At 39.3% G+C, this 144,179-nt stretch overlaps 1 protein-coding gene across 1 annotated transcript; it reads right to left on the bottom strand.

Annotated features, from left to right (window-relative positions):
* Positions 1 to 3,605: 3,605 nt before the first annotated feature.
* SPTLC3 (serine palmitoyltransferase long chain base subunit 3) lies at positions 3,606 to 81,902 on the bottom strand (the record flags this gene model as incomplete). Its single annotated transcript, XM_080342929.1, has 12 exons — positions 3,606 to 3,719; positions 6,061 to 6,190; positions 7,171 to 7,306; positions 19,713 to 19,839; positions 21,940 to 22,159; positions 29,354 to 29,459; positions 39,477 to 39,570; positions 41,732 to 41,856; positions 51,617 to 51,765; positions 52,685 to 52,839; positions 54,126 to 54,317; positions 81,789 to 81,902. The coding sequence occupies 12 exons, from the start codon at positions 81,900 to 81,902 to the stop codon at positions 3,606 to 3,608; spliced, it is 1,662 nt and encodes a 553-aa protein (XP_080199055.1).
* Positions 81,903 to 144,179: the final 62,277 nt, after the last annotated feature.

Consider the following 144,179-nt stretch of genomic DNA (forward strand, 5'->3'; position numbering starts at 1 on the left):
TGTCTCAGCAGGACAGAGAAATATGTGATGACACCTTCAACCAAGTACATTTTTTGGGGGGGAGGGGGAGAAGAAAATTGAATTCCTACCTTAAGTAAATCCACTCCCATATCTTGGTCCCCTGTGAAAAGCAATGGCTGTGAAATAGTCCAGAGACATCAGCATTCAAACCTCTCTGAAATAAATGCAGGCAGCCCACCTCACACCGACAGGTTGCTCTCATAGTTGTGCTAGTTTTAAACCAACAGTATTGACTTCAAGATTTAACCTGATCTACAATTGCATGAGTGACAGATTAAGCTTATTCTTGGTTCAGCAGCTTGGGCAGTTCAGATTCAGTTCAGCTTAGAAACTTCGCACTATTAGTAGGGAACTTTTATTTGAAAAGGAGAGACTGAAGTCTGCAGGAGCTGATGAGGATGCCAGGAAAAGCAAGAAGAGTGAGGCAATGCCTAAAAAGCCAACTGTTACACTTCAGGTTCTCTGCAGCTGACAGTGAGTTTCCCCCTAGACCCAGAGGACAGAAAATAGCAGAGCAGAGAGAACAATATAAAGAGGCAGGAGAAGTGGATGAGCAAACCACTCTGACAAGGTCGGTAAGCTCAGGAAATGAAGGCTTTCTAAGAGATGAGGTGGGATAAAGGTACAGAAAAGGGCAAACGATTTGGATACTTCATCAAACAGGCAGCTCTTGTGTCTTCCCATAGCATGAAGGTCAATCAGGATTTTATGTAAGACAACGAGATGCTGGAATTGCAGCTTGCCAACAAAAAGTCAGTGTATTCGTACTTACATTTCCATCGGATTAAAATACGACAACTTGAGCAATTTTTATTTATTGAAGGCAGTTCTTCTTCAAAACCTTCTAAAACAGTTACAGAGAACTTTATCTCCCAAGAACATGCATGCCTGAAGATAGACTGTATTCTAGGAAATATGTAGCACTTATGCTTGATGTGCTAATTCCGTACTAAGTTACTCCGTCAGTTTTTTTCTTAAGATGGGTAAGAGAGCCTCTCCAAGTGCTGATCAGCTCTAAATCTATTAAAATTGATGTAAATCTGGAAAAACTACACTGAAATGATGATGGTGGCAGAGCCAGTGCCAGACTGTAACTAAGACTCATGGGGAAAATCTAAAAGTCTGAAGTTGCATCAGTGGAGCAGGGATTTCTCCCCAACTGTTCCCCAAGCCCAGGGACAGTCAGTCTGTACTTTCTGTAATGTGTAAGGGATGGAAGAAATCAGAAGAAAGCGTATAATAAATCAACTGACAGTGTCTGAAAAATAGCTGTCCTGTCTCCTTAATATGAGAGAGAGCAATGTTCTGGAGGCAGGAGGAATTTGGCTTTAGACAGAAAACATTCCCCTATAGGGGGACAAAAAGTGATCGTTCTGTAACTTAATCAATCTCAGGCCTCTCTTTGAGGGAAATAGCGTGTTGCCTGCAACAGCACGTATAATAATGTTTGCTGAAATATAAACTATGGCCGTATACCCTAAGATGGAAGGTCAGAAGTCAGCTGAGGATCTGGCCACAGATGTTCGGCAATAGAGATCAAAACGCAATATATCAAATTTAGTACTTTTCCTTGAGGAACAGGTTGCAGGAATTTCTCAGCCCATCTCCTTCACAGTAAGTGTGTTCACCCTGCATGTAACAAAGCTGTAGATCACAAATTGCCAGGTTATGCAAAGACAAACTTCACTTTTCCTAATTTCTCCTTGTCCTGTGCTTGAGTATTTTAATATTTATGCAGTGAGTATCCACAAACAGAGCTCCCCTGAGCCTCTGCAATGTTTAAGTCCTTCTACCAAAGTGAAGAATCATGTGACACCTTTTAGTCCTCCCACAGCCCTTGATATGTTTCCTAAAGCCGACATTTGATATTATGAAATGTGTTGTAATCAATTATTAAAGTTATAGCACCACTGGATTTTTATTAACTTGAACAACAACAACGACAACAAAAATCCACCAAAAAATGGGCCCTCATAACCTATCAGCCTTGTTATATCCTGAAAGCTGCTTTAACAAGCAGGGAGTAATATAGTGTAATTGGTACTCCACAATTTAATTGTTCTGTTCTTAAATCTAATATTGCAGCTGTGGGTTAAGTTTACACCACAGCTTTCAAGAGAACATGAAAGTGTGGTACATCTGTGCAACAGAAAGCTAAACATCTCTCATCTGATGTGTTTACAATGACATTTGATAGCGTGGAATGGTTTGGAGTTCATTCTTAAAGCTGCAGAACCGCTTTTTAACACTGCAAAAAAGAGAAAAAGCCTCCAATCTCCTTCAAGAAACTCAGCCCAAACAAGCCAGACGATAATGCTGCTGCAGGCATTGCAGGAAAACTGCTGGATGTAACAATTCCTTCAAGGGTCTGTGAGCATTTGTCACCTAGGCAGTGGAAAAGGGGACAAGGACATCTTCCCCCTCAGATGACATAATCAATTATTTGAAAAACAAACCAGTCAAAAAGTCTGCAACTAGACAAGTAAAACAACCTCTGGCATGCATAAAACAGACAACAATATGTCAAGAAATGTTGTTAAGTGGGTGACTTCAGCAGATTTAGAAATGGTGCGGTTTTCAATTTAACAGGTGGCAGAACTGCTTATGGTATCTTGAACTTCACATTCTGTATAACTAACAGCTTCAGCATTATGTACTTGTTAGTGAATTTATTAAGCCCATAAGTAGTTCAAGAAACTTAGGCATGGGCCCATAAATGTCATCTGCAGTTTGTGAACTGCAAGTATCTGACTGTTTTGATCAAGGTTTTTACGGGGAAGTTAAATGGTTATTAAAATTATTTACTACTGCTACACAAAAAGGGAGCAAGCCTGCTGAAGAACTTACATTGTGGTAAGATGTGATAGGCTGGAGGTCAAACGTGTTAGCAGAAAAGCATTTCTGTTTACGTCTAAGTCCAAATTTTGTACATTATGAAGCTTATAGTATATTGAAGTGGCCAAGAAAGGGTTGGTGGAGGGAAAGAGGCATTTTCCCTTTACTGTAATCTGCTATCAGAAATACATGATCTGATCAGGCTACTTTTCTTGTTCTCAGCATTAGCTGCCTTCCAACATTTTCTATCCTTGGAGAAATGCATGATAAAACAACTTTAAAAGGTTACTTTCTGCTCATACCTCTGTAGCAGTCCACAATGTCTTGATTTATGCTCTTTAACAGATAAAAGCGATCTCACTGATGAAGCTCAGCTGTATTACCATACTACATTGGAATATATTAAGTTTTTTAACTTTATTATTTCAGTCACAATTAAGACTATCTGAAGCCTCTTCATAGAAAGGGGACATAACAAAAGCTGTACCTTAGCAAGTCGATCAATGGATGCATTCATTCTGCATCAAAAATACCGTAAGAAGGACAGATCTCCTGGGGAGGCAAATCTGTATCAATATTTCAGTCTCTTGAATACAGAAATTAGATACAATAAAATGCAACACTTGAGCTTCCCTTCCTTTCAATTAACTCAGAAACAAAAATTGTCCTTAGAAGGGAAGAAATGCATTCATGTTTTTGGGTTTTCCCCCTTTCATAGCATCATAATGTTCTCTTCATGGGTGGAAAACTTAATCTTCAAGTTCAAGACTAGTTTCTTCATACAGTTCAGGATGAGATGACTTGGAATACCGGGAATATTTCAGATGTAGAAAATCACCCAATTCATCCAGAGCATTCAAAACCTGCAAGACCATTACACTGTGTCAATTCTCTTGGAAAATAAATGAAGGTCTAGTAACCCCTACTTTACAGCAGAACAAGAAGATGATAAAAGCATCAATTAAAGAAAGTTTAAAAGGCAAATGGCACATTTTTGCTTTCATTCTCCTGTAGTGAACATCAATGCAGTTGCAGATGTACAACAACATCTACAAGAACAGAATTCACTCCTTCAGTAGGTTATATTTTATTAGTAAACACTTTAATTGAGCACAGATGAAAAAAATTACTTTTTTTCTAAAAGCACAGGGAGATAATAACCCAGATAAAAGTTATCTTGGCTGGTGCAAAAGGGATGTGTAAGGCACTACTTCAATATTTCCCTACAGATCACAAGGACTGGAGTTGCCACTGCATTTTCTTTGATGAGACTCAGCCCACAGTGCTGATCAGAGTCAGAATAGTTTAAGATATTTTTAGTGCATTCCTTTATCTTCCTGTATTACTATCACAGACATAATTAATAATACATGAATACAGTAATGCTGTGTCCCCAGGTCTCAGTAGATTGGAAGAGCAGCCAGGGAACTCTGTGCCATAGAGAAGCAGCTCAGTGTTTTGCAGCATCTAATCCACATTCAAGAGCGGCCAACTTTTTGGCATCAAAGTAGAAAACAGCAATTCTGATTTTGAGCCTGTTGCTGTTAAGCCACTAAAATGAGCTCATGAACAAAAAGGAGTAATTCAGTAATACTTTATGCATAGACATTGCTTCAAGGTCACTAAGGAAGTTATTCTTGGGAGCTTGCCCTTTCATGGACAGTTACTCTTTTTAGTTCCAGGCTGAGATTCAAAACTAATTTTGCCAAAGGGAAAAGTTTTTGTTGTGTTTGTTACCTGTTGTAACCCTGTGTTTAGGCACATTCACAAAGTGTTTGTCCTAAAAATTTTCCATCTGCAAGCAATTCAACTCAGGACATTTCCATTCCCCCATACTGTAAGGACATGTAAAGAATGCCACAAGTACCAGGGCAATGATCCCACTTTCAAAGGCAATGACACATCAAGAATGATGGCTGGAGAGCCTTTTGGACCTTCACCGGTTCCAGGAAGCAGCAAAGTGCAGGTAGCAGGAAGTTAACATGCAATGATGGCCCAAAAATGTAATGGCATTGATATTTGGGGGTGGGTGAGAGAAAGAAAATCAAAGCAGCAACCTCAAGAGATTAATCTTTGGATCGACATCGTCATTTATTACTAGGTAAATAAACTAAAATCTGCTCCAACAGCAAAAGCTGACAACGTCCAGCACAAGTACGCAGCTATGCCCTGTTCTATGCAATATCATCTTTAGAGTGTTATACCTTGTTAAAAACTACTGCACCTTTAAGAGCAGCAGGAATTTCACACTGCACACATGCAAGACAGATTTTCCAATGTTGTTTGCAAGGGGTGTACACTGACATGGGAGCAGGATCTGGCCTCAAGCCCCACAGGAATCTCAGGAGACAAATGGAGAACCAGGGGCTCCCTGCAGGTGCCTGGCTGCACGAAGGAGTGGTATCTTACACTCAAATGCCTTCCACAATCATGGGTTTTTTGCTTTGACCATCATACTTGTGCAAAAAGAGGAAAAAGAAAGCCTAAAGTTTACTGTTAAGCCCCTGTGTTTCATGCCTCTAATTTGGCTTATTCTGAAAATGAGACAACATTTGTCAAGCCGGGCCAAAAACACCTTCGGCAAGAAAGGGAGATGGAAAATTTCAAGGAGTTTATTTTAAACACATTTTTGACTGCGTTGGATATAGAGGATTAAGATGGAAGTCTCAACATACTCTGAACAGTATTTCTGATATCAGAGAAAGATAAAAAACTGAGACAGGCCAGACAGCACCAATGAAACTTCATTAGGTTCAAACAGTTCCCAATACAATTTGCTATTTCCACCTGTATCCCCAAGGCCATCCCATATGCTCTACAATTCAAGAAACAGGTGGAAATATCGAATGAAAATAAGGGCATTAAAAACTTGATTTTCAATTATTTCCACCTCATTTCAGGTTTTCTACTCTGACAGTTTTGACCTAGCATCTAACTTTTGTCTTGCTGTAGTCTTCATATTAGTTATTAGTTATGACAGATTTGGTTATTATTAGAAATAGAAGAACATAATAAGTTAACTGTCCCATAATTTATTTTTTAAAATAAAATATGTAAGGCTAAAATGCCTTTAAAGATCAAGTGACACGGCCAGAAAAAAAAAAGGAAAAATGAATTATTGAGATTCAAAGTACCAGACACACAGCTTCTCCCAACCTCCTTTGCATCTGCAGTTAATTTCAGCAGGACATCTGCTGTGCTTACCGTGTCTAACATCTCCCGTGTATGCGCAGCTGACACACAAAACCGAGCTCTGGATTCTGTGATAGGAGTAGCTGGAAACCCAACCACAACTACCCCAATATTTTTTTCTAACATGCGTCTTGCAAAAGCCCTAAGGAGAGAAGAAGAAGGAAAACAAAACTAAATTATCTCCAATAAACTGACCACAGAGAGAAAACATTCAAGTACAATAAAACAATGGGTAAAATCCTGTCTTCAATTGAAGCGGATAGTAATATTCCCATTGAATTCAATAAGAGCCAGAATTTTACCAGTAGGACTGAGATTATTTGCTGCTTCACAGCTCATGAAGCCAAGTGGGTGTCAAATACTAGAAGTGTGATGGCAGAGAAAGCATTGTAGAGTAGACATGAATCACTTATGTCAATGAAAGGTTTTGAGTGCAAATCAAAACATGTGGGCATTCACAATCCCTAAGCATGGAAGAAGTTGGGCTGTGGAAGGTATGAGGGCTGCACATCAGCAGGAATACAACAACGTGTGTGATGGTTTCTTTGCTCTCACAATTACTCTGCCAGTATAGGAACCTTTTGTGTGGTATGTTCTACACCTAGAGCACATAACCACCCTGCGCTACTTGCAAATACTGCTTAGTGCTCAACCATTACCTTATGCTACTACTGACTTCTGGTCTGTGTGTCCAAGTCAGTGCACAACTGATGCTTAATAGGTAGTGAATGGTAAAACATGGAAAGACTGTTCAAAGATCAGATGGGGAAAAAGAATACCCATCCAAAACAATTCACACATCAAAGGCAGTATGTCTCTTTTAATGATTACAAATAATAAAAAAAAAAATCCAAATTCAAAACGCTATCAAAAGTGTTATTCCAGAGTCAATTAAAAAAGGATAAAAGAAATATTTAAAAATTTACATACCAGAACAGCTCTACATTAAGTCTAGGACCATATTTTAAAAAGAACATAACTAAATTATGAATTCACCTAATAGTGTATGTTTCTTTTGTGAAGCATCTACCACACATAACTACATTTTTCATAATGTGTACCAAATAACCTACGAACTTGAATAGTGTTTGTTTTGCCAACAGTTTTTTTTTCAGTACTTACCCTATCTTACCAGGCATATAAAGGAGTAAGGGGACAACAGGAGAATCATCATTGCCATAAATGATGAAGCCCATTTCATGCAGTCTTCGTCTGAAGTATCTTGTGTTTCTCCCCAGCTGGCGCACTCTTTGGAGCCCTGAAATGAGTCGGTCAGGAGATCGGTCAGTCCAAAGGTAAGAAACAGTTCAAAAAAAGTTTGGCTGAAATGTATATGTTGCTACTTGGTTCAACAGAAAAACATGGAATGAGCTAAATGCAACTACACTGATTATTATGGTGCTGTAGGACAGATGATAAATATTCATGTACTGGTGAGGTACCTTCCCACTGGCAGAAACAGAAAGTCTCCTGTGAAGAGATAGGTAAACAATTCCCTTTACTGTACTGCACTGAATAAAGCCTACTGAATGACATACACCTATATAGACATAGTTATATGTCTCTATAGACAGAGGACATGTAAATACAGTACGTTGTTTGAGACATACTTCAGTATGAAGGAAAACAACCAACATCTACAGACATTGATGCAGATGTCAGTATATGCATTTCTTTTCTACCTAACATTATTCCACAGCAGCCCTCTTATATCTCAGCTAGTTCTATGCATAAACTTTTTTTTTTAAAATTCTGTGACTGTGATAAAGCTTGAAGTAGAAAATATTGCATTTTGGGTCAGCTCAAATTGATGCTTTTGTTGCAATTTTTTAGACAGAAAACTTTGTTATCACACGAGGTCTGATCTTCTATAGTTTCTTACCAACACTCAGCATAATTCCAGCTACTCTTAATATGTACCTACATATGTAATCCCTTGCTGAGTTCTGCTCAGTTTCTCTGTCCTCTTGCTATTATTACCTCAATATCATCATTTAACAACAGACTTGGGACATTCAAGACTTTCAGACACAAGTTTCATCCTCTGTATTGTCCGTGGCCTCATTCAGTCATGAATTCACCGATGTGTCCCCCACCAAAACTGACAGGAGAGTTCAAAACAATTATTTTTAATGAAGGAAAAAGACAAAAAGAGAAGAAAGAAAAAAAAAAGGCAGAGGAAAAAATGCGCTTGAAAAGTCAGCTCAGCCTTTTCTTTTGAAGTGTCACTAAGGAGGTGATTTTTTGACAAGTGCAGTTGCTTGCTTACCCACGGCATACACGAGGGAAGAGCCACACTCATCATTTGGGTAGGTAGGAGATACGGTATGTCCTTTCCCTGCTCTACCTGTGTTATATTTCATCAGTGGGCTGATGTATGTGTTGCTCTTCCAGTGCTGTAAGGTGCTGACAGCAATGGTGCCACCTACCCCATACCCACATCTGCTCTTTCTCACCACCTCCCCAGTACCAGTCCCAGGCTCGTACAGCCACATCATGAATCAAGCCAGGTCCATCGTCTGCCTGACCTTACCAGAAGGAAAACTGCCAAGCCAACATCAAACAGCGCGATTCTCTAAATCTCAATGCTGTGCAGCTGCTCGTGCCTGCCCAGCAGAGGTGGTGGGAACACATGGTAAGAGTGGGATTTAGCAGGACACACCCCAGCTTCACTTTTATCTTTCATTTTCCTCATGTTCATCAGCCCATACTTTCAACATCACATTATGTCATCAGACACGAACGTTGAAGCCCCCAGTACAACTAATTTCCTCTTTTTCCCTTTGCTTTTAAGGTGCCTCTGCACAGATGTATTACGTTTCCACTCTCCATTTACTTCTCCATTTTGCTTTACTTTCTGTTCACTTCATTCTTGGATAACTGCTTTCTGCTGTCACCTTCTCTGACTGGATGCCTGTTTCTCAATTCCCCATCTTCCTCCTTGTAACCACAGTGGCCAGGTAGACGCTCATAGCTGCTACATATCACCTTGGGCAGATTTGTCCTCAGATCACATTCCACCCCGTCACCTGCCATGGCTTTTCTTCCTATTCCCTCTTGGCTAATGTGGCGACCACCCCACCTACATAAACCTCTTTTCCATTCATCATTTCTGAGTGCGCGTCAGTTTGAACAAGATCTACTGCTTCATCTGGTCTGTATCTTCCCAAGTCAAGGTTCTGTCAGTGTCCTGGCTGGGAAATTTATAGGGAAACTGGGACTTGCTTTACAGTGATCAGTGTTTTGCTGAACAAATTAAAAGATCTCATAAAACCAGTGTATTTGTAACTTTATGCACAAAACTGCCCACACAGACAACCTGTTAGTTGCTGCTTCAGTCATTCAGTTTAAAGTGTTCAGTGGAAGAGATCTGCTGGGTTAGAAAAGGCCACAAATAGTTTAACCATCTCTCTAATGCTGCTAAAACAAAAACAGCTGTGCCAGAGCAAGGAAAACAAATGAAACACAAAAGCATCCTAGTACAAAGCTTTCCAGTCACTAATAAAAACAATAGTCTGTGGTATTTCCAAAAATATTTTTGGTGTAGTAGATCTCAAAGAGCCAGGAGGAAATATTGGAAGAGGAGGAGGAGAAATGGGGGCAGGGGAGATGGCAAGGAAAGGGAGTTAGAGAAGAACCGCAGAATAATGTGTCTGAAGTCTAAAGAGAGAGAGTTTTCCCTTGTTAGAATTTGTAAAGATGTTATTAGCGCCTCCTGAATGCCCAAATTACAAGGAGGAGGGTGGGAGAGTAACCTGAACTAGGGGTTCAAAACCACTGCTGCTTCTTGCTAGCTTAGCAGCCCCTGAGCTAGTTTCCAAACTTTCAGTCTGCAGCATTTGAAACTACTAGATTTTCAATTAAGGAAAGTTTTCCTAAATGCAGATGTTCTTGGCGAGTGCAGCTTAAGACTTGCTGCCTTGTCCTTTCTATTCAGCTGTTTACCACAGAGCTGGAAACAAAGTCTCAGCCACGCAAGACTCCAGGCTGGTCGGTATTTATCGAACCATATGCGCATTGATCAGTTTGTCTCTTTCTTATTATGAGTACCAGGAATTTAGATTCCAAAGCAAGAGGGGAAAACCAGCAAGTTAGGGCTGAAAGAGGAGTTTAGGGTAACTCCTTCACAAATCAAACGTCTCCTCCAGGCTTCCCTCGCTAAATCTATATTCTCAGCCAGTTTGTGATCGGATGGATCCCCTTTCGAGACTCCCTATGAAACTCATTTCCAGCCAGCGCTGATGCAAAAGAGCCACTCGAATGTTTTAGCAACATCCTCGGATAGTAATTTCATTTGCAGGGATGCACTGAAGAGCCAAATAAAAGATCAGAGCACTGACATATATCTGGAGGGAAAAAAAGGCACATTAGGAGACGATTGCTACACACACTGTATTTGTGGGTGGGTGGCTGGGAGGAACCTTATTTCTTTACCAAATGTCAACACTTTTGTTTCTCATGTTAAATTTTGTGGTCAAAGACCACATACAGACATCAGATACAGAGCCATCTTATATGCTGTCCTGTTAAGAGCAATAAAAATCTTAAAGTTTGTAACTGTATTTCAATGTTCTTTTTAGTTTCTTTATGGGACGCTCCGATGTCAGATAAGAAAGCAAATCTGAGCAAAATGTTTATTTTGGTCTCATTGGCCCAGTTTTCCCCCCACACTGCAGATTAAATCAGTGTAAGACTGATGAATTCAGTTTAGAATCAGATCTTAGTCCAAATTCCACTGCTTTACGTTCATCCAAGACACTGCATTTAAAAACTATTTTCTTTGACTCTTGAGGCTGGGATCTTATATCCTCTATTATTTATTGAGTGAAAAATCTGAAGAGTTGGACCCTTGAGCTAAAATGATATAGCTGCATCTATTTGAATGTAAGAATTTGACTGTACAGCACTAATTAGAGGATCAGGTCCTTAGACAGTTAATGTGTTTATCCAAAAATTCTTCATTTGCAAAATCCTTGAGGATTTACAGTACACGCAAATAGCTTATAGCACAGCATGCAGGATATCCAGATAATTATATTCCATAAACCATGTGAACCACAACACAGCATATGTTTGAAGAAAACAGCCTGGACAGGGAAAACTGACCCTTAGCTAATTAAAACTAAACCCACTAAAGCCCCAGAGTTTTCAACTAAGGTTGAGCATGATCTTATTAAGAGCTCTACATCTTTTTACCAGCTGAATTAAGAAGGGACAGAAAGAGAGAAAAGTGAGTGACAAAGGATACTTGAATTTCACAAGTTATCTTCACACTGCTTGAAACATAAAGTGATACACAGCCAGTTTACTGGGATTTTGTTGAAATACAGGATTAATGACCTGGATAGCACAACAAAACCAGATTTACTGCATCTGCAATCCACCTACTGCTGGCAAATTTAGAGTTTACATTTGTTGCACCACTTTTAAAATATTTGGTTTCCTGCAAATCTCTAAGCTGTTGGCAATTCTGGGAAAAATGCTGATTATATTTTTATTTTACATGCATTATTGTGTATTGCCAGTTTCAGGTTATAATTTTCTGCAGGCTTTTAGAAGGCTTTATAGTGCAAAATTAATATGGTTAGGTTAAGGAAAAATATAAAGAGAAAGCAAGAGCGAAAGAAACTATAAGATAGTGGCTTGCGTGTAATTTCTTTGAGGCAGAAAGCTTTTTAATAGAGAGCTACTTGGAGTAACAGCCTTGGTAGATGCTTTGTCACAGGCCAGACCTGCTTTTGGTGAGGAGCTGCTCTGGGGTTTGGAAGCGGGAAGGCACCTGACAACACCTCTGAGGACCTGATCTCAGGTAGATGTTACCCAGCTCCACACACTTCAATAGAGCTTTGCTATTTATGTCAGCTGAGGACCTTACCCTGGCAGTAAAATAGGTAGTAAAGCCATCAGCTCTCTGAAACACAAGCTTGTTTTCCTCTCCTAGAGATGTCTGCTTTTCACTCCTGCAGGATTTTAATGAGCAGAGAAGCCGGCTGCCTTCAACTCCTGCACTAACATTCCCCCTTTGAACTCTTCCTGTAGGCTTCAACCCTTGGAAATTCTGACTCAGTAGAGTGAAAACAGGAATAAGCAACCTGTAGCCTTTCATATCAAGATCTCAGGTGTATTTGAACTGAAGGAGAGCTATTTTTCCTGAATCCGCTCCAGGAAAGATAATCCCACGCCGTACTTTTTTTGGTATGCGCTGGACTCTTCAAGACACAAATCCACCTGCTTTAATCTTCTCCAGCTGTTGTTTCATAGGGCCTTTCAAGATAATTAGTTACACAATCAAACTTTTCCATGCCGGTGTCAGTGCATTTCTTCAATCTGTATTCCTTGGATGGAGAACTCCACTCCCTGCCCTCCTCTACTAACAACTAGATAGTAAAAAGGAAACTTTCATAGGCTGAAAAAAAGAATTGGAAAACAATAGCTCTTCCCCACTAAACTGTTGCAGATGGATAGATTTTCTTTTTTTCCTCTGGTTCCATTATAAGAGTAACACACATGTACCTCCATGTGCATTAAATCACAAATAGAATGCTATAAAACTGGGGTGCCTAAAGGAAATATGTTCTCAGATAAAAAATATTTATTAAAAAACCCAACTTTGTTATGAACTGGGGAGAAGCGAAGATGTTTTCTTTTACAATCTAATGCCAGCTAGAAGCCTAGTAATTTCAACTTAATTCAGCTGCTAAATAAGTCCTTAAGGACTTATTTAGTCAGTTCAATTTTAACTGTGAACTGCTGCAAAACACTTTCCAGAGCAGATTAAGGGAAGAAAAAGTGGCAATTTCAGCTGAAGCAGAAAGGGGAGAAGTTGTACAAAATTTCAACTTATTTCTCAAATAAGCCAAGTACGCTTACCCAGCACCTTATCTGTATTCAGATAGGTAACGTAAGAGTTCAGTGTCCCCCACAAAAGCAGGGACAGAGCAGCTGGCCTTGGCTGAGCCTTTTTTCCTCCCAGCACAGGTGATTAATCACAAAGCCCGTCAGTTCCCCAGCTGAAAGCCAGCCAGTGCGCAACACGCCCCATCTGTATCACATTAGGTGTTCCTGAAATGCCAGTGATCAAAACGCCGTTAGAAAAGGCACTTCTCTCCTTTGTGCTCCTCAGGCTGGTAACAGGACTGGATTCCTTGAGCAGCGGCATCTGGAACGGAGGAGGGATCCTCATGGTCTACCCCAGCAGCAAAGACACCCTTAAAAGGTGACTGTCACAGAGCTGCATGTTGCTGTCCCTGGGGAAAGTGGAGTTTTCTCTGCTGGGGGACAGGCTACGAGTCACATCCAAGCCTGATCGCATCCCTCCTCTGCATGCAGTTAATAATTATGTGTGAATCCATGGGACACCAATCTACGGGTAGGGCCTGCTAGAGGACTACAGCACTGGTGTAACTATGAATATGGAAAAAGTGACTTAATACGAGGGAGAATTTGGTCAATCCCCCGAGCTCTTGTAAATCACTGCAAACACTCTTATTCCAAAGCCCCTGCTTGTTCAGATCAACTGACCCTCCACAGATACATTTGGCTCCCTTTTGGAGGTGAACCCCATGGCAGGTGACTCCACTGGAACAGTGTCTCACTCATTTTGAGTAAAGATGGCAGAATTTAGCTCTATTTCGTCGTCCACTGCAGGGAAAACATCTGTGATGTTCAGCTCAGACAAATAATAATTGTGACAGCACATTATCATCATTAGGATCTTCACCATCATAGCAGCTGGGAGCCCTAGTCATGTAGTCAATTCTGCGCACACGGGGAATAATTTACTTGAGCGCTTTAAATGTAAGCACATACTTATTGGGAATATTAACTTACTTAAAATTAAGCCAGAGTTCAAGCATTCTGCTTGATGAGGACCCGAGAGAAGCAATCACCTCAAAATGAAGCAAAATGAAAATTTGAGAGGGAACAGGAAAAAGGCATGCTTTAGTGTGACTGATTCTGTAAGCTGTTTTGAGCAGGTTCAAGGGGTCCGGCACTGAGCAGCTCCCAGCACTAAAACTTACAGCCATAGTTTCATGATCAGTTCAGTCTGGCACAGATTTATTTTGCTGCAAAAGGGATTGTTCCATTCAGCTCCAGCTGCTCAAGTCCTGGCGCTGGGATTCATGGAGCCATATGGTAGATTGGCTCCAGGAACCAGTTTGGCTGTAGGCTAAACCATTTGTGGGAGGGTCAGTTCTTTTTCAACTAGATCAGTTCTCTGATTCAGTTCATTGCATGGCTGCATGACCCTAATGCTGGCACGAGGAAAAGGGGCACAAAGAAGGGGACAGGCAGAGGGTGAAAGGCAAAAAGGATGACACCAGTGCTGGTTTATGCCAGGTCTTAGAGGTGCAAAACTCTAAGGTTTTTGAATTTACAAAGGAACCCGACACGCAAAGCAAAATGTCTTCAAAAGATTGCTGAGCACAGATAGCAGAGGAAAATATTGGAAACTGAACATTTTAAGAAGCTAGTCCTCCAGTTATACAAAAAATCTAAGGCAGATGGAAATGTTTTAAAAAGGAACCTTTTTTAAAAAACAGATCTTTTTAATGCTAAGCCAAAACAGAAAGCAGAGTTCTGCAGCTTCTCGCAAATCCAAATGAGCTCAAATACAAGAACTCAAAGTTATCTTTTAACATAACAAGGACAGCAGATTCATGAGGATAGGGTTTTAGATTTTTCAATGTCCCATAAAAAGATATGAAAAATGCCTATTGCTGTTGGTGAATTGTAGTTTGTCATGCATTAAACAGAAAAATGATGCCTTTGCAAATGCTGCAATTTGCTTTTTACACCTCTATAATTTATTATTAGTCATCAAGAAAATTGCTTCAGATTTTCTAGCAGTCTTAACTCAGTCTGCTTAGTGGTTCTGTTTTTTACCTATCAAATTTAAGTGTAAAAATGTGCTTTTGGTATTCTCAGGCAGAAAGGGGGGAAAAAAAAGGTCTGAGGTCACAGCTGGAGGGGCTGTGTTGCATGCAAGTAAGTGTACTTGAAAAATCTGCACAGGGTCCAAACACTCTGAGTCAACTACAGTCTCATCATGGGGATAAAACCACTAAGGCAGCTGCTGAGTTTCCTGAGGTATCTCCAGTGCTGTAATGAGAAGCCACGAGGAGAACATACAAAGAATATCTATAGTATCAATTATAAAGAGTAAATGCCATGGGAACTTCTGCTTCCTGTATCTCCTAATAAATGAGGAGAGACACATTTGAGATGAAAAGGCCACAAAGGCTTAAGAGGGATAAAATGATTTTTTTTTAGACTGTATTAACTGAACTGTGGAACTTGCTGCCTTATGTCATTATTAAAGGAAATACAGCTGCCAGAAGTTCATATGCTTTTGAACAGCTCTATTATAGGAACTATGATAGTATCAATGACATTGTGGTACCAAGAATAAATGTGTCTTGTTCTACAAGCTGTAAATCTTCAAAGAGTCCTTTAAAACATGGCACTGAAAAACACCAGGACTTGTACTCTACTAAAAATATGATTTTACATGAAAATAGAAATACATTTTCAATTTTTGTTGTCGTGCTCTGACTCTTCTGATACAAGTCACTCAAGAAACGAAGGACTTGGTCATAGTGACCCCAACCTACCCCTCTATCCCAGGCAGGTACATTATCAATTTTGAGGGAACGACTATCTTCTCCTAAATCAGTATTTCTTGTGCTTCATTTCCTCAAGTCACAGCAGAAAACATGGCAAAAGAAGGAAACTGTAATAGCTGGCTGTGGGCTCTGGAATATCCTGCCAGTCATGCTATCAGACAGTAATGTCTCACAATGATCACAAATACTGATATGGGACACACCCATACATTTCTAGATGGTTTCTGTGGGAGATACCATGTCTACTCTATGTCTTTGTACTTATGTCAGTGCAAGCCTTTTAAAATGAGAACATTCACATCCAAACTGGAGTCTCCTGCTGCAAAGGAAGGTGAGCACACATCTTGTAAGTGCACTTACAAGTTTGTTGGCCAGAGAAGAACAAGGAACACCTGAGGTACAAGCACTTGTTTGGAGGGTCTTGTGTTTGCTGTAGTATTTTTTGTAGCCCTTTTTGTTCACGGCCTCTCCAGCCCATCTTCTCAGCATCTCGTTTTGGTCCTAGCCTCTATCCTTATCACCCAACGTGTTACCTGATATCCCTGTTGTGTCTCCTTTGCTCATCAGAGTGTCTTTTCTCTCTAATCTTTCTGGCTCAGTTCCCAAAGTGCCTGATGGGGCAGGATGGACACAGGTGCCCAGGCTCTTGGTGGGGGATGCTCTGTTCAGGCCCCCCACACTAAGCTGGAAGATGTTCCTTCATTCAGTGGATCTTGAGATACATCGCTGTTCATTTCAAGTAAAGATTTTTGTAGAGACTTGTAACAACATGAGACTTAGATGGTAGTTCATGGATATGGCAAAAACTATAAGCTTGGCTAGATTATGAAAACCCCATATGTATATCTAGCTTTCTTCTGAGGAAGGGCTGAATCTTTTTTGTTGATATGAAAATATTGAAACCTGAGACAGACACCTGTTGTGGATGATTTCCAGCTAAATAGTTTAGGTTTCATAGTATTATTTTTAAACTGTTAACCTGTAGCTTCCTTCTAATTAAACTGTACCCACTGTGTTCATACACATTTATTCATATCCTGCAGTCAGCCATCCCATGTACTGATCCTGTCTTGGAAATGCACACCTTGGTTCCTTTTCCAAACAACCATATTGTTACTAATTGAAAATAAAGGAAGAAAATATGGGAGATTGACCATTTGAATACGTACCAGGATAAACACAAGCAGTATTCACTGCATTTCTGGCCTCGGGTATTATTCACTATATAATTCCACCTATGCTACTCTTTTCTGGATTAGCTGCTTAACAAATTAGTAGAAAATAACTAGCAAGAAATTGCAGGGAATATAAAAGCACAATATCTGGGAAAGTATAGAAGATGACTGTATGAAGTGCTAAAAAACATAGAACAAAGAGTTTTCAGAGCAGCAATTTAAATGACCAAATCAGTCTTCCTTACCTTAGTTTTCAATTAATCTATTGAGGAGTGAGTTATGAAGTTCAGACGTAAGAAAAAGCTGGGTTAACACATTCATCATCCCATTATTTCATACTATTTTCAAGAAGCACCCACTAGTTAACATGGAACTTTTTAGCAAACACTAATTTAATTATTTTCCAAAACATTCCAGTGTTTTTCACAAGGCTCCCTCCTCTACAGAAATGTCCTCTGGAGGACAAGCCATCAGTGGAGATCTCCTTATAAAGGATTCCCCAAACCACCCTATGGGAAGAGAATGCCATTTGAAATAAACTGCAAAATAAACTCCTTTTATTGATTTAGCAGACTTCCAGAGAACAAAGGGTCCATATACCCTGTGGCAACTCTGGTTCACTTGCAACTTCTCTGCCAGGTGTCCCTGCGACACGGCTATGCTCTCACAAGGACGGCTCACATGCAGGATTCACCATTCGCTATGACAGCAGACCCGAAGAACTCAGCCAAGGCCGCTGTTGTCCTTGGAAACAATAATATCTAAGAAGAGACAGTGCTTTCTTCCTTCTGTTCCTCCCCACTTTCTAAGCCACCACCTTCCTCTCTCTGATGCCAAAGCAGCATTGTAGTGTGGTCCAGCATCACATTTTTTCCTGTGTTTTGGGTCGCGTTTTTTTTTGTAGTCACAAGACAGCCTAATGAAGGGAGGCCCACATGAAAGAAAAACCAATAGACTAAAATAATGAGTCTGGCTCAGAAGGACAAGAAACATTTTTACACATCATAGCCAGTTTGCTAGCCTTTGTGCAATACCCTAAGCTGTGATATATGATTTATTAATCTGTTTTTCTATTCATTTGCATTTTGTATTACAAGACAAATTCTTAAAACCTGACAGAACACTCATTTATTTCACAAAGGATTTGCAGAAGCCTTAATAAGCACTTATTTTGTGGAGAAATAAAGACACTGTGTCATTAAAGAACACTGCTTCTGAAAGAGAAAATGCTGCAAAGTCTTAGCCCTAAGACAGACACGTACATCTTAAAAAAATTCCGTCTTGAACCAAGTTCTGCTACTAGCCTGCACTGAACTGCATGCGGAATCACGCTAGCTGAAGATCATTTTTAAGAGGCTTTGAAGGTTTGGAAATGCTCTGTGTGTTGAATGTTTTACACCCGGCATCTCAGAGAGATGTGAATTTGGGAAGGCTCGGTGTAAGGCCGCCCTCTGATGGCATTGCCGATTATTAGCGCAGGGAGCTGCTCCGCAGTCCTCAAGATAGGAGAAACCTGTCAGATCTGGTCTCATAGATTGAACAGGATGTAGGGATTAGCATCCACAACCTCGACCTTTCAAATTTCAAGTTGGAAAGAGTTGTTACACTCCGACTTCTCTGCCAAAATGACAAAAGCATCATTTCCTCATCGGCTACACATCGCACTGGAGTTTTGCTGTACTTTGTTATTGCACTCAGCAGAATTTGGCACTGGGACTGGATTCTCTATCCTTCCTTTTGTACACTGGGGTCTTGCAAATTCTGGCCTCATTGAAGGGCTGCAATAAACATCTTAACAGCCTTGTGTCTATCTCAGTTTGAAACTGCCCTCTAGGGCACTGCAACCGCATAGTGCAGAACAGTATCTTAACCTGCTCTCATATACTCTTTTTCCTTTCCATTGCCCTTACACTAGTCATATCTACCAGAGAGGACTAATTACTACCAGAGAGAACTAATTACTCTGTTAGTCCTATGCAAGGTAAGATAAAATAGCACAGCACAGTGCTGCTGTACCAGTATAAAAGAAACTGCAGTTCAGAGCAGAATCTCTATCTTCAACCACGTATTACACAATAACATGATTCTTGCACATTCCTGACAAAAACTATACAAATTCAAAAACCACCAGATTTTCCCTGAGTTGGGATTAAGTCCTAGAACATTGAGTACACATCAATATCACACAGTTGTTTTGTTGCCTGCTGCATAGAAAGCACATTACACAGAGGACTGGACAGTAGCTGTGTCTGCAACTTCAGGTGAGGAATACAAATATCTTAGTTTTTCATAAAGACACCAAGTAATCAGTTCTTCTGGGACAAAATATACAAAATATACTTCCAAACTAGCTTCAGGACACCATAATTAATGCCTGGTTGAAGTAAGAATTATTATAATCACATAGTCTTTCTATTATTTAACATACAATACCGGGTTTGAAATTCTGCACCATGCTAGATTTGCGTGTCATTTTGAAGGTTTGCACCTACAAAGAAGCTAAACTGACAGCATTGAGCCCATAAATGAAGGCACGTCCTTATGAACCCCTCCTACAAAGTCAGACTCAAAGGACAATTCATGTACTTCTATTTGTTGCTGCAAAGCAGAGTGGGCTGGCAACTACAGAGCCAGAATTCCAGAGTATTTCCATCCCTGCTGCATGTGGATGAGTGTGGAAAAAGAAACAGAGTTGAGAGTACTGAGAAGTATGATGAGTTGGATATTAATTTTACAGTCAGAATTATTTCCTTTGCATTGCATTACTAAGCTATTTTACTGCTGAATGCCATTTTTTTTGCACCTGTACACAGTAAATGCTCTGGCAGTAACTGAATAAGTGAAGTTAAAGAAGGTGGCTTACCTTGTGTGGTTCCGTCTAGTCCCATGAGACATTTCATTGCCCTGATTATTTGCTCTGCTACAGCTGGACACATAGATGTGGCGTACACAGCACTGTGAGAATGAGTTCGTAAAAAGTCCACAAGGTCCTTGCACAAGCAAAACAAAGCATTGAATGAGCTTTGAGCTGGCCAAACAGCAGATCTCCCTCTTAACTACTGCAGGAGTGAGAACATGCAGAAGGATGAGGATGTTTCACTAGTTATTGGTTTGCTTTCTTGGCTGCTACTGTTAAAGCATGGCCTAAAGAAACATCAGGCAGGTGCCCCATATAAGTGGGGCAACTATAGCTATAACAAAAGTCTGGAATAATGTTTACTTCTGTGCTAAAAGTTATTATAAAGGAGCCAAAATAATTTAAAGACCAATGAACAGCTGCACATAAGTCCTGCTCAGCTCTGGGAACAAAGCAAAGTCTACATGACAACAGCGTAGCTCCTCTGCCACAAGAACTAACCTGAGAAAAGCTACCTAACTGGAATCTATCTTTAGCTATTTGCATATAAATGTCTTTCAATTGAAAGTTTCCAGCACTGTGGCAGAGACTGTCATGTCAGAGTCAGTATAGCTACTTTAGTATTTCCTTGTATAGAAAGCACTGATGTACTGTAAGCATGTCTAAAGCACAAGTAACTCTCCTGAATCCAGGACACTGTAAGAATTCAGAACTTAATCGATTAAGACCATCCTTGTTATGACAGCTTATATCTCCTAGTGCAAAATATCAGAGTAACAGTCACCACACTAAAAGCTGAACCCACGTTAGTGAGAAAGTGGTAAGGCCTGCTTGAAAACTGCCTTTGATTAAAAAAAAATCACCAGAAAAACCAAACCAAAACAAAGAAAGAAAGTAACCCAAACTATTGCAAAAAATCTGTATGAGTCTATGCAGTAATAAAGACTGACCTAAGCTTATACAGGTTATGCATTGCTATATTGCAACTGTAACCCTAAAGGGTTGATCAAATAGCTGAGAAGGCTTCTGTGCTCTAGGTGATGCAGTTACCAGTGCCACAGTGAGTGTTTTGCTGCAGAAATAAACGTGCCCAGAGTGCTCTGGGTGAGCAGCTGCCACCAAGGTGCAGAAGCCTGGGGCAAAGCTTAGTGAGACACACAGGCCTGTAAAGAGCAACCCACTTTCATTTAAGAAAACTTACAAGGCTTAGATGATTAATTACTTTAGACTGCTTTACACAGATCTAGGCTTCCTATGATTTCTAGCCACATTTGCAACATTGTCTTTGGTAAGAGTTAAACCTTCATATACAAGTTCAGGAAGCAAAGGAAACAAAGGAAATTAATTCTTGATGTATTGTGATAGCCTGTTTTTAAAACTCCAGGGGCAAAACCGAAAAAGACAGTAAGAAATATACACTTTTTACTTTCTTATAGCCCTTTTATTCTACTTAAGTGCTACTCTTATTAACGTTATCCTAACAACCGCATGGGATGTCTTAACAGGTTTCCTACCCATTCAGCAAACTGCTTTAGAAATACATTCAGCAGGGTAAGAAAAGGGTAAATAATCAGCAACTACTTGATATCTTTGTCAAGCAACAACACCAATAACATTTCACAATGGTGTTGATTATGCTTTCTCTTCCACTACGCCCCCAGTTAAAGCAAGTTCAGGTCTACTTTTTGTTGACATCCGTTGTTGGCAAGAGGTTGTTTTGTTAAAAGTATGCAGAGCAACTGAGGACACGGATTTCACTATTGCAAAAGGCCCTCAGTAACCCTCTTTCTCCATCCTCCTAAAAAATGTGACTATGACAATCCACAACTGTTTAGGAATTTTATTATCAGTGGATGAAACTGTGGCTTTAATCTCTCGGTATTGCTCCACACACTGTTTACAAATGTGAAACAAAAGTAACAAGCAATCTGCATGCAAATTGATGCAGTGAAGTATATTTAGCCAACCACAACATGTCTAAATATTTCCAAGACAAACAACAATCATCAGGGTGGCACAGAAATACCCAGTCCAAGCAAATTACATAATATGAACATGAAACAGGAATAAGGACATACGATTGATTGATGAGCATTTGGGATCCAGACAAAAATGGTACTAACTTTAGAATAGTGCTCCTGCAAAGTAGTCTATGTGAAAAGATAGTCAAATACATCATAAGAAGGTAAATCCCCCCTCCCTTGAGGTTAAAATGTTTATGTTTTCCTTTTACCTTTTTGCCAGCTAAGTATCCTCCAGCTGCGCCAAAGCTCTTTGTGAATGTTCCCATTAATACATCAACATCGTCAGGACTCATACCGAAGTATTCCACAACTCCTCGGCCCGTTGCGCCCACCGCACCGATGCTGTGAGCTTCGTCCAAGTAGAGGTAGGCTTTGTATTTCTTCTTCAAGGAGACTATCTCTGGCAGGCGTACGATGGACCCTTCCATGCTGCGGATGGAGAGAATCATGGATGAACAACAAACCCTGCTTTCTGTTTCTAAGATACTGTCAGAAAATAAAGGCATTGATTGCCTTGCTCTGTGAAAGATCTTTTGGAACTTCAATTTGTATTTACAATTCAAAGAAAAATTGCAAGCCTTTCCCATTTGTGGGTGAGTATAAAACAGTCGAATAATTTTAGAATTCAAACAATCAAAACTAGTCAAAAAGCCTATGAGCATCTGCACATTTTCAACATGCCAGAAAAGAGAAGGAAAGGTAGACAGCAAGGGGGAGATACCCCAAGCACTACATTACAATTCGCTGCAAAACAAATGTTATAATGAATTAAGGAACCACTATAATTCAGTCTGGTCCTTGCTTACTTCATTCTCAGCTACAGCTGCAATATTTGGGGCTAGCAGCTCTAGTGCAAATGACCCCGGTGCAAAGCATGGGTCATTTGCGCTATTACTATTATTACATAGGAGATGGACCGCTTGAAAGGAACAGATGGTGCCATAACCCAAATCATAACCCAGTCTTCACAGTGGACAGAATCAGGGATTAGGAAAAGGGAACACAAATCCTCTCTTGCCAATAGTTTATTCCAGTATGCACTTTTGAGGAAATGCAGCCTGCTACCCAGTGTTCAAAGGAAAAAAATTCCATTCTGTTCATTTTTACTTTCTTGCAGCCGCATAGGAAAAAGAAACATTCTGATCTTGCACTAATGGTGTATCGAGATTTGTAGAAATAAGAAGAAATTATAATTCTTATGCATTGTTCATAATCACGCCAGTAAGTTAGAAGGCACAGAGGAGCTATACAGCAAAATGAAAGCCTGAAAGGGAGGGAGACAAATCAGAAGGGAAGTATCAATAGTATTGCTGTGAAGATTATTACATCTTGAAAGCCTTTGTGAGATGACTACAGCTATGCTTGGATATGCTCTGATGCACTCAGGGTTCATTTCATAAGGAGTTAAACATATTGTTTTACACTAGCTCTAGTAAGCAGGTCTTCAAATGCTAAATACTTCCTACCGAACACAAAATGAGTGTGCTGTGCGCCAGGAAAACTAGTGCTCCATGGCTAAGGTGTATTGAATCGCAAATACTACAAGAATTTCAGGTAAGCAGAAACATCTAGTTTGTTCACAAATAGCATGTACAACACAGCAGTGCAATCAACACAACTTCTGGGCAATTTTTAGATCCTGGACCAGTGGCTTCCATGGATTGTTTTATTGCCCCTCTTGCTGCACTATGCAGCTGGATGGCTGGTACCACAAAAGGGGCAGGATGTGCTTTTAGCACCTGGGAAATTTCTGAATGCTTTTAGTGCTTCTTTCATCCTCTGTTCTCCTGAGTAAGCCTGGAAACAGCTTGGTCTCCAGTGTTGAAGGAGACCTGCCCACTGGCACGACTCCATTAGTTTGAGAGAATAGCACGGGTGACCAGCTACAGACAAGGGTTGCCTGTGCTGTTCACACTGGGAGGTTCAGAGAGCCTGGCTGTGTGTGCCAGGAGCCATGTTTTTGGCTGTCGGGTGACTGCTGGCAAATTTTGCCCTTCTGTCTCGCCCACCCATTGAAGAGGCAGCTGTGGGGCTGTCTATCAGCACCATGGTCTCCCACAGCAAAGAAGGATGGGGTGGTACTACAAGCTCCTGAGGGCTGGGCTTGCTCACTTTGCAACTGGGGGAAAAGCAACTTGAACCACCACAGGTGTTTTCCTAAGAAATACAAGGGCAGAGCCCGCAGTCCTCACATAGCCCAGAGTCAAAGCATTAATCAACTGAAAATGATACCGAGTCGCTGGGCGTGCTTGGGCATGCAGCATCGCACGTGCTGGGGATGGCAGCTTTCGGCTGCTTCTGGTGGGCTGCAGGTTGGCTGTATGGTCAGAGAGCAACAAGTGAACAGGCATCCCAACTTCCACCTCCCAGCAGTTCTTGGCCAGCGAAGGACAGAAACAGTTTACCCACATTTACATGGACATCGTTAAGCTTAGTGTCTTATGGAGATTCAGAGGGGAGAAACAGTATTTATCTTCAAAAAGACAAGAGTAAAAATGGTAAATTAAAAATACAGAGCTTGGTTTGCTGCGTATTGTGGAATGGAAGCAAAGTTTCTGCTGAATCCCAGAATACAGAGAGCTGGTATGTGGCTGGTGCAAGATTTAACCATTTAGAGGATTTATTGAAAACTTTTCTTACTCATAGGTATAGGAAGATTTCTCTTTGAACTCTAAGCTGTTTAGCAAAACAGGGCATTTATGTTCAGTATCAGTGTTGATTTTCTGCTCTTGAAACATGCTGACTGACATAGATGTTACAATAGTTGACAGAGATCCTAACATGGCCTTGAAGTGTCCATGGAGCAGATAAAGCACTGCTGGTTTCAGGTAGATTTTCTGTGCTGCCATTCAAACAGGCCCCAGCTTTCCTGATGGCAGAGATGAGAATGTTTTGCTGCCTACTCTGTTCTTGGTCTCTCTTTTGACTCTGGGAGATAGTTTGTGATACAAACACCACTCTGTTTAGAATTCTTCCAAGATAAATCTCACTTCACATAACCCCTTGGGTAGCCGAAATGGAAAGTTTACTGAGTCCTTCAGTAAATATTAATGTCGACAGAGTTTAAACTAGAGAGACAGGAGTGAACTGTAATCATTCTGTCTCAGTCTGGTTGTGTCGCTTTTACAAAAATATTGATCTGCTTCCAGATCTGCTCAAGCACACAAGGCACATCAAAAAAGCTGGATGCATATGAACATAATATGGCTCTATCCAGAGAAGATGTTCTCATTGTGTGGTATTACATCCTGTCTTGTAGCAAAAACTATATTAGCTTGGTGGCAGGGATGTAAAGCTTCTCGACTGCAACTGACCCTCATCTCCTGTGTTAGACGGGTAGGCACAAAAGCTTGCTTCGAAACACACTCAGTTTGAATGCTCCTCCAGATGTGAGGAGATAATACAAAATTTTGGGATCACGGAATTTTGAACTTTGAGTCAATTCCTATGTTACCACTGAGATTCTTCCTGATGCAGCTGGTGAACTGTGGAGCCAAGTGCCTGGAGAAACAGGAGGTGTGCACGTGTGCTGGTTGCTTCACTTGGAACAAAGGCTTGCTCTTGACAGCATATTGACAGTTTTTGTCCAGTTTATTTTGAAATTTCTCAGGAAAAGAGTCTTCTACACCCTAATATTGTACCATAGTTTCTTTTTTCTTACCCCATCAGGAGAATTAATTTATTAATGTTCAACCTGTTATCTTCTTCATAATTGCATCACTAAACATCTCCAAACATGCCTTATATTACCACTATCCTTTCAACATCTGAAAACTTTCTGTCCCCCTTTCAAGCTACTTCATAATTGGAAAAACCCCTTCTTTCCTGATGTGTTACTCCCAAGATGTATGCATTCCATTTTAGTGTTTATTTTAGGTATTGTCTTCTTACATAAACCTTGCATATTCATACAACAATCTCTGTTTTATAGTTTAGAGCTATAGTTTCAAGGAAACCTTCCAACTCTGCCCTCCAGTACAACCCCATAGACTGAAATGATAGAAAAGTTAACGTTTAATACTGGTCCCTGGCCAAACACATTACATGTTACCCCACTCTTTTCTGGAAGTTGGGTCACTTAATCCCAGGAAATAAAAAATAACCCTGATAAATTTCATATGGTATGGGCATTGAACCCCAAGGAACTTACAGTGCACGTGAAAAGGCACTAGACAATACCTAACCAATCAGGTAATTATTTTCTGAGCTGGAAGGGAAAAATATCCAAGTTAAATTCAAAACAGGGAAAAAAGAAATTAAAAAAAATGAAAAATCTGTTTGGATCAGTTTCTGGTGCTCCTGCCCTGGGCCTTGGCCTGTCTGACTCCAGGTAAATATGTGCGCAAGAGAGCAGAAGCTCACCACAAACCATGTAAGAACACAGTAACTGATTAATCCCGAGCTGGAAATGGTAGAAGCCAAGGAAAACATTAGTTGGCATTTAAATAACAGAAATATGATTTAGCAAGTCAGTGTAACATGTGCCCTGGACACTGCCAAAACTTTTTCATGCTTTTTGTACTGAAGATTGATGGCTAGATGGTCTCTCTCAGTTTGGAATGCAAATGGAATATATTTGCTCCTAGGCTAGTCCAAGTTAAGAACCAGTTTTTACTAGTAGTTACACTTACTTCTGATTTTTTTTTTCTTTCTTTTTAAGATAATAGAGACATTAAAAAGCAAACAAACATATACTTATTGCTATTTATTTGATGTGTAGCTGGAGTGCTTCCCAAGTTGAGTGGCCAATTCTGCCTTCAGTTGTAACCAAGCAAAATCTGTGGCTTAAGGTTTCAAACTCAAGTCTGATTTCCAGAAATGCTCATGTTGGCTAACAATGATCCTTTTCAAATTTTGCCAGCTGTTAAGTCTGGGCTCATGCACAGTGTAAACACTTCAACATATTCCTAATTGAAACAGGAGGCAATTTTTTTCCATACCATCAAATTTACCATTCTAAGACTATGGTGTCCTATATAACAATATATTTTTTTTTAAAGAAGGAAAGCTTAGTGTTTCTTTTGTGTCTCTGGAAAAAACATTTCTGTAAAAATTTGCCAAGCCAAACTTGCAAGCCAAGATATTTTAACTTGGGGAACAGCTCTGATCAAGTTATTTAAATTCTGTGTTAGTTGTCCCTGAAGCGTAACTTAAGTCCTTCAATGAAAACAAAAAAACCCAACAGTATTAACTATTGTAAGAAGAATAAATTAACAATATTCTACCTTCTCTTAAACCTTCTAGATTTGGTATCTGGCAAATCTTCAAGAAAACTAACATTAGCTAATATGAGGTTGGAAAATTTTAGTCTTTCAAAAATCATGGGCCAAGAAAGGAAAAACATGAGTATTTCTATTACGTCTTTCTCCAGTTTTTCTTTTGCACATGAAATGTTATTAGCTGCTTGCTGGATTAGACTACATGGCCTGTGAGCCTGTTCCCAGCAGCACTGTAAGGACAGATGAGCTGCGTGTGACTCGGGCTGGCAGTGATGGCAGGGACACAACCCCGTGGGCTGCGGTGGCATTCTCCCGCAAGTCTGAGCAGACTTGCTTCGCAACAAAACCACAATCTTCAATTTCTGATCTGCATAGACTACGAAAACAACTAACCAACCAACCTAGCTACTACTAGGGCTAGTTTCCCATGAGAGACTGGTACAGAGCTGAACTCTGTGCTTCTTTTACTTTGTGCCTTTCACAAGCACAGACACTCAGGGCATGAGAGGTCTTAGCACTATTCAGCCCTTATGAGGCTGAAAGGAGTTTATGGTACCTTTTTAGTGAGGTTCTCTAACATGCTGTTATTTTGCATTCCAACAGCAAGTTCTTTGAACTTTTGAGAATGAAATTTCCTTTGGACTACAAAATTAGAGGAAAAGAAAACTCTCTATCTAATATATAGGTGGAAATATAATTATTATAGTTGCAAATATCTGACAGTGCTCAAACCAATCTATGCTTCTGCGTCACCAGTCTACCTTCTTGCTCCCTAGTGGTCAGTACAGGGGGTAAAGGATTTAAAAGTGAACAAAGCTCAGCAGCTGGAGTGTTTTCTGCAGGCCATAAGACTGATGGGAATATTTGTCAGTAAAATGTTGGTGGTCCACTTAATTTCTACATGATCAAAGTCCTTAAATCTGAGCTTTCCTTTAGCAGTGCCAAGCTATGTTTATTTGCAGTTTTGCTCTGTTTATTCTGCTTGAAAGGAGATATTCAGCCTGCTTTGGATCAGCTGATCTGCTGCTGACCTGCTTCAGCTCTGAGTGACAGGTGTTTAGATAAGGACTGATTTGTTCTCTTTGCAGATGCAAAATGTTAGGTCAAAAGAAAGCCCTGACAACTATGAAGTTGTGATGACAGGAGATTGTAAAAGATTCTGTATGAAAAAAGCTAATCAGCTCAACTGTGCTAGCACTTCTCAATAAAATGGCATAAATGATTGCCCATCCAGAGTGGCTGTATTTCAGCAACACATGATATGATCGTACATAAAAAGTTCAATGTTGCTTTCATAAATCCTGTCACATCCTGTGAACAAATAGTTCTGGTTCCCTTCTCTGTGGTGTAGGTGTTGCTACTCCCCAAACTATCTTTCTCCTACTCTCCCATCTCTCATCATTGCCACAGTAGCCTTGCCTAGATCCCTGCAAACCCTCTTATTGTCCAGATCCCTGGTTCTTCAGACCTTCCCTCCTCTTCCTGATGTCCACCTCTCCCTGCTCCAGCCCCTTGCCCACCAGCAGCTCCCCCTCTGCGCCATCCACCAGCCTCACAGCTGCCTCCTCAGGAACCTTCCCCTGGCTTGAGCGGCTGCCAGGATGAAGCCCAGGATGGTGAGCCTGGCTGGCGTCTCTGCTCTGCTGCTCGGCTTTAGCGATGGTTTGTCTTTCTGGTTGGGTGTAGGATGCAGCACACCAGTGAACCAGACTTATCTGACTAGGATGCTCTATAATTACGTGCTATTATTGATGTTGATATTACCTGATGAATTCTCAAAGGCACTCCTCTCTTTCAAATTCCTCCAGGGACTGGGGCTACATGAAATGCCACTATATAATTCTTTGAAAGCCAGTCTTTTAATTGCTTTTCCTGTTAAAATGTGAGTCCATTAGATCCAGCACCAATTACTAGAAAGGTGTGTACATCACTTGTCCTAGGTTTAGCCTGAGTTTTAAAGATTCCAACATCTGGGTAAGAACTGGGCACACAGAACTTGGTTAGTTCTGCATTGTTGTCTTTTGATCTGCGCATGCACAACAAACAACTCAAGAAAACTCAGCTTACTCAGCAAAACAACTCAGCTACCATAGCCCCATGAATTTTATCACATCTGTCACAACATACACCAGCTGTCTTGCTCTCACACCACCTCTCCCAATCCAGTGTGATTTACTAAATCAACATTCAGAACAATGCAGAGGATCTAACCGGAACAAGTTACACCAGGGCTCAGACTGATGTAATGGAAATTAACATATTTATAAGATCAGAGAATGCTATCTTAACCTCCACTCCCATCAAGATTTCTCTCGGATAGCTAAAGTCAATGTTCACTTCACTCAGTATATCATTCTGTCCTCAGAAATGATAGAGTGCTCACGCTTCTAAAACACAAACATACCTGTAAATGCCCTCCACGAGGATGATAATTTTTCTCCATGCTCTGCGGCTTCGAGGCTGCCCATATATTATTGCGTCCCTCAGCAAATTCTCGAGGCTCTGCATATCTATATTTAAAGATAAGAAAAAGGAGGAAGGAAACCATTAACCAAGGTTTTTCTAAAGAACATTTGATTTTCTACTAGGTGCTATTTTTTCCCCATACAGAAAAAGACAACATTAAAAAAATATGTCCAGAAGATAAACTTCCTTTACTAGTAAGCAAAACCCAGTGATTGATTTAATTTCCTTGAATGCAGGGGGGTCTGGAGCACAAGTGTGATGAGAAGCAGCTGAGGGACCTGGGGCTGTTCAGCCTGGAGAAAAGGAGGCTGAGGGGAGACTTTATCACTGTCTGCAACTGCCTGAAAGGAGGTTGTAGTGTGCAGGGTGTTGGCCACTTCTCCCGAGTAGCATATGATAGGATGAGAGGAAATGGCCTCAAGTTGTGCCAGGGAAGGTTCAGATTGGATATTCGGAAAAAATTCTTCATGGAAAAGGTTATCGAGCATTGGAACAGGCTGCCCAGGGAAGTGGCAGAGTCACCATCCCTGGAGGGGTTTAAAAGACATGTAGATGAGGTTCTTAGGGACATGGTTTGGTGCCAGAGTTATGTTATGGTTGAACTCTATGATCTTGAGGGTCTTTTCCAACCAAAATGATTCTATGAAAAGGGAACTGCCAGCAGTTTCTCAGTATGGGCTGCTGATGCTTATGTCTCAAGGCTTCTGAATAGTGAGTTTTTGGTTGCCTTCCAGTATCACCATGGGCTCATGAATAACACGATTGCTTCAGCAAGTTTTGGATTAGGCTGTGTGAAGCACGTCAGGATGGCAGCAAGAGAAATCTGGTCCTTCGCAAAAAAGAAAATGAGCGAAACTTTTCTGATGGGAGAGGGAGAGACAAGTGGATACAAGCACATGGTGTGGATACGCTAATTTGGTCCCAAAATGCTTGACACTGGCAGGACTTTGATATAAGGAGGCCTGGAATAATGTTAGAACCTCAGCTGCTTTCTCAAGGGCTGAGTGTTGGTAATCTAATTCTTGAAGGAAAACTACTAAAGGTTTGAAAGACATGGAAGAAGCAGGAAAAAACATCTAAGGAATAATTGTCGGACCAAATGTGACTCCCAATGCAGAGTTTAACTCTCACCAGCATTCTGGTGTCTCCACATCAATGAACGCCCTTGAAAATGAATTATTTTGGTACTTTTCAGGAATTTGGATTGACGCTTCAACATGGTTTCAAAGAACGTCTTACAGAGCCTCGTAATACCCCAAGGAATATTACAGATCACGTAAAATTGTGGCTTGAGAAAAATCTCCGGCATTTTTTTCATTATATAACCCCACTGTTTCAGCAACACATCTTAATGCAGTTATTTTAACTTTCTAAAATAGTACAAGGCTAATCTGTAAAATTCAGTTGTCCCAAGTGAAGTACATACACCTAGATATATTAAGAATGACCTACAGTTTGGCTTCTACCTGACCGGAACCAGGTTATTTGTGCAGTAACCGTCTATCATGAATAACCTACAACCTGAGAGATAGTCAGGTTACGACCTAAACCCTTCATCCTAACACCTCATCTCTTACTAGTACCATTTACTGATCTCAATGAAAGATAAATTTCTCAGAAATAACGGTGCCACTCTGCACCTTACTATGTAACCTCTTGACCTAGCAAGACCTTGCTATAATTTACAAAGCACAACACGTGCACAATATGTAGCCCCTTATTTCAATGGTGCAACCATCTGCAGAGCTCAGTGAGCTGCAAGATGGAAATGCTATTATGAAATGCAGACGGCACAGTTTCCACTAGATGGCAATCAAGGAAATAAAAGTTCCTTGGTGCTTTAAAAGGGGAATTTATAACCCAGCTGAACATTTGCACAACATGCATGTTTTATAGCAAAGAGCTGCTCACCTTCTCTTTGTTTTGAGAAGATAATATTCAGAAATCCTTTTGAGTTCTGAGCATTAAAGGATTCCCCAGTCACTCAGTTACTCAAAGTAAAATTTGGGCACCTCCTTTTCTTCATTGAATTATTTCTCTAAGAATGTCATCATCATCATCTAAATACTTCTCGACCTTTAAAACCCTCCTCTGAATCAGACAGAGTCTTTCAATTCAGTATTCTGTCTATATGTCAGTCCAGATTTGTTCTAGACTTCAGGAAAGTCAGTTTGCCCAACCCTCTGAGCTAAAAGCATGGCTTGAGCATTCAGTTGTTTTAATATACATCTGCATGACAAGAAAGACAAGAGGACAGAGAGAAGTTAAATGTATATAACTGTATGTATACATGTATGTGAATAGCTCCTCTGTCTGAATAAGCATGGAACATGAGACTGCAGATTGGGAAGAACATCTCCAAAGGACATGTCTGTTTGCAGGATCAGCGCTATCTACTTTGGTTTTGACGTCTCATTTTGGAAAACACGTATGTGTGACTCTTTCTTAGGCCTGTAGCAGTCAATACGTAATTTCTTTAGGTGCAAAAGAATTTTACTGACCTTTTCGTGCTGTGCTTGTAGTGTCTCATTTGGAAAGGGGAAATTGGGAGGAAAAGAAAATCTGTTACCTTTAATCTTCACTCCCAAAGGCTGCTTCTGTTATTCAAAGTGAAGATGCAGCGCTCCCTATGTGCTTATGCTTAGCCTTTCCAGAAAGTAGGATATACTAAATGCCAGGAAAAACAACAGCACAACCCCAGGTGGCTTTTGGATATCAACATTATTTTCTCATTAAATACAGTTAGACTGTGAAACACTGGGACATTGAGATGAGTTGCACAAGTCCATCTTGAATAACCAGTTATGGGGAAAATAACTGTCCTTCGTTTGACCATCACTGGCCCAGGCTTTTCAGCGGTAATGGCTAACAACTGCTCACCAGCCCAGGAGGTGGTGTTCAGAATTTCACTTAATAATTAGTCAAAGTACAACCAAATCTATCTTTGTCTCAGTTTCCACCTTATCCCTACGGCATATTGTCTAGATATGGAGGATAAAGTTTCTTAAGCAGGGACAGTGAATCTCCTAGGTTTTTTAGAATTAAATACAGACTTGCATAATTCTTGCTTGGGATCCTTCAGAGCTATTTCAACAAAAACACCAACACCACAAATTGCCAGTGGGTCGAAGTGAGCCTGGAGCTGGGCGGGCAGCCGTGTGTCACGCTGCCTCCAGTGCAGGTGGGACTGCAGGCTCCTGGAGAGGCCCCTGCCCAATTCCAGGCCCACTCAGTGCCTCCTCAGAGGGAGACACGGCGTCTCCACCCTCGTCCTTACATTGCAACGCTGGGGATGTCATCACCATTCCTCTGCGTGGGCTGGAAATCTCTGCTGTGATGTCAGCTGAATTCTTTTTAATTAAATAAACAGGCTACTACTGCCCTTATCACATCCTTCTTTCCTTTGCCTTGTGCTTGCCACTCTCATTTTCAGTTTCTCCCATTGATTCCTCCTCTCTCGCTCTCACCCTGCTGGTATAACAACTTTCCTCTTCACTGTCCTTCCGTGGGTGACTCAAGTAGCCAGCTCCAATGCTGTCCCTCCTTGCAGACCCCTAAAGCAACAAAGGGAAACCGCTGCGAGTATTTTGTTGGTCTAAACAGCAACCATAGGACTGCAGAAGGTGGTTTTCATTCTAGAGAAAAGTAGTCTTTGGAAAATCCCTGACTGCTGGCACAGCTCTGACCAGCAAAAGCACCTTTAGAGTCATTTCCCTGAAATCACAGCTTTGCGTTATCTTCATTTAGAATGGGGTGGTGGGAGCGGTGATTGCTGCCCCCTCAGTAACAGGCTGAGACTCCCCTCCCTGCCCCTCAACAAATATCTGTCTCTGTGAAAGTAAAGAGCATTCGCTGAGGAGAAACTCCTACTCACATATGGCAAGTCAGACATGGCTTTCTGAAATCAGAGCGGGCAAATGCAGACACAGCATGCTAGGAGCAGGATATTCCAGTCTCCTCTCTGTGGCAGCGTCTCTATGTGTCACAGGGAGATACATGCCAAACTGGACTGGGCTGCAGTCCACCTATCTGCTGCAATAATCTCGTCTCTGATAGGGGCCAGAAGATTCAAGGAAGACAAAACCTTAGTGGGTAATGTGCTTTTCATCCTGGTCTGTAACAGCTATGGACACTGCCCTCCATTCTTAAGTTCAGGGGCCACTTATACCTTTGGAAAACAACAAAAAAAGGAACCATCTTGTACTAAGCCACTGCAAATCCTCTTTTTTGCAACCAAAGAAATTTCTCACTAATTTTTATCTCCCCATTAATCACTTTCATCCCTGCCCTCCTGCTAAGTTTTGTTTGCTTGCTTAAAGACAGGCACTCATAATTTTCCACTTATTTTTTCTCTTCTTTCCTTCTTTTTTGCTAGAGAATGTATTTGCACTGAAAGGTGAGAGCCTTCTGCTGCCTAAAAGTTTGTCCAGCGTTAACTACAACTCCTCCAGGCAGCTGTGCTTCCTCTCTAAGGTGTCCTCATGGCACGTATATCTGAACCCTAAAGCATTAATTTGACTGAGTAGACTGAGAAATGCCAGAATTGGATTAACATAAATTTCCAAGCAGGAAACCTGAACAGCTCACACCTGCATGACACACTTCTGTCATCAACCACCTGATTTGTGAGAACCCCAAAAAACCCTTTACTGCTTTCACAAGACTCTGAAAAGGTGTGTGAGGAGGAGCTAGGAATGTACTGCTGTGATTCCCATTTCAGATGTCGATTTTCATCTAACCAAGGTGCTTGGTTGTGCCTCACAATTGCTTGCCCTTCTTGTAGTATCTCTTGTTCTGATCATGTGAAGTGCCCTTGCAATGAAGAGAACTGGAAATTTTTCTTCCACATGGCCTGATTTTTGTGCTTAGTCCTGGGATTCCCGCAGACCGCTCACGCAATCACCCATCTAAACCTGAAAATGTGACTGCAGCTGAGCTGCTTGATGCTATATGGGAAAAATGTAGTAGAACTAGAAAGAATAAAGAAACCCAAAGCCTTGTACAGCACCTTCTTATACAGGCTGATATGAATAGAATTCACTTGGATGTAGTTAGTCACTAACACACTCATCTGTCCATGGAATGAACAAAGAGAATCTTGCACCTGATACCAGTATAAGACCCAAGACTGCTGCACCTGATACCAACATAAGATCCAGAACTGCTGTGACAGAAAACCTTTGATAAAATCACAAGCCCATTAATGGTTAGCTATTTGGTTTTGCTTTTCAAGTTTTATTGGAAGGGTCAAGGGATTTTGGTTGATATTTAACCAAGATAAAGGTCAGGGGTTCTGAAAAAGTGCTATAAATTATATGATATTAACATAAGATTTTCTTAGATATAAAAAAGAGCAGGTGATAAGTCAGCCTGTCTCTGGGCCAGGAAATAAAAATATTGAGAGTGTAGTTCCCATACAGCTGAATGATCCACATGTGGGTCACTTGGGTAGGGTGGGAGAGGCTCCTTGGAGCCCAGGCCTGGTGAGGGTAACATCAGATGCTTTCTGGCATTAAACTAACCAAGGCCAGGCCTTGTTGGACCGTGCAGCTGGCTGCATTTCAAGTGTAGAAATGCAGGTCTGTTCAAGATTGCTCAATAAATCACTGCCTGGGAAATGGTAACTTGAATGGTGCCCACACCATAGCAGGGGAGACAAAAGGCATGTGCTTTTTATGGTCAGGTCAGAACAACTTTAGCCCACTAAAAACACTACTGCATAAATTTAGGACTGCTCATGTCCTAAAATAAAGGAAAAAATATCCCCTGACACCTATGCCTCAGAGCAAGGACTCCAGGGAGCTGAGCTTTGCTGCCAGCATCCACAAAAACTCACATGTCCCTGGAACAGAAAATGTCCCTTGAAGGCCAAAAACCCTGTGGACTGCTGGTGTGACCCTGGCAGGGCGAAGAGCAGCAACGGTGCTACTGAGAGCCCACAGGAAGGGAATGCCTTGTTCAGTAGTTTTCAGTTATGGGGCTGAAATAGAGTATTCTCCTAAATTTCTCTTACATAGGTGATCTGTAGGTGTGTGCGTGTGCATTTTTCTCAGCTCAGGTCTGTAAATTCCTGTGTGTTTACAAGGAAGGGGTTGTTCACTGGGAGGCAGGATGCAGAGCACATTCCTATGTGCAAATAAAAATGGACTTAGAGGTCTGCAGCTCATTTTTGTTCTATTATTCACAGTAAAGCTTGAAAACCTTCTCATGCACCTATGCAATGTTTTGATGAAAAAGGAGAAATATCCAGATGTCTTTTATTTTACTTAGGAGAAGCACAGAGGTCTAACAATTTCATCTGTTCTAGGGAAACCTACTCAGATTTTTCATGAGAAGTGTAATGCTGAGGACAGCCATGCACTTATTGAAATAGAATTTCATCAACTTTTGCCAGGATAAGAATTATATTATACCTCATTGACGTAATAGGAAGAGATCACTTCTTGGCTAACTAATAAAATAAGCATCATTATTAACTTTTGTGTAATGACACATAGATCCAGTATTATAGATTATATGCCTGAAAATAAAATAACACAGTCTTACGGACTAGAGTAGGCTCTAGAGTAGAGCCTTTGAAAGATGAATGTGCTTCTGTAGCAAGTTTAAAATGGCACGTTTTACTCTTTTTTCTGTCAAATATTTTTTGTCATAGAACAAAGTTTCCTGATGTTTTTATTTTAAAAATAGCTTTTGCATAACAAGGGAAAAAAGGGAGGGGAGAGTGATTTATAGTGCCAAGCTTGTTAGAAAGGGAAGTTACCAGCACACACCTGTGTGCGTTTTTTTGTATAATATTCAGGAAGTAGCTGGTTCAGAAAACGTATCATTGCTTCACTAACTTGTTCCATAATTATTCCTCCCAGTTTTGATAACCATTTATAGTAACTGAGACAAACATTCGCACCTCACCCTTCTCCCAGTGTCTCTTCTACACATGCGCAACCAAGGAAGTCAGAGCCAAAGTAAATACGTTTGAGGCAGTTTTATCAAGTGTATTACACAGCATTTCAGAAGAGGCTGATGTAAGCAATAAGGAGCATGGAAAACATTCTGGTTTCTCAAGCTGCATTCCAATAGCAAAAAGGTAACTTCAAAATATGCTGCCTGATTTGAAGATATTTTGACTCTTCTCCACAGGACGCATGTCTCAGGCACTAGTGGCGGTACCACCTGGCACCTCTTCTGTTGTCTTTAGTGCAAGACGATATTGCGTCAAACACTTTGTGTGTGTACCTTGGCGCAGCTCCGAAAGAGATGAGCCAGCTCTTGCCAGCACACAACTTGGCTCCATACAAACAAGTGAAAACGAAATGTACATTAAGCCCTAATCCTCTTCGGGATAGGACTCTGATTTATTCTTTGTTTCTGCACCTTGCTGGAGAACTGTTCCAATAGCTCATCAAAGGGCCCCAGTCAAGCCTTTGGCACAGTAACATCCTCCAGCTGATGCCCAGGGCTGAGCTCTTTAAAAGGTCATTGATTTCTTTCTATGAAATGACATATATCAACCCCCTGTCCTTGGAAAGAAGAGGCAGGGGGTATTGCATTTTTTTTACTAGAATATAGAGGGGGATTTTAAAAAGTAAGACAAAACACATTACTCCCTAATGCTGAAATTAATGCTTAAAGATCTTCAAGTGGTAACTCAAGGTGCAAAGTTTTACATTCATCCACATGGCCAACACAGCACAAGGAACCTTTCTCTTGCATCAAGCAATATGATATAGATATTGGCTTAATTCTCCTGTTCATAAGCAGGATAATTTGGGCATTTATGTGCACGCCTGTATATATGTTATATATCCACACATCGGCAAGAAGGATAACCTGGGAGAATAAGCAACACAGCTCCGATCTAACAAAACAAACAAGAACCTGCCTAACTGAGAAGATCTCTCCCAACACAAGCCAGAAGTTTTGGTTATGCATGTCCTTAATTAATTTGCTGTACTGATTTGTATTATACGACTTCTCTGACAGATCCACAGAGAACAATGCTGTCTACTTTGCTTTGGGTGAACCTGTGAATCCTACAAAGGCAGATCTGCTGGATTGCTCTTTCCACTCCTATCCTCCCCACACATGCTATTTTCTTCAAAGCAAAAGGGATATATATGCATATCTGCACATGTGATTTTAAAAGCTGTTGGCGCCGTGTAACTCATGGGTATGATTAAGGAAATATTAAAAAGAATGAACTTTCTAACCTTGGAACTAACATACTGAGAGACTCATGGTGGGCTGCGAGAAAGAGCGAGAATAGATGTGTGAACCTGCTTCACATGAAATGCAACTTAGGTTAAGACTCAAGGCTTACAAAATTGGGATGACAAAAGCTGATACTCAAATTCCAAACAGGATTTGTGTAAGTTTCTAGAGTTTCATTTTGAAAATAAGGTAATGTCTCAGAAATGGCATACAACACTGACCTTGACAAATCAGATCTCTAATCCAGAAAGCAGTGAGTTTTTCCAAAGCAACCTGGATGGGCTTCCACTGATGTCTGCTGAGACACTTAAAGGGCCTGTCTCCCTTTTCCAGTGCTGTATTACTGCTTTTTGAACAAGTCGCTATTATTCTAAAGTTCATGAATTATTCACATCAGCTTTAACTTATCATAAGTACAAACAGAGACTGGTTAGGTATCACCTATGACTTATGACTCTATGATTCTCGACAGTGGAATGAAATATTGAGGGATAGTTAGGGACTGAATTCCTTAAAGCAAGAATGACAGCTCAAAGCGATGCCTTCGCTGCTTCCCTAGCAGTTGAGAGTAATCTACACCTCAAACTGGAACGATGTTTGAAATGTTGTGGGAAGTGACCCAAGTCAGCTGGGCTAGGCTGCGTGCAGCACTGGTGGCTGTAGAGGCTGAGAACATTTGGATTTGGGGAGTGAGATGTCATCCTGCGGGATGTGATGCAAACCCTTTTGAATGGGATAAGGCAATGAACAAACTCTGGAAGAGCTGAAACAAGACCGGTACAGCAACCATGCATGTCCAGATTTGTGGAAGTGAACCAAGCTGGGATATGCTACAGGCTAATCTATGAATAATTACTTCTGTAAAAACATTCGGGTTTGGATGGTCTTTAAGTCTCGAATGATCTTCAGAAATTGCTTTTTGCCCAAATTATGAATAGATATTAATTATAACACCACCTCATATAATAATTATAGTGTGCTTTTCACTCCAGTGGATCCTTAGGCCTTTTGCAGCATATGCATAATTCATTTTTGGTCACCTCAGGGCTGAACACAACACTTAATAAGGAGAAGGAACTGTATTAGCTGTTAACAAAGGTGATCAGACCTCTTTTCTCACTCCTCACCACTTCTCTAGTTGCTTAATCTCTGTTGCAATTGCTGCCTGGTGGCAGCAACTGGAATGGAAAGGGGAATTGCACTGGCTTGTCATCAAAGCCAATCACAACGTCTCTGACAACGTCCACAGCAACATTAACTAAATAAAAGTTAAAAAACATGAGTATTTTAGAACATAATTATACAAAGACAATATTAATGTGTGATTCCTATACTAAAATTATACTTCAAAGAATATTTGGGATGATGCTTTGATATAACCACCTACAACTTTGGTATAGCCCCTGGGAATTCAGAGCAATCATTTCAAAGTCATGCCACTTTAACATAACTTCGGTTGCGCTGAATCTGCCAGAAACAGAGGCAGGAAATATAAACTATGTTTTTGTAAGTATGCTTGTACTATTTTAGTTATAGTCACAATAACAGTAAAACCTTTATTTTAGCACACAGTCATTCAGCATGTCAAAAAGACACCAGTGAGATTAAGATTCTGGATTTTGAAATTAAGGCCCAACCTAATGACTCAAATAATGCACAACAGCAATTATAGTATTACACTATCAATTTTTCCCCATCAGAAATCACTCATAATATTGAATAGTTAATCCTTCTGACCAGACAAAAGAATTGTCTAGGAACTGACAGCAAAGTAAGCATTGAAAGGAAGCATTCTTGCCTTTGAGGTATGAACAACTCTGTCTCTAAATATTTCCAACTTCAATACTCACTATTATGCTTGAAGATTCTAATAGTAGCACCTGAAAGCCTCGCACCAAGAACGAGAGAAGTGTGGTTCAACTCATCACTTAAAATGAGGCAGCCCTGTGGAGAAGGAGTACAATAAGCATCTGCATGAACTGGAAGGCTGTTGACATGCATGCATGTGTGTGTCAGCATGCACGCCTGTGCCAGTCTGTGATATAGCATTGCACCAATTAAACTGTAAGTTTTAAACATTAACTGGACTTTCTGCCACTTTTCTGAAGGTGCCAGGATGTACTGCAAGGGCAAGCAGAAACTGTGGGATCAGACTCTCAGGCATTCCTAGGTGGTACAAAGGGGCCAAATATTTCCTGTAACTGGAAAGTAGTGAATAACCCTAGTGGAGATTGACTGCTTTAGACTAAAACTGAGTTATGTTCCTTCCTCTATCTTGTGTTGCAAGGAAAATGCAGTCATCACCCCATATATAAATACTGCACGGCAGTAATGTAAGGAGGAGTAGTACTGAGGCTGGACTGGCATCAGCACTTTGGTCTGCAGATGAGATCAGGACAGATTGATGTCTCATAAATGCCCCTTCCATTAAGATGTGAGTGGAGCCTAGGCACCAGCCAGTCTTTCTTTCATAAATGCATATGCAGTTCATCTGTAGTATATTTTTCATTAATTAACTCAGGTGAAAACTAATTTTCTTTTTAGAAACTAAACCAGAAATGCAGGAGAAATAAAATAACTTTGGATAGCGTATTAACAGGAACCAGGATTCAGAGTTGAAATTCAAGCTGAAACCATTATTTAGCTCTGTTTTCTACCACATGTCTTGTGTTATGGTTTCATTACCAAAAGGGCAATACAAATTGAGTAAATATTTTGGAAACACAGATTATGTCTAGATTGAGAGACACTCACACAAACCTGTTTGAAGACTGCTATGCAGAAGTAACAGTAACAACATAGGCATCCTGACAAGAAAATGCAGCTGCTAGGCTTAACTATAGAGAAAAATTTAGGAATAAATATCCCCGACATAGAACAATTACATAACATATACAATACTATATAATCTTAATATATACTAAATTGTTAAAGTTATATCCTATATAATACATACAGTAATATCTTCATTTGTGCCACTTACATCTAAACATCCCACCTCTGATAGGGGCCTGAGTGTCCACATGAAGCCAACTAAGTGAGGGAAAATTATTTTATATCTAAGTGTGAGACAAGTATCTTATGCTGTTATATATGTCTGCAATTTCATAAATTTACCTTTATTAATTCTCTGTATCTGTTCCCTTTGAAATTGCTGGACAACTTCTCCAGCACCGTTGCAGATTGAAGTTCAGGTTCTGGGCAGCTGAAGCAATTCTCCCTGCCCAACCCTTGTGTACATGTATTTTAGGAATCTCTTGCAAAAGCTGGATTCATCTTCAATAGCGAGTGAAGAAGCGACTTCACCTCTAGGCCGGTGCTTTAGAAGAAATCTTGATCATACACCACACAGCGAGTTCATTCCATCTCCACCAAGAGGGAAATAACTTTTCACACTTGCATGACACACTTCATACTGTTTCACACTTGCATGAACTAAAGAGGAGTCACCCACTTTCCCAGCTAACAGCACAGTGTATCTGCTTGTTATGTCAGTGGTTATGATTGACAGGATGTTGGTTTTTCACGCTTTCTTGTTAGGTATCCTGAACTGGAGATGAAGTCCCTTCAACACCAGATAAGAACCCAACTTTTGTCATACGCTAACAACTTTAGACTTGCATTTGCTGCCAGCTTTCTTTGCAGGGCTGACTGGAGATCTGTTCACCAGGAATGCTAAACACTGTGCTTGTTCTTTTATGAAAGTGTTGTAAGAAATATGCTAATCATCGCCTTTCACCACAGGCAGCTGGGCAATGTCTCTGCAAATAGCCCAAATACTTGATCCCACAACACCTGAGACGTGGGATGCAACATTTCCTTACTTTTTAAAGAGAAGGAACATTGGTAAGAGATCTAAACAACCATATCACTCATCCTTAAAGAGATGTTAGGTATGTGTGATAGCAACACCCAGAGCTAGAAAAAATGATGAAGGAGCATATTTAAGGTCACAAGGTCATCAGCCTTATGAATCACGCATTCCTGATATCAAGCTTCGTTCCTTGATCAAGCCTTTCCACTTAATAAGTGCCCAGAATACTGCAACAGTTGTTAAAACAATTAGTAAACAATTGTCCTATGTGTTCCTTCCTTAAGTACTCACCTTCCCAACAAGGGCTGGAATATTCATCGAGTTAGTTGCAAAGCCCATGCCAAACACCATAGCATCTTCCACACCAAGGAACTTGGCCACAAGTTTCTCTATTTCGACATGTTTGTCTAGGGTACCTGCAGAAATAAGCACAGTGAATATTAAATTTCATCAAACTGTGGCAACTGCTGATACTAAGGACATCAAACATACATAAGAACAGGCTAGAAGTGTGTCATCAAGCCATATGACATTAAGTTCTGAAGAAGGCTTTTCCATTTGTATCTTGTGCATGTGGGATAATGCAAGACAAAGGAAGGATGTGAATGAGCTGTAACTAATGCTAACAAATACCGTTGCCGTTAAGGTAGCAAAGCAGTTGCTTTGTGAAAAAGTTTCCTTTTTCCATAACAGCAACTTTTGACATAGTTTATTCTGAAGAGTAGTTTTTTTTCCACACTGCTCCCCTCTGCTGGTCCCACAATAAGGACAAAAATACCTCCGTTTTATAGGAAATGTGGGACAAACATTCAGGCATTCTTGAGTTCTCTCTAGATGTGAAAGCAAAAACCGAAGACAACAAAATTCTTCCATTTTTTCTTGGGTACCTATGTACAAATTCCTTAATTATGGTTTTATAGGGATAGACATATAAGAGTGTTCTCCAACTTTTTCTACTTTGGAAGGTAAAAGCTCTTCCACTCTCCATAACTGACGATAAATCTCCTCTTTCCTCCTTCTTAATAGTCAAACATAAGGCAACACTAGAGAGCCTGTTTTATCGCACGTTACTTATCTAATATTAGTGTCTCCAAACAAATAGGGTGCTCCAGCTACTCAACAAAGGCAATATCTTTCCCAGCCAACTCGCAATGGAGGATGACAAAATACAAAAGGCAACAAATGACAAAGTGGTGTTAAGAGATTGAGATAACAAATAACTTTGAACAGTAATGAATCATCTCGACTTGCCGGCTCTCTAGTCTTTGGTTGCCTGGCTGTGCATTGCAGGTACCAAAGCAGAAGGAACTCTTAGAGGATGATCTGTGGGGAAGAAAAGAGAATGGCCTGTGGATTCTGACAAAATTTGCCATATGAATAAGGCTGTAAGCAGAGAACAGAAGAAAAAAATATAGGGAAGTGAATGTCTCACCTCACTTGCACTGTACAAACTGATGTCACAATAATATAGGCAAAGTGAATTACAACTGATGGGAATAAGAAACCTTTGTTCACTGGGATGGACAAAGGGCAGATGAATGGAGGAAAGTAGAAAGTTGGCTAGAGTGTCTCAACAAGAATTCTGAGTCAGGAAGACAATCTTACCTTTATCATAAAGGACAGATCATTAAAAAAAATATCAGCTAAAAATGGCAGAAGTACAGATTCATCAACAGCACTAACTCAGCTGGTTGCAGTGAGGTAGTGTTATTTATTTTTTTTCTCATTAAATATCAAAAGTAAGAACGTCATTCACTCAGAATGTGAAAAATATCACACAGACAGGTAACAATCCAAAAGCCAGAGAGATAAGGAGAAAGGATGACGTGGCTTCTGGAAAAACCTGGATTACATGGACAGTAAAGAACAGCAGTGCTGTGATTTTGCACAGAGCCTGCGTGGGTTCTTCGAGACCTGAGCCAGCTCTGGCCGAGCTTCGAGAGTGTCTCTGCATTCATTGTATCACATCAGATGTACATCGAGCTGGGTTGTCTCTACCTCCATGCTCTGATAGATTAGGTGACACGATGCAGAATATTTGGCTTCGCAGAACCTCCAGTAGATGTGAGCTGACTCTGCATAAAGCTCTTTGAGGATGGCTACTTCTTGCATTTGTAGATCCTGAGATACACAAGAGTACATGCTGGCTTTGCCACTGCTCAGTAGCCAAGGAAATACAAAACCACAGTGTTTCAGAGTTGGGCTGCTCACTAGAGATGTTTGAGAGAATCTGTCTCAACTTGTAAGTCCAGTAGGTCTCAGGGTGTATTTCTGTGGTTAGTCCTAAATCTTTTTGCATTTTGGACCCAGTTAGTCTTCAACCCGGTTACAGCACTCATTGACAACCGAGGGTTCCAGCACGGTCAGCTGCCCTAGTGTTACTTGCAGATGTTATTTTGTCGCTTGATGGCTATCAGCACACAAAGAGAAGATGATATCTTAAATGGAAGCTTGAAGCCAACCACAATATGGTCACAGCTTGGATTTAAGGAGGTTTGTGAAAGCATGAGAAACAAGCAGCATGTGCTTTGCAATGCAGGCATTTTAAGGCATGAGAAAATTGTCCCTGACTCTTCCAGAGGTAAATCTAACACTGCTGGGGTGGAGTTAAATTGCTTTTTGGGGTTGCATCATATATTTTCTGTTTTTACAAACAAGAAAAGCCTGACTCACTACAGATTATTCTGTTCAAGCATCTATTAGAGGAACCAGAAAGGAACAGCACATTTTGGATGTATTTTTATTGATTTTTGTGATAGTGAAGAATGAGACATTCTGAAAGCGACCAATTAGTACTTACTATTTATTAATCCTAACAGTGAATGCAGATGATATTGTATATTGATTTCACCTACAAATTCTGGATTACATATTGGAATAAACAGAGGTTGAATTTGCAAAACCGAAACTGACAAGGATTTACAAAATAACCCCTAGTTTTGAATTACTTTAATTATTATGGTAATATTGTAGATGGTAGTTGAGACGGTGTAGAAGGAATACAACACAAATGAGTACCGACAGTGTGAGGTTCATGACAAAAATATACATTGGTTAGAGCTGATAAAGCATACCAGCTTGCATTTTCCCAGGTTTAAAGTAAAAGGGATAGTTATTGAAAAAATTATTTAATCATATCTGAAGATTTCTCCAGTATGGGTCAGCCCTTGGACACCATATGAATGGTACCAATGATATCGCTTCTCTCCACTGGAAGAAACAAGGGGTCAGATATGCTCTGCTCAAATTAGACTTTGCCACCAGTGTTCCCAGCTGGTGACAGGAACCACCCCAATGAGCATAAACAGCACTACCAGACAGATGCTAATTTGATCCAAAGGAACTGCCACTGCCAAAAGCTGCTACGTCTCAAGTTACATTAGAAAGGCAGTAATTATGCTGGTCTTCACTAAACACAACCTTAGCAGTGTCAACTCAGGTTATCATGGCCCTTCAAGTGTCTTGTATTGTGCTGGATTCAGACTAGCATCACAATCTGGTGAATGAAAAGTGATATAGATAGATATATTCTTTATTAATACATTGTATACACAGATACCTTCTATAATTGTTCTATATATAGGCATTAGAATTTTTCCCATACTCTACTCCTCTGATTTTTATGCTGACTACAGCTTAGTTTGACCTAAGAAATGAGGATACAACCAAATAATGTGTGCCATCTTAGTGGGAAAGACTTAAGACAAAAAGGAAAAGAGAAAGCTACCTGCACCTTTAAGAGAAAAAAATGGAATACTTTCTTCTGAAAGTTATTACTCTCTGCTGAACAGTTGGATGCAATAGAGTGCAGAAGGTGTTACTGTGTTTCAAGATTATATAGGTCTTATGGAAAGTAAAATCTAAGATCTTATCTTAAGTGGACTTTCACAATGTTATCCACCTCCACAAATTCCCATGCTTTTCAAAGCAAATCCCCTTCTTTTCAAAATCTGATGACCCAGTTCCCTCCATTAACTTGTCACTGCACTCCGGGGACAGAGAAAACGACATATGCTGTGCTTTGGCAGGTTTTCGTGCGCTTACCCGTCCTTGGCTTGAAAGTCACTGTTAGTCTACCAGATACATGAAGCTTGAAAATACACTTCCCATGATCCCCACAGTTCATTGTTTAGTTTTGACACTTTCCAGTTTGGACAAGGTGGTTTATGCCACTAGTTAATCTGCCCAACGTTCTTTCAGGTTCTTATGTACTAATGACATGTACCAGTTAAACTGCCAATGCTGATGACAGTATCCTCTAATATGATTTTTTGTTTGGAATTCTGAGACCCAAAAAAAGGCAATAAAATACCTGCTTGCTTCATGTCAATCGATAGCTGCAAGACTAAACTGATAGAAGCAACAAGTCATTGAAAGAAAAAGAACAGATTCCACATAGGAATAGCCACTGGGAATCCTACGGATCGCTGAAGTGACTCAGCAAGGTGAATCAGAACTATTGCTCCAGTAAATGACAGTTTGTCAGAGGTATCCTTAGAAGGGCGGGGAACAGAGGAAAACACCTAAACTTCCCTGCAACATTTGAAACGTAAGGTCGCAAACTCATTCTGGTAAAATTTTTGTCAAGAGATTAAAGTTTAATATTACTCAAATACATACAACACTTTGACAAATGCAAGATTTGATGAGTTGTGCAAAGCATACTTTTGCGATGGTGAAAAACCAGGAACAAACTTGACTCTGATCAGAAGTTGGACCAGTTATTTATGAGAGGGTCGGCACAAAAAGGAAAATGATACTAGTAGGAGATGATAAGGAAAATTCCTTTTGTGAATTGTTTCCTAATTTATACCATACCATATCAGAGAGTAGCCAAGATTATGAAATGTATATATATACAATCTAATTCCCATTTATGTGGCTGTATTTCTCCTTAAGCTCCTACTTGGAAACAGTACATTATGGAAACTTTGGTTTTTGTAATTCTTTCTCCTAACTGAAAAATGGACCATTTATCTCTGTGTTTGTACAGTACTGAGTTTAAAATGAGCCCCGGCCCTAATTAAATGTTCGAAGTGGCAGAAAAGAACAAACTGCCAAATAACTATTTTTACCTTCTTGAAATACTGCTAGAAATTCACATTAGGCCTCAAAACCTAATGGAAGGAAGTAAAATGGATGAAGCTACTGTTGTAGTTTAAATGTTGGCATAGGTTTTCAGAGCTGCTTTTTAGAAATCGTTTCACAATCAAAAATAAAAAATCTTCAGAGAAAAAGCCCTACAACAGTGCAAGCTAGGCGTTAAAAGGTAATCTCCTTACCATGCCCTCCAGAATGAATCACCCTGCAAGTGTTCTGTGCAGGCTCCATCTTGTCTTTTGGTCCAAGGCATAATCACAGGAGAAGGATTTCAAAAGGCAGGAATCCTGCTTGGCTGCTTAAATAGCACTAATGATACATTTGCTCCTGTTACTCATGTATATCATCTCCATAAGGAATAATGGGGAGTTAGATAAATAAGAGCATAGGATAGCCCCGTCACCACCCTGGCGCTAAGCCTAGGAGCATTGTTCAGGGCTTGATAACCTGCCTTATATTAGAAAAAAATGCAACATTACTGATTTTATTATCACCAGCAAGTAGGAAACAGTGTTAAATAATCATCTGCATATTTCTCCCTTGATAATTTCAAGTTACATTGCTTAGAAATGACTGACTTTAAACATGCCAGACAAAAGGCTTATGAGCTTGCCTCCAACAGCAGCCAGCTCCTGCTCTAACCATTAAAATACATTGATTTGCATGGGGAAAAAAGGCTTTCACATGCAAGTTGTCATTCTTTTCACTATATAGAGGGAATACATCCTATTTCAAATTAATTTAGATTCCCATTTGTTAGCATTAAGATTAAAAAGAACACTTTTGAGAGGATGCCTGCCATCTGCAAACAACCACTTTCACACATTCACCCGAACTACTGCTCTTTGATGCCCGAAGCATATGTACAACTCTTTCTTGTTGATCTCTTAAGTGCCTTGCCCTAATGTATTTTTAATCTTAGTGTCCTCAGAAACACCGAAAACAGCCAGGTAACTTGCTTCGTTAGTTCCTTATATGCTACCTCTATCATAGACACTGCTCAACATTATAAAAGTACAAATATGTGCAGGTTCCTGATTCAAGTCAAATGTGTACGATGATTTGCTAGTCCACAGGTCCAGTATTAGTGATTGTACAGCAACGGCCAGAGGCATATAAATAATAATATAAATTAATACTAAACAACTAATTACATAAGATAATGGTAAACAACTAGTATTAGATGTACAGTGCCACAAAAAAGACCCTTTGCCCATAATCCTTTTATCTGATAGTGATCTTGTATCAATGTCTGGTGAAGAAAGAAAGCAGGACAAAGACATATATAGTAGTATCCCAGCTTATAACTCATTTCAGCATAAGAATCAGATTCATCCTGAATCAGATACTAATTTTGGGATTTCTAGTAACAATCAATGGTCTCTCCTCTGTATGTGGCCTGTGTCCCCTAGAATGCAAGGGAGTGTAAAGTTTTAGCATCTGATACCTTCTTTGCCATGAGTTCCTTGGGTCTGGCAGGCTCCAGAGTGATGAGCTGCCTCCTGTTTTTAGACAGAAACCTTCTACCAACTCCATACAATACCCTGTAGATCTTGTAGCAGAACGAACAGTGAACAGCCAACCCCGACCACTTTTTTATGCCACACACAATTTTGAAGATTTCTATAATTTCCCCCTTCAGGCTCTTTTTGAGCCAGACAACAGGCATTTCTGACAGCTGCAGACAGTCAGCTCAATAGTTCTTCACCCAGAAGCTGTTTGAGGCCTTTGATGCTTCTCGTTGCCTTTCTCTGACACTTCCCAGTTCTGCTGAATGTTTTTGACCAGAAGTGCATGGAGTACTCAAGTTGACAGCAACCCACAGCTTTATGCAGCAGCATACTGAGGTTCTATGCTTGGCTTTCTGTTCACTTCCTCGTAATTTCTAGTATTTGATTTGCTTTCTGACCACTGACCAAGAAGCTAATGCTCTCACAGAGCATTATAAGCCCAAGACCTTGCTCCTAAGGGATAATAGTTACCTTGGTCTTAAAAAAAAATAAAATATTTTTCTTTCAGATTTAAAGTCCCAAAAAAGCCTCAGGAATGTGTCTTAAATTACACTGTTAGGCTAAGAAAGTGATTTATTATTATTGTTATAATTTTAAAAGAGCATGGAATTGAAAAGAGTGAAAAGCCTTAGCTCATTTCATGCTGGACAAATCTAGGAAGACCAGCACTGTATTTATCAGTTTCCTATGCTTCTGTGCTTCAACAGGGATGTCTGTTTAAATGGCATGTGTATTACTATTTTAAAGAAAGCATGAGCAAGGGTTCATGGTTCTCACTGAAGTTAATTTCTGAACTATGATTACACACAGTCTTAAGTTACTTTTCTTTGAATGTAGAATAACTGCTTTATATTCAGCAAGGTTTAGCTTCACTAAGTTGGCTTAATTAAACTGAGTCTTGTAAATATATGAACAACCATGTTAAAACATCTAGATTAACTTATTCTGAGAGGAAACTACCTGCAACAACATTCTGATATGACAGCATTTTATACCCACTCTGCTGCACAGTTATAAGAGGAGGAGTTGAGGCAGAAGACTACAAAGGACAGTTTTAATGTCATGTATTCTTTCAAACACCAGTTGTACTAACTTCGTTTCTTCTTTGTTTTCCCCTCTGAAATCTTCTCAAAATACTGGCATGATCTTTCTCAAAACCAGAGACTAATCAATGATTTGAGAGAGATCTTGGTAAAACCTCAACCATGTCAGACACTTGAATGCACATAAGCAAAAGAGTACTTTCAAAATCAATTAGCTTGAAATTATAAATGTTTTCAAGTGCTGTCTTGCCTTAGGACCCCATAGGTAACGTATAGCCTTGGTTCCTATAGCTCACTGCATTTTTACTTCAAACCACTTTAGCTCAGCCAGGCAATAACAAAATAAACTTTTGAAATGTCATCTGCCCAGGAATAAAACAATTCTGTTCTGTTTTTCTAAGATGAAGATGGCAAATGATAATTTTAAAAGGTAAGACCTTACTTGCAGACCCTTCCCTACCTCTCTCTTGAAAGTATAGGTGTATATATATTTGACTCAGATAGAATTTTTCAGATTTGCCCAACTGTGAAACAGAATAGAACTGAACCAGCACAAGCGGGGACAGGGAAAAGAAAATAAGGTATTCCACACTACTGATAAGAAGCTATTTTCCTTAGGTTGTTTATACAGATCTTGGCAGCATTCAGGCTTTAACAGAGCCAGGGCCAATGAAGCAACCAGGACTGCTCTGTGGAGCAACATCTCTCTCCCCGGAGCACACAAGCACAGGCTCTCTGTTATAATAGCTGCCCAAGACAAAATGCTCTGACTGCTCATCTACGCCTAAGCCAGGTCTTAACATCCTACTTCCCTGTTTTAATAAGTCTTGATGTCCAAGCTGCCCTCTGAAATTCCCTCCCTAAAAGACTGGCATTGACAAGACTTAGAAACATAGAATCATTTTGGTTCAAAAAGACATTTAAGATCATTGAGTCCAACTGTTCAGCCAGCACTGCCAGGTCCAGCTCCAAACCATGATCCTAAGAACCTCATCTACACCTCTTGACGTATACAATGTTCTTTATTTGTAGCCCATTCTTGCATTGTGAAGTCTGAATGAAGTACCTGGGACTATTTGTTGTGAAAGCAATTAGAATGAATCTAAACCCGAGTACCGCACAGGAGTTCAGATGAAAAGAAAGCCCTAGAAATCTCTATACCTTGGTTCTCAAAACAGACTAGATTAAGGTAACTAGTAAGATTTTTAAGATTTGAAGACAGAATCAGTCTTTTCATAAGGTGCTTTTTGGAGAGTAAGTCAAAGTTATGTAAGTCTTCCATAAAAAGAATTCTGCAAAAGATAAAGAATGTGAAACACCAGGCATATTCTTTGATATACTCAAAACAACTTGAAATGCCCTCTGACAAAACAGAATCTAAGAGAAAAAGAAAGAGAGAAGTGTTCCTTCAGTACCTTAGATGACTAGTAATGGTGACCACTTTCAAGCATGCAATTCAGGTTAAACAATATATTGCAGTCACCAGATGGGTCACCTACAAAAGGAAAGTAGGGTCAATCTGTAAACCCCCTCTTAGTGGTGTCGCTGACGCATTTATTATTGGCAAATCAAACCATGAGGACAAGATAAAAAAGCAGGTGGCAGGGTTTGGATTATTTTTTATCTGAAAATGAGACTTTAAATTAAAACCACCAAATGAAATATTTTTCCCCACAAGATTTCTAGAGGAAAGGAGTTTGCTTTAAGAGATGCAAGATGAAAAATTTTCAGGTTCCTAGATTAGGGGGGAAAAAAACCCCAAAACTCTATACAAGTCTTCTCCATTCTGAGAAGCCTACCTTTATTTTTTGTCTTTTGATATCTCCCAAGAAAGATAAAGCCTGAAGAGAAACCTCCCCTTGCATTCCTGTGGTTCGGAATTGTTTCATCTGAAATGCAGGCTGATTGCACCATTAGGAATGCAAGGCATTGTGTGAAAATACACAACTGAAGATAACACTACATGCAGCCTGCAAACCAAAAAAGGCCAACAAATCATAAAAGACATTAACCAAAACACTCAGATGGAGCCTTAAATTTGTTCCTTAAAGGCACAATAGAAATTTCTATGCTATGCCCATTAATGTCTCATAAAACATTACAATATATTCTTAGAACATGGGATTAAAAGAAAAAATTATGTAAAAGCTCATTTTACTAATCAGAACACTCCGTATGTGGTAACTGATATAAATCCGTGATGCAATTAAATTTGTCCTAAGTAAGTTCTTCAAGTCTCAATGTTTATTTTACTGCTTTTAAAAAATAAGCCTCTTACTTCCACCATTACAAATTCCAGGCTACATTTGGTTTTGTTTTTCCAAAAATCGATAACATTTTTCCTTTAAAACAAAATCCTTACATGATACTGAATAAAACACAGCATCACTTTTAATAGTGAAACAAGTATTAATAATTGTTGATGTAACTAAAATTCTCTAAGTATCCAGTTCCTTCAAGATATCTGTAAGAAAAAGCATTTAGTTACAGAAACTTTGGTGGCCATCCAGCTGTTTACTCACCCATTTCCTGCCTGGTACTGCAGACTCCTGTCCCGTATTTTTGTAACTCTATGGTCACAGTTTTCAAAGCATTAACATCCGTTTCTGCAAAGCCGAGGTAGTTATAAGAACCCATATTGATTACATTCTTGATAGTCCTTCCTGTAAACCTATAATTAAAGGAAATTGTAAAAGAATAGTGCAATTTTCCCTCCAACTCCAAACAAAAAGAAAAGAAAAAATTCTCCCCCCAATTTTCGTTCCACTGTCAAATTCTTATTTGGGAATTCACAATCCTCATACTTTAGTGTCCTAAAAGTCTTTCCAGACTTTCTATTTGCCTGACTAAATACTGCATCCTGCTCAGAATGTCTTCCAGATCCCAAGCTGCAGATGGCAATATAGTGGTATTAGGTGAAACGGTGATTTTATGAATGGAAATAAACAAATCTGGGACTTCATACAGGGAATAACTTATAGACACTATTTTTTCAAGTGAATTGTCAACAGCTTCCATAAAGTCATGAGTGTTCATACGCACACAGAAATTAAAGATGAGGAAAACGGGGTGGGAAACAGTATGATAGATTCTGAAAGAGCTGAAATAAAGACCTGCACATTGTCTATTCCCATATCTATTTAACTCAGCAATAGCTGCAATACACTGTAATCTTCAAGCTGCAAACTGCTTAAAACTCACTGCCAAAGACTCACTATGTAAGCAAAATCTGCATTTATGCAATGCAAGAAATTACGGTCTTAATCCTAATCAAGGGATACAACAAATTTCATTGTAATATCATGACTAAAGGTCTGTTATTACAAATGAAGCATAAGCAGTCTTCCTTGTGCTGACATAGTCAAACAACACCCATTTGTGATAGAGTTCAGTCTCTTCCATACTGCATTTCCAAACAATGTGCAGAAGAAAGGGGACAGATGGCCTGCACAGTACTGATTTCAGAAAAAAATATGCTTATATCAGTCAAGGATCTAGGTATGAGGGGCTAGATGCATCTTTCTGTGCTTTGCAGATGTATCAGGAGTATTGTTGAGAAGCTGAGAGCTGCAGATTGTGAGCTGACTCACCTAAATGTCCAGTTGTAATCATCTGTGACACGTTCCATGAGGTCAAACTGTGGCCCTGGGACACTGCAAATTGGACGATTCCAGTTATCCCGTATTCTCATATAGAGGTTTCTGGTGTAAAAGTTCTCAAAATCTTGATAAAGTGGCACAAAATCCTGGTTTGGAAACATGCACAGGGTTATGTTGCTAGGAAAATGTCTGCTTCTGTACCCAAGTCATTCCCATTAAAAAGGAAAAACTGAGTCGTTAGTAAACAGAATTACAACAGCCACATATTCTCATGTCAGGAACAATGACAATCAGCAAATATCTTACTTTAATTCCCAGTGTTGGCTTTTTTTTTAATGGTTAATAAATTGGCCTAATTCTCCAGTCCAATATTTGAAAAGTTGGAAATAGAAGAACTGATGATTCTTTCAATTAGAGAACTCAAATGCTTCAAATTAAGCATTTTGCTATGTGTGGAGCAGATTGCAAAACTAGGATAAACAACTCATTATATTTCATGAAATGCTGGATATATTAAAGCTTGTCCAATGTAATCGACCTCGGCATTATTGGCCAAGACTGGACACGCAAAAAGCCAGTTAAGACAACTAGACTGGTTGACAATTAATTTCTATCTATGGATTTCACTAGGAAATTAAATTAAAAGAAAGGTATAGGATCTAAACAAGGTTTTATATGAAACAGCAATATAGTCATAAAGACTGCACCATAATATTTCATTTAGTAGTACATTCATCTTTGAAAAGCTAAAATAGGAAACAATTTCGGGAATTTTATTTGTCAAAGGAACAGTAAAACCATTTGCATTTTTCCCTCATTATGTCCGGTGTCATTATAAATGATGGTTCAAACTGCACAGAGGACGAGGAGCAACAGAAAAAATCTGAGCAAAGATAGCAGGCAATTGAGCTTCCTGAGGTGCAAGTTTCACTTAGAACTGCAGGGGATGAAAACAAATTCTAAGTCAGGACTCGCAAGAATTCAGGCTCCGTTCACTTTGTGCTGGGACCATCAGTACAGCAAACATAGGTCAACAATTAGGAAGGTGTTAGCACTGCCTGCCACTATGAAGGACAAAGGCAGACGGGACAAACAAAAATTGGGGTTTCAGAGATTTGGAGAGATGATATATTTAACAAGGCGTTTCTGTGGATTGACCTAATACACTGAGATTCCATTTTGCTGAGAGTATTCTGACACTCTTAGAACAAGGTAAACATCTCACAGTGAAAATTAGGAATTTACATATATATAGGTATATATTCATAAATATGTGTTTATACTGCAGAGCATGTAATTCCTCTCAGTCTTATGCAACGTTCTGCTCGAAGATGAAATTTGTCTGCCTTGTTACTTTGGTAGGTTACTGTACATAACTTGCAAGCAGGGGGAAACTCAACTGTGGATTCATGATGTCTTTTTTCATACATACTTTTTGTTGTTCTCTCTCTGTGGCAACGTTACGTTTTTCTAGTCCCCAGGCTCTCATAAAATCTCGCAGGTAGCCAAATACTGTTCCCACTCCAAAACCCAGGAAAGTAAGAACGGCAACATACATTGGTGCCTGTTCAAAGTGCTCAATAAATGTTTTTTTGCAGAGAGTTCCATTTGATACGCCGTTCTTCTGAAAATATAGAAGAGAAACTTGTGATTAATACATTTCATTCATCAAAACTCAGGCCTTAGACCTCAATGCAAATCTTTTTCTCTGATATGCCACAAATTAGGAGAAATTTAGACCTCACACTGTATCAGCTGATGCAACCTACACCTTTTAACATTGCAGTCACTACTGACCAATACAAATATCTTCCATTTTCTCTCCTCTCCACCAGTGTCCTCAATTGCAGGAGTCTCCAACACCACTCCCTTGTCTATTTTGAAACATGTGAAACTTATGAAAGATTGGCAATATATTATTGTGTAATTGGACAATTATTTCAAAGGTGATTAAAAGGAAACCACAATACGTTGTTCTTGCGAGACAGAGCTATAAAAAGGGAAGGGCAGCATTAAAAACTCACCTACACGGTGCCTGACTCTGCTTCTGGAAGCCTTGTGTAACCCATTGCAGCAACTAACCCATATACAACAAATCCCGTCTAAAATAGGGCACCCTTACCGTGACGTTCTGCAGATTTTCCACATTTGTAAGAGTACTTAAAAAAAATCAAAATAAACAAAAAAAAAAGAGAGAGAGAAAAAAAAGGAGAGACACACAAAGGCCCTGATTGTTGGAATTAGTTAGGTTAGGATATGGTTGTACTCGATGATCCTGAGGGTCTCTTCCAACTAAAATGATTCTATGAATTAGTGACCCAATTATAAGCAAATTCTAGAAATTTACAACCATGTGTGGACAAAATATTTGGTTTCAAAAATACTCTAAAATTTCCATTTTCAAATTAAATAAGTGAAGTTTCGCAGTCCCAATCTTCTCAAACCAAATTATATTCAGTAAGCTTATCAGATTTTTCTTTGGAAGAGAGGTAACTCCCTCATTTCTGCAAAATATGATGGCATTTACAGTTACTATCTAGTAACAGCCAATCTACCAATTCAAAAATAACAAAATGTAATGCAGAAAAAAAACCAAAAACAAACCAGTGCCCTTTAAAAAAAGAAAAAGGACACAACACAAAATGTTTGAACACATTATAAGGCAAGACTACCAACAGATGAAGAAACACCACTAATACATTGCTGCCTGTGGGCTGGATGAACTAAAAAACGTAGATTTTACATTTACCTAATGCAGCAAGCTGAATTAGAATAATCATATTGAGAACAACTGCAAATTCTTGTCAGATCTAGAGTATTATTCATCTTCATACTGCATTAAAATGCCTTTACCCTCAAAAGATTTCAATTTCAGTAGTAACTTGCTGTTCAACTTCAGATTCACAATACTTTCTTGGGAGAAAGCTGGGGGGGGGAAAATTGTTGGGCACAAGGTAGAATATAAAGATTTTGGAGGAAACCTCAAAAGGAAAAAAAAGAGGCTGGTGGAGCTGAAGAGAAACACATTTAGAGTTTGGAAAGGCTTCTTGTCCTGGGAGAAGAAGGAACACAGGGCTGGCTCACACCATCTGAGGACAGACCTTTGAAGCAATGCTACACATGCATTCCTACCTCCAGCTAATTGCTCTTTTAGGGCAATCTATTGACCATGAAAAACATTGTACAAGGATGAGTTAAATATTAAGTCACATTTCACATGAGCCACAACAGCTCTGTGCACAGATGGACAAGATAAAGCATTTCATCAAGAAATAAGCCCAGCCATATTACCTTGTATTTGCCATGGGCTAAGAATACCCTTATGGTCACCTATGGCAATTCGATTGACATTTTACCTTGTCAAGCTGTGACGATGTGATAGAGACAAAATTAGCATGATGGTTCTAGAAATTCTTTGTTGTTATATATCTTATTGTAAAGGAATAGGGAAGCTCATACCAGACTCCTGCACTGCAAAACTATTCTTTGCAATATAACTCTTCCATTGTGGAATTTTCACTTCAGCTGCTGCTGTTTTATGCAGTCAGTATGACATATGTATTTAAACATGTAACCACTGCCACCTACTATCCTTAATACAAACAGCTAGGAGTAAATGGCACTGGCAGTAGTAAAGTACTAAGAATGTGGAGTCAGACTATGACTCATGTTCTCCAGCCTATGAATGATGAAAACCAAGAGTCTTTAAACAGCTCAAGGTTAGTACAAGGCTGGGAGAACAAACTGCAGAAAATACAGTGCCATCTTGTTTAAAAACCATAGTGAGGAAAACAAAGAACATTTCATCCACCCCTGTAGTTCCAAAAAAAATCAGAGAAGGTGTCTCAGGACTGAAATAACTAAAACAAGTGGATTTGCTGCTTCTGGATGGAGATGTTTTTGTGCAGCACTTCAAATCCAAACATTGGTGTATGGGTGAGTGACTGAATATCATGAGCAAGATCAACAATTTCAGCCAACCTAAAGTGTTAATTGCCATTTGATATTACATTACTGTTGAATTTTACATTTAAAGCACCTGGACAGTGAAGGCATATGTAATTAAGCTGTTGCTGGCACCAAAATCCAATACAGCAGATCCCCTACAAGGCTTGAAATGATTCAGAGATCACCAGTTACACTAGTTACACACTGAGCGCTCTGCTGAATTGTACACTCACACATGTATAATCATCTGTAATAACACCTCTAGTAGACAGTACATTTTCTAGCTCCATACCTCAACTGTGCAACCCTAAGTAGCAGATGATTAGGCAAAGATTCTAAAAGCAAAAAAAAAATGGTGCTTGCCTCAGTATATTCTCCCAACTTCCAGCAACTGGTGGCTTTGAGATTTCATGAGCCTGAGATTGTTATTACCACTTCTAACACTCCTCAGGGGATATCTATGAATTTATTCATCATTTTTGAAGCTAAAAATACTGTGGCAATGAACCGTGAATTTTTATTACTGATTTAATATGTTAAAAAGTATTTACTAACTTTTATTATTATAAAATTGCTGGACAATTTCATTTGACAAGTTTCTTTGACCATCATTGTCTGTTCAGCTTTTCTACCCAACCAATTACAACACTCAGAATTTTCTGTATTTAAATGACTTCAGCCCCTCCACTGAAGAATCTCAGTCTATTTAATTCTAGTCTAGTCTGGTGTCCTTGTCCTTAGAAAGACTTAAAAAATAAATAAAATCTATATTTTAATACTTTGTCTTCACTCCACAAAGTCCAATAATACCTTTTTTGAGATGCAGGGAAAGGGAATTAAAATTGCATACAACACCTGAGGGCACAGTATGGATTTATACATCTGCAAATGATGCTTTGCCTTGTTTTCTGTTGCTTTTTTAAAGATTGTTAGCATTCTATTCTTGCCACACTTCACAGTTTCTGAAATACCTCTTATGATAACAATATGTCCTTCCTCAGTTGCAACAAATATCTAATTTAGAGCATACTGCTATTTGTGTGTTCTTAGGATTATTTCCCCCTCCGATTAATTAATTTTTATTTAGTGACCTGCAATTTTGTCTACTGTTTTATCAGCACTACATACTACCACTGACAACTTTCTGCAATGCCTGTTATCCTGAGCTAAATTTCACTACCCTGAAGAATTCGGTATTGTCAACAATGTTGTCACCTGTTTCTCCTCACCACTTTTCAAGATCATTGGTGAAAATAGGAGAGAGCACAGGTTCAAGAAAAGATCCCTGGGGAACTGCATCTCCCTGGTTACCTTTTAAAAGAATCTTATTTGTAATCCCCATTTCCCTGGCAAAAAGACCAACTTAAGCAGCAGCCTAGAGTTCCTCAGCAACTTTATCTTTGACTTCCCTTGAAAATCTTCAGTAAATACCCTTTGTGACATGCTAATACACATTTTACTGGCTTGCTTTAAAAATTCTGCTGGCATTCCAAACCAAACCAGTTTATCAGAATAGGCATACTTTCTGTGCACAAATGCAAGGAGAACCCACTAATGCAATGTAAAGCCACCCAATGCAGAAAGGCTCTAGATAAAATTCAAAATGACAGGCAGTTTTGCCATGGAGTCTGAAAAATCTAGGATTTCTATGACTTCTCAAAAACCAAAAGCATAATCAGGACATGCAACTTCTGTGTGTTGAGTCTCTGCATAGCTTATTAGATCACGCTGTCCTGTACTTTGATACTGAAGGCCACATCGGCAGCTCAACCTTGTAACTCTGTAGTATGTAGTTAAAGATAACCCAGTTCAACAGATTTCACAGCAGCTTTAAACCACAGCTTGGTTTCCAGTAAGACACCCACAGCAAGGGAATGCCTGGGCAAGATTTTGATGCCAAGGATGTCAACAGGAGTGATGCCAACACATTAAAGTCACCAAAAAGTGCAATACTTCTTAGATCCCCATATTCAGCAGTTACACAAAGTATTTTGAAACTCTCCCCCTAATTAAGAATCTCCTCCTAAATGCCTTCAGTTTTTAAAATGGAAAAATTAACACTAATAACAAATCTAACTGTGCTATTAGAATGGGCATGAGTATGAAATACTAAATATAGCAGACACACAATCAACATAGCTTGCTCTAATAATAATGCAAACTAACTTCAAAGTCTATTAAGCACACTCCTGGCAACGCCTTTATAAGGAATAGTTACAAAATATCATATTTGCATTAGCAAAGAAAAATAAAATGTAGCTATACAACAGCATGAATAATATTTAAATATTTGCTCATAATACCCTTAAAATGAGGAGAGAAATTTTCATTTAAGTCCTGCAGCCTCTGGAGTTGCTTCAAGGAAACTGAGAGCTGAGAACTCATGTTTTCACACAAGTCTGTTCTGTAGAGACAGACTAAGGAAATCCAGATATCCCAACCTGCTTTTTGAAAACTCTCCTTAATTAAAAAAATTTTAGCTATTATTGCACCATCCAATACAGCAGCATCAGGTGCAGACAGCTGTATCCTTGAAATAAAACTACAGGGAGAATAATAAAGTCTTTGTCTTAAATATAAGTTGCCAACTAGGAATAAAATCTGATCCAGGAAGTGATGAAACTTTATTTTACTCCCCCTCCATTTAAGAAGAAAGTTTCAACTGTTTATAGCTCAGATTTTATCGTGTCGTTGTTTGCAGCCTAATAAAAAGCACTGCAAGATGACTGATCTACATAAAGCTTCCAAGACAGATATGTATATGAAGAGATAAGTATTGAAAACTGTGAACCAAGTGAGAGCCACATTTGCTCAGTATCTTCCAGATTTCAAGATGACATTGAAATCTTGAGCAAATTAGGACAGTACGTTGCTACAGCTAAAATCTGATGGGAGAACAGACTGATAATCACTGATGCACCATCTGATTGCTTGCAGATGGTTTGATTCTAAACAAATGTTTCTTCCCGAACTTTAGAAAAAAAGCATCTTGGATAAGACCCTCTATATAGGTGACTGTAGATGTCCTTGGATGTGTGAGACAGCCACATGGAGATGACAGGACCTGTAGAAGCCTGTATTCTTTTGGAGCAGAATCTGGAAATGAGGTACTAGGTGGTCCCATTGTAGGTATGGGAAGGGTACGGTACTGCTGAATCCCACTCAGAGCTTGCCGCTGGTCAGTCACAGGCTGGAGTGGCTGGTGTGCAGTTCTGTCCCCTGTAGATCATTGTCACCAGAAGGCTGGGTCTCAAAGAATAAAACCATCAAGTTCTATGCAAACTCATCAGGCTGCCTGCCATAATTATTACGTTTTTCCAAAACCACCATACCTAGGCATCCACAAGGCAGTGGGGAATTCTTAATGATTGTATGCAGTCCCCAGGAAAAGAAAAAAGCAAATTGCAATGACAAAAATCAGAAGATTCCTATAATGAGTACACTATTGACACAAATTGAGATTATTTCACAAACCTCTTCATTTACTGGCAATGATATCCTTTCCTTTCAATATGTGCTTTCTTTTCTGGTACAACACGTTTCAGATCTTACAGGCTCAAGTTTCTAAAACATAAACCAAAAATGGCTACACAGGGAATTCATAGCTTACTGAGCTATACAGACAAGACTTAAATTAAAAATAGTTGTGAAACTTCTATGTCTAGATGGTGCTAAAATGAAGGTCACGTCCTCTCGCAGTGTGACAAAGCAAGAAGACAGTATCATCTTCACACAGCACAAGCTATAAATAGAAGCCAAGTCAAAAAAACTTTAGTTCTTATTACTGTGTGTCTGCAGAATCCTTGTTTAGACTGATTCTTGATTTCTGCTGAAGTGTCAAGAAAACATACATACCTGGCAGTAAGGCAATTGGTAAGGACTAAGAGTAAAATTTCCAAGACTGTTCAGAAGGTTTAGGAAATATAAGGCACTTTCAGAATAACTTAGGAATCCATGTGCTATTGAACTTGCCAGAGATTTAGAATTTAACAACTCAGGAACTCTGAAAAGTTTCCTCCCTGTAAACAGCATTTACTGCTGCTTGTTCTGTTCTGCTACTTGAGATCTGCATGAACACTGGGTCCTGTCACCACACTTTTCACAAACACCAGGAAACAGCTTTTGATTCATTAATCAACTGTCACCTAATTACTGACTAAAAACTTGTGGCCTCTCTGTACGTATTCATGACAGCACACTACAGGCAAATACCAACAAAAGCAGGAAAAGACAGGATCTTCACCTTCCAGACTTGCATCGTTTTTTTCAGTCAGCAGAAGTGAAACTCCAACATATTCATCTTATATTAAATTTCATCACCAAATAATCATGCCCTGCAATGCCAGCTATGACACTAATACTACGAAAATAGATATGTCAGTGACAAGCACATTAGAAATATACTGTTAAACTGAAAACACTGTTATATAATTGAGAAAACGATACCCTTACTATGTAATTTCCAGACTCACATTTTACTCCGATACTAAAATACTTTTGAGTGTAACATAACAGGCTGGAAGGATGTAGAAGACTTAGTCTTAAATAACCTTCAAAATTCTGGTGACAGCAATGGCAAGAGGTCCAAACTAGAACAAAGATGAATATGGAAGGTACACATTTCATTGTCTTAGTTTTGTAAGTTTTTAGGCAGATTTTTATGTTCATTCAAGAAGTCTCTTAGTCTGGTATGTCAGGGCGTGAATTTCTAGCCCTGCACACACTACAAGCAATGTACATTCTGCTTATTTGTTACTATTAAGTAAACGATCTAATGTGTGTAATTTTTGTAAAACCTCTAGATCAGTTTTCACCTGGTATCAATGTAGTCCAGCAAGTAGAACTGCACATTGCAGAATGGTCATACCACAGTGTTTGTCAAAAGAAAAAATGCATCTCTTTACAGTAGAGAAGCTTAGAGTCATAGAATTATAGAACAGTTCGGTTGGAAGGGACCTTCAGAGGTCATCTAGTCCAACCTCATGAACACACAGTCAGGACAAATGCCAGTAGCAAACCATGAAAATACAATGTGATGATGGGGACAAAAAGAAAACACTACTTTGAACTGTAGATTTCAGAAATTTCAATATAAACCATAAGAGATATTATCCTATACCAACTAAAGCACTTGCATCAAACAGTACACAGGAGATTAAAAAATGCATATTAAACTCTTTAGATCTGTGCATTGCAAGCAATAGCAAGAAACACTAGAAAGAAAAAGGGAATATGTATGATACAGCTATTACTGTTTGCCATTACTTCCAGAAAATTCAAAGTGGACTCGATTCAGCATAACTAGGAAGGCATGAGGGCAAAAATGGAGCTTAATAATTTCAAATTATTAGAGACAAATCAATGAAGTTCACTACCTAGAGAGATACTTAAAAACACCAGGGGGTATTTCCCAACCTTACAGCAATTACAGAGGAGGAAGCCCGGCACACTGAATCAGACAAAAGAACTGGATGAAATGCCAAATTACAGCAATCCCAACATCATTCATGGCATCAAGTTGCAGCAAGTGTTTGCTGTTATTCCCAAAGCTTCTAATAAGCTATAAGATTCACACTGCTTGGCCACATCAGAACATCTCCTGATCATTCAAATCCCATGGCTTTGGCTTTAAGAATAAACAAACAAACAAGATGATGATGAAGTGGCATCTCTTCAAAGGTTTTGTTTCTGCACGTCACTGGTGATCTGCTATTAAAGAAAATTTCTTCCAGAAGTGATTTAGGGTTTAGAAATGCATTCCATACATTTTTTATATGAAACTGGTATATGTTGGGATCAAGATTGTAAGTGAATGGAAAGACACTTGAAAAGATCTAACCAGACTGTTGGTGATTTTGCTCAGTGTGAACTCTGCGCTAAAATCTACATGAAGCAATCCACCAACTCAATTTACCACATAGTGACTTCACGATGACCACCAGAAAAATGTTGCAACTAGCACCAAATTGCTCTCCCTGCAAAATTCCCTTGTGAAAAAAACACTATAGGTGAACAGACAGATCTTATGCACTAACTTGCATAACCAAGCCATCACTGGATCCCAGAGCTTTGCCCATTTTATAGTACAACAGCTTCACAGGGCCAGGACTTTGCACAGGTGACAAACTGAAACAGTTTAACAACGAGACACATATCCTCAATCAGAACGCATGCGTCCCAGGATTTTCCTGGATCGTGCCACATCACAGGAAAAGAAAAATCAAGATAAACTCATTTATTGTACAGCACATAGGTTTTTAGAACAGAAGAATTCAAGGAAAATGAAGCAGACAGCCATAAATGTGTGAACAGTCTCACAGCATATCACAGTGGGAATAAAGTTAAGAAAATTAATAGCTTGACACTTTCAAACATAAGAGAAGTTGTCTTAAGCAAGAAGACAGGAATTCATTTAAACAATAGTTAGGCAACTTGGCAGCAGTGCCCATGGCATAATAAAGTCAGACAGACTACACTAAAGCCAGCATCAGAACTGGCATATGTGATCGGATAGATCAGTGCATCATTTAACAACATGACAAGGGCTGCAACCCACCTATCCTCATATTATGTTGCAAGAATCACAGAAAGTTTACAGAGTAATTTGGATTCACCAATGTATGTCTTAATGTAGAAAAGCTATATATTTTAATAGATGACAAGCAATTACTTACTTTAGTGGTGGTGTGGGGTTTTTTGGTTGTTGTTCCCCACCCCCCTCAACTCTACACAAACAGTAACACCCTTCTCTAGCAATTTTTTGCTTGGAAAATATCAAGAAAAAGTGGTTTAAATGCGTGCTTACTAAGTAATGCCCACTTCTATACCTATGAAGGACTCACAGGTGGACTCCTCCAAGATCCTGGAGGTGGTACAAGAGTTCTGCAAGATGCTGCCTCTTCCCACTGACTTAAATTTCTGTCTTGTACAATTGGGAAAGATTATATGAGCCTTAATGACTTCTTAATGTCTATTTAATTGTAATGATATTAATTAACCCTTGTTAACCTGGCTAATTCAGAGCTCAAAAATAAATAATTGTATTTAACTTCAATTGCTTGAAGATTAATGAAAAAATAATCTAGAAATAAATCGGTACATTATTTTTATTTTAGTACACGATATATTAAAATACTCTTTATAATTTGTTCCAGTAATTATGTAAGTCATAGCACTGAAGATGAGAATGTCTGGCTTTCTCTCATCTGAACCTTCTGTAACTATCAGGTTTGCAGAAATAAATTATGTCCTCAGGTTTTATAGCAGTCTAGATACAGACAAAAAGGAAAGTCCTCACCCCACCAGGTACTAATTTTCAACAGTAGATCCACATCTATTGTACTCAGAGGTGAACACCTAGAGGTTGTGGTTCTTGGCAGAAAAGGATTAGGGAAAAAGAAGCACACCAGAAATTCAAGAGACAGAAATCAGGTGCAAGAATACCGAGGAAAAGGTGTGACAGACACATGTTTGTTGGTCCAGCAAAGGAAGACACTTTTTCAAATACACCACAAGAAGCAAAAAGTCATTTGAATTAGCATTTGGATTTGAATTATTTTATCCTGTTTTCTAAGAAAGCAATGGCTTATGCCCTCATGTTACCCCTCTGTCTGCAAGTACCCTTTTAGTAGCTTTCGAGCTCATAGAGCGATTTCAATCAAATCTGTTGGAAGAATAGAGGTCTTCAAGGTATGAATTTCCCTGACAGCTTCAGGAAAGTCTGACTGTGATAGTGCAAAGTGATCCAAATCCATGTGCTGAAGAAAAGAGAGCAATACATTAGCTCTTTAGCCATTTTTGGAGTGAATCCCATGAACACAAGTGTAATGACCCACAAGTCAGTGCCTATAGAGATCTCAATCAGGTTCAGCACATTCTGCTTCTTGCCCATCTGGAAAGTGAGGATGTGGTAGGGACACTGGGATGTTCTGGAGTGGTAGAAGATGCTGGACACAAACAAGATGAAATCAGGTTTCATTACACTCATTGGTCATGTTAAAAGCAGTTGTGGACATTTCACAAGCCTTTGTCTTCCCTCCTGTATTATTTGTTCCCATATTGCTGTGGGGCAAATTGAAAAACAATACTCAGAACATTGCTGTACATTGGAAATAGTTTAAGTAGACATTAGGGTATCTTAACTCAAAATTTTCATTTATACTGATCATAAAACGGTAGACATCAAGGGACTAAGGAAAAGTAGGAAATGGAACAGCAGAATAACATTTCAGCAGAGCACAACTGTACTCAGAAATAGCAGGCAACTCTATAGGACGCAATATTAAAGCTAAAAGGAATTAGAAAATACCCCAGCCATCTCTTCAGAAAACAATGCTAAGGGCGAAAGGACAAACCCCTCCAGTGCTACTAAGCAGCATGCAGGTCTTGGCTGAAGTACTCCATCCAGCTTTGGGCAACACTTTTTGAGAAAGAAGAGGTGAACAAAATTGAGAGAGCTGGGAAGAGAAGCATGAAGTCTGGTGAAGTAAGTTATGAGAATGAAACAACTTGAACTGTCGAATCTAAAGAGAAGAAAAAACTCTAATGACTGGCAGCTTAATAGTCTTCAAAAATGTAAAAGGTAAGTGCAAGAGAATAATCTGCGCTCTGGAAAGCATCAACATGCTTAAATCACAGCCAAGGTGACGTAAATCGGACATTAGAAAGAACTTTCTACTGATGAAAGCAGTTAAACATGAAGCTACAGCAATGGAGGTGTTTAAGATGGGTGTAAAAAACCTCTGTCAGGAACATTTTATATATGTTCAAAGCTAATATTGCCTAGCAAAAGATACCAGAAAGCAGCACTGTCAGTATCTCAGCAAAATCCCAAAACAGAGAAGCACAACTTATGGGTTAAGAGGCTCCAGAATAGTCTTCAAGATATTCTAGCATAAAACTAGCCCTGCATAAAACTGAGTCTGCTTTGTTGTATAGAAATGGACTAGGTGACATTTCAAAATATTTTTAAGCCTTAAATATCTATTTTTCCTATTTACGTCATGTTTAGAAACATCACCATGACATGAAACATTGAACAGAAAAGATCAAGCACTCCAAAAATAGTTGATACACATTTTGCACAAAGTGAAATGCAAACAGATAGAGAGAACCTCTAAGCCATGGATGCTGGAAGAAGGAAGTAGATATGTAGAGTTTCTGTTTAAAATGAAAATAGAATTAACATGACTCTGGCTTTTGGCAAGTGTCTTAAACCTGTTCAGCACATTTACAAATCAGTGAACAAAGTTCTGCCTAACAAAGGCTGTATAGACTTTTGTTTTCTTTTGTGGCCACACAAATCCCTGTTATCTCTATCTCATTAACATCTTTACACAGCATCCTTCTAGTATATCAGTCCTCTGAGAGGTATGATAATGCTTCTCTGATTTTTCCATTAGGATAACACTTCTGTGCTTCTAAATTTGGAAATATCAAGACAGACCAACAGTATTTGGCAATGCAAAGACGAGACAGGACCATCTAACAGGGATGCACTGAAGCTCTGATCAACCAAACATTCTCCTGAGTTCCTCAACACATTTTGGGATCACAGAAGATTCCTGTGCACCAATCTTATCTCTTAAATATGACCATTGTCAACAAAACCCAAAAGGAAGGTGCTCTCTCCTTCAGAAAGAACATAGTTTTAAGGCCCATTAAAATGCACAGACTTTGAAGAATTAGTAAAACAAATAGTCACATATTTCTGAAATTTTTCTTTACAGTTATACAAGATAAGCAAGTTGCAGTAAAACTTCATGTAGAAGATAAACCGTTTTCAGAAGACCTCATGTTTCACCTTTACCCTCCCACATCTGTAAAAAAAAATAAATATATATATCAAACCTGAGCATAAGATGAACATACCCTATAACAGCTGCTGCAAATATATTTGTGCAACGAGTCAAATAATGAGCAATGGCAAAAGGTGCAGGTGCCTCTCTCAACTGCAGTGGAGACAGGTCTCAAATTTGTTCTGACAGCTTTAATTCATCCAGTAGTCATTCTGAGAGGGTGAACTACATACTTTACATCCCACCTTATAGCAGAGAAAAATATCATTTACTTCTGAGGATGTCCACATGTGCAAAGTAATATGATTTCACTAGCATGTCCCATGGTACAAATCAGTTGATAAGGAATTAATAAAGCTCAGTTACAGTGGGTGAAAAAAAAAATAAACTGAGGTCTCATGCCCATAAACTCCTCACAAAATCTGTCTAGGCAGATATGCCTGCAGGTGAATATTTACATGTTTCAGACATAATGCTTCACAGTCAATTCTAAAACAATACTAGAATACTCTGATAACTGCTTGTTTTACATTCTTTCCCATTCCACAGAGAAGGAAGTCCTACACTCCATTCACATATAGGAAATTAATTCTCCTAAAATGAAGGAAGAAATTTTATGTGCCCATCCTGACAGCTACTTTATGGACTAAGGGAATAACTTTAGCCTGTGTATAAAATCAGTTGATACAAAGGCAAGAATGACAAGAGGGAAAGCATAACTCAGGAAACACGGCTATGTGCACCAGCACAAGGATCTAGAGAAACTTCTAAAAGAGACGATTCTTGCTTCCAGAAAAGCAGAACTGTCAGCTGCATAGGTTAAACTGTGTAAGTAGCTTGAATTACCTGTTTAAATAATTGCTTGAATTACGGGAGAACCTGGATGTTTCCAACAATGTCTTCTCTTTAACCAGCAGTGTTTCCACTTCAGGCTGTGAGGAGATCACACATAATACCCTCTGCTGCCAACTACACTGATTTTGCAGTCAGTCCATGTGGCAGGTGATTTCTGCAATGCCTGAAGGTAAGGTTTGGCCTCAGTGACACGCAGGGGCTTCGGGCTCCCAGCTTGCACAGGAGGCGGCATGTTTGCCAACTGCTTCCCAATGCCGAGTTGAATGAAAGTGAGATACCTCAGCAGTACCTGCCCTCTGCAAGAGATGGGGGCTCTGGAATTAGACTCAGCTCAGTCAGAAAGGTGGTCTGGCTGGAGTCTTGTCTACATCCACACAGAAAGAGACAGCAAGTTATATCCCCAGCCAGTTCTAGAGCCTAATGCTCAAAGTGTACTTTCAGCTCTAGCTTGAAATTAAAAGAGAAATAAATGAGAGGAATCTCATTTTGGATGAAAGAAGGGTTGAAGCAGCTCAGACTAAGCTCAGTGCTCAATATAGCCATGTCTGTTGGAGCTGTTGTGTGGAAATGATACAGAAATGTAAAGTGAAAGGCACTGGTTTCCCTGAGGGACCCTGAGAGGTACCGACAAGAAGTTATGTCCATTTCAGAAGAGTCAGAGAAAAGTGTGCAGAGAGATTACATAACTTGATGACAAATACTCTAAACCAGAAATTCTGTGTTTGGGTAACTTACTTACAGATTTGCCTTACCAAACGCATCACAGAATCAGTGTAAGCCAAAGCATGGGGGTAAAATCCAGTATCATCTGTTAATGGACAAAATAGACTAGAAGGTGTTTTTGAAAGAAAAACCCCTTAACAATGGGAGACTATACAAACTCGGATTCTACCACAGACACATTGCCACAAAATGTAGGCTTGGCTAGATATATCTACCATATGCCAAAACTGCTTGAAACCCAAGTAGTAAGATTGAGTCCTACACCATGTCTAGAGAACTAAAAATGCAACTGTCAGTGCAGTGGGAAGCGAAGATACACAGGAAGGTATAGAAAATAAAAATTTAATTATGCTTAAGCTTCAGATTATCGTCTTGACTGGAAAGGAATAACAAATATTTAAAGTACTCTCACTCAGGTGCATCAAAACAGAACATAAGCTCTCGGGGAGTAAATTCATGCCAAGAATGGAAAATATTTGACATGGTCATTCCTGCACTCCCAGAAGAAAGGATCACAGACCACAGAATTTTTGAAGATTTTTTTTTCTATGGGAGCAATTTCAAAAATCTGACCACTTAGTTTGCAAAGCAGAGCTGAACTATTTTGAAATTCCATATATGTCCCTGTGTCTATGTGGTGAACGACAGCTAAGTGTTACCAATATTTTCCTGTGTTACAAACCTCAGTAGAATAATGCGGAAGGCTTGCATTTCCACAAGCCCTGCAACTCTATCCTCATTTTCTAAGATCCACCTCATAGCTCCACACAGCCCTCAAATATGCTTCTGGTATCTTAAGAGACACACTGTAGAAGAGACCATATTTCCCCAGAAATACCACAGCCCAATTTTGGATTTGGAAAGAAAATGGTAAAGTTTAAGTATATTCTTAAAGAATGTATGGCAAAATGGATTAAATCACTCTTAGTAGCCCAGACAAACACAAGGGTGTCGCAAGCAGTTACAAAAAAGGTTATGCTAGAATTCTCCTAATGGAAGGATGGTAAAGCGCTGGCAGTAGCAGCCACGGCAAGCACTGCTGCTTTTGTTTTAACTACACATTCAGTCAACACTAAAGTATTTCATTTCAGAGTATTATGTGTTAGTCAATACATATGGTGGCTGTGAAATGATTCATGTTTCTGTGGCTATCTGCTGGTAGTCCTATTTCTTTGTTATTTGCCAACCAGTAAAACAAAAAAATCCAGCTATTTCCTTTGAGATGGAAATCTGCAAGCAGCTGCAATCTTGCCCTCCTTGTGCCATTCCTTCCCCTCGGTTCCTTGCCTACATCCTGGTTGAGATCACCTGCCACAGACTCAGCCCATCCACCTTTCACCTCCTTTTGGCTTTCCCTCTCTAGCCCTCGGCTACACCAGCACCCCCGGCGAGCCGGGCACTCCCCTGACCCAGTTCTCAGGGAGCATTTTGCTCCCCAGGGCAGCTCCACCTTGCTCCACCCCAGCACCACCACACTGCTGGACCGACAACCCAGCGAGCCGGACCTGCCAGTTCAACCACTGCTTTATCTCACTCCCCCATTTCCACCCTGACTGGCCAATTGTCATCTGTGAGAGAGCCCTTTGTCCCTTCCACTGACTTGAAAGTGAGGAGTCACATAAGTTCAACTATGATTCCTTGGCCCCGATATTGCCACTCAAATAACTAGAAATTGTGCTAAGCAGGTATGTCTTATTCACAAGTACAATTTTTCATAACAGATGTGAAAGTGGGACCTAAACCAAACTATTTATAACTGTAAGCTGCTTGGCTTAGGACATACACAGCTTTATATCTAGCTGATGAGTAATTTGAATAAGCAAAACTAACCAATATTAGTTAAATTAGATATTATATACTTGACAATTAATTTTCTTATTCCAAAAGTGACCAGTATCTACACATAAGAACCTATGTCTGGCAGCTTTAGAGACATTCTTCCATTCCAATGTCTTGCATGTGTCTGCAGTTTTGATTTATTTTTTCCAATTTAATTGTGTTTTCAAAATACAGAATGTTTCAAAGGCCTCAAATTTTCTTGCCTACACAACTGTTAAAACGGTGTTGTTTATCAGCTTTGCTAAATCTTGCATGTTGAACAATATGGGCTGAAAAAAAAAAAAACCCAAATCACAAACTCCTGTTCAGATCTTCAAGAACATGTGAACAGAAAAAGCACAGGTGCATCTGCTTATTTTAACCATGGCTGAGTGGGGCTAATAAAGAAACAAGACTCCAAGCAATTGTTTCAAATTAGGAAAAAAAGTTCTTTGTCCAATAGCATAGAAAATAATGCTGGTCCATTTGCCTCTACCATGAGTTTCAAGAAATTGTTCCAGAAGATTTCACTGTCAGACTTGGTAACTCCATTTGTCATAAGGATCTCATAGGTAAAGCTGTTTCCTATTCCAAGAATGCATAGTTGGCAAATACAATTGCCTACACATGGTTGATGCCCATCCCTCATATATCTGCTGAAATAATGCATTGCAAACCCTGTGTGAGTCCTGCAGAACACGGCCGGGTTTTTGGCCACACAGCTAAGTAGACATGCGGCCCAGTGAAGAATGGAACGCTGTACAACAGTGACTAAATGTAGCCTTGAAATGTTAGCCATGAGCCAGGGACAGGTACAGGACTGGAAAAAAGGAAGATATGAATAAACAGCAAACAGTGAAGTCTGCAAACAAATTATTGTCAGTCAGCCATGGTGGTTCCTTACTGAGAAGTGCCACAAAACAGAGATATTTTGATCAGCTTCCCCAGCAAGACATCACTCAAAATAACCTGAAAACTAAAGAGTCCTCGAACTGTCCTCTGCCAGACTTTTAGACTATCTTTTTAAGACAGAAGCCTTTCTTGGATATCTGCTTAAAAGCTCTTTAAGAAGCTTTCCACGCTGTTCAAGTTATTCTATGGGTAACCCTGAAACAAAACAAAAAAACCCAAACCCATAAAACCCACCAAAACATTGTAATTATAATTGCATAAATCTCAACGAAGAAATAGTCAAACCTCTCTAAAATGCCTAACCAGCAACCTTCAGCCCAAGTTGCATCCATTTCATTTCTGTCTTTATGCTGATGTCCCAAAATACAGCTCCCACTTAGAATGGCTTTGCTGAGTAGGTGAGACACTTTGATCAACAGGAGGTGAACTGAAATAACACAGCCTTTGTGAAACAGGGAAACACCAGCCAGAGGACAGTGATGAGTTTCAATCTGCTCTCCTTTGGACCAGTCTCCTCTACAGATGAAGAACTGATGCATGACTGAATTAGAACTGAATTACTGCAAAACAGTAAGTATAACTTTTATACTTGAAATCGAGTTTCATCTGTAGACGGACTGGTAGAGGAGAAATGTCCCATGAGAAATGAGACCAAGATACAGTTTTCTATCCTGACTTACTAGCAGCAACTAGAAACAGAGACAGGTCAACTGCTTTACACAATAATAATAACAAATCACTGAAATTTGAAAAAGTGGGAGGACTTTGATAAAACTCCCTGTGAATGAAGGTAAACTTGGTATGATAATGCTCCTATGTGTATCAAGCAGTTTACAAGAAAAGGACAGAAAATTAAGTCTTTACCTCAGAAAGTCTACAGAGTAAATACATTCCAGAGAAATATGATAAGATATACGCCATGTAGAAATGAGTTAGCGCAGAAGTAAACAGAGCCCTGTGAACCCTGGGAATAATAAATTCTGGGTTTCTATGTGTGTCTCACGTTGACTGACTTTGGTGTTGAATAAAGCAATGCACTGATAGAAACTTCCTTCTGATTTGGGATGCAGACCAAATCTCCTTTCTGCTGCAGATTCTCCAGGGTACAGGAGGAATGAGTTCACACTGCAGCTTCTCTTTCAGAGGGAACATGAAGGCCTGTTCTCCTATGCCCAGCTGCCTGCTTTAAGGAAAGAGCGGATGATAAGCCTTTGTCAAATGTGACTGAAAACAGCTGACGAGTTCACAAGTTGTTAGGGAGCTGACAGACAGTATCACTAGATAAGTCTTGTTTACGGGAAATGAGGCCAAAACCAACCAAGACTCTATAATACTACAATGCTAAAGAACAAACTATATAGCTGGTTCCCCCCCACCAGATAGATTTGACAACTATAAAGTGTTCAACAGGGAATAAAAGTAAGCGTGCTTACCTGATGATTTAAGAATCTGCATAACTTGTCATTGAATGAAATTTTGTTTCATGGAAACGTTAACTATTTATATAAAAATCACAGGAGTACAATGTTTTGTATCAGGTACATAATGAAACAGCCAAAAGAGCCAAAGTCTCTGATAATAATACTGACAACATCAAATAAAACCATGCTTCACTTCACTTACATAAATCCTTGTAATTCTCAGCCCACATGCAAGACAAGTTTTAAAAGGTCTCCAGTTATACTGAATCACAGATATAATACAATCCCCCTACTAACAGTACCTTATCTCTGCAGATTTTAAAATATTTTCCATCTATTGATGGGTAAAGCTGATTTTTACCTGCTGATTTTCCTGATTTAATTATGCTCTACTGAAAGCATAATTAAGTCCATGCCAAGATTTTCAAATGCATCAATTAATTGATATTTTGGTTTGGGGGTGAGATGGAAGCTGACAGAGCTCTGTTTTTTATCTGTCATGCTTGGTAACGCTGTTGACTTTCACTCTTGCGTAACCTTCAGAGATGGATTTCTAATGCAATAGCCACAGTGATTTCTTTACCACATCAAAGAGGTGATGACAGGACAATAAAGAACAGAGATTTCTCTTGTCACAGTAGAAGCTTAGGAAGAGCTGAGATGCTAATGAAGTGGAGAGAAAAGCTTGTTGGAAAATCTGTGTGCTTGGGAAGACATCCATGGGGGGAGATGGAAGGATCTTGTAGAACTTACTTTATGCTGGAAACAGCTGCTCTAACAAGTCCTCTGGGAGGTTTCTAAACTGTGCACCAGGGCCCAAGGGCCAGGATTTTGGGGCCAGCCTTCTCAGCTATCCATCCTTAAAAAAGACATTAAAAAAAATACAGCTTTTTTGCAGCCCTTTTTGATCCTGTGATCTCTGGTTCAGGACATCCACCTTTTGCAGAATTTTATTTCTTTAGCTTGCATTGGTGAGCAAGAGATGTGAGGAAGCCAATTAATTCCTTCTCATGGATGCAATAAATTACACCTCTCCTGGGACAAAAGGTTTAACCCAAAGTGAAACTGAATTTTATTAAATCTACTCCTCAGTTCCTAAAGCACGTCTCCTGTCTAAGGACAAAAACTTACTCATAAGTATTTTGCCAAGTGTTAATAGTGCACACAGCATATCCAACATCTCACACTACTGCACATCAGCATACCCATTCCATTAATATACATCCTAAAATAAAAACAGAATACAGAATTGCTTATTCTTGTTTTGGAATTTGTACTTGTTCCTGCTTGATTATGGATAAGAATTAGATTTTAGAAACAAAGGTCCCGAGTTCAGCTTTAAGGATACTGTTAGGAAAGGTATTGAAAGCCAAAAATGACTAATAAACAAGTTCCACCCATGTGGGATTCTTCCTAGATGGTTTGATAAAGTAATTTTGTATTTCTTAACCTTGGACGAAACTGGACCGTGTACACACAGAAAGCAGAATATACTTTGTAATACCCCTTATATATTACAGAATCCAGTCCATTACTTAAAAGCTTATAGCAATCTCATTATTGGTTCTTTTGTAACCTAAGGCAAGTCATTGAGGATGATGGACCATAGGTGAAGGATGACTGTGATTAGAAAAGAGGAAAAGGTGTGGAGATAGCAACAAAACAGCTCCAACAGGGTTTGTTTCCTTTGTGATCAAAACAAAACAACCAAAAAACCAAGAAGATTCCCCCTTGGGGATTAACACACCCTGGTACCCGCTAGAACCTCCCAAACACTCTCACCACCCACACATGCAAACAAAAAACCTGTTTATATAACAACGATGGAAGGGGAAAAAAAATTGCACAGGATAGTAATACCTTATATAAAGGAGATACAACATTGAGAGACATTGTGCCAAAGTAAAATGTTCCCTTTGAGCACGCCTGATGTCAAGAGATTGCTGGAAGTTCAAAAGCTCACACTCAGGAACTTACAGGCATATGATCTTAAAAAGCTGGGAAAATATATTGATTTTTCAAATGCTTTCTTGGACCATGAAATGCCTTCCACAAAAGCTTGTTCACTTTGCATCGTTTCATTATTTGACATTGGTATCTGTGCAGCACCTGAAACTTTGAGGTTGATCAGCAAATGCCCTGAGTAGGAGATACAAGAACAGCTGACGGTGAGGTACAATGTGACAAGCATGGGTGGTCTTAAATTAATTTGTTATATTCTCTGGATTATCAGGCTGAATGACTACAGCCACTGACACAGGGTGCTAGCACTGGGTGGAAATATCTGTATCCCGCCCTCTCCAGGCAGTGGCTTGGGAGATCTTTACAGAGCAACCTGGGGATCACAAAGGGAGGAATGTTCTTTCCAGATAAAGTGTTGTGGAGATGCAAGGAATGGACAGGGACAGACTGAGACACTCTCTTACAGAACAGCCCCAAGAAGCTCAAGAACATACACATAGCTGCTGTGAAGCCATGTGTAGGCAGACAGCTTTGTGGCTGTGAGATCAGCCAGGTTGAAGTCTCAGATAACTCTATGTGAGTCACAGAGATGGATGTATGGCAGCTCTTCAGACCACATGAATCAGCAGCAGGGACAGGAAGCAGAAACTCAGACTGAAGTTCCTGGAGGAAGAGGAGTGCAGCACAATGTCAGCTGAAATGGCTGCGAGTCTCAGCTCACCATAAATTTGTCTTTCCATATTCCTCTTGCTAAGTGAATAAATACTAACTACCTGGTAGGCTGAGGGAAAAAACAGATTTTTTTGGAAGAGAGGGAAATGGCAGAGCACATGCCAAAGCCTGTGCATGGCCAAATGCAAGGATACAGCTGAATAATTTCCAAAAAGACTGAGATGATCAGAAGAACAGTCAGGGCTTTGCTGTGTTACATCTACACTGCGTATTCTCCCCAAAATCTAAAATACTTTGGGAGGGAGAAAGTCAACAGTTGAGAACAGGTTAAATGTAACTTTGTGCTGATGACACAGATGATATCTGGCCTGGAAATTCAGCTCTTCACCTTGCAGTTTTATACTAAAGGTATCTTGCTGAATGCTCTAGCTATCTGTCTGAATTAATAGATCCTAAAGTGCAAAATGCTCCAGGCACACAATACTGCTGGTTCCTGCTGCCTGCTCTTCTTAAATGACGTTTTGCTTCCCAATTCAACATCTGTCCCACAATGACAACTCTCTCAGACAATAGTCTCACAAAACTTCTGGCTTCGTTGCTTCCTAAAAGTGTTTTCTATGGAAAAAACAGCTGCCAGGAATGGCAGGAATTCTCCGGCTGAGACACTGGTCATTGTAGGGAAATTTAATTTCCTGCTCTGCTGGTTAATGCCACAGTCCTAGCCACAACAAAAGTTAATTTTCTTTAAAAAGAAATTAAAAAATAGTAATCCATGAGAGAGCTCATACATCTGTTGGCAGAAGAAACAGACCTGCATATCATGATAAATGAAGGGCTATTTACAGTTGTCTAGAACCCTATAAAACAGGATTTGGGTCACCACTGCACGCTCGCAAACAGCAAACTGTGAGAGGCAGTTTGCTGTTAACCATTATTCTGGGAAAAAAAAAATCAAGTTTTATAGAGACTATGGGAAAATAATGGAATATTGGTGAGGAAGATTATAAACCCGCTCAAGTGACCTGCAGCTGAGGTTAAAACGAACGCATCTATCATACTAACTGTTTTTTAGTGTGTTGGACAAGTAGAACATCCATGTTACAATAACATAGACCAATGACAGAGACTCAGACTGGATGGGCCCTCAGCTGGTTTCTGGTTTATCCTCGTGTCCAAAGACAGTTCAGCACCAAATTCCCAGCAAGGTGCTTGGGGTTTTGCATCTTGAGTTTGTTGGGGTTTTTTGTTTGCTTCTTCTTTCCCATATATGAAACCTCTCCAGCCTCCAGGGAAAGTATGAACCATAAACCACTACCCTTTGAGCCCAACGATCCAGCCAGTTATTAACCCGTATAGAAGTCTACTCATCAAGACCGTAATGTCTCGAGCAGCATCTGGGGATGGTACGGCTAAAGTCAAGGCAGATGATGCCCCTCTTTCACAAATCTAGTCAGTTCATCATAGAAGACAAAGAGTCAAATATCATTTATCCATGCTTGCTAATCCCAACCACCTTCTTCTCTATGCTCCCAGAAACAACCTTTGCTAGAAATGATCTGTCTTTTGAAGACAGGTAGAATATTTGCCTTTCTTAAGTAATAAGGGATCTTCCTATATTTCTCTTCATATCCATTAACCTTTCAAATATGATAGTGTGTGATATCACTATGACATCAGCCAGAACACTTGGTTGCTTCCCTTCTGGTCCCATGCACTTGTAGGGGTTGAGATTTCTCAAGAGATCCATGACTCGGTCTTCTTCCACTACTGGTACTGAGGCGAAGAAAACATAGAATACCTCAGCCTCACCTGCATCTGCAGTCACCAAATCACCCACCTCATTCAGCAAGGCGCAACATTATCTGTGTTTATTTATTTACTACTAATGTAGCAGTAAAAGCTCTTCTTTCTTCCCTTGATGTCCCTTGCTAACACCGACCCCAGGTGAGCTTTGTCTATCGTAACACCATCCCTACATGCCCCTGCAATGTTTCAAAATTCTTCTTTCGTAGCCCATTCCTGCATCTACTTCTTGTACACTGCTTTTTTGCACTGGAGCTCAGTCATGGGTTATCTGGTTACTTAAGCCATATATTTACTTGTTTTCATGAGTACAAGGATGACATCTTCTTGGGCCAAGAGAAGGCTGTCCTTAAAGACCTGAGATGCTAGGTCTTTCAAGCCAAAGCAAATCAACACCTGCTATTTTTGTCAGGCTTTAAACTTCCAAAAATTAAGAGATTTTCAGGCATCAACAGGGCAGTGACTCCAGCCCTGCTGGAAACTTTCTTATTGTGCTATTGGAAAAATCTCTAGCCTTGCATGCAAAGTCTAATGCTATGCACTTAAAAAACGTTGCTACAAAAGTCGTTGACTGTCACATGTGCCTACACATTGGAGACATCTCAGCTGGCAGAAAGACGTCTTCAACATTTCCTGCTTCCAATGCATTGAGCTCATCACATAGCAGGGTAGATGACAGAAACAAGGGTGTGGATCTGAGACCTGTGATTATTAGCTGAGCGTGCTGGTGCAAAGCAATGAATTTCTGGGGCTCGAAACCAAAGAGAAGAAAAGGCAGGAATGAAGGATGAGGAGGTCATGTCTGTGGTACAGCTAAAGCAACACGTGTAATTGGTAGAGAACTGACTGGAAACCACTTCGCAATATCTTTCTGTTGTCACTACAGCCGTGAAACCCAGAGGGCTTCTGGGGATTGCACTTTTCCACTAATATATGCACAATGGCTTGGGTGCTGCAGGTGAAACAGGTTGGTGACAACAAAGTCCCCTTTTAGTTTGTTTTTACGCAAAGCAACACCAAAAAAAAAATGAAGATATTTCAGAATAAAATGTTTCTGTAGGCAGATCATTATGGGTGCACAGCTGAGACTGCAAACATTTGGAAAGGCTCTAGTCTGATCAGTCTTAACCCTCCCTCCTTTCTCTTATCTTCTCTCATTAATAAGCCTTATCGTACAACTCTAATTGTGGGAATGAGCTTATTTTTTTCCCTCAGGACTGATTAACATTTATATTTAGTTTGCATCCAAAACACCCCAGTTACACTAACTACTGCAAAAGCGTATGAAGTAACTGCTATCTATATATGCAAGAGGACAGAGTACAAAGAAATTACAGGGGGCATTTACAACATAGAAGAAAATTATTCCTGCGAGAACAGTCACTTGGCATATTCCTTTCATCACATTTTTTTAAAACCATCAGTGTTTTCTATAACATCTTCCTTGGGGACTAAGTGACATTGCAGTGCAGAAAGGAGAGCAAGGAAAGCAAGGGAGCCACAAGCATGGAAGGGACTGAGTAAGAAGGTCCAGATGTCACAGGACAGAAGGTAAGTATAATGAGCCTCCAAATTTTAGAGCCCCCAGACGCTGGAGGCTGTCACATTTTCAGGCTATCAAACAAGTGAGGCAGATGCTACTGGGTTTGATCTCATCTTGGGCTCTTTTTTGCTTTCAGAAAGGAGCTCCAAAACCCTGGAAAAGGCTGCAGCCTTGTTCACTCCAAGTTTTTTCCAAGCTACTGCCATTCTCAGTGCACAACAGAAAAAAACAAATTTGCAAATAGCTTTATACTGTCTTGGAGGCTCTCTAAGGCATCCAAGGAAATGATCCATCAAAGAAATAAAATTGTTGTATGTGTAGTGCAGGAAAAAATGTTTCCACTGGACAAACATGTTTGTTGTTTTAAAAGTCCAATCTGTCCTACAACTGACACCTAATCAACAGCCAAATAACCCACGACCAGGAAAATACCCGGCTACTACAGTTACATAAATATATAGGTTAGCTATTGAATTGTACTATCAATGAAGGCAAGTCCAGGCTACAGGTTCTGGAACAACGCAAATAATCTGCCTGTGTTTTAAGCACTAATGAATTAGGAGACATGGCCCACGACCCACCTCCCGAAGCTCAGGTCTCACTGTGGCCCAACTTCCACAAATGCAAGGATGCAGCATGGCTGCGGGGACACGGTTAGGTCTAGTGTCCATTACTATATGGGAAGTCCATGCTATCAGCTAGAATTGAGTGAGTCAGACTTAAAATCACCACAGAAGCTATTCAAACAAGCAGTCCCACCGCAAAGTGCTATATCGCTTCCCCAAAAGCAACAGGTTGTCTTGTGGTAGGGTACCTCACTGCATCTTTATCGCTCAGGTACCTCCTTTTCCTGTCCTTTGTGTGCCGCAGATTGCTGGAAGCAAAGAGAGCCTCCCTACTCCCCCACATTTGATCATTCCTAATTACTTTCCCCCACTCATTAAACAAAATACTTTCTTTGGAAACCTGTGGGTTTTCCTGTATCAGAATTGCTTCTCCATTTCTGTCACGCACACACAAACACGCAAAATGTTCTTATATAATTGAGATGCAAAACACGTTGTTCTTGGGCCAGTGTTTTCAAAAGCAACGTTTCCAAAGCCAGCATTTCCTGAAGCCAGTGCTTCCTGTGGGCTCCAGAGAAAAAAAGGTTTATGAAGCTGATTTCTGCAAAGCCTGATGTTCCAGTCAGTAAACTGTGTGCAACTATTGCTACATAATCCTGGCCGTCACTGTGCCATGCCCTCGCTGCAGCATCTGCATCACCAGTTGCCACTCTTAAACCGGAACACATCTCCCTTCTCCCCTCCTTGCAAAGTAACACAGCTGTAACTAACCCCAAGAGTTTCAGAACTGCCACAAGTCTCAAGTGCTACAACTAGCATCATCAGTCACATCCCCTGAATATCCTAGCACTATATTTCCCCTCCTATGTAAGGTGTTTAATGGTGAATTAATTTATTGAATAGGCAGTAAAGTATGTATATGTGTGTGTGTGTGTGGCAGAGTGTTAGGGGAAATTGGGGCAAGGTGGAGAAAGAGCAAAAGAGGAGGGAGGGAGGGAGGCAGACAACTGGAATCATGACAAACCTGGGTCTGGTTCCTGCACTGGCTTCCCTGTGCACCCAGCTGCCATATTCTCTGCTCCTCAGAGCCCAGCTGTGAAGTGGGAAGCACACTTCAGCCAGATGTTGCAAATATAAACACACTGGCAGATTGTGTGAAGTTGCACACCTACAGCAGTGAAGCCATGTAAACAGATCAGGTAGGAAGGAACAGTATATGTTCCTGTAAAATAGGATAAAGCTTAAGTACCGAACAGGGTGAGGCAGCTGGGGCGGGGAAACAGACCAGACAGGAATGGGGAGATTCCTACCAGGAATGAGATTCCTGGTTCATACAGGACTCCTGTCTGTTATTGTTTCCCTCTTTCCCAATCTGTGTTTGAAGCAGGAAGAGGGGAAATGGTATGTCATTCAGAACACAGTGCTAGACCTGGACTTACCACGTCTGCCTTTGATAAGGCTCCTGAACTTTCTAAGGCTTCACTTCCTCACCATGTCCTCAGCCATGGATGGTATTCAGCAGTGGTTCAGCGCTGCCTTCACCTATCACATAGCAGGGCAAAACCCCTTCTCCTCCAACCATGCAGTACCTGTAAGACTTCACTAATCCAGCAGGTGCATCTACTAACACTTCATTTTCTGGCCATCCCTTTCAGGCCAATCTTTATTTCCATTTGCTCACCCTCAGCGAATATTCTACTTTACTTCTCTAGCCATCTCTCTCCTGTTAAGGAGAGAATCCTAATTAATCCTCTCCTGAGAGTCTGCTGCTTTCAAAACCGCTCATTTGCAGCAGGTTCACAATAACTGAATGGCGAGGCTTAGTCTTTGAAATCTGCCACTCAAACTGATAGCAGAGATTTCAGATATCACTGTGGCAAACAGCTAATATATAAAATGATGAGGAGATATATGTGGTATATACAAGGATGCCAGATTAGGTTTCTGGAAGCGAATCCCAAGAAAGGCCTTTTCAAATCATTGCACAAGCTTTTTTGCTTTCCTCATCCTACACAAGCCACCGATTGGGCAACACCCATACCAAGGGAGACACCTGAAGCCAGACAATCATTAAGCATGACACTGGGCGTGCCTTCATTAGAGTGCTAGGGGTGTTAGAGCCCCATTTAGAGAAAGATATAAGATAGCTGTTTATTTGTAAAACAGTGCAGCCCTTGCCACAGTCCTTGTCTAAAGTTTTCAACAGGGATGGTCAGGTGAGCGCTCAGGCTCCAAAAACAACCTCCATTCGCCTCTCACCATCACACCATGCCGTAAAGCCAGCCTTTTTCTAATCACCACAAGACTTTCTACTAATGATCACACCAAGATTCAGAATCAGGACACTTCAAGACAGACAGAACGTTCCTAGTTAGAACAGGTATCGCAGACAGACAACATTTAAGATTAGGGCTCTTTTGGCAAAAGCATACCCTTGGTTTTGTGGTTCATTCTTTAGGATGCTACGTGCCAGCTTTTCTACAAAACATTCACGTAAATGAGATGCACTAGTTTCAAAGAGAGCAGCTTGAGAAAATAGGAAGTGAACTGCCTTGGATGCTAAGCAGTACAAGGCTGGAGAGCAGGCATCAACAAAGGGCAGACATCAGTTAAACCAATCTTGCAGTAATGTAAATATCAAGAAAAAACAGCTTCCCCTGCCTACGTTTTCTTGGTTACACCTGTACAACAATAAATCACATGTTAAAAACCACTCCACACACACTTTAAGTTGATAAAACAGCTTTTCATGAGTGATTAATACATTGCACAGTCAACTTCAGCATCGGTTAAGCTTTGGAAGGAAACTACTACATTTCAGCGTGCATGTGTTTGATATGAACTAGAGTCTAGTCCATGGGACCAACACTGTTGCATGAGCATTCACAACCCTCACTGCAGTTGAGGATGACGGAAAACAAACAGTGTCAGGTCCCAAGATGGTAATCTTGACACATAAACCTAATCCATACAACCTGTTCAATGGAGACTAAGACTGCCATGAAACTAGCTTAATAAGTCATGTTGCAACTGTGTTCAATATTGAGGCAATTAAGGTAAACAATTAAACCTTACCTTCACTCCTTTAGTAATTCCATTTCTCTTACAGATTCCACTTTTTAAGAGATTATTCTGTTTCTGATGATGATGATGTAGATGTCCATTGCAGACAGCACTGGGATTAGCCATCTGTTTAAATTAGTCAGTTCTTAAGAGTGTCTCAGGTCTTTCTACTGTAAAAAAGGCAGTGGGACGAGCAGATAAAGTTCTTGGTTAAGGCCTGAAAGGTATCCAACTGGTCTGTCAGGATTTTCTGGGATGAGAGGAGGAACAATCTTTTGCAATATCTTCGAAACTTAAAACTGTTTCTTTCATACACCTTCAGCCGCAGGAAGCTACAACGCAAAATACATCGCAGGAGGTGTGCTCTTAAAATCTCTGAAAAATACTCCTTGTTGCTCGCTATTGAATGAACACAGCTTCTGTGAGTCAACAAGAGGCTGCAGCTATCAAGAAGTGGGTGGATTCAGAGGCGGAGACACTTAAAGATATATTACCTCTCAAATGTCTCCCAGTGAGGAACAGTACATTTTTTTTCTCCTGATTACACTCAGCGTAGAGCTACATTACTCCATTTACAGTAATAAAATCTTTTGAAAATTTAAACGAAGTAGTATTTAAAATTACACAGTTCATCTTGCTATATTGGCTGAAAATAGTAGTATTTCGCTGAGTAGAGCAGAACTTTTTTTTTTCTTTTTAAATCTCTTCTTATATAGGTAGCATAGGCACAACATGAACCCTGCAAGAAAACGTAAAGCATTTTAGTGTTAAAATGAAAATTTATCTAGAGCTAGAAACAACATATATGGCCTTATCCTACAGATGCGTACACAGGTGTTTACTAGAGTGAACTGTCCCTTTAAACTCAGTTTGCCAGTAATGGGATAAATGGCATGCTATTATAATTAATGAGAGAACCACATTTATAAATTTAATTAATTTAGTTTTAAAACCAGTCAGGCTTTAATCACACGTGGAACTTCTAGGCAGGACTAACATAGGTCCTTGATTTTAAGACAAGAATTTATTGATTGTGGAAATACATACATTATCTTTGCTGAATCAAATTCTCATGTTTTAGATTTTAGTGGCAAGACATTAAAGTAGAAGCATCTCTGCCAGTCTTTGACAGAATTCCTTCCTCCCAAAATAATTAAAATTAGTGTGGAGACTGATTAAAGGAAAGCTGTATTATAATAACCATTTTGGAAAACAGTAACGATGAAAGACTGGGAGAATAAAAACACTTGGAGTGTTTTAATTAGAAAAAGTTACTATGTCATCTTGGCAGTGAAATGTAAGTGATATACCGAAAAAGCAGCCTACAACTTCAATATGTGGAATGCAGGAGATTAAATGAACTACTGTGAAAATATATATGGAAACACATTGCATTGGTTTTGAAAACTTTTCTTAGATATGTATTGAATTGGTAAAATCTATTTTGGTCCTTACTTAAGAGAGACCTGAATTGAACTGCGTTTAAAAGAAATATCTGTGCATCTTTCCTTCTGCATTTCACCTCATTTCATGCCACCCAGTGGTCTGCAGAGATTTCCATTAAGATCTGTAGCAAAACCTCCATGATACACTATAGAGTAGCACAACTGAAAAAGCAGTCTATCTCTAACTAGGTTTGATTTTTATATCCTTGGAATTAAGCCTTTTACTTACATATTCCAATTAACACTTGTAGCAGTTTTGGTCAAGAAAATATTCCCTTAAACTGACTAAAATGACACAGAAACTGTAAAACACCAAAATGTTTTCCTTCATAGTTATACCAGATTCACTATCAGAACTCAGCTTTCCTAGGTTTTGTCTTTTTTGGTGTTTTTCCTAGGCAAGAAAGCCCCATTTCTGTATGAACTGGTCTTTTATAGGCTTCATTACAGATTAATTGTGAATATATAGTGATAAGATAAATTGTTGGTCATGATAAGTGGCTAGGAGTTCCTGTTTGCAAAGAAAAAGAGCGGGATGAGAATAAGCCATAAGCAGGCACAAAGAACGGTCAGTAATACTTCCCTGCATATCTATCACCTATGGTACCAAGATAAATGGAATAAGGTAACGTAGAGCGCACACTCTGCACCTGCCAACCCCCTCCAACCAAGAAGCATTCTGCATTTGAGAATTATTTCCTTGATTGTCACAGCAAATCAAACACCTGTAAAACATACAGTCTGCTCAGTCACTGATCACCTCAACCCCATTGTGATAAAGACAAGAAAATGTACCAGAGCAGCGTTCTTCCCCGTAACAGCTTCCAGTGTCTCAGCTTCCCATTCTTAGCACCTTCCAGGGCACAAAGTGATATAATTATCATCTCATGTGTGCCTTTTTTTTTTCTTTTTCTCTCCCCAATTAGGCTTATGGAGGAGTGTAATCTCCGATTAGATAACAATTCAGATGCTGCAAATTTCATCTCTTGTCCCAGCCTGTAAGTCTATGCTTGTTACCTATTTCAAGGCCCAAGAAATACCAGTGTCCTTGCATTAATAAAATAGTGAATTAAATATGCTGTATTAGTTTTAGTGTTCAATGTCTCTAACATTTAAGATTGCAAACAAGCAGTGCATAAAAAGACTAGATTTAAATATGAATTTAAATGAGCAATTTTTAAAATGTCTAAGAAAATTTGTCCTTTCCAATTTCTTTTAACTGTGCTCTAAAGGCCAGAGCTCACAAAACAAATATCACTAGGGGCTGAGTAAAATTACTGCCATGATTCCATTCAGAGCAAATGATTTATAGAAGGGATGATCTGTAAACAGGATGTAGTATTTCTCCTGCAGAAAAACAAACAACAAAACAACCACCTTTGAATCCTGCCCTTCAGAACTCCATCTTACTCAAAGCCATCTGTTACTCAGGCTTCTGCGTCCATATCTATCATGCTACTGATTAGCTCCATCTACAACTATTACTCAAAAATGTAAGAGTCTGTGCTGCCTGGACACTGGGGGAATGACTCAACAATTGTGTACTTTGCAACACCAAAGCCACCAACAGCAATACCCTGTGTCTTTATACCATTCTGGGAAGCAGGAGGGAAAAGTTTACTATGCTGACGGTGTGTATTTAACAGCAGGGGATCCCAATCCTACTAAGATTATATGTGCACTTCAGTGGCTTGGCTATTGGTGGAAGTAACAAAAGTTTCCCTTTGTACATTGGCAAGAAGATGGTGAATTTCTAAGGTTACTAGCAGAGCACACACCATGTTCTACATAGATGCTAGTAAAGTTTGTAAGATGTGGCTACAATTACTGCAAATCTGTAGGAAAATCATAAATGAATTCCCAGGATCTAGGTTTTATTCCTTGCTTTATCATTATAATTTTAATGCCATTTGGTCTTTGCTGACTCATCTGTTGAAATCAGGATAAATAAATCCTTTGTAAGTACTCTGAGATGAATTGCTGAGGAGTGTGGTGCAAAAGTGAAGTAAAATATATAAAGTTAATAATCCAAGGTTTATCAACAGAGCAGAGACAAAAGAGAGGGGTAGGGATCTGGCCAAACAGTCTCTCAATATTTGGAGAAAATCACTTTTGTGCTATGCACTACCATTGTTACACAGCATAGGTTAAAAGGTTGACCTCTGCTGTTTAATTCAAGAAATGGGGACAAAAACATCTAACCTGCCATTAGATTTTTGGCCCAGTCAGACCATTTAGTGTCATTAGAGTGGCCACTGGGTCCCTATTTATAACAGCACTACTGGATTCCCTACCAATAAAAAAAGTACATGATGCAAGAAAGGGTGAGAGCTGATCCCAGAAAACTGTAATGTCAGAAAGACTGCTACAGTATTTCTATTCATCCCAGAGAACAGTTATGGCATAGTTGTGAAATGGTCTTGCAATTTCATTGCAAGATCTTGATAATTTCAGCTCATGACAGATGTAAATTTACGTGTCATATGAAACAATGGGTTTCAACACAAAGACATTTACTAGCTTTATGCTTATTTTCTCTAGACAGACATCAATGTCAAACAGGAGCTGAAATAAACTGTGAGTCTAACTCTATTCCTTTGTTAAAAGTCATAGTTCTAATAATATTTAAATTATCTGCAAGAGCATGCCCCAGTAGTGGAATACACAGTTAAAAAGCCTTCTTACCCTCCCTATCGCTTCTCTTACAACAGAAGTCCACCTTATAAATTCTGTATACCATTGATGACTGCTCTGATTAGGATCCCAGCATGTTTGGTACCTCTAGACACACGGATATCAGTTACAACTCATACCTCAGATACGTAAATGACTTATGATATAGCTACAGCAGTGAGGCTGAAATAAATGAACAAACAGAGAGACATGGTAACAACAAAGCAACAAAAGCAATAGCAAGTACCAGGTATCAGCTGGCCAGTCATCTCCCTGGGTGTCTTTCCAGTTTCATCCAGACTTTACAGGCACTGGCTGTAGGCTAAACTTCCTAAACATTCACATGGAAGAACCACGTTTGCTGCTTTAAACTCTACCTAGCCAATACATATGTGGGAAAGATCAGGGATATCGCCCTACACCTGGGTGTAAAACTGCACACCAATGCTGATGGATCCCCTCCAGTGCCCTTGCACAACTGCCCCTTGAAGGATATACAAAATGCTTCAAATCTGGACAGGAAATAATCCTAGAGCATCTCAGAAGCAAACCCCATGGTATAGGCAGATGTACGCAACCAGTATTTCAACAGAGAGATGTGGTACAAGAGGCACAGCTCCTCTGGCTCTGGCAGGGCCACGCATCATCTGCAGAGCCCTGGGGCTGGCAGGGCTGCTGGCTTCCACCTCTGTGTTCCAGGAACTGGAGAGGAGAGAAGGGCGCAAACAGGCTCCCCAGGGGTGAGGTTGAAGGGGCTATCTACTCTACTTTGAGTTACATCAGATATTAGTGGCTGGGAAGATCAACCACAGGGAGAATTAGCACATTTTACAGCTTTGCTGGGTTGTATGAAATTAAAGAAGAGAGGGTGTGAGATCTCCAGAACACGAAGGTCCCACCAACAGGGTAGTCTTGCATTGCTTAAAAAATAAATTTTCTGGAACTCACTGCAAAATGCTCACACTCTGGCAGGAAAGCACAGCCAGAGGTGTGGGAACAGGTGTAAGGAGCCATGTCCAGCTGTGGAAGCTGAGCCAACAATAAGAACCAGGGACAGGGGGCTGGCGAGGACTCAGAGGGACTGCAAGGACTCACAGCTACTGCACAGTGGGCTGCTGTTGGACAGACACATTAGACTTACACGGTCACTTGATTGCTCGTTATCATAACACATCTGAGTTGTACAAATGACTATTGTGTCCTAGGAAGCAACTTTTTTCCTTTAACTTCTGCTTTACAGGCACATATCGAGTTACGATGATTTTTCCTCAACGTTGCTCCTGTTGTAAGGGACCCGGAGGTTGCCATTCTGCTGCCAGAGGTCCCTCCTCCACACCCCTCAGACTGGAACTGAATCTCAAAGGCAGATGGAGGCCTCTTTAAGGGCTGGTGGATGGAGAAGTGTTGCTTCATAGTTCAAAAAGTGACTCTGTTAACTACAAGCGTGCAAAAATTTCTCAAGGGTCACAGATACGGGTACCTAAGGAAAGAAAGCCCATCGCACAACCTTGTGCAGTCTTTGCACATGGATTCATACATTTGAAGGGTCTACAAAAGATAGAAAATTTCATTTGATACACTATGAAGCTACAGCATTCAATGCAACTGTGTTGCATCAAAAAAAAATTAACTCCCCCCTGCCCCCTCAAGTGGGCCTTAAAAATTTGTTATTTAGTATAGCAACAGCTCAGATGGATTTATTGATTTTTTTTTTTTACCACAGAGGTGGAACATTTCTAATCTACTTTGAGGCTCATACCGCAAGGAGTGGCCCCACAGCACAATTCTGTGGGAAGTCACATGCACACAGGTACACGAAGAGAGCAATTCCACAAAGAAAACACAAAATTCCACATTTTTTCAAGCAGTTGGTATTGTCTGCCCCCTCCCCTCAATCTCCTGTCTCTAAAACAAAAAAAGTAGTCTATGAGCCCTCCAAATCCAGCTCTGGGCAGTCCAAAACAGGTGTCACCTTCGAAACTTGACACATCTCATTAATCCTCTCCAGTTCTTTCTTCGATGGATGGCCCAAAGGAAGCTCTTGGGAAACAGCATGAAGCAGGCAGAGACTTGATCTTTTGCATTTTCCATCTGAATTTCATCTGTATTGCTTTATCATTGCAATCTATTGTTTCTTGCTTCCCTTCCTTTCAACAGATTTTTGTGGATAGGCTCTCAGTAATGCGCAAAGAGCTTTTGGCTTTCATCCATCCTGCTTGCCCACAAAATCATCAGTGGGCTCAGAAAAGAAAATACAAACAAACACAGAGCAGCCACTGAAAATTTCAAGAATTCATATTGGATGGCACTAATACAAAAATGTTTGCATGGGTATAAGAAAGAGAAGAGATTTACGGTTATGATCACAACCTAGCAGCAAAGCAGTGATATATATGAGTATGTATTGGGAATCAAAGGTTTATTTTGATGTAAAGCCACTGAACTAGTCAGAGTGTGAAACCTACAGTACACGGGCACAAATCAATACACCCGTTGAAAATACATGGAGAACTAGGTGCTCTGTATGAACACTTGTTAGACCACCCAGGCTGGCAGTTCCGTATGCTTTCAAAAACTTCCCTTCAGGCTTATAACTCCTATGAAGACAGCAGTGAATTCAGTTTAACAACTTGTTTACACTGACTATTTTAATTGAGGGATTAGAAACTGTTTTAAAATCATACAACCCTTCTTATCTCAAAAACTGTTGGCTGAAGGGACAAGTGCAAGCGAAATAAAAGAATTTTTGACAAAACCGCTGCTGAGTGATGAAGTGCCAGTCATTTAAATAAAGATACATTTCTGCTAATTGTTCGCTTGGAGGAGAGAAAGGGAAGTTTCCTCACACCTTCATGGAAGGATATGTTTTCAAAGGGAAGCTCAAACATTGCTGACTAGGGCAGATGCTCTATTTACACTGCTTGCACACCGCTGGTGCAGAATATGTTCTGTGTTTGGCTTCCCCACCAGCTCTATGTCTTTTGTTTCAAGTTTGCTGTAGGATCTCTAGAACAAGGCTCTCGTTTTACATATCAAACGTAATGAAGCTCCATTCACAGCTTCAAGTACTTCTATAACACTGGAAACAAATCATCTTTTCCTGAAAAGCAGAATAAACTACAGCAGAGAATTTTGCTGTTTGATATTGGTGCAACCAGGACTAGTTACGTGCACTAGTGAAGTTAATTCAAAGCTGACAGCATTGCACGAATTGCCAGACCATCACTGATAGCCCAAGTACCCTCCATTGCAGTGGACACATCTAAAAACCTCAAACTAAACACAGTTTACGCTTCTCATTTTAATGTTGCATTCTATTAAAGTCTCCCTGGATGCTCTTAGCATTAACGTTGCAGTGTTATAGGGAGGTTATTGAAACCTTAACCTGCATTTCTCTGAGCAATAATAGTAGCTAAAAGGAGATGCATGAACTAAGCGCAGCTGTTTTCCTCATTTGAATGATGTACAACACTACTGGATGTCTGAATGCCAGACCATGTGATCATTGCATAGAAAGATCTTTGCTTAGGTGTCTTGTTTCTGTCATTTTTGCTTTTACCACTTTCATATGTAGCTGTTAAAAAGAGAATGCAACATATTTCTTGCCAGACAGAGATGTCATCCCTTCCTCAGTTAGAGCTGAAGTCTCCTTCTACTCCTGCACTGTAATAATACGTTATTTAAGTCAATATGTCAATGGAGTAACAACAGCATAGGTTACCACTTGTGGCACACATCTCCAATTTCTAATGATTTTCTAATCCTAACTTTTGTCAAGTGTGTCAGCAACTAGTGTAAATTTTGGTGGATTTCTGAAAAACACTTCAGATTATTAAATCCACAGACCATTTATTATAGACTAGTAAAAGATGACAGACTGGACTATTATAACCAGACCTAAGCTTCATGTATCGGCATGCACACATTGCTTTAGATGTTATTATTGAACTAGATAAGGAAACCATATAGGTTCAAACGTTCAGTTTATTTTCCAGAGCCGTTAATGATGAAATCTACTATTCAGGCCACAGTTTTGATAAAATTTATAAACTATTCTCTGCTTTTTTCCTGTTTATAATCAGTAGCACATATCTTCATAGCCTAAGTCTGTGTTAGCTCAGTTATGTAAATAAAGGAGGCTGTAAGTTTTGAGTAGAAAAACACTTTAGGCTTCCAGGTAGCCAAGTTTCTACTAGTTAATCAGATGTATTATGTTATGATTCAGGATACCTCAGTTATCATGATTAGTCATTTGGGGTGTTTTCTTGGCATGTGATGCTTACAGATATTTTTAGAGGTCAATTAATGTTGTAGGGCTGTACTTGCCGGGACCATTTAGATCTATTGAAACTTTGGGAAAGGTTCTCTGCTGTTCCGCTGTCACTACCATTATTTTCATAGCCCCTTTTGTTTTTTCAAGCGTCCACAAGCTGAAAATTAAAATATAATTTTCTTTGTATGGTCTAAAAAGTTTGCATGTACCCACTGATTTGGGATATTTCTCTTAAGAAATCAGGCTTTTAAATCCTCCTTCCTTTCCCTTTTGTTTATTTTACCAGAACATTTAAATCCTCAATCCACCTGTTCTCCGTATTAACAGTCTGCTGTTATCATAACCCGATCTACTGAAAATTCAGTCATGATAGCATTTGCCTCTGAAAGTATGTACTTACTAATTTTTTGTCGTTATGTAAATTACAAAATTATTTTAGAATTGTTTTCATGATTTACTGGATACAGGCAATATCAATTATTGTAATATCATGAAACAAATTCAAAATAATAATGATTTGAGACCCTCTTTCCAAAAGTTTGGGATGTATTTCAGTCATATTGTCAAGCACTAATGCAAATTCTTCTGTTGTTATTGAAAGCTGGGAATCTCTCCTGGCAGAAAATGAGACTGTAACAACCCCAAATCACCTGTGTTATAAACACAGACTCTGCTGCAATATTCTCAGCCCTGTACGGTTTCCAGGGGAATTTTTCCAACTTCTTAATTTCAAGGAATTTTGCTAACTCTTGAATGCAGAGAGAAGCCACCACAAACATTTTTCTAAGATATTTTCAGATGGACATATGGAACTCACATCAGGTAATAAAAGGAAACACAGAACAAGCTACTTTGCTTGTAGGGAGAAAGTATCAGAAATTACCTATTCACACCCTTAGCACCAGAATTACAAATTTACCTTTTTCCACTCACTGTACAGAACACTCCCGTTCCTTCCAAACTATAATTATGACCCTTATGAAAACAATGTGTTCATCACAGCACAGAACAAACTTCATAAAGACTCATAGCAATAAATATACTAAACACGTATGTTTGGTGTTCTAGAACAACCTGTATCACAGGCCTGACTAGAAAAAGCCCAACAAGTTTCCTTTTTTGTGGAACAACAAAATCTGCTTTTCTTCAGTCACAAATCCTGTGTCTCCTTCTTCTTTCATGATGCACAGTAAGATGACAGGAAAATGGTTGCAAGTCATATTCATAAATATACTGTTCCCCTGGTTTCTTAAGCAATATTACCAGAACTTGTTCTCTGAGTGTCTGCAGATGTCAATCAGATGTCAGTACTCATAACATTAGGAACTCTTTTGGATTTTTGATATATGGCACACATATCTGGTTAGGAATCTGTACCCAACCCCAAGACATTTGCAGCACCTGACACTTCAGTCTGCTTGCAAGGATTAAGACTATAAATTGCACAGTTGAAACAGCTCTGTTCCTATCTTATGATACAAAAATAAAAAATAGCTGACTGGAATGTCATGGTCAGACAAGCCCAACAGTAATACGGAAAATTGGACCTAGACAATAAGAATAACAGTGCAGTAACTAAGAGCCTGCTGCAAAAATACAGCAGTAAGCACAAGTAAGCCTAGCACCGCCTTTTGCTCTAGCTTCTTCCACTTACACGTATCAAGCCATTACTACGTTCTTACCTAGTATTTGATCATAAATCAAATCTGCAATTCTTACTCCTTAAATGAAAAACTTCATGTAAGCTAGACCTAGTGAAGTCAACAGAATTACTCACCCAAGCCAAAGGCTGAAAGAACTTTACAAGCACCAGGTAGAGGCAAAACCTCTTTCTTGGGGCATTTTTCTACTGACCTCTTTCACCAGCGATGTGATCTGTAGCCATGTAACCTCCATAGTTGTCCAAGGCAGATTTCAATCTTCTTTTCTGAGACCTCCTGCCAGTCAGGCTAATTTGTTTGCTGGGTTCCATAATTTGGAGCGAGCCCGTGTGGTATTGTCATCATTTCCAATCATTGACGTGATGAATGGAGCAGGGACAGCTCTGTGCCATCTGTTCCTTCTCTGTGTCATCACCACATCAATTCAAACGATGTTCTTGGCTACAAACATCTGGAACATTAAGACAATGGATACTTAACTGAGAAGACAAATCTCCTTAGTATTGCTAATAAAACTGAACGAAAAGACACAGCTTTAACCTACATTTAATGATAAAATTTCAGGCTCTGAACAGGAAATTAAGAAGTGATTTCACACAAAGCTTAAAGGTTATTGTTCATTGTTCTTGTAACATAATCATTCAGTGCTTCTGGAAGCATGAGATTTATAAAAGCCCAGAGGAGAACTGGTAATTCTATGCAGTTAAAAAAAATATAAATAAATAAAAAGAAAAGAAAAAAGGTACCATTGCAAAATACATTTTAAAATCTAACAAGTGGCTCCATTTTGCAATTCGTACTCATTTAATGAGGTCAACAGCCCTACTCATCCAGGTAGCACTTATGCTTCAACACCTTTTTATTAGCGTTATTAAACTTAGCGACCTGATACAGTAGATTATTTGCCTTCCCCATTGCCAGTGACAAATCATTTCAAGACTTGACACAGAATTATATTATTGTGTTAAATGTGATTCTGTACATAGACTACCTATGGTTTTGTTTCCCGTTGTTGCTGCCTATAGTTTTGTTATTCATCATTACAGTTCTATCCATCCTATCTTTTAGAAAAACACAGCTTGAGAGAGGAAAAAAAATCTGTGCTTATTACCAGTTATTATGGTAAAAAGCTGGTAAACAGGTTGTTCTATAAAAACTAAACATTTTTCATTCAGTTGCTTCATGATAATTTACTATGGTTGACATTAGTCATTTTTACCCTACACTGTTGAACAGATGGAGGAAAACAAATTATTGTTGACTTTACCTACTTACTGTATATTTTTCAAAATGTTTTCCAGATCTATTTATTTCTGTTTTCACTTGTGCAGAATTTCTTTTGACTTTTGAGAGTTTTGCTCCATCTACGGTGCTTTGCAGACTTAGCTGCAATTCTTTCTCAATTTCATGCCTTGCTTAAGTCAATAGAGCTCTGAAGAGGTACCAAGGATCAGATGGGAGGAAAAAGGGTGAGAATTTTAAAATTCACCCTAGATATTGGTCCTGAATGCAGGAAGGGCAATAAACTTCTGAGCCAGATGTATTTTTCAGGTTTGTTTATACCCCATATTTAATTGCACTATATAATGTTGTTAATAAAATAAAATGTTGTTGTTCCTTACCTGGGATTATTTGTATTTAAGATTTAGTGCACAAGTCTGAAACACTCTGCATTTGTTACAGAAGCTTTAGGAACACACTCCAGTATTTCAAAAACACTCCTTTGTTTCTGATTATGCAGCATTTTGTAATATTTACTATCCTTTCAGCTTCAGTGTTTCTTCCATTAAAACCAAGTTAAGAAATAGCATTTTTCACTTTCAGCTGACTTGAATTTTATTTTCATAGCTTAGTTACAGATAAGCAGCAGTTCATTTTACTACTTCTGATGTCCAGGGAACTAAAATCACATTTCATATAATTTTCCTATGTTCCAATATTTCTTTTGGGTCAAACCCAAAATTGTTCAGCAATTTTTTTCCTGAACAAACACTTAAACCCATTCTAGATACCATTTTTTTCTTTACCTTTTCCATTTTTCTCTAGAGGGAGAAGATCCCGTCTGCCACATTCATAACAGACATAACAGCCCTTTTCTGCTGCAGGGTGTTAAACCACTACGCTCACTGTCTTTCTTTCGCTCTCCCACACTATAGCCAAATAAAATTGTATTCATGTTCAGTGAAACAGGTGCAGAAGGATACAGAAGTAAGTACTGGTTTGGGAAAATAAGTTCAGAATTTCTTGAACCTTCTGTTCCTTGGAGTTTTGTAGTACTTTCAATTTTTAGCATTTATAAGACTTTTTAAAAATAAAAATATTGTAAAATCAGTCATAAATCCACAAAATGTAGCCTTCAAAATTTCATTCTTTTTAACTGAAGACTATTTATATATTTTTCTGTGGCCTGCTAATGTTGGGCTCAAATGAGACATTGCAATAATACATTGCAAGGTGTAGGCTCTTTGCTGTAGCTGTCCTAGTCCTCACTCTTAGCAGCTTAAGTTTTATAACCAGTAGGATTAATGTCAAACAGATCTCAACAAGGCACAAGCATTAACCAAAATCTGGACTAGTATATAGCTTGGTATAACTATTCCACTCACTCCAGTCTTTTGGCAAGTGCTGAGTTATCGAAACTAGAACAAACATAAAGTGGAGCTTTTCTTGGCACACTATATGGTGTGAAGATATTAGCACAAGTACATATTTTGTGTTTATTAGCTTTTTACAGTTCCCAGAATCTTCTTATCTAGTAAGATGTCAGAGACATGAAAGCTCACATTCATCTTTATCAAAAACCTCTTATGTAAAACTGGAGGAATAAAGGACTTAAAAACTGCTCAGATGAATGAGCATGTGCTGCCCTCTAATGGCTGTGAATGCGTATAATACAGTCCTGCCATTCTTGGTGCTGCCTTAGGAGGAATGAGAGCTCCAGTGCTCTAATTGAAATAATGTTGACATGACAAGAAAAAAACCCTCTTTTGAGATGAAAACCAAATGATTTAGAAGGGAGTAATGGGGTTACTTTTGCTTTGCACTGTCATTTTCTTATGAAAGCATGGTAAAAATGTGTGCAAGCCAAGTGCTTGCAAGAAAAAATTATTTCCAATGGAAAGCCTGTTTTTCTAATCTTTCAGCTGTTTGGAAACTTTAAGAAAAAGTTTTATTAAAACACCTGCCCATTTTATTCTTTCTTTATAAATTAGATTATCTTTCTGATTAGAGGGCAGAAAACACACAAAACATGAAAAAATTACTGCCAACATTTTAATGGCTACTGAGTTCACAATGTATCACACAAAAGACTCGATTCCCAGCACTTCTAAACTGGGAGGAGCTCGTGAACTTAAATCACTGTCAGTATGCTAGAAACTGTCTTGTGATCTTCGGAATGGGCCTACTGGGGCCACCAAAATGTTGGCGGAGGGGGGCTAGGGTAGCAGAGGCAGAGAGAAGCTGCCTTCATTCTGGCAAAATTTTCTCCCAAGGGAGAAAATAACTTCTTAATAAATAAAATAAAATAAATAAAATAACTTATAACTTCTACTTGTGTTACCTCAAATAGACAGACAAGTTCATGCAGATGTGATCCAGCCTGCTGTCCTGAAATACTTCAGGTGGCATCAAGAGCTTGTTAGAGTGCTCAGAACCAACAGTGAACCACTTCAAGTCTTGAAGCAGCCTACTTGAATACTGGCCTGTGATCAGTCTCCCTTCTGTGCCTCATCTCTGCTCCATATTCAATACCGCAATACATACTGGCTGCCCGAGGAAACCTGTTTGATCCCTGAAAAAAAGAAAATTAAAAAAGTGACCTCTATCAAAGTCTTCAATACTTATAAAACATTGTTCCTGAATATTCAGCACCACTGTGTTTGCAGAGATCCCGTAATACAGCATTGGAGCCAAGTAATGGTTCATAGCTGATTCCACTAAACTCATCCTCTGGCATAGCTGCGATTCAGTGTAGAAACCAGGAGCTCCCGCACACGGAGTTAAACGTGCATGTTCATCGCACATTTCCTCCTGCCAGTTGGGTTTTCACAGAAGATAGCACCAGGAATATTTAAAATTAAAAGAGACAGGAAAGGAAGCCAAACTTTTGGCCTCTATAATAACTTTGAAAATTATTTCGTCTTAAATTTGAGTCCGAAGTCATTCAATTCAAGAGAAAGATTCCCATTTGCTTTGGTAGGCACTGAATCAGGTCCTAGGAGCTCAAAAGCACAGAACACAGGAACCTGAAACCAGATACAGAATTTCCATCTTGTTGGATAGCCTAACTTTTCAAAATTTTATTTTACCTTAACTTTGGAGAAAAGTTCATAATTTTGAAACACTTAAAAAGACCTGCAATTCTGAAATGCCTTTGAAAATTTGATATTAAACCTGAAAATATAGCATAATATCCTGTCAAAAGAAGAGGAAATGAGAAAGCCAAAAGTAAAACATAAAATGCAAACAAATCAGTTCATTGATTTTTTTTTGGAAACATTTACAAACATATCTGTCAACGGTATAGTTGGGATGGAAATAGCACTGCAAAAAATTATTTCGATGAAACAACATGTTTCCAAAGGAAATATAAAGGCAGCAGTCTTGGCACAGCAGTCCCAATATCCCAGACAGTGCCAAAAGCCTTTCCTGAACTACACGGGTTCAGCTCCTCTGCAGGGAAGGGGCAAGGAGGGTTTTATGCCAACTTCTTGTTGACAAAGCAAGGCCAATAAGAGACTTGCAGCATTTGGTTTCAATTAGAGGAGCCTCATTACTGCACAATCTGACTGCATATGAAGAGAGAGACGTTAAAGGGTGAACTTGCCAGGCAGGATTCTGACTCCTTCTGGAAAACTCTTGCCAATCACAGCTGCAACCTGATATTGAAAAAAAAAAATCACTCTTACTTATCAGCACCTTAAGCCTAAAGTGGTCATTGAAGAAACACAAACTTTGGAGGAAGAACTCCCAGCAAAGTCACAGCATCTTCTCTGCACCTGTTTTTAACTTCTTCAGGGTTTTTCACACTGCCAGAGAAGCAAGCTGTGGCAAAGCAAGAACCTTGCTTGTCTGATATATCAGGAACTTTTGTAGCATGCTGCTATATATAGTACTTGTGAGTTTTAAATACAAGCATGATTCCCTGTGAGAAAGGGCAGAGTAAAGTGGTTGTGAAAGAACATGCTCTGATCTTACACGACTTCGATTTTTGAGAGGCAGCTCATATTATGTTCTATGAATTGAGTGAGAAAATCCAGCTGGCTTAGTACAGCACAGCAGTTGGGCGAAGACTAAAATCAACAGGAAAACTAAGTACTAGAAATTCAAGTGTATGTCTTCAACTATTAGAACATCCTCAATACTCAAAATGATTTATACAATCTAAAAAATAATAAACATCTTGAGTGCAATAACGGCCCATTCAAATGACTTTTACAGCAAAGTGTCGCAAATGTGTTACAGAACCCACAACTCATCATTCATTTTCTGGGATAATCACACACTTAGCATGAAAACTGGCCAATTTATCAAAAAACTGATTATGTTTGTGAGCATTATGATAAATCCAGCTTTTGCTCACTTGAACTTTGCTTTCTGAACTGCCACTGTTAGCACAGATTAATGTAGTAGGCTGTTCTAATCTATATTGGAAGGACTGGACACTCATCAACTTTTTCACCCTCTTTAGTAGACAGAAAAATCTTGCTAGTAATATATTTTCTATAAATACTTAGGAGTATTTGAGTTGAAACACCTCAGGCACTTTGTTGACCTCAAAAATACAGTCAACCTTGTGTTATTATAAAGTGAGGCTATGTGCTAGAAAGTTCTTTATAATACTATGGCTCTCTTCTGGGCACTTGATGCAACTTAACCCAAATATGATTGTTTGGGAGATATTTCAAGAAAAGAATGCGTAGACAGATTAACTTCTAGTAAACCAGATCAGAGATGTTTCTAAGCGAGGAGCACTAAGAGATATAAATCAGTGTTAGTACCTAAAATAACCCAGACTAACCTCTTTAATAGTATGGTCAGGAAATTCTGGGTGGGAATGAAAAAAAGTTTTGTTTTGTTTTTAAATTAGAATGCTATACAGATTTTTTGCCATTACACAGTGAAACAAAGAAGCTGAGTGGCACAGGAATGAGTGGTCATGATCCTGGCCTATTAATTTACATTTGATAGAGAATAGAAACAATTAAGTAAGAATCATGGGAAACTGAGTTTGTCTATATAGATGCAGTGAAGTCAGAAAATCTCAGGCTGCCACTCTGGGGTGGAAGGATAAATTGTGCAGAGATATCCTATGTTAATCACACCTGCTTCTGACAGAGCAGATGACAGCGGCACAGGAATCCCACAGCTGGATAAGCACTTTACAAAGTAGCTAAATCTGAGCAGGTACATCTGGTAAGGAGAACAGCAAAATGCCACACATCAGTGAATCACATTGAAATATGCAACTGAGTAATGAATCAGCAGAAGAAGGAAGATTGCTTGCCTGTGGGAAAAGGTAAATTACTTCCAAGGTGAGTATTTTACCATCAGTGTTGTGATCTCCATACTAGCATAAGCTAGGAATGCTGCAGTTAAAACAGTCCAGTCATTGCTGAAGATCTGATGTGTTTTAGCTGCAGTAATTAGCACACACGAGGTTGTGTGAGGTATTAAAATAAAAAAGAAAGAAAAAATAGCCACATCAGATAGAAACTGTGAGATAAATTCAGCTAAGTCAGCCTTAGGCAGATGTACAGCACTGATCTTGTAAAGTGAATTGTCTCACCTTCACTATGTTACACCTCAGGAAAACTAAGGTGTATTAGTTACCTGAGGTTAAAAGAAAAAAAAAGAAAAAAGAAAAGCTGCTTCAGCCACAGTGAAGACAAACAGTCAGTTTTTATTTACTGTAAGGTAAGCAGAAAGGTTGTGACTAGATAAGAACACAGCACTGTCTTTACACACTTAGCCAGAGGCAACTACCTGAAGTGTCACCTTCCCCTTCGGTATTTGTAGTGACATAATCCACATTTGTTATCTTCCTCAGACAAACTCATCTGTCTTGAGCAATGAAGGCAAAACCTTATTCTATTTTGGTTTTGAGGTCAAAGGCAAAGTTTGGAGAAGGTTCTTAACAGAACCAAACATATTCAGAATTGCTGGGAAGCTGTTCTTTTCTATTAAAAAAAATGGTTTTGTTTTTGCTCCCACATTTCTCGGGGTTTTTCTTTTGCTTTCAGCAAATAAAATGTAGCTATTATCGTCTGTTCAATCTGTTTTACCTTTCCCTTGCCTTCAACACAAACAATCAATTCCTGTTCATGTATCCCACTCCAGATTGCTTCTGAGAATGAAGTTATTTATGCAGAATACAAACTTGTACCTTCCTCTGGGGTTAGGGATCAATCCCGCTTCCCCAGGAGCTTGTGGGAGTGAACACCTCCAAAGAGCAGCAGTCAGCAATTTCAAAACCAGGTCATTTAAATTGAAGAGAAAAATGCAGACTTTATAGATTAAAATGGAGGCAAAGTCATGAAATTCATATTAAATATAACATAAAACCAGAACCAGACTAGACCTTTTCTGCTACAGTTTGCTGACTAAGCAAGAAAAAAAACTTACGTAGCAGAAAGGGTAGCTTCTCTTAAAAATAGCACACAATCTGTCAGGCATCTCCCCTGAAGCTGTAGAGCCTTTTTCTTCTATATTTGTAGCAGCCTTACATGCAGGTAAGGAGACTCTTTATTAGCAAGTGGAGCATGAAGATTACAACTAACAGTTGCATATATGGAGACTGGAATGCCTTTCCAACAGAATTGTTCATTGATTGTGGACTGAGACCACAAGACTTACCTCCTATACATATTGCAAACATTTTTGCCTATCAAGGGTACATGGTCGATATCAAAGAGAAATTCTGATCCTCTGCTAGGGGCTATAGAATTTATAATTAATAAATTCTGCCTATGTAATTTTAAAACTCTCAGAAAGTTCCAACCTGAGTGGCAGGCATTCAGTAAGATCTGTAGGGATGTTAACAAGCTGCCCTACCCCAGCTGGTGCCTTTGTCCTTCCAGCTGTACCACTTAGGTATCAGCTGAACCTTATTTAGAACATAATATTAACCTGCTGATGACAACATATGGGATAAACACATCACAATCAGAAGCTGTCATAGTCTAAGCCAAATTACTGGGTGGGGGGGGGGGAAACCCAACAGCACAGGAATTCAGAATATGAGACTTCAGATTATCCAATGGCATGCAGTGGTCAAATCCTTGGTGCTTGCAAACAATTTGAATATCTCCACCAAAGCAACCACATGTGTCAAATATTCACAATGGATGTCTGCCACAAAATGCAGCAAGGATATCATTAGTGCAGATCAAGCAGTATTGCCTTCTGCTCCGTTATTTAGCATAACCAGTTATTTGGATTCCCTTCTTACAATTCCGACACCCTTGCCCCTCTACCCCTTACCTTTTGTAACCACTGGCTGTTATCCATTCTTGTGATTACACTGACCTACAAAAGAACATGTGACAGAACGTTAAGACAGAGAAAGAAACAAAATTAATTTACACCCATTTTAAATTACATTAGAATTAGCAAGTGACCTTTTACTTCACTCTAATTTTTATTTGAAATTCAATCTATTTGTACTCAGAGGAACATAGAGGGTGTGATTTTCAACACTGGCTCAATCTTTTCTAGCTTTAACTGGAATTGGCGTCAGCAGGGACAAAGAAAAAAAAAGCAAGCCAGGGAGCTCTCAAAAATTGCAGTTTGTGCTAGATAAAAACACTGATAATATTTCCATGGAATTCACTGTGGTTCAGAGCTCAGTCCCGAGTACCAGCTTGCAGCTAAAATGGCCAGTGACAGCAGCAATACGCAAATGGCTTACAAAATCCCTGCCCAAACACCCAGCATCATGGTACTGCACCGATAGTTCTTCTTTGTGTTATTGTCACCTGGAAGAGTGATAATGTGTTCAGGCATGACACAGAAGACTGTGGTAAGAGGTGGAGCCAGCATAACCACTATTTTGTCTCTATCTACTAAAAAGATGTGAAGACAGCAGAGTGAAGTTCTCTCCTTTGGATTGGGAACTAAGCCTATCCAAATGGCCCCAGACCTAAGAAGGGTAAAATATTGGTTCAAAACAGTCTGGCAGAGTATCTCAGAGGGGAAATAACACATATGGGCTCAGACTCTCAGCATGACTGGCAATAATATTCAACTAGCCTAATTTATTAAATTGTTCATCTGGATCAGTACATCTGGAACAATCAAATTATTGACTGTATCACTTAATGATCAATATGACAGAAAAAGTTTTTTAATAAAAGCACATAATATACAAAATATAAGGATATAAGATATCTAATCCAAACCTTACACTAAACCCAGCTTCTTAAAGATAAATATGGTTGTGATTTTCACTAGAATGTTCTTTACAATATATACCTGAAGGTGTCTTACAACTCCAGGGACAGGTTAGTCCTCCATCCTACACTGACATTCATGTCAAGATCAGCTGCACATTTGCTCTCCTCAAGCAGTGGATCAGTGCAGAATCCATCATGTTTGATAGCAGCTGACCACACAGTCCCGCAGTATCGGATTGTTACTCGTGAAAAGGTGCAGAAAACTGCTGTACAACCCGCAACATGCTGATGACAAATCCTTGCCTGCATCCCAGCTGTCTGCAGCACTCCTAGGACCCATTTTCACATGTGTATATTTCCTTTTTAGTGGAGTTATGCTCGGCCTGAATTGAAACTGTCCACAACCACCATCTGCCCTTGCAATGAGCACTATACTTGTTCCTTTCTGGGCTACTGGCAGCCCACACTGGGACCCGGGAACCAAGCATATTGCTGCACAATCCAACAGATGGCTGTCTTGCATTTCTTTCCATTAACAATCACATTTGCTACAGAAAAACAACTGTTGCTGTTCTCTGGAATCTAATTCCCATCATGATTTTACAGAATTTTGCAAGAGGAAGGGATAAGAAATTCCCTAAATCCTTCCACCTTGTATAAGAAGGAAATTTTAACCATGACATGAATGCTGCATTGTTTAAATATGAGACTGCTATACTAAACATTCATTTTTTTCACATTAGGCTTCCTCATTTATTATACCATTTTTTTCCCCCACTTTAAATTAAACTTTTTCATTCTGTGTACACTCAGCAGAATTAAAATAAATACCCCCAGATTTAACCATCATCTGGCATAACTAGATTACAGTATCTGGTCTACACTACCTAAGAAGTCAGAAAAATAATCCAACACAACAGTACTACCCGACCTTCAGAATCTGTAAATCAGCAGTTAATTATAGATCCTAAGCAGATTTGGCTAAATACCACAAAAAATAGTGAATAATTTTGTTGTCAGCTCATTAAGTTATTATTTGTGAGTTATTATTTATAACTGTATATGTATATCTGCATGACAAATGCTTTTAGCCCTGAAGATGTTTATGAAGCCTAAATATTTCACAAATAGTCAGTGAATAATTATCCATGCTGAAAAGTAATATTGTAAGTCATTACGGGTTAAGTGGTTTTGGTTATTTTCTCATTCTAACAGGATAAATAATCAAACCATAGTGTAGAAACAGAAGACTTGCCTAAGCAGATAAATCTAATACCTGAAAAAAGATCACGTTTTTAAAGAAATAGTAGCAGGGGATAATTCATAAAAATCCTTTGTAATAATTTTTTTTAACTGGCAAGAGTTAGGAGGATTTTTGACTAATTAACACATCCATAGAAAACCTGATCGGTTGAGGAACAGGACAAAAGGAAAACAAAAGATTAATCAGTTCAATAGTTCATCAAGAATAATTTTGAACACTTCCAGTCCATAACAGATGCAAAGATTTACAATTAATCACCATTGTCAGAGTAAAATCCCCGCTATTCTTTAGGATTTAAAATAAACTGGACTGCATTCTGGACAAGTCCATTGTTCACCAGACATAATAACACAATTTGAAAGAGTATTTAGATCAGATTAGTGGTCAGAAGAGCCAAAGACAAGCTGAAACATACAGCTTACAGATATTTGCATGGATACCCAGTTTAATTCAATTTTACCCGTATTCACATTTATGGTTGGTGCTCCTCAGAGAACTTCTACATCAGACATATGCTAACAAATATGCCTGTAGCGGTCACTTGACAACATATCAAAGATTCTTCTTCATCATCCTCTGCCCACAGAAAGGAAGTTCCTGCTTGCAGTACGTTTACATGCTGGTGAACAAGAACAGGCAGAAGAGTGGGGATGTGCCCCCAATCACAGTCATGATATTCCTGAGGTCCCTTTGTTCCCTGACACTTCCTCCTGCAACAACATTTGGAAACAGGAGAGTGAATAACGAGCCCCTGGGCTGAACCAGCACAGCTATTTTTATAATCTTATGCTCCCCTGAGTGGAACTCACATTTCTTCTGCAAATGGAGAGAAGATAGCCTTGCCTTTACTGTGATGCCTGTGTGTATTTTTTGAAAGCATATACTGCAGAGCAGGTTTTTCATCTGCAGTAATCAATAGCCAAATATTTTTGTGTACCACTAAAAAGAAAAGAATGGCCAAGTTTTTACTGGAAAAATATCTAGCCCTCATTTATATGACAGCAGAATATATTAAAAGATAGTATACTTGTGAACTGAAACAACCACAAGAAAATTGCTCCTGGTCCAGCAGTTGACACAACTCATAGTCTGAGCAAAAGTTTTATGGTTTACATAAGTCTCTGCACAGTGGGGACTCACAAAGCAAACACCAACATAATCTTCGCTGAGAACCAATCTCTTTTTTCAAACCCTCAGCAACTTTTAAAAGTCATGGTCTCATTTTCTTGCATACAGTGGGCTTTGTTCTTGCATGACTTTATTTACTAAACAGAAGACTGTTTTCTAGGGTCAAGATGCTGGGAATTGTCCAGACTGCTGGGTTCTGCTGAAGCTGCATGACCTCTTCACAGACACTCATCTCCATATCTGGCTGATACAGTGACTGGTAGTCTCTTATCACAGGCAGGCTGTCGCCCAGAGATGAATGATCACAGTCAGGTCTCCTTAACATATTCCAAGGTTACTTTGGCATCTAAATGAAATTTAAAATCCCTAGCAGTCAAAAATAACTTCTAGCACTGGCTGCGCAGAAGAGCGACACCTTGTAAGTCTTCCCTGTGAGTGCATTGAACAAACCACTATGGAGATGGGTGCTGCCAGGACCACCCCCCTTTTGCAGCCAACAAAAGTAATCAATATGAGTACTTATTTATTCCAGTCTTGGTGGACACTATCAGCAGATCCTTCTAAGCAGGCTGCATTCCATATTTACAGCTAATGCATTCATAATGGAGCTATTGAACCTTTTATTGTTACTTTAATTTGCTTTCACATCAGCGTGGCTGAAACTTGGGATTTTTCCCTGTGGTCTCCATCCCTTCATCCCCTCCTGCTTCACAATATTTTAACCTTCTATGTTTCTGAGCTGCAGCCAGTGAGAACTGCTGATCTGGCAAGCGACCAGACTAGTACTGCATTTCTAGGTATGGATGGAACATCGCATACTATGGCAAAGCCTTCAAGCAAGTGCTCCTCACTTCCAGAGCTCTTGACTTTCTGTGGTTACTCACAGCCCTGCCCAGGCATTAGTTTTCCTATTAGGAAATTCTTTACAGTTTTTCCTGTTGGGGATCATATGCAGACTGCATTCCTTGACCTCCTTGTCAGGATGCAGCAACTTCAGCAGACTATTGTCACTAGAGACAAATTAAAATGTACAAGAGAGATGATTATGATTTGCCTGCATGCCTGCACACTTATCTCTATAGAAATCTTAAGAGTGTTGATAATATTAGGTTGCTATAAATAGATTTTTCTCTACTTTATATGTACTTATGCTCAATCGGATGATCTCCAGAGGTCCCTTCCAACACCAACCATTCTGCTACTATCTCGAATTAACTGGCAAACCACGAGAATCCCATTCCTAGATACAATATGGTCTTGGAAGATTCCCATGGTGCCCACAATCCAGTAGGTCTTCAGCAATACCTACATGGGTGAAGACTGTATGGGTTATTTCAGAAACTGTGTAACACAGAGGGTTTCTGTCAAAGAAATGTCTTCTAGCAACTGTTACCACAGGGAAGAAGTAGTTATCTTTCTGCAGAGGTGCAGAAAGATCAGTCAGATCTACACACGGCTAGGTTAGCTTCATAAATCCCTTATCCTTCCTTGAACAGGGGAATCATTCTGGATTGTTCCCTCCATACTCTTCTGGAGAGGAAAAGATTGACCCTGGAGGAACCACTAGGCAACAGAACTAACAACCATAAATACTTTAACTGGAGTATGTTCATAAAAATATTTTTAAGCAATTCATACCTTATAGAATGACGTTGATATAAAACACTAACTTTCATACACTGGAAAAAAGGGGGAGAAAAATGGTATGGATGAATAAGAACCATAAAATCACACACACAAACCAAACATAAAATTCTATTATTATGTCAAGGTAGGTAGCAATAATCATCGTTGTCATAATTTCCTCCCTCCTTTGCATTAACATTTTTATTTCTTGACTACCATGCACTTACTAACCACCCAAATGTGAACAGCACATACAAAAGGCATGTGGGCCACCCCATTCTCTGAGGATTGTCTCCCAAATGAGTAGGTGAAGTGAACATTAAAACCTCACTAGAGGTTCTGTCATGTAAGGTTACGAACAATAGGAAACTGACTGTGGTTGTAGGAGGTACATGCTTCATTGCTATGACAGATTCATTATAAACGTTAATTATTCCTAGCCTGCTAACAGAGCATGCATGTGTGCAGCTGATCAGATGGGAGCCTGCTCTCCTACCATTCAGTTCACTACCACATACGCTTATTTCTAAAAATATTCTCTCATGTAAGCCATGTTCTCTCATGGATTTTGTTCCTGCAAATGTAGCATCTCCTTATTCCCCGGCCTGCAGTGATTTTTATCAAACTTAACTTGATAAAACAATCCTCAGACTAGTTTTGGACTAGGGACTAGGATAGTTTTAGGTTTATTGATGCCAATGTTGTTGAGCTAGACAAAAAAAGGACAACGAGGGATGGTAGCACTACGTTATTAAATCTTTCCTACTTGGATTTTGTTGCTGAAGTCAGGATATGGACAAATAATGAATCACAGAAATAAAGAACAGCAAGTGTCTTTAAAAAAATAGTATTAATATCTTTCTCCATCCAGCTACCTATTGGAAAAAATGATGAATAAACATTCTCTGTTTCCTGAATCAGGATGGTGACAAGGAAACACAGATCCCTGAATCTATGAGGTGTTGGTTCATATCCAGCCTAGAACAGTAAGAGTCAAAATTACCCTTCCAGACACACTGTTGATATTAAATGATGTTGCTGAGGTAAAAAAAAATGCTTCCATGGAGAAATGCCACACTCCTCATCACAACTGGCACCCTTTAACCCCTTTTAGAAGAGATCTGATTCAAATTAAATCTAGAGATATCTCCAGCTAAAAGATGAGACACACTGCTAGAGAAGCTTAATCTCTAGATCCATCTAAAATTACCAGTTTCTTGGCCTCTCATGGTTGAGTGTGTACGTTGCTTCTCGAGTCAGTGATAAAGCACACAGTGACTACAAAGGCAGAGCTAACTGGACTACAGCACTGCTCTTCAGCAAATACCACTCATCCATAATAAAACAACACAGGAGAGTTTCACAGCTCAGACCTGGACCAGGACACAGAAGATCTACATTCACCTCCCAGTTCTACCTTGAAGTTCCCATGTGACTCAAAAATGTCATGCCGTCCCTCTGTATCAGAGTTGCTGGATCAAAAACAGAGCCTTCCATCCCTTGAAATCTTGCCATGGTCTAAATCGGATAAAGATTTATCCCCTTCTCCTACCTTTGTGAACACAATACCTGTAGGAACACAGTGTGATCACGAAGTGCTCTTGTATGCAATGAACCCCATGGGCACAAGCCTAAAACTAAAGAGACCAATACTAAGTTAAGTGCTGTTTGAGTTCATGCTAATAGGGCAGCTATTGGATATATTGCTCTAGGAGCCACTTCATTCTCTACAGTTGCTCAAAATCCCCAATTTAAACACCTACGAAGCAGAAGCAGCTGAGCTACAGCAGCAGAAAACTTTGAACATGCTGATGCAGTTTTCCAAGAAACCACCTCTGATATTTCCCCTCTGTGCTGCAGCACTGACATATCCTTTGTTAAAGACAGAACATCATTCATATCTCGGAGTACAAATGTCTTACAAGTCAATTTTGTGGTTAATGCAAGCTGACAAAAGGAGGTTTATATGCTGTGCAACAATACCCGCTGCCACTCACTCGAAGAGAAGATACTTCAAGGGCAGCTCGCTCCTATGCGACACAACTACCGCTTTGCCAAAGAGAACAGATGACTTGTGGCGGTAACGCTGTTTTCTGCTTAAAGTCCCTCAGCTAGAGCGTTAACTTCTATCCTGTGGCATATTTGAAGATTAATCGGTAACTTAGCCTGCAGTGGTCCAGCTAATTTAAATATAAACACACTCTGTAGAGAGCAGAGAGCCTGAAGGAGGTGGGAGGAGAGAGCTGGTGGGCTTTGAAGAAAGTGCAGCCTCCTAATATCTGCAAAACTTGAATAAGAAATAGATAAAACTAAATTAGAGATCTATTAAAAATAAATTAATGGCATCTGCAAATGAAATTACATCTAAGATAATCACTCTAATAGCAGGGTCTCTGGTGAGCATTAATGCTGAGTTTTTTTCTTATACTTGAGGAAGGCATCTTTTAATTAAAAATATTTATACAAGGTAGAAGCTTGACAGGAATACTCCATGCAGTCATTCTTAAGGGAGCTGCTTCTGTTAATCAGCTATTTCAGAAGGAAATGCCCCTAACTCTATACAACGAAGGCCAGACTGTACTTCAATAAATCTTATTTAGGGCCTGTGCTTTCTAAATTTCCTATATGGCTAGAACTACATGCGTAGGCTGCTTTCTACAGATTATAAAATACACTTTCCTTCCTATTGTTTAGTTAGCTTGTACCAAAAATAAACCTTCATCTTAACCTCCCCCTCTCATTTACTCCCCTTTTATTGTATAACCTTTTATTGAATTGTTGAACATCCAAGTACAAAAGCAGATGATCTGATAGGTATGAATGTACGGTACAAATGAGGAGGACTAAGCTAAACACATTCCATAGTGGGTAGGAAAAAATTATCGGACTTTGAGGCAGGGACAAACCAAGACCACATGTCATTAATGAGTATTCAAACTAATTCTGATGAAGTTATAATTCTATTGTCATCCAGTACTGAGAAGAAAATGCTTAGCATTTGAAAAAAGAATTGTTAATCATTATGCAGCTCTCTGGGGCACTAACTCTTTCAGGATTTTCCTCTTTGTTTCCCTCCCCTGCCCCTTTTTTCCCCGTCTTTTTTTTCCCCTCTCATCTATTCAACACAAGCAGTGCTATGAAAACAGAGAGGATTAGAAGTTGTCCCTGACATATTTCATTGTAAGGTTGTTTGTTTTGTCTTTCTGCATTTCTTAGTTTGAATTCTGTATAAGGCACTTGTTGGCTGTTGAGAATAAATCAACAGGAAGGTCACACATGGCTTTGTATTGTGTACTTGTCTTTTTAAGCCTGTTGGGAACTCACTGCTTTGCTATACAGGAATAAATGCTGGAAAGAAGGCCAACCATGCTGTTTAACACTATTTCATTATGTGAATTGTGCATGAATCACGTAGGCTCCTTGAACAGAAGTTTAAGATTGAAGTTCTGTTGCTAATATTGTCGTAATTAACTCAGGCTAGTGGCAGCAGGAGTCTTAATTCATGATACCAGTTAAGTAAGCTATAGTTAAGCTTATCTACCGCAGCTACTGCTGTGTTGCACAGTAGTAACAAGGAGTAACAGGAGTAACAAGCACTGCAAATGGGCATCTAGAGAAAAAAAAAGGGAAGGTGACATATAGATGCAGCTTTTTGACATCTCCAATAAAAAGGCCCGGCTGTGCAGTCCATCATGCTTGGTAAGTCAAGGATGGGTGGCATAAAAACAAGCAAGGAATGTGTTAAATTGCTAAAAAGTGGAATGGGGGACAGCCTAGGACTTTCATTTAATGATTTATTTTGATTATGCTACTGCTATGATGTAACATTGTGGCTGGCCATGTGGGAACAACAGAATAAATGCTCTGAGCCCCCTACCTTTTTTAAATTCATCTGCAATGCAGTCAAAGGAGGGGACAGAGCTGAAGTGAGCTCTGGAGTAAAGGACTTTTTTTTTTTTTTTTTGAGAAAGAATAGGCTTTTTTTTTTTAAAAAAAAAAGCGTTTTAACCCATGACCTGGCATCCATGATAGCTCATGAGAATGTCCAGTTCCCCATGTCCTTTAAAAACTACAGCTGGGCTTTACAATGAGATCTGTTTCTCAGCGATATTGCCCATTTCTTTAACACTACAGTATATGCAAGTAACGTAATCATAGAATCATTTTGGTTGGAAAAGACCCTCAAGATCATTGAGTCCAACCATAACCTAACACCAAACCACATCCCTAAGAACCTCATCTACATGTCTTTTAAACACCTCCAGGGATGGTGATTCCACCACTTCCCTGGGCAGCCTGTTCCAGTGCTTCACATCTCTTTCTGTGAAGAAATTTTTCCTAATATCCAATCTAATTTTGCAGCTTCAAGAGATTATTTCATAATAATCAAGTAAGAACTCCTAAACTTTTAGCATTTGCCCATCATTAACATAGAGCGTGAATTGGCCTATTCCCCAGACATTTCATTCAACGATAAACTATGACGATACTGACATATTGAGCAGCAAAGCAGAATAGGCCATAGAAAAAAAAGAACTATCGTCTGTCTCAAAGTGTTGGTAGACTGGCATTATTAATGGTTTTTTTTCAGTTCCATTGATGGGCACCGTGCTGCAAGTAACATGCAGTGCCAGCTCACCAGCTCATGTCATTTGTCATCTTTCTGACAAAGTTAATGGATCTATCGAAGTTTCCACCCCCCCGGTGAGAAACTGATCCAACATTTAGACATGACACAGGTTTGATAAACTTGCAATATAAAAAGGATGGTGGCACAACAGGCAAAAGCCTCATTGAGAAGGCAGAAACAGAGACAACTGTATTCTGTCAGCACAGGTGAAAGAAGAAGGGCTGAAGAACATAATAATAGTGATAAGTACCAGAATATGATTTCATTAGCCAGAGAAGACTGAGGCTTTTTGCTGGCCATTTTACAATTCTCTCACTTGACTTGTTTACTGTTTTAAATATTTGCCAAGGAACTTTGGAAAAATAGTGACATATGAACAATCTGTTGCGGCATATTGTAGTGGTGGCGTTTGTGCTGCTATAGTTACTAAGCTTTTAGTATTTTTGTAATTTGTCTTGAAAAATCTGGAACTTGGCATGAAGTTTTTGGTTGCCTCTATCTTCAAGTCAGATGGTTTTCAAATTTTTCATTACATTTCTGTAGATTTTTTTTTCAATGTGAAGAAAAGCCTGAAGATATGCTGTGTCAAGGAAAAGGAAAAAGTGTGCTCAGTTGAAGAAAGAAGCAGAAGGTGGGAAAAAACCCAAATGCATTGCAAGATGAGGAGAAACAGGTGCAAACTTCTTCTCAAGGTGAGAAGAGTGTTTACAGGACACTCACAGGTCTTATGTAACTGCAAAAGTAACCAGGCCATGCAAAAAAAGCCTTGGGATTTTTGCTTTCTTTTGGTTTCAGCTTGTGCAATGATGATTTATTTGGTGCTAGTCTTTTGCATGGGACAGTAGCTTGACTCACATCTCTGAGTTTTCGTGTGCTCATTCAACGGACTCCATAGATATAAAATCAGCGCACTGATCCAAGTGTAAGTTTCATGTATTTTAACTGTGGACACAAAATGGGTATAAAAAAGTGCAAGGGCAAAGAGCTGTACAAGCAAGTTAAGAGAAAACTACCTACCAGGAGTTTGGACTGTACAAGAACAGCAGAAGTCTGGAAAGGAACTGAAGAACAGGGGGGGAAAAAAAATGGAACAAAACCCAAACAAAATTACTGGTGAGTAATCCAGCAATAAGGAGAAGAAAATACTGTATAAAAATTAATTGGCTGTGAGGGAAGCTGGAAAGGGTTAAGTGTGGTCAAAATATTGTTGTCTGGTATTCCATTTGGGAATCTTTCCCATCACTTCCCAGGGCTCCATATGTGAGTAGTTCCTTTTAATTACTGCTAAATCCATATGAAATATTAAGTTTCAGTCAGAAGAATAAGGCTCTGTCCTCCCCTTCCCCAAACCAGAGCCCATAGAGATCATCCTACGCTCCTGCCGGGCATCATCCTAAACATACAGAAAATCTTATCTGACACATGTAAGATTTATAAGACATTTAGCTGGTGTTATGAAGTCTTCGCTGCTTGGATGTCATGTCTTATCACAATTCTGCAACAATTTTCTTGACACCCTGAACTTTCCATAGGCCTTTTTGAGGGAGAATGAGGTTGAAAGAGGAGTATTCCAGTGTTGTTTGTGAACCTGTTAACAATAATTCTTGTTCTGTGCAACTTGTGGAAGAAAACATATAGATAATTCTGTTTGCATTTAACATTTTGCCTTTCATAATCGTTTGAAAGGTTGATGCACAGAAATGTTCACTGCAGCAGCTTTACAATTAGCCAAAAATAACTGAAAAATTATACAGTGTATGCTTAACCAACAGAATTGATTAACTCAACATAATGTAGCTAGACGTTTGGTGAGATTAATTTGGATTAGACACGTATATGCATCAACATTTGTATGGACAAAGTAATATCCTCTATTACCTGAAATACATAATATCCATATTTATACATAGGTTATAATGAGATATCGATACATGTATAAGAAACAATTATAAACCAAAAGAACAATGGCTAACCCAGAACCTCACCAATGGTTATTAGAAATAGAACTCCTGCTCTGGGAAGTTTATTCCACAATATATCTTCTAGTTTACTCTTCAGGTGCTCACATCAAACACTCTTTCATGCCAGATACCTGCTTATGGGCCTTCAGTTCTATCCTGGAACATGACTTCTATGTTCTGATGCTCCCCCATTAGTCCCTGTCCTGCTGTCTCATACCATGAAACACAAATTACCCGTAAAAATGATAATTCTCTTATTAGTTTTAAAGGTCAAATCAAATGATGTGGAAAATATGCTGTGGTGTGACATATAATTTACATAATTGCCACAAAAACACTGCACTAAAGCTGTCTGGAAAAAAAAAAATCACAAGGAAATCCTTTTTCACTGAGGAAAAGCCAATCAGCTAGATTTGCAGTGAGAGTAAAGTGGTGCTGCACCACCGACATACAAACACCACTAGCAACCTGACAATCCCCAACACAGTTGGTTCTGAATTTACTCTCCTCTTTTTCCCCACCCCTTTCCACCAAACATATGCACACACAATGAAAAAGGGGAAATGAGAGATGCTTCCCACTGATCCTGGATTTTAAACTGATTTGTGTCTAGATCTGGAATGGCATTTTCAAGGTCATTATATAATTGTACTTCCCTCGAGCGAGAGGGTGGACACAAAGTCGGCACTGCTGGTCCTACCTGATGTCCCCACTGGTGTCACACATCGCAGCTAATGAGTGGTGAGCAAAGTCAGTGCCAGGGACCGTCCCCTTTGCAGAGGCTGCTTTTCCCGTGCAGCCAAGACAAGCAGGTAAAGGACTTCATTTGGCTTTCAGATGAAGGTGCTGCCAGCCCTGCCCTCCTGTGGATCCTGCTTCTCCTCAGGACACAATTCACGGAGGAATAAGCAAGAGCTTCAAATAAACAGAGTGCAACAACACAGGCCTCAGTGGAAGACTCAGGAAAGCTGAAGCAGTTGCTGATATGCTTTGTACAAGAAGGAATGACAATCAGCTTGTAGCTTAATAGTGATGTCCTAAAAGCCCTCACTTACAGCAAACAGATCCTGAAAAAACTTAGTTTGAAACCACTAAAGAAAAAAAAAATTCTTCTAATGCCCTTATACTGCCTGCTTAAACTGATTAACATGCTCGCTGGGTTTGGCTGATGATTTCAGAGGCATTTTGTACAGGAATGAGATAAATCAAAAAATAGGTAATAAGCTTGACATCTGCTGATTTTTCTTCAAGCTCAGGGTGCATCTCTCTCCTCTGCCTGCTTAGCGCCCAGTCATTACGCTGGGATTTCTTCTTGGTGCACCAGACAGCTGACACAATGGTGCTTGTTTCTGAGATGAAGACAGCAAGTTGTCCCTATTTGTGTAAATGAAGTATTCATTCTGACTATATCATTGGTTACTATGACCTGGTTTATTAGTATACCCTTTTGTGTTATTATATCTCAATTTATGTGTACTGTGTTAACCATGAATATGCCTATTTTGACTTTTTTTGATATTACAAAGCCAGTCCTACTTTGATTAATTAAGGTTGATCTTACCTTAAAATAATTAAGCTGACAATAGCTGTCTACACATTAGAAAAATGGAGTAGGATATTGAGGAAAAGATGTTTTATTATATTATGTCTCCATTTTGGATTTATAACCCAGTTCATTTCGTATCATACATATTTATCATCTAGGTTCTTAATAGAACTTTTTAATCAGCAGAAGTGAAAGAGATCACTTATTCATTTGACATATCACAAATTAATAAAAATGCAATGAATGAGCAAATCCAAATGGTATTTCAGACCAGAAACTTCGCTGCTTCTGAAGTGCAAAGCTCTGTTATGAAACAGGAGAGGTAAAATTCTTTTATCTATCAACAGGGGTTCATATAATTCACTGCATATATTAAAGGAATCCCCACAAGGTATCTATTCAAGGTCAAGTTATTTTACATTTCCATAATATTAAAAAGAGGAAAAAAATACAATGACACACTGAAAGAGGGCATAAGGTAATTAGATAAGGAACATACCTGATCCAGGCATTCCAAAAGCTTAAAAGTTATTTTAGAAGTGAGCAATACTGCTCACTTTTTTTTGAGGCTCACATTAACAGCAACCTTAAAAATACAGCTGAGCTGAAATATATTAGTGTTGTGATAAAAGTCACTTTGCAGATGGGTATATTAGTGTTGTGATAAAAGTCACTTTGCAGATGGGTATCAGAGACACCACAGGTGGAAAAAATGGAGGCAGTACTGATCAATCACTAGAAAATCCTTACAGTTCTTCAACACTGTCAGAAATGTATACATATAATTAATAATCATGTGAATTTCCTTTTCTCTAAACCTTCATACATATCAACATATATGCAATGTTATTAAACCTATGAAAGTTTAGGAAATAAACATTCAAGTAGTGCATATTCAAACACCTGGTTTTTGCTACCCCATCCCTTTTCAACCACTGCCTTTTGTTTTTCCTGCCTACTTGCTACATCTTGTCTCTGACAACAGATTGGAACGGTGAGAGCTGTCACTTCTGATGTTTGTACTATATTGAGCACAGCTAGGCCTGTAGATGTAATAATAATAAATAAATAAATAATCATAGTTTGAAGGGACAGCTCAAGTAAGGGAAAACTTTGTCACGAAACAGTTTTATCTCTAGTGGTACCTGTGCAAACAGAGCTGCATGTGAGAATTGGTAAGACACTGATCGGTCACCTCATGCCAGTCTTGCTAAGTATCACCCCATTAAGGAACTGCTCCTTGGTTCCATAACCCGATTTCTCCCACTATTGTGGGAGTAACGAAGATCAGTAGAAACCAGATTATAAGACAGAACATTTGGCTTTTATGACTGTGAACAAAGATACACCTATAATTTTTTATTCCCATTGACTGTTTTTCTTCTCTAGCACATAGTTTTTGTTATTCTAGACTGTGGGGTTTCAAGTGCAGACATTATCTTTGTGTGCTATGCCAAACAACATAGCTCTAGTCCTTGTTAGGTGTTCTTAAACACTTCCACAAAAATAGAAATAACAAAACACTCCTGGACAGCTGAAGACAAGGTTGAAAACTGTGAGATGAAACTTTAAATTTATGAATGTACCATGATTCAGGTCCAGAGCATCATAGCGGTAACAAATTGTTGAGGGTTCAGTCTGTCCACAGCCCCAGGCTGCAGGTAGCTGTGCAAGCCCAGTCAAAGGCCTTACAAATCTCATGCTTATTGTCACCCCTTCTTTAAGTTTTGGAGACAAACCGTGTAGAAAGTTATAAATGGGATAGAGAAGACACACCTAAACCAACCAAAAGTTGTTGCTTAACAGAGTTGGAAGTAGTTACATTTCCACGAAATCTCAAGATCAGGCAAGATTTATTTTTCATTTGTAGCTTATTCAGTATAGGTGCACACGAATGCTGTAATCTATCATATAATAGCTCCAGACTGGATTTAGCTGATGAAAGAGACATTTCTTAGAAATGTCAAAGGAGAAAACACACTGAAAGAAGATGACAGACCTATGCTGCAAAATGGGAAGATTATGTATGCACCAGCTTATACATCATTACTGATTACTGTCTTTAGATGAGAACAAGATTTTACCTGAAAGGCTAGTATTGAGCAAAGAAAAAGAAAGGAAAAAAAAGAAAAGTTGTAGACTTCTCTTACAACAGTTTGCTTGGATGTTAAGGATCAGGTTTCCACATTGAAATATCCACCATTGGCTGATTTCAATATCAGTGTTTTCTTGGTAACAGACAAAAGCACAGTGATGGTATAAGACTGCAAATTTTGTACTTAATAAAAATATTTAAAATGTAATGTAATGGGGATGCATTTTTGTTTTCAATAAAGTATTTTGAAGCTGTTTTTTCCATTGCTGTACATCTTGCTCTGGGCAAGGTTCCTCTGCATTATAGAGGCTACCGAGGGGATAAGTTATCTCCAACAAGGCTGATGGTCCAGCTGAACTGCAGTTCTCCTTCCCCTCTTGAAATGGCCCACATCAAATTATGAATAAATTATTATCTCTTCCCCCCAAACTCCACTTTCCTGCATGACTGCAGGCAATCAAGTCATTTCCAACATGAGAAGAGCTCTTGGGTTCACCAGCCATAAGCTCTTATATTGGGAATGACTGGAATATCTGGAACAACAGTCGGCTGTATCTGCAGGGTAACTCTTCCCACTCGGAGACAGTGGGAGTGAGAAGCCTGCACTGGGATTTGAGGTTATGACAGGTGGGGATTTCCTTTAGCTCTAGATTTTTCTGAGAAACGTTAGATGAAAAAACATACTGGAAACACAGAAGAGGAAACTCAGCTGCTGCTATCCAGCCATTGAAATGTTGCAAAATGAATAGTTCAATGTGGAAATGTTGAATTTAGGCCTAAGGAATAGCCTGTATCTGTGTAGCCATGGATCCACCTGAAAAGCAGCAAATAAACCACTCCTGAACACAAATTCTCTATTCAGCCATACAAGTGTCATCATTTGGAAGCTGTGGGTGTGATACCGGTATTACTTGAACTGGTTTCAATGGTGCAACAGCAGTGATTTGTCTACCTAAGTCTGATCTTGACAGTAGCTGCTGAGACATCAGAGTCAGGCCAAGAAAAACATAATTATGGATTATTCTGACACCCAGTCTGTCAGCAAATTGTTACCTAACCTACAAGTACACATGGCCCATTCCCAGAAAATGAGTAAGACTCAAAATAGATCATAACTGAATGTATTTCAGTGCAAGAAGAGTCAAATTGCTGACCCTCCACCCACATGCAAAAGACACTTGATGGCAACTTTACTTATGCTTGAACAGACTGACAGCAGGTAGGAGGAGGAGTTTCAGATCCGGCAAAAATAGTAGCTCATCTCATAGGTTTCAACTGCTTGCCTAGAAGATGTCAAAGCAATGAGTCCTGAAGTGAGCTCTGTGAGATGTTTATCTCCTGAGGGCAATGGTGTATTTATTTTGTTTTGGTGACTTAAACCTCTTGATGGTTCAGAAATATTACTTTTTTTAAAAAAAAACAAACTCAAAAGGGAACCAAACACAAAATAATCCAATAAATGGAATGGAGCCCTGAGAAGAACAATTCACAGCCCTATTTCAAGAGCTGTTGTCCAGATTTTTGTAAGAGGTTTGCAAGCGTTTGCCTCAAATAAGCATCACGTGAACCAAGGCACAAATGAATAGAGAATGCAGATCAAATGACACAAGGCTGATTTGGTGGGTTTCATCACGTACTAACTTGAGTTAACATGGAAGATTGTTCCGCCTCTTGTCACTGTGTTTTATAAGCAAGCTGCAGCAGGACTTCTGTCAGCAGAGTTTAAATGTACCAATTGAGGGCAGTATATCATTTGCACAAGAACTTGCTTCAAAATAGAGTGTGTGTTTGTTCTGTAAAATTTTTTTCAGTCAACTAACTTTTCTTTCTCATCAGATTTTTTTTTCCAGCAGATTTTTCCAGCCAGTTACAGAATGGATGTTATGACACAAAAAAATCCAGTCTGCTCTTGTCTGTACAGAACAAACTATTGCTCTCTGGCTTAATCTTTCAGTGATCATCAAACAGAGTAGCAAATTATTGCTGTAGGAGGTCTGAAGCAATTTATGCAATATTTCGCTCATGAAGACTTACTGTTATTTCTCAGCAGACATAATAGAAATATATATACTGAATACCTTATTGCTTTTTAGCATTCATAGAGTTTGCAAGAAACACATTGGGAGTTGCCAAATGCAGTAGCCAGATAGAAGCAAGGCTGCTGCAGCTCCATGTGAGCAGTGAGGCTGAGCATCTATTCCTAATGGGTACCCACACAAACACAGTGTACAACAAATATATACATGAACACATGGGCAGCTACATGGCTCATTGCAGACAGAAACACTAAGCACTCGCACAAACAAACAAACAGCACCAACAACCTCCTCTTGTTTTCCTCTCAGGTTGAGCAGGGTAAAAGCGTGTTAGTGGAAAATATGCATGCATACCCACATATATATAAACATACATATCTACGCACACAATGCAGATTCCCTAAGTGGCCTCAGACAGTCTGTCCAATAGCTCACCCTCAGTCCTTGCTCTCCTCAGCTGCAGGTGCCTCGAGACCAGCAGCCCCTCTCCAGCTGCTGGTCCACAAACCCTCTTGCGCAGACACTACATATTCCTCTAGTAACTGATCTCAAACACTGAGGCTCTCCAGTAACTGACCCTGGATCTCTATTTGCCTCATGCAGGGACACCACTCAGTCCATCCCCACAGACTTACAGACCTCTTTGTCTCCCCTGTAGCTGCCTTGGGCTTCTGAGTCCCTACCACAGCCAACTTGCAGACTTGCTGGTCCCTCTGGTATTTGGCCCAGACTCAGGGATGCCTTGATACATGGCTCCCAGGTCTCTTATTCTGCTCCCAGGTAGTCCAATTTGTTACTTGCCAGCAGTTGCACACAGATGTACACACCATTGCTTTCTCCTTTTGCTAACACCGCAGGTACATGGGCCCCTATGGCCTACGGTCCAACTCCAGCTGCTGGCAATGGCCCCTCATACACACATGAATGCACTCCAACCAGAGAGTCTCTCACTCAGCAAGACAGAAATTGAACTTCTTGAGAACAAACCATGCTGGCGAGACCACCGGTCCCTTTTTACCCCCCTTTCTATTTTTCCATGTTTATTCCTTTCCAAACCACCTTGATCCCTTTCCATTCCCAGACTTTGGCTCCTCCCCTAAGCCAGTAAGTCTAAACATCTCAAGATGTTCCTCCCCACACTCCAGAATGAGATCCATACTTCAGGTGGTGACTCCTCCTCGTCTGTATGGTGCTCCAGAGACTATTTCCCATTGCCCCATAGTGCTGGTGACCCTCCAGCCCCTGGGGCTGAGGCTCCCCTGGGACAGCCCTGGTAGGTTCTGGGTGTCTGGGCTCTGAATGGGATATTGGGGTCTCCCAAATGCTGTGGTGCCTCTGTGCTCCTTCAGGTTTGGAGGAACGAACTTTATCACGTAACCTAACAAAATACACAATATTGATGTCCTGAGATACTGCAGTGGAGAGCAGAAACCTTACTGTAAAGGTACAGATCTGTGCTCAGTAGAGCCTGGGCATAACACCAGATTCAAGACTACCCAGTGCTCTGTTTTTCCTGTAGAATGAGGCATCCCATAGTTACCCAGAGGCACAGTGAATTAGGAAGTTATATTATACTTCAGAAACACAAATACATGTAGAGCTCAGAAATATATTTGCTATGCAACCAATTTAATCTACAAGTTAATACAAAATGTTTCTGTTCTGCATTCTGATTTCGCTGTTATATATTAGTGCTTTCAGGCTGTAAGCCTGCGAGCACACATGAGAAAGGGGCAGTATTTACACCAGATCCCAAAGGGGAAACTGTAAAGGTGGTAGAAAGACAGGGTTAGGAAAGGCACAGGTGAGACTACAAACACCTTATTCCTCCTCATAGGAAGGGAACTTTATCTGGGTCCAGCTCTTCCCTAATGCGAGATGAAGATTTATCATCTAGGCCATAGAGAACAGGGTCAGCATTATTCAGCCAGACTGAGTTGCAGTTCTTGCTGTAATTTAGGCGTCTGTTGAAATGCTCTTTTGCATTGTAACATGCAACTCAGTTGTGGGACTTATGACACTTGGCATGTCACTCTGTGTTAGCAAATGCTGTACCCTTTGACAAATTCTGACTGTGATTGACTTGGCACTCAGTATAAGATGCCGAAAGTCATGGATAAGCACAGAAACAACTGATCTGCTTTTCACAACTATAGAACACCCAGTGCTCTAAAAGCTCAGGGGATTAAGTGTTGAAGTTTTGGTTCAGTCTGTTGTAAAGAAAACAGATGCATATTTGCATTCAGTTGAACATCTCAGAAGTTTGAGATGGCTTAGTACGATTATAATTTGCACCCATATCTTTTTTGAAGACATGAGATGAATCATTTGCAAAATTAGTTGCAGATGGAGGCTCAGGTCTTGGGAGGATTGAAAGATTCCAGGCTGTTTGGAAAGGTTTCAATTTGCATCCACAGCCAGTTCAAAATGAAAGATGAACCAAACCAGCTAATACACATTGCAGTAGACTGTCACGATCTCCTTTGTCTATTCCCTGGAGGAAACTTCTGGCATAATAAAAGGCTGCTAAAAAGAAAAATAATATTTCTTTTCATATATTTTACCCACATTGTGAAAATCTCTTTACTGTTATCCTGTATTGCTGTTGTGTGCCTGCTGTAATTGAACAGCCTAATGCAAAAAGAAATATTATACAATCTGTACACAAACATAATGGATATTGAAAAAAATCCTTGGCAACAGCCAGCAGTTAAACAAACAAACACAGAAATTATCTTGCCTAGGCATAGCATTTCTATTAAAGAAGATGAAACGCCTTTGTGTTGGAAAGCAGGGCATTTCTATATATATTTGTATATATTCAATTCTATCTAGTTGGACTTTTTTTTCACACTTGTGATTTTACAGCATGGACACCCACTGCTGCATTAGGCTGTGTCCTGGACAGAAAAACTTTGCTACTCAAAACTATCACAAAGGTGTGGAGGTAAAGAAATGGAGCGAAGCAAAATGGGAGGTGGGGTTTCTAGTGATAAGCACGATCACACAAACATAATTTTGCAAGAAAGATTTTAAGATTTTTCAGGTTAATGCTGTAGATTGCACAGGGAAATTAAGCCTACGTGGTAACATGCTTAGAAAAGCAACTAATAGGTTGAGATGTAGAGCCACCAAAAGCAATGAGACGGTATTAATAGTGTTTGTACATTTGGTAGGGTTGTTTTGTTTTAAAATCAGCTAATACAAAAAAAATATTACGGAAACATTATCTATTTTTGTCTTCCCTTTTACTTATTTAGTCAAAGCAACAAATTAAGTGGTTTTTATGCCAGTTCTGAGGACAAGCTGATGAGGAACAAGCTGTAAGTCATGCAGGGATTTTCATTTAAAAAAAATGTTGAAAAACAAAGTGAGAGAACAGTGATCATTGATTGGAAAATCCAAACTAACACGGAACCACAAAGATTAAAAATGTTCTTAGCACACAAGCCTGTATCTTCCAACAATTTCAACAGAACTGGATAGCATTGAATCTGGAATTTTTTAACTGCTGCTAAGATATTCACACCCATTATTGTAACTCCAAACTCCAGCAAACAAGTATTAGTATCTTTTACGTTCACCACATCTGGGTGAGCGTCAGCTTCCTATTGTTCCTGCTAAATCATTTATGTATTTCTTTAATATACATATATAATAGTATAATTTTATATATAATTTTTTTTTTTTTCCTTTCTCTCCCAACACTTCAGCCACAGCAAGCATTTTTAAGTATGACATCCCTTAAGGATAACTTAGAATAAAAGAGATTAAATTGTATTTGATTATTGTATCAGTTGTAAACATGTCAAGGCTCTAGGCACTTAGCTATATGGATCTTTCTGACTATTCAAATATACCCTATTCAAAATATACTGGAGAAAAATCCTAATTAAAAGCATTTTTCTCTGGACAAGAAAACATTCCTATATTTCTTAACTGGCACATGCATCTCTCACAACAGTCCACCTGACCAAGCACAAATTTTGAGAGCAAAAGATTTTATCTTTTCCCCCCATTTTTCCATGTTTCCTCTGTTGTTTTGGATTATGTTGTCAAATTTATTTCTGGAAGGAGAGATCAAGAATGGTATAGAAACTAATTAACCAAGCCCATAGCTGTCCATCAACAAGCACATATCTTAACCTACTTCTCTACATAAAAAGGACTTTTCCAACCATGGCTGGGCCATTGTGCCTAAGACAGGCCATGTGGAACCAAGTTCCATCACTGGACCAGCTAATGAGAACCAAAAAGCTAAACTAACAAGGCTTCTGCTAAATTAGAATGTTCAATTCATACCAGTCACATTTGCTTAAATTCCTAACCACATAAAAGGCTCTGTAATAGTGTCACTACCACAAGAAAGCTCTAAAAAAGTGGATGTGTATCCAAGAGAACTATTCAAGCAACAGTAGATAGAGCTAATAAACGGTAAACACAAGAAGAGTTGAGCTGGAATGCTAATGCAAGTTCAGGGGGAATCACCTTTAACAGCACCAGCACAAATATCTGTTCATGCATTTTCCACCAGTTGAGCAGGAGCTGGAGTAATCCTGAATCCTGCTGTGACACCACAGGGCAGAAGTTCTCATGATTTCTTGGGGAGCACCCATAGCAGGGAGTATCCTTCCCCTTTCTGAAGAGCACAGTTCTCTTTCACATCAGAAGCATCATTGATTTTCTCCTGCACTAGGATACTGACTATCTAACAGAACTATTAACAGAAATAAATACTTGATAAAGCTCTACAACCACCTAAGGACTCTGGTCCATGCAGCAGTCCTAGAGGGCAAATGTTATGGTCTATGTTAGGAAAGAAATCAAGACTTAGGGAAGCTTCTCGCTGATGACTTTTACAAGTAAATGGCTCTAATTTAAGATGATTTATTCTGGTCAACACTTCTATAATTACAGCTGCCATGAAATAATCTCAGAAGAGCCAGTCTCTTAAGTAAGAAGGGTCCAAAGCCACATGGCCATTTTGTGCTTAGTCAGGCTTTTATTTGGCACTAAATTTCTCTAAGTCTGTGAATTTTCAGTGTATCAAAATGAAAGCCTTATCCTTCCTGCCTTATGAAGATCAATTTGCTAAGTGTATTATATTGTCCACTGGACAATAATTGGTGCCGCCTTCTGGAAGCGCAGTGCTGACTATTATGGAAAACAGAGTATAGCTCTAGCTCAGCAAGTCACCTACGATACATTTTGCTTAATACTGCTTGATTAATGCTGAAGAACCTAATATTTAGGGAAGAAGTCCAGTAAAGACCATGATATATCACTTCTTTTTTTTTTAGATGTCTTGAAGCTTAGTTCATATTCCAAATCCATGGCCAAGTTGATTGCAGATCTCACAAAGACTGGGAATGCAGTCTTTGAAAACGCTGACCAGGTGACTGGAACAGCAAAGAGACATCAGCTGCAGCCTTCATTCTCTTGGGGCTGTTACAAATGTTGTTCTTTTTCTGTCAGGAGTTAGTTAGGATTGTTCCCTTCCCTGTTCAGTATACAATATTTTCATTGGGGGTATTAAAGAGGAAATCTGAGCAGGACTTTACTCAGGGTAAAAAACAGTACTTGAGACCAAGCTAGTGCAACAGCATAAGCAGTGTACTATCATTGCAGCATCACAAAAAGGATGGAGGTGACTGAGTTTACCTTAATCCAAGTAAGCTGAAAATAATGCTAGAAGGTAACAGAGTGAACAGCAACTGCTGGCGATCAGGTGCCAAGTGCAATGCGCGTTCACAGGTACGGGTGTTCAGTTAAATCTGAGTTCCTTTCAGAAGGCCAAAAAGGAGAAGTCAAAATGGGAAAAAATATAATGAAATTGGCAATTCTGTTCAGGTTCTCATAATGCGTTTGTTACCATAGTGCCTATGGGTTTATCTTACTCTTTCTTTGATTCTGTCTGGCTTTACTCTTGACTTCCACATCTTAGTCATGTAACACAAAAGCTGTTCCTAAGCTTATTTAGGGCCATGTTGGCACAGGACAGAAAGGAACATTTCAAATATAGCTTTAAACACAAAGGTATGAGGTTTGTTGAGCATATCTCACAACTTCCCTTTGACATGGAGACCATCAGGGGTCTCTAGGAAATATCCAACTATGCATCAAGACACAAAACAGTTGGGATCAGATGTCCTTTAAAACTGCTTAATTTAAGTCCAACTAATCATGAAGATGCAGCCAGAAGAGTATTCCAGTCAAAACTCCAGAAACGTGGTCAACTAAGACATGGACTTATCACCTCTATTGATATTAATCGGAACCTGACAAACGGGTACTTGAGGACAGAAGTGGTGGTCCACTGGCAGATGGAATGAAGGTTGATTGATCCATGAAGGATGAGTGGAGGGAAGACTGTTCATGAAAATAGTCTATTCAGAAAATTCTACTGGAAGCACCTATACATTGGTATCTGCGTCACTGGAGATTTAAATCCATACTGATATCTATCTGTCTAGATTTTAACTTTGTGCATGGATGAATTGAACATTCTGAGTGATGCCTATGAAGAACTAGGAATAAAGAGAAGGAAAATTAAGAGTAACTTCTAGGGTGATAGCACCTCAAGGGACAGGAGACATTTGTATTACCACTGCATCCTTCTTGCTCCAGCAATGACACCCCATGAATGTAATCTATTCAGAGACTCCAGAAAAGCAGCCTTGTGATGGCTCTGACCTGAGGAACCTTGTTATGGATCCCAAAAATGCAGGGGGACTGGGCAAAGGCGGGGCTGAGTGGGAGGGCCAAAATCAACATCTGGTTCCCCTCTTCCTGCCCACCTATGGCCTGCTCACTGCTCTCCACAAAACAGCTGTTTTCTCACTTACAGAAGTGGATGATACAGTAGAGGAAGTGTCAGGAATAACAAGCAATACTGCAGGATAACTAGTAAGCCCCTACAGAATATATTAATCCTTTATGAAGGACTCTTTTGGAAATACTGTAAAAATATCTGTTTGTTTATGGCAGGGTGGGCACAGATCATAAGCTTCCTATCAGTCAGAAACAGTCAGTATGGACAAGCTTTAATTTGCTCTGAGACTTGGAGGAAAAAAAAACTACCTTTCATTCGGGGCACTAACATATCATCTATGCACAGACTATGTTTTTGCTTATGAAGTATTAATGTTAATATGATTTTACCTCTGAGTAAACAGGATAATAGATATCTTTATATACACGTGCTTTTAAGAATCTGTTTGAAGGAGCTAGTTTTAGTCCAACCACTGAATAATAAAGTAAACCCTAAATGAGCAGAAAAGAACTAAAAAAAAAAAGTACCATGAGCTTGAATTCAGAGTTAATCCTTTCGAGCTCTATAAATCTTCAGTGACCGCCGAGGCTTATGCAAGACATACCTGTATCTGAGCAGTAAAGATTAAGGTATAAGATCAATACATGTAATCAAAATGTGTTTCATTTTTTTCCCCTTTCTCAAATGGTAGCTAATAAGACCTGGAAAGATTTGAGAGTATGTCTGCAGAAAGCAAATAAACTCCAGAGATACAATCTGTTCAAGTAAGAGGCAGGTTAAATGTGTTACTGTTTGGTGGAAGGCACTGGAACATTTCCAGTTCTCTGCAACTTGTGGAAAAAATTAAGAATAATCAAGAAGCTGATACTACTATTATCCAGGTACATATATACAAGGAATATAGGGTCTGATACAGAACTCAACTGGAGTCACAGCACTGTAGTGATTGAGACTCAAGCCAGATCTTCAGCAAGCAAAGAGCTTCTTTTAAAAGCTTGTTTGAATACTTAACCCCAACTGCGTCAGGAGCATCATCATCATCTTCTGCCAAAAAGGCATCAAATTTTTGTATTTTTCATGGATAATGTTGCCTAAGGTGGATGGAATGAAGGAGATGCAATGTATCACACAAAAGGTGGCAAGTTTGCACATCCAGGTGCATGAGGCCAACACAACAGCTTACCCTATCTCCCATGCTAGCCTTTGAAGTCCAACACGCACCTCTAGAGAGCACTATGGCAGTGCTGGGCTGTAAGAAGCTCAGTACGCTCAACTCGAGCAAAGTTCTCAAAGATTGCAGTTCGGTACTCAAATAGGTACCAAGACTTTGGGTTCTGATGCATGAAAAACACCCAGAGTCTGTTGAAGTTAAGAACTTTCTAAAGAGCATCATAAAGAGCTTGATGGAACCACAGAACGTGGGCTGTGGCAGCAACAAAACAGAGATAAAATTACACTACGCCAAAAGGATAAGTATTAGTAGATTAATGGCCATATGATAGTCTAAGTATGTAGCAACATCAATAAGCTTCAATGACATTTTCTGGCAAATAAGACCACCAGAGCCAGTATCCAAAAATGGGGAAGAAGAGGGACTTAAACAAGAGTTAGAAAAGGGACAGGTTGCCCATATTATGTCTTGGAACTTTCCAGTTTTGTCTTTATCAATAAAACCAGGAGAGCTGTCGAGTGCAATTATGCAGCTACTTAAACCAAAAGAGCCTCTAGAGCAGCTGCAATCTCACATTAAAAACATGAATGTTTATGTTTTAAAAATATTTTTCCATGTTTCCAAAGTTATGCTTTTAAGGTAAACCTATTAATTTATCCTTTATCTTGTCTAGCAAAAAATCTGACATTATGTTACCTGGCATGCATGAGGCAGTCTGTACTTTTGTGGGTGGCAAATCTGTTCACTGACAAACTTCTAGAAAATCTGTCACCCAGCAGGCTCTGGAGGTCCCAAGAAGCAGCAGGACAATCTGCTACAGACCTGCTTGGGCCTTAGCTCTAGGTGGATAATGCACATGGCCATATTGCGGGGGGTTGTTCTCTCTTGGCAAGCAGTGCCTAAGCATCTTTGGCAAATGTCAAGAAAGCAGGGAAGAAAATTAGAGGTCAAAAGGAGCAGCATCAAAATGGACTTATTGGCAAATGCCTGTTGCAAGACAGATAACTATAGGGAGGCAGGAGTTTCAGAAACACCTGTGTTCACCAACTGTCTTCCCAATCATAAACTGTCCATTTCCATGCCTTCAGTTCTGCACCAGAATACATAATGTTTATTCCTTGATATATTGAATATTTCTTCGTAAAACTCCTTCAAACCTGATGAAAGGAGCCAAGAAAGAATAAAACTAAGGAAAGCAAATGATAGGATATTAATAATTTTTCTCATTCAGGTCAAGCTTCCAGTTCTATGTTCAATATTTTGTGCTGTAATTCTGAATCCAAGAAACATGATAATCAGACAAGAGCTATTAGCCAAGACTGATTTTCCATCTAATTTTGTCTCAGTGACAATACTGTACAGGTCTTTCATTTTTACCTTTCAAAATGCAAGAAGAACAGGAGCCAGAAAAAGGGTGAGAAAAGCCATTTGTGCAATGACCAGACACTACCTTTATGCCTCAAAACTACAAGTATTTCTGCAGCTTTACTCCGTTGGGAAAATAAGCCTTAATCTACCAAAGTGTTTGATATCTAAAACCAGAAAGGCTAGACTAAGGAAAACAGAAAAATCCCAAAATACAAACAAAAAATATCTCATCCTTCCTACTCAGTGAGAGCACATGGAACACTACCTAAGAATCAGACACCTCAACTGGTTATTGAGCACTCAGATATTGTTCCTGTGTACACAAGATTTTTAAATGTCAGATAATGCACAGTCACATCTTAACTCCCAGCCTGTCCAAATACTGAGGCAAGTTCTTCTTTCATTTTCTAGAGCTGTTAGAGAATTGAGGCAGTAAGTAATGACTGGCTATTGAGACTCTGTGGAATTATGACAGTTACATTACCTAAAAAAAAAAAATTGATTAAATGCTATTTTTAAATGAAAAACAGACAAAGAAAAAAACCAATCCCTTCTCTATTTATTTCGAAGCAAAAAGCCCCAACAAACCACAAAGTCCTGCATCACCGAGGAAATGAAGCGAGCATCTCATATGTCTTCACTGACTCTGCAGCCAGGAGAAATTATGTGACCACTAACCTGCATTAGAAACCTCAGAGGTGTCTCAGTTGCCCCTATATCATTACTGATATGATCTAGGTTAAAAAAAGGTGAACTGTATAACTTATGTAAAAATAGGCCTACTTTAAAAAAAAAAAAATCGATTTGGAATATAAGCAGGCTTAGTTTTCCTGTCACCACTCACTTTTTTATATGCCAGTCAATTTTGAGTAAAAAATACTTAAACCCTATATGTGGGATACAAGCCATTGAACAAAACTATAAAAAACAATGGTATTGATGATAAATATGGCAGCACTAAAATTAGGCTAAATAATCAAACCCATGCATTTATGAGTTTACCTCAAAAGTAGGCAGTGCATAGAAGTCCTCGTAGTCTAAGGAACAATGGAAAGGCATCACCACAAGAAAAAGAAACAGAAAAACTCTTTGTACCCTAAGGTCTCTCTACAGTTTTGATGTAGTACTGGAGGTTAGTCTAGTACTACAGTCTAGTACTGTAGTACTAGACTAACATCAAACAGTAGCGACACCGTTAATCATGACAAGATCTCTGGTGCTGTGTGAGAAACTGGAATTTTTGTTCCTCAAAAGATACAGATGTTTGAAATGTGGCTCCAGTCCAAATCAGAGAGGAAAATACAGAAATCATTAGAGAAGTATCTAAAGGGGACATTTTAAGAAGCTGGTTTAGTTCTTTAGCCATTCAGGTTATTTTAACTTTTTTTTTTTTCTTTTGCTATATAAAAAAGTCCCAGCTGAAGTAAAGCTAAGATACAAAAATCCCAAATTAGAAAAAATGGCAACATCAACAATAAAACTAAAAGCATTAAAGAAGTCAAAATACTTGATTTGGCAAAAATACAAGTATGTGATAAATCAGGGTTTTCAAAAAATGTCTCCTCCTTTCTTGACCCCCGGCCCCCAATCTTGCAGAATTTTGACATGCATTTTGCTTTGGATAGAATTTCAATAAAATGACTTCCTCAGCATTTCCCCAATCAGTTTTGAGGACTGTGAGCAACTTATCAAGTACCCCAAGTACTGCTTACAAATCTGCAAATCCCCTTCTGCCCTGAGAGCCTCGCACAAATCACATTTCTTCATCACATTAAAACACATCCACAGCCCCTGCCCTTTCCGTTTCTACCACTGCCAACCTGCAACAAGGCCTGTAAAATAGGAGAATATAGACTGAGTTAATGGCAAATTTCCCTTTGATCTATACTGTTGAGACATGTACTTCATTTACACCATGGCAGCGTTACAGCTGCAGTGGCACAGAAGGTAGGAGCAAAGACCCTGCTTATGTACAGGGCTCCTACCTGCACGAAGCACCATTTGACTTCACTTGCTCTTTCATTATTTCAAGCTTATACAGGATAAAGTTTATCTCCTCCCCTCCTCCCCCAGGAGGCTTATTTGTTCCATCAGGCATTTATTTTAAAAATGCTCCACTAATTTCCATGTACATTGCTGCCTGGTGCACGGAAAATAGATGCTTTTTATGGATTTATTTAATTCACAGATGCTATTTTAATTGGTCTCCCATGCAATTGTCTCTCACTGGGAATCTGGATGGCTCTGGGGAACTGGCAGTAACTTTCAGAGCTTTTCCAGGTCAGCGATTCAGATGTAATCAGAGTCACTGGTAACCGAAAATTAATGTGGAGAAAACTATTTGACAGCCTGTGTGAAATAAAGTAATGATTTCAGTGCAGTTGCAGTTTAACAGATTACCAGCAAAACCAATTGGTGCTTTTAGGAGCCTTTCTGAAAAAGGAGCGAGAATATTAGTTTCTGCAAATTATCTTTCATGTAAAGGCTGAAGGCAGCCATCAGACTTGCAAGCATGAAGCCTCTATTATGAGTACACCTTTTTCATGGTTAATTATGGAGATTTCACATTTTTTCCAAATCCTGTCAGCTGGATATTCCAGAGGCCGTTTGCCACACTCTGCTTTAGACTAAGAAGGCTTAACTCTTTAAGCTTTATTTATTACCCAGGGGAGGGAGGCAGGGAGAAAAGAGGGAGGGAGGGAGATGCTTTTCCTGCATTACTCCCTACAGAGCCTGACTTAGGGAATTTGGAGCATCTCTCTGCACTGACTGGAGGGGCTGCCTTGCCACGTAACCTTTAGAATGTTAAAATTTGCTTTTGTAACCATCTCCCTTGTGCCCCTGCAAACACACTGCAAGTATTAGGCTAAATTGCCAAAAACTGTGTCAGATCACCAACACTTTGGCACAGCAGTTAGGGCTTTATCCCCTCTCAATTTTTCTATTTAATAAGTCCTAACTGGACATTTTGCTTACAATTTCTGGCAAAAAGAAACAGCTTTCCACCTCACGCTCCTGTTTGATTAGCACATGTTTGCTTTCTAAACCTCTCGTTCATCATAATGACAAGACTTCCTCAAGGACCGGCTTTTAAAACAGCAACACCTTTAAAAGACATGGCTCATGTCTTGTTTCTCTTTTTTTTTCTCCACAAAAGGAAGAAGTTACAAGGCAAACGTGTCTGTAGTGAAATAGTGTTCTCGGAGATCACAAGATCCTGCAGTCTTCAAGGAATGGATGCACCGACTCAGCTAAAATTAATGTATAAAACTAGGATGAACAGAAGGTGTGCATGTTCTTCAAATTCCTATATAATCCTTTCCATTCTCTCATTAATTCCTACTAAGAAAAAATAAGCAACGAGGCGCTTAGTTTCTTCACAGTTACTTTGCCTGGCTCCCCGAGGTGTACCCACACAGGGATATTTGGGTTGGTTTTCTTGTGAGGTTTGTAATGAACTGCCACTGGTAACAAACTAATGAGGCTGTCAAAAGCTACAACAAAACACTTCTGCAATTTATATGAGCAGGATAAGGTCTATTCAAAATATATAAAGAGGTATACATCTTTTCTCAGCGTTATACAAAGAAGAAAATGTACAAACACCTTCATTTCGTGCCATGTACAGAAAAAAGGCAGAATAAGAAATGAAAAATTTCCCTGTAGAAAGAAGAAAAGATGAAGAAAGAAACCTAATGACCCATTTTGTTCATGGCAATGGAAGTGGGAAGCAATACACAGCTAAACTTTTCTGGTTTTAACAAAAATATGTTTTCTCCCTTCCTTGTCATAACCTATTCAAATAGTGCTTTGTGCCTATGTCGAATTCTCTGTTCCGTATACTTTGGAGATCTGGAGTTAAGAAGCTCAAATTCAATTTACAGTTGATGGTACCCATCAGAATTTTAGAAACTCAGACCCACTAAAAAGAGAAAAAATGAAACTCCCATTACTTCATGAGGGCAGGGGATGCAGAGCTACCTTCTCTGCAACAGTGACAGTTCATTTTCTGCCTCCCCCCCCATTCAACGGTCAGTCTGCAGTTAGTTTTATTAACTTCTGAAAGCGTCAATGGTTGGAAATAGCTGTTTGAAATCCATGACAGTCCCCAATAACATAGAAGAAATTAAATAAGTAAACTGCTGTGCAGTAATCCAGAAATTAGTAGGTGTAACACATCATCTTCTATTATAGCTGTCGGTTCTGGAGGGTCTTGGTTCCATGCCAAAAGGCAGTCAGGCTGTACAGGAGACTGCACAGCTCCGAAAATGTGGGCAACTGTCCCTGTGAGGCCTGGGCTTTGAGGTTCTGCCTGAGCACAGAAAAAAGGAGAAGAAAAAGAACAATTGCTCTTTCAAGGAGTCATTCTAACTGGCAATAATGAAGTAGGATAGATAGATGATTCCCAGCCACAGGAACAGGTATTATATTGATAACCAGGATGCAATCAGATCCTGAACTGGTGAAAATTATCATGCATCAGTTAATGGTGCAACTATTTAAGCAAAGAACCTACGCTTCTTTTGTTAACCTAGTGAACAGTATCTGTGCCTTGTCACTCTGCCAGAGAAGCGTATCTGATAGCAAAATAATTTTGTGCCAGGCTATACATGCACACAGGTCTCAATGTCCACACTTATCCTGAAGGGTGGAAGAACCTCTGGTCACGTATGTCCATCCTAGCTCTCTGAAGCTCTCTCCTTGCTCTGGAGAGACTAGATGTAAAGTATATAGGTGACAGAGGGTACAGGGCTACCTGCAGCACACCTAGGGATCCTTAGAATGGCATAAGTTGCTCTTCATGGAAATGAAATATTAAAGTGTGAACATTTTTCAGTGCAGCTAAACCAATGTGGGGTAGCAACACTATCCAATGCGGAGTTTACAGTTGGTTCCTTAGGAAAATATTCATCTAACACAGCTAAAGGCACAATGCAGCTGAAACACGTACACATTCTGGGGACAGATGTTCCCTGTACTACTGAGTATCCTGTGAGGCTGTTGTTAGCTAAGGATAACAGGCATAATTTTTGCTATTTCAGGAGAAAGCAATGAATACTTTTCATGTAGACACTTTGGAAATGTGCCTGAGTGACATGCAAGAAGACCAACTGAAGTCCCAGCAGAGAGGAAAAATTAAATGCGAACAGATGGACTAATTCAGCATTTTAAAGCAGTGAAATCCAAATGTGAAAGAAACCTGGTTGGCTACAGATGACAAGGCCTGTCTCAGTTCAATCTTCAAGTTATAATAGCATAATAGCAGCCTCTTGATTTATTCTTTATTTTTTCCCCTTTCCCTCCCATCAAATTAATCTTCTTGAGGAAGCCGGCATTTCAGTGGGTTTGAAGCAGTCAAATAACCTTCCCTCTCCTGGGGCTTCAGTTTCAAATCAAAATTCAATGTATCACTCACTAGACTTGTTGCTCTCAGTCTATACAAGAAAAACTCAGCCTATCCCCACAGTTTGTTATTTATGTGTGCCAACATCATCTGTTTGGAAAAGGTCAGCGTAGAAGAAAAAGTTTTCATAGGTCAGTCTTGAAGTGCCCTACGAGGGGCACGTGCAGACACTTAACTCTTCAACATCACCAGCTTCCAGTATAAGTTGATGATCCACTGCTTTTCTGAGCACTTGGATAAACTACTTAATGCTTAACTAGGAACAAAGAAAATGAGCAAGAATATCCATGCTCACTCTTACTTGTCAAAGTCCCCCACAAGACAAACCTCAGTTATGTGTGACCTGCCAGTAGCATGCAGAACCTTATAAGGTGGGTCACAGCACTGGGCAACAGCAAGAACACAGACAAAATGGGGTATCTTAAGAATGTAAAAAAAAAAAAAAGTCATGAAAGAAAAACCTTTTCAGTGTTTTGACTTGTAATATTTAGAAGCTTCTTATTTCAAATCCCAATAGTTTTTTTTTTTTTTAATATGACTTTTTCTTTTTTAGTGGCCTTAGTCACCCTCCAATAGATGGCAATCCTCCTGCTAAATGTATAGTACTCTTAAAAAAATGGAAAGCACTGTGAATTTTGAGAAAATTTCCCCCCCACACACCCCAGCTTTCCACACTATTACTAAAATAAAACCAACATTTATTTCCACAAAAGGTTTTTTGAGAAAAGTTGGGTGGGCAATGCAGGAAAGGCAGAACACTCAGTAGAGGTGGTAACATCTTAAGGATATGACGGAACTCATAATTAAACTTAGATTATCTGAATTTCATCAAGAACCTTGGCACTTGCTGTCTTTTCAGCAAGAGAAATTAATTCTTAATGTCACATCATTATATTTAATCTGAAATTTATAAACTATTCATATAGGCCCCATTGCCACTATGGACTATTAACACCAGCCTAAAAAGGCAAAGGATCCATCTTTATTTACACATAATGTAATTTTTCATTATTTATATATCTTTGCAGTGATACACGTGGTTATGTACTTTTTGCTTTGATTTCGATTGTTTATGTAACCAAAAGAAAGTGAACTGGTTCTGAAGCTAAAGCAGGCTGTATATATGGTGACCTGCTCTGCTGAGCTGCTTGTTAACCTACTTGGTATGTAAACCAGATACATATCACCAAAATGTCATATTCTTTCACAGTCATTTTCCCTGATACACCAAGGAGTGAAGCTGAACTTCTCCCAAGAAAATAAGAGTATTGTTGTATCAAGGGATTAGGAAAAAAAAGCTGGGAACTATTGGCAACTCTGCAGTCATATAACTAAAGACTTGAGTATAAAATAAATATATGAAATAAAAAAATGTGAGGCAGAACAGCAATAAAGTAGAAGATGCTGACAGTAACAGATTTACCCATACTAGGAAATGCAAAATATATAACAGAACCAGAACTATACTGTAACAGTAATGTAATTACCTTTATTGCAAAGTGCATCCCAATCTAGCTATTGCATTGTAATTTTGGCCACTGAAGTTTAGATTGAATCACTGATGATGAGACTCACTAGCTAAAGACTAAATCAAAGTATTATAAATGAGGAAATGGCACAGAAATGTTACACAAAACGTCTCTTTGGTCAAACAGCTTGGTAGGATCACGCTGCAGCTCTACCCAGCTGAAATAATCAATATCAGAGTGGTAGACTCAGTCCTAAAGATTTGCCATTTTAGTCACATAATTAAAACCACAATCTACTATCATCCACAAACTGCTAGCACCTTGAAAATCTGGAATTATAGGAAAAAGTAATAAGCACAAAAAAAATGTATATAGCTGACCATTATTTAAGATATTTTACATTTAAGTCAGTTTTCAGGCAAGTGATACAAAGGAAATCAAAGAACAAGTATATGCTGGTTAGATGAGTAACCTTTAAAGTCCTCTCACTCTGGTCTTCCTGTCGTAAACTGTCTTAGGTTCCTGGATCTGATGATACAGCACTTTGTCAACAGGGGCAAGCTCTTTCCTCAGATATCCCTTACAGCACAGAACGTTTCACTAGAGCTGGGAGGGAAATTTTCTCCAGAGAGCTTCAAATTGGCTCTAGGGCCCCTTCAGTCAGGTTATTACAACTTAGCAATAACACAGACTTTGGGAGTTCCAATTCTGTGTAAGCAGGGAGGTGACAAGCCCTGCAGAAATATTCCCTGGCTTTGCTTCTTTCCCTGCCAAAATATTGTTTCCTCAGCCCTCGATCAATGCACCACAATTGGATCTTTCTACTCTACATCTGCCCTTGGCTGTTTGCTGTTCACGGTTTCTTATAAGGAACGTGGCTGAGCAGAATAAAAGAACAGAGGAAAACAAACTGACTCCCTTCTAATATTAAATTAATCTCTAAAGAGAAGATAAAATAAGTGAGATGGATTAGTTAAAATAAATTTTGACTTAGCTTTCAAAAACAGGAGCATGTGTGCTTTCAGTAACTTTTCAGTTCTATTGATTCAGATCTGCTTATCTTGGATCCCTCTCTTCTACTACTCATAAAAAACTGCTTCTGCTGTCAAGAATCCTGTTCATCTTTCATAAAATATTAGTAATTAGAAAGTGGAAAATGGGAAAGAGTATGCCATTCGCTTGTTGGAGCCCTGCAGTAATTTGCTTATGTTAATTTTGATTATGTAGCAAGCAGCATAGCTGGAAGATAAATTTGCTTTGCATGCAAGCTATTAAATACAGGATTGAGGTCTATAGAAAGAGGAAGACCATACCTGTCTGCAGGTAGAGTGCTTTCAGATATTCTGTTCAGATAAATAACCTTAGCTTTCACTAAAATTCACTTTCACCAAAAACCCCCACATCATTTAAGATGGGTTATAACTCGGTAGATTTAATTGAAAGATGTTGCATCTCTGTTGTGGTTATCTGCATATTTATTTAGAAGCGGCAGCACACGGCGGAGGGGAACAGTAGGAAAGTTATGTCTATATAGATATGACTGCTCCATGAATTGAAAAGGAAGCAGTTGCCTATTTTCTGATACTATTCATTATTTTGCAGTCTTCTGTCCCATACATTATGAATGAGAGACCTCCTGAAGACTAAGAGACAGAAGATACATTCTGCACGTGCACAGAGATAACTTACCCCAGAATTATCGTTAACTTATGCGTAGGCAAGCCTTCAGCACTAATGATGGTGCAAATGTTCGCTGCCAGGCAGAACGGCTCAGAAAAGAGAGACAATTAGGCTAAATTCAAAGGCTATCTGCTTTGGTATAAAAAATACTTAGCTGAGACAAAGGAAAACGATGTCATATCTCTGGATCGGGCTGCAAAGTGTAGTGAATACGTTTGTCATCTCCACGCTACAGTGATTACGCAGTTAACTATTAATTTTGAACAGTTTTGCAGTATTGATGTGATAAGCTTACCTGACAAAATGTTTGGGGTTTGATGAGCAGGTAGGTAGAGTTTTGTAATGAAGAATGATTTGATTCGTTCAAAAAAAGGGTTAGTATTTTAGTTCACTGTGCATTGGGAGGGTAGAAAAAATCTAGTTTACCTAACACAAAGGAAAAACCCTCACAGTGATAAGCAAAATAAAAATTTGAATAAATAGATCTAAATAAATATTAGTTCTAAATGGAGTGCCTCATTACAATTCTAAACATCTCACTTTGTTAAAGAAAAGCTTTAAAAAAGCTAGCTCAGCTGAAAGGAACCCAAGCGTTACTTTGAGAATAAAAAATAAAGCATAAGCTATTTAGACTTTTTCCATCTTTTTGCTTCTTTCCCTTAAATGAAGATGCCAATAACATTTGCGAAAAGCACTGCTGTCACCAGATTAGTCACTTCGAGAAGTCTGGATCCAAAAAATCCCTGATCATTAATTTGCTTTGTTCCAGTCACCGATACCTTTCACTGGCCTGTACAGAAACTGCTGCCTGGAATATGCCAGCTACATTCCCTCAGATATTTATGCTTTCATTAAGAACATATAATACCAGCATCAAAACAGATACTTTTCCAACAGTACTACTAGCAAAGTATTTAAAGATAAATCAGTAGAGCTATAAAACCCAAGGGAGTTAAAACTGGAAAGCTCACAAATAATAAATTACATTCAGTAAAATCACAATCAAACATCACTGTGCTCCTGATTTCACACAGTCCTTTGCCAGCTGTGCTCATCATTCACTATTCATCACTGGTTCCCTCCTTTGAAGATTTTTGGTACCAAAATTCTTGCATTGGTATTTATAACATCAATAAGGAATACTAAGGGGAACAGTTCCCTAATACTGGGTGCTCCTAAGCACTGTTAGGCCAAAATCCACTTAGATGAGGCATTTCTTCCTACAAATTATCCTGGTAATACATTATTAAAGACGACAACCTAAAAAGTTTTCAAAGCTCCAGTGGTTCTTATCATTGAATGTCACTTCCTAATTAATACCCTAGATTATTTATAATTTTCTTTATTGCTTCCAAAGTACACTTCACCACTCCTACCGTTAGGTGAAATGTAAAAACTACTGCATGAGTGATTTGGTTCAGATTCTTGAGGGACACCCAAGAAAACTCACAATTCAAGCCAAGCGTCTAATAACCCAGGGCAAAGCACAGGGAGACTTCAGCACCTAAAATGGATATTTCTATTTTTCAAGCAGCATTTACCATGCTGCTCTCAGGTTTTGAGAGAGTAATGCTGTGTTTATTCCTAGTCCTTCCATCTACATACCTACAGATAACTCCGATCACATGGTTATAAACTGGAATGGGGCATTCCCTTGGGAACACAGAAATGCAAGTTTGAATCTCCTTCAGCTGAAGAGGTTATTGATCCAAGCCTCCTACTTCATGATCACCAAGCAGACTGATCTGATATTACACACAAGGTGAGTGACTTGTCCTTTCCCTTCCCCTGCCTTTAAAAAATAGAAGAGAACATACCAACTGCCTTTGCCCCTGGTATGGCAATCAATGCTAACAGAACCTCAGAATTCCAGCCAATTCCAACTTCATCTTACTGGGGCAGAGGGACAACTTATCTTGTGACTTTCAAAGTAGTTTGAATTGAAGACGTTTAACCTGGCCACACTGCATATGCGTTTTTACAGGCCTAAAATTTAGGTAGAAACCAGAGCAGGAAAACACATTTCTACCTAATCTACACTATCACGACCAATGCACTTATTTTTTTCATCATCTTAATTGTTTAAAAAAAAAAAGAAAAAAGAAAAAACAAATTGCAGACCTACATTTCTGACTCTCAGCTGGACGTGAAATTACCTTAGAGATATTAGACTGATAGATACCAACCATTAATCCTTCTCAGCACAGAAAGTACTTTTCTCATGTTGTCATGAAAAATTAACCATATTCTTTGAAAGAAGGAAGGACTTGAATAACCTGCTGTCAATCAATCATGGACATTAAGGAACACTAGCAGATACTCCTTGGGGCTGAATTCTGTCCATCGGACATTTTTCCTGAGTGTGTGCACTGACATCTTCACTGGGTAATTTATTATTGGAAACTAATGGTTGCATAGCTGCCCTTCACTTCTATTTTTGGATTGTTTAATCCAGGACACTGTTAAATGTCACAAAATAACCAGCTATACAAAAACCACATGACGAAAAGAGAATAAGTAAGAGAGATGTGATGATTAATAAGAAGTAACTGTTCAGGCACCAGCTCTCAAAGCATCTTCATATGCTACTGTAACATGTGGAGAAGAGTGGAGGAACTCACCCACTGACAAACAAAAAGCTTCCCAATGTTTCATCTTGTTCTGAAAATGAAGTTTGTTTTGAATGCTTTCAGACAATGTTATAAACAGTCACAGTCTAGAAGATGAAAGGCTGTGTGACAGCAGAAACTTGACAAAAAATAGGCACCACCATTCAATTAGGATCCTCCAGTTGCATCTCAGCTTTCTGTGAAGACACCTGGGAAATAATCCAGTAACTCATTCACCGGGACTCCTCTGAGCCTAGGAGTTGTTTATACATCATGCAATATGAATGAAGAACCTCTAATTCTCCAGAAAACAGGCCTGTAAGCAATCTTTGCCCTTTAAGCAAATAAAATTAAACAAAATAAAAGAAAAAAAAAAAAGGAAGGTAACATCTATGAGATAGAGTGAACAACCATCACACAACATGCAGTTTGTAACTTCAGCTTCTGCCAGGAAAGGCTATGTGATCCTGCCCAGAGGTTTTTAAGGACAGGATGAACAAGTGAACAAGCTTCTGCCAGGTATAAGAGACTTGTTTAATCCTCTCCTTGGGCATAGGATGGATCAAATGACCTTCCGAGGTCTCAATGATCGGGTTTCCTATGACAAGAGACCATTTTCTGACCTGGCCAGCAGACAGAGGAAGAACATACATGCTTTCCCTTCTCATTTCTCTTTGAGGTAGAGCAGGCTGCTGCTTTAGATAAATGTAGTTGGGAGAAACTGTCCCTGTATGGAGAGTTTGCCATCTAGAGAAGGCTGAGGGAGGGAGGAAGTATTACCTCCCCGATTTTGTAGATTGGCTGGTAGATGGAAAAAATAGAAGCCTTCAGAAGGAGAAATGTTAAGCTCTTATTTCCAGCTGAAGGCTCAATATCCTCTTGATCCTACCTGCCTAAAGTTGGGCACTGGCTTAAATGCATTCTTGAATCAGGAAGTGACAAAGCAAATGACTCATTTAACTCAGAGGAATCTATGGTACAGTCAGAAACTTACACAAATTGTTGGACTGTGAGTTAGTGACAAATTTATCCTTTGCCTCTCTAGTAGTGCAACAGGGAAACACTTGATGTTTATCTGATTTAACACAAGCCATGCTAAATACTGTACCTAAAATGGAACATTTAAATGGTGGTTGGGGAAGAGGAGGCAGAAGAATTAGGGATGACATTTTATGTCTTTTAAAAGTCTGACCTTTTGGAAATATCACTGTGTACATTTTAAATATTAATAAAGGCACTAGCTGTTAGAAGGCACAAGGCTGTTGTCAGGGGGGTGACCTTTTATTGAAGTAAAAGAAAATTGACAGTTTTATTAGCCATAGAGTACTGCAAACAGGACCTACAGTAAAAAAGCAAACAAAAAAGATGTCCTTGTAATTAGATACATTCTGTAAGTTAATCCGAGGATGTGGCTGTGTCTAAATATTTCTGCAGGTTCCTCTGTATCTTAGCCCAGACTTACCAAACAGCTTCAGAGTGAGAAAGAATAGAATTTCCTATTTCATTCTTTAAAGAGGCATTCCCAGAGAAAACCACCCTGACACTGGGACAAAATCAATGGGATCTTTGTGACTCCATGATCATCACTTCCGTACACTACTACAGACACCCCCTTAGCAGCTCTGAGCAAGGCTGGACTTGCTCCTCAGGACTAATTAAAAGATCCTTGCTTAAATGACCTAGACTTATTCAAACTGGAACTTTCTAGGAAAGAAGCAATTGCCTACTGCTTCATTCCAAACCATTTGTTTTTTACTAGAACTAAGAAAGCTGAATTAACTTCTTGTCTTCATTTTGCTGGTCATAATCTCAAGGGCTCAGCTGTCTGTGATCCAAGGCCAGTTGATACAGCACAGCTGTGTAACCTTCACTCAAACTTCTGAGAAAATTGCTAAGTTGTGAGAATGAGCTTTGCAAAACAAATAGAGTAGAGCCATCCAAAATAAGAAAAGTAAAAACACAGGCAAAGGTAACATTGTTCAAATAGAAGAGTTAACAGCTCAAGGACTTGAGAGAAAAAAAGCTACCAACATGAAAATGTATAAAGCCCTGCAGGAAGAAAAAAATCAAAATAAAAAATAACATCAGCAAGAAAAACAACACACACACAAAAAGAAATGACCAACAAACACACCAAGAAGAGGCTTGACAGTTGACAGCACATCATCAAGGATCTCTATTCCAAAAAGGAACAGAGGTCATTCCTTCCCCACCTGACGATTGCCGAGCAAGGGTAACAAGTTTATGAAGAGCTAGTACAGACTCTACAACTCCTAGTATGAACGAGGGAGTGGAAAAGGAAAGAAAAAGGGAAAAAGACAGCCCTTGCTTGTCCTTCAGTTATCCTTTACTGACAAACAAGTAAATGTAACATTTTTGCACTTCACTACCATTTACTTAATGTGATAAGATCTTTCATGCATTTCACCTCCATTCATTATTTATATTTCAGTTCACACCACAGATGAAGCTGGGTTTATAAACTATATCTAGTATTGTAGCCATAAAGGCCAAAATCTGCCCTTCTTTATGTCACATTCTGCATAAAGCATTTGAACGCATAAGATTTAGAGTTGATGTGAACCCCATGAAACTAGTTGAGCTGTGTTCTTAAACACAGTCCCACCACTAAAGCTGGTGGGAATGATGAGGACTTAGAAATGGCGAGCAGCACAGGATTCACTCCAGAGGAAACAAGTTAGTTTTCATCTCCTTTTTAATCCAAGACAGTGGAGGACCAGTTCACTCACTACAAAGCAGTTTTGCTGGTGTAAGCAACGGATAGTGGTTTAACTGCAGGAATTACTTTATTTGGCTAGCAGAACACAGCTACATTTGTTTGAAGAAACAGGCGGGAAGGGAAAGGTTAAGCCTAAACCAAATATTTCATCTGAATGCCAGAGTTTAATCAGTTAATTCACATAGAGACATCAATGCGAGACGAAGTACAAGCTAAAAATATGGTCAGGAAGTCACGGGTAAATCAAATGGTACAAAAAAGACAGTGAAGTAATTGTAAGGAGATTTATAAGTCTGTTACCTGGAAAAATAATCCAGGTAAACTACTATTTCTTATTTTAAAGTACAGAAAGGTACTTTAGACACAAAGAATGGTAACAGTAACACAGAAATACTGTGAAAGAGCATGCATCTATCCTCTTACTATTTATTTCTATGTAGAGAACATATTCTATGTTCTTCCTCTTTTCACTTTATATTGACAAAATTCAGGATGTCTTGAGGGCACTGTTGTATTACAACAGTGTGCAACACCCAGGAAGGAGAGAGATGTCAGTCCAGTGAAACCAAGGGCACAACTAGTCCATCGCAAGAAAAGGAGACCTGGCAGACACCACTGAAGTGCAGCAGTTTAACAGAGCACAGAAGGTCATACAGCCTTCTGGGACAAAAGCTTCAAGTGAAAGCAGAATTAATGATTGTGATGCATTGATACATCTCATCTGAAAGAAAATATATTTTATTATAAATATAGATATATTCTAAAATATATTTTATTATAGAAAGACTAATTGCCAGCTAGAAGTTAATAAGCCATTCTGTGATGGTATTGCTAAACTTCTGCTGAATGAAACCTTTGTCCTCTCTCAATGCAGAATAGTATATTTTCAAAGAGTTACCAAATTTGCAAAGCTCCAATGTGAATGACAGGTTTATTTAGGGATGTAAGGGTAAAACAGACTAAAGGGGAAACTGTTACACTACACTTTGTGATAATGGGAATGAAAACCTTCACAAAAACAAGTTGCCTTGATTAACTCACATGACCTCAAACAGAAAGATGCCTCATCCTCAGATGTCTTGAAGACCATGATTAGGCTGAGGAACACCCTTTCCCAGAAAGGATCAGGCTTCTTTGGTTCCAAACAGCTACAGTTCCATAAATCCAACAAAATTCACATAGTCTGTCAGTAACTAAGAATGATGAATTTCAGTTATGGACAGGGAAGCTTTTCTTCTGAGCACCTTCCATTCCAATCAATACATTTATGCTGAAGTAACAATACCAAAACACAAATTAATGCTCTTTGACACTGCATTTTCCCTTGCTCTCAGGAAAACTGTTCAGCTTTGTGGTTTCCTGTTGGGGAGATGCAGGGAACAACCAGAAGACTCAAGTCTAATGGGCAAATCAATTTCTCTCCTTTGCTTTCAAGAAATATTTCATTTCTCCCCCATCACTGGCATTTGTAGCTGTCTTTAAGTTGAAAAGCAGGTTTCTGCTGAACTGCAGCCTAAGGAAATTCCTCAGTATATATGAAAAGTGAAGTTACTCTCTAGGGAAATGGCTAGAGATTTCAGCTTTTTGTCCAGAGATCTGAAGATATGAAACATCAAACAGATATGAAACATTCAACAGACACTCCAGCAGAGAGTAAGAAAGTATTATAGCCAGCTTATGACATGGTACCTTTTTAATGTACACTTCTCTACAAAATCACTTCCTGTGAATCTGTTCATGCCCGTGCAGAGTCTCTGCACTAGTACTACACACCACTAAACGCTCAGTACTTAGATGACGGAAGTCAGAAAATTTTACTTCTGGGATGCTCAGCAGCCAGTATAAATCAGAATTAAAATTTCAATGAAAGCGAAAGTTTGGATCAAAGTACACCATCTATCAAAACTATACCTGGGATACCTAAGGAGTGTGACAGGAAAATATGCACATGCCTAATGGTCCATAACAGGAGACCACAATTATCCACCAAAACAAGATGTTCTTTCAGAAAAAGTAATAACTGGCACACATTCACACATCTATTTCTGTCACAGCTCAGCATACCATAGGGCAAAGGAGGGCAAAGAACTGGGGAAAATGGGAGGGTCCACCCCAGTTTTGATGTATTGCTCACAGCAGAAAAAGAAAGCTTATTTTCTTCAAAAACTAGTATTAAAATAGATCTTCACAATAAAGACGATTTATTCATATTCCTGTTTCAGCTAAAATATTATCTGGTCACAGCAAAAGTCTCAATATTTGAATTAGCCATCTTCTTCCTTTTGAACTGCAAGGAAGTTACATGATACCAAACAACTTGCAGAAGACATAAGAAAGTAATCCAGATAAACAGGAAGAGAGTAGAAAGCCTGGGGATGAGAGAAAGGGAAAGATAAGCCTTTTTATTAGGTTTTAAGAAATCACATAGTTACTATTTACAGAGCACGTTACATCTGGAGTGAAGTGGAGGTGTTCTGGTATAGGTCTAGAGATACCAGCAATATCCAGGCCCACATTTTGAAGTCAACATTGGTGTTTTAATCAACAGTGTGTTCTGACTTTGCACATACATTTCCTGAGGGTGTTTCCTACCTCTACCAGAACATGGCGCAAGCAGCTTGTGCTTCCAACAGAGATATGAGTGGGGAAAAAACATTTTAAGCATATGGTAGACTGAGTTGGCTCTATGACAAATAAACTGTGTGTTATCAGCTAAAGCCAAGGATGAAGAAGAAATAGAGAGAAGATGCTCAGGCCTGTTGGCTCAAAAAGTTACAGCCAGCTGTTACTGGTCAAAGTTTATTTATTTACTTAATTTTAAATTCTCTGCAATGGTGTGTGCAATGAATAAGAGCCTTAAATCCTCGGTGCTTTCAGTATCGTGCCTGTCATTATAATGAAAATTCCCAGTCCTGGCCAGATACAGTGTTAACAGTTTCTTCTCTCCTAAAACGCAAGTCTTCACTGAGGTTAACAGGCTCTGCAATACCCAGTAAAACTACCGCACAGCTCATCTTCCTGTCTTTCAGCATTAGACTAGATTCCTTGAATTTTCTATAGTCATTTTATGGAGTGTCACTATGTACAAAGATTATTCCTTAAACCACAGTTCACTTTGATTTAGTGGAAGAAAGATAGTCCAGTGACTTAGGCTACAGATTTTCTATATGATTCAGGTATTGAGAGGCTGGGGCCCTCATTTATCTTCATTTTTCTTTAAGATAACACAACAGACATACTTTGGCTAGGTCTATAACTCTTCAAGGCTCCTTTTATATGCAATAGAGAACATGCTGAACTGTCCTAAAGCAGTGGTCTCCCCACTACAATACTGGGAACTGACTTTGTAACAAAGTTGAAGTTTCACCTCTGAGAGTATAATAGTACTTTGCTACCTTTGAGGATATTACTTTAGACATCACAACATATTTAGACTCTGTGGTCTAAAGGTCACAGG

This window comes from Nesoenas mayeri (genome assembly GCF_963082525.1).
Source record: "Nesoenas mayeri genome assembly, chromosome: 3".
Classification (NCBI taxonomy): Eukaryota; Metazoa; Chordata; class Aves; order Columbiformes; family Columbidae; genus Nesoenas; species Nesoenas mayeri.